The following is a 144,179-nucleotide window of genomic DNA, read 5'->3' on the forward strand; positions in this document are numbered from 1 at the left end:
TGAAGCAGGCGCAGATTCACAGATCCGAAGAAGGGGGTACTGTCAAAACTATCAACCTTTAGCTCACGGCGACATACTTATTGCAGCGCCAAACTCCAGTACTATTCTTCTTACGGCGTTCTAAAAAAAAAAAAAAAATGTGTTTATTTAGATAGACAAAGTATAAATCTGCGTGGGAGCTTCCTCCATGACAGTGGAGTGCATTGCTGGTGATGTAGATTGATGCATTTGGCCACTTGTACATCATTATTAGGGTTTCGGGGGTTCAAGTTAACCTTATATATCTTGCAAGTGTCGCCATTGTTTGGTACAGACGGTTATTTCTACTTAATGGTTTCTTCGAACTACAAGTTCTGCAGTGTATCCGAACGCTCGCGGCGCATAAAATACTGACATGGCCGCGAATGTCGTCACATGCAAGCTATGTATTCTGTTGTTCCTTTCACTTAAAAGAACCTTTGTACACCTTCAACAGATTAGATAAAGACATAGAACAATGATGGTTGAAGCGCGAAGAGGCTGCATGGTACGAGGGGTTTCTGAAACGGGGAGCTAATGACGCAGGGCTTTTGCGACAGGGATTATGCACGGGAGGCAATCGTGCTATACCCAAACTGACATAAACTTGAGAAATACTGACCCTGCCATCTGCATTCGCCGCGAACTGCATCCTCCGCACCTACCACTTTTCGGGGAAAAACTATTTGTTTATGTATCTGTATCTGTATTCTGAACTACTCTTTTGACGGTTTTGCAGAAGTATGTCAGAGATATCCCATTACATAAAAAGCAAACATATCTGAGTATTTGTATCTTCGCTCTAAAATGCTGATTTTTGATCTATATATTGCGCCGTTTATCACAATCTCAGCAAAAAAAAAAAAAAAAAACTTTTTAAAAATATTGTTTGGAAATGAACACGGCCACTTAATCGAATAATTAATGGATTAAAGGACGTCAATTAATTGGGTTAAAATTTTTAATCGACGCCCAGCCTTATATAAGCCCTTTTTATCTCAATTGGCGTTGTTCTCTCTCCTTCCTATGTTATTAGTACCATGAGGTCTTTGTAAATATCCCTTAAAAATAATAAAAAAAAATTCCGTCGTTCACATCTAAGCTTCTCATAATGTTCCACAAATTGCCTTGAATGGCATCGTCATAAGCCCCCTTTATATCTAAGAATGCCAATCAGAGTGGTCTACCTTCCTTTCTGCTACCTCGAAACACTGTGTTAATGAAACTAAATTGTCCTCCAACCTCTTTTTTTTTTTTTGTGAACCCATTTTGTAGCTCTCCTCGCACGTTCTCATTTTCTACCCATGCCTGCAATCTCTTCTTGATAATCTGTATTGCCAATCTGTAGACTACTGATGTTATTGTTATGGGACGATTGTTACTTATGTCAGCTTTGTCCCCCTTTCTATATTAAACTCATTCTGCTGCTTAGCCTCCATTGTTCCGGGGCATTTCCCTTCATGATAATCCTACTTACTGCTTTCCTTAACGCTTCCTTAGATTTGGGTCCTAACTGTTTCGTCAACTTTATTGGTATACCACCTGCACTTGTTGATGTACCCGTTGGAACTCTCCGTTCTGTGCTTTCCCATTCTTTCTGTCCGATAGCCTCAACATCAGTATTTGAACATATCTTCCACTAATGAGTCGCTTCCTATGTATCCTTGCTGCTTGAACCTCTCTGTCATTAGTGTTTCCTTATATTTTATTGCCTCATCCCCTCAAGCTGATTACCCTCAGGCATGAAAATATACTTCTGCTCTGACTTTGTTTTATGACTTAGTGAATTCAAGTGGTCCCAAAACTTTCTGACTGCCCTTCTTTTTTTTTATTTATCTTAGACAGCCATTGCGACCCCTCGCTCAAAACCTTATCATTAATCAAGCAGAATGCCTCCCGCCTACTCTTAATGAATCTCTCCCACGTTTTGTGAACCTCACTTTCTGGTTCACCATTGCACTTGGAATATCTGTGTTCTCTGGAATTGCTTCTCGGTGTTTCTCTATCGCCTTTTTTACGTCATCACCCCATCAGCGCGTTAGGTTTCCATCTTCGTTTCCCCTTTCTTTTATTGCATACTTTAGAAAGCTCTTGTTCGAATAGCTTAGTTAGCCTTGGATAACTCAAATGAGTTTGAGTTTCCCCAGAAATTATCTCCTCTACTTGCTTAACGACAAGTTCCAACTGCTTCTGTGTGTAAAATGTATGGTCTGGTTGTTTATCTTGCTCTTGCCTTAGGCCCCGCACCCTCTGCGGAACAAGAATCCGCAGACATAAATTAAAAAAAAAAAAAAAATATTTCAACTTTGAGTTTGACGAGTTTAGGGCCCCTAGCCTCCTTATCTTTTACACTCTGGAGAGAGCAAACTCGAATCTTCCAGTACGGTGAAGCGTTCCTTCTCGGTCATGTACGCGCCAGTATGATTGAGCATGACACGTCGACAGACAGGCGCCCGCAAATGCGTTTTTTCTCGTCGTCCAGCACCCTGCTGGGATCGCTTTAGTGGTATCTCTGACCGTTGAACATGGATATTTACACAACATTTACTCCTCCAATTCTTTCTAGATGTGTCCCCCAGCGTTCCGAGACAGTAAGTGCTTCGTTAGCGCTGGCGGTCAGTGGTGATACGAGTCGGCCATGGCGCTGAGCCGCTAATCAACCGCTAAACACCGGCTAAACAAGCCCTACCCCACGACTAAAATTTGTAAGTCGACTTCTTAGCTTCTTAGTCGCGCGGGGCGACTAGGCCCTTAACACGACCGGTGAATACCAAGCGCTCACTTAGCGGCGACTATCGTTCGCCACGTGATCATTTTTGTCGATGACGACGCTAGTCAGTGGTTAAACAGGCGCTACTCGCGCCTGGTGAATACGGGTGATTATGTTTAAAGGAGCGGTGCAACGATATTCAGTTGGAATGTTTTTCACTTTACACGAGCTTACTGGCACTAGTGGGACTCAAGGATACTCGCACGCAACGCCACTGCCCAAGAAACGCCTTGGTTGCGGTGTAATTTCAAGGACAAAAGTGACCATTTTCATTCAATCTCTCCTTGGCAAAATTTGATGACGTAACGTGGGGATCGCAGTACACCCATATGACGACATTTGAACGCGGTTCATAGACTGGACCCGAGCATTGCGTGGACACTCGATTTGGGCTCGTGATAATTACTAGCCCGGGAAGCATTCGGATAGTCGCCCCTGTCCAATCGCTGCAACGACGACAATAGCCGAGCCATAACAATGTCTGGAACTCAGCGCGTGTCCTGTGCTTTGCCAACCCCGGCGCGTGGCTATGATCAACATTGGCGGCATATAATCGGCTCCAGATCACGTGGCCGCTTGTTCTGGCTGCGAGTTGAGGGGGTGAACGCTGCTCGTTTTTCTATAATTTTTGCGGGACTTCTATTGCGTGGGGTGAAAAACGAACGCGTGTTTCATAGGTCATTAGCGTCAGGGATCCGTTCTAAGCGGTATTTCCGCAATGTACAAAAATTCTTGCATCGCCCCTTTAACATTTACCTGCTTCAGATATCTTGCCCCGTCGTATTTTGTTTGAGAAAGCTCTCATTCTCAACGCCCTCACCGGGGCTAAAATCGGATCGACCTGTAAACGACGATCGAAACGAAAGTCCCACGAAGAGTATTGCTGGATGTTCCAACGAACTAGTTTTAAATCGTATCCTTTCATTTGTTCACGCATAGTCCCATGCTTAAAAAGGGTCATGCTTCTGCGCGGACAGTATCACCAGTTTTCCCCAGTGTAAACAGTCATCAGAATTGGAAGATCGCAACCAGGTGTTTTGTAGTGAGCTGACTGCGGAAGCTTGCGCCGTCTGTAAATATCTTTACGGCAGCCGAGTTGCCTGAAGTCATCGCAAATATAGAGGGTATTCACTAAACGCCCTATTTGAGGGTGATGTTTAGAGCGCATGCTCAGAACGAGCTCAGGTTAATAGGCTGCTAAAACCGGCAATCTTGATTGTGCGGAATGCACGTTGCAAAATAACTGTGGACGCTTGCTGACAGCGCGCGCTGATCAGTTGCGCACACACAGTGAATAAGCACTATAAACAACAAAATGGTGAGTTGGGCCAGTTGGTTCACAATGGGAAAAGGCAAGCGCCGAAAGACTAGGACAAGGTAAGAAGACGACGACACAAGGCGCACTCGCAACTGAAGATTTATTTATGGAAAAACATAGTCTTATATACACTTTAAAAAAAAAAAAAAAAACACCCACGTCACTTTCCACGTGCTCACTCTTTATCCAAGAATAGACACTCCTTTTCTGACAGAGTCACTGAAGGCTCGCTTATGCACTTATCTGCACCCTTCCTTATTGCATACGCCTCATGAATTTCCCTTGTAATCTTTTTGCTGTATCGCCCCAGGATTGCCACGTCATTGAAAACTGGTGTGCACTCACATCGGTTGCAATGCACAGCCAGGTGCCCCGAAGGTGACTGTTTTAAGGAAGCAGCATGCTCTCTTGCGCGATCATTTACACAACGCCCAGTTTGGCCTACGTAAGACCTACCGCAAGAAAGCGGAATGTCATACACAACACCAGTGTGACATTCTACAAACTTATTCTGGTGTTTTTTCTTACACTCGTCACTCTTCCCTTCGGGATCATTGATTTTCCTGCATAACGCAGAAAGCTTTTTAGGGGCTGAAAAAACGACAGGAACGTCGTGACGTTCCGCCACCTTTTTTAAGTTATGAGACACTGCGTGAATGTAAGGCATTACAGCGGTTCTTATTTTTTGGCGTTCAAGAACGTTTCTTTCCGCACCCCTAAATTTATTTTTGAGGCCCTCTGCAGCTTCAACAATGGATCTCAGCGGAAAACCCGCACTTGCGAGCCGATCTACCTGTAGAAGGAAACTCCTTCCCATTTCCTCAGGACAGGATTTGTTCAGAGCGGCTCCGAGGCACGAAGAAGCAATACCTCTTTTCACTAACTTGGAGTGGTAAGAATTAAAAGGGAGTGCACCTCTCTTGGAGCGTGGCTCGTAAGCCCAGCACACATGGTCATCTAAGAATTTTAGTTTTAAATCCAAAAATTGTAACGAGCCCTCCGTGGTCCTCTCATGAGTGAATTTTAACCCATGAGAGCAGGACGTGAACGTGCCGATTACGTCAGCCACCTTGTTATCAGTGAGTTTGTTCCCTGGGAGGGCGATGACCAGATAATCATCAACATACCTGTATATTTTAAAAAAGCTATCACCTCCGAGCTTCTCAAGAATAGCGCGGTCGCAGTGTGCCAAAAAAAATGTCGCACAGAATAGGCGCAACCCGCGAACCGATGCAGATACCCCGTTTTTGCAAAAACACCTCTCCACCAAAGGAGACATAGGTGTGGTCAAGGTAAAAAGATAAGAGTTCAACGAAACCTTCTACACTTATCCCGCAAGTGCTACGAAAGGCTGTTTCACCACTGCTCTCGATGCAACTTCTAACAGTGTTAAAGAGGACGGCATGCGGAATTGAATAAAAGAGATCCTCAACATCAACTGAAAAAGCGTCGCACTTCCCTCTACACCCTTCTTTCAAAAATTCAATCACTTCTTCTGAATTCCGGACCGAAAATTCATCCTGCAGTTTTAGGCTAGATAGGTGGGTGCGGAGAAACGAAGATACCTGGATCTGCCACGTATCTCTTTCAGTAACGATTGCTCTGAAAGGTACATCTGCCTTGTGGGTTTTTGCCGTAAAAAACAGGTCCATGGCAATGATCCCGAAGGGAAGAGTGACGAGTGTAAGAAAAAACACCAGAATAAGTTTGTAGAATGTCACACTGGTGTTGTGTATGACATTCCGCTTTCTTGCGGTAGGTCTTACGTAGGCCAAACTGGGCGTTGTGTAAATGATCGCGCAGGAGAGCATGCTGCTTCCTTAAAACAGTCACCTTCAGGGCACCTGGCTGTGCATTGCAACCGATGTGAGTGCACACCAGTTTTCAATGACGTGGCAATCCTGGGGCGATACAGCAAAAAGATTACAAGGGAAATTCATGAGGCGTATGCAATAAGGAAGGGTGCAGATAAGTGCATAAGCGAGCCTTCAGTGACTCTGTCAGAAAAGGAGTGTCTATTCTTGGATAAAGAGTGGGCACGTGGAAAGTGACGTGGGTGTTTTTTTTTTTTTTTTTTAAGTGTATATAAGACTATGTTTTTCCATAAATAAAACTACAGTTGCGAGCGCGCCTTGTGTCGTCGTCTTCTTACCTGGTCCTAGTCTTTCGGCGCTTGTCTTTTCCCAAGGCCTATAAACTACACGTTGCAACGACCAACGTTTATAGATAAACGTTGGCAGCGACTACACTCTCGTATTCTCACCCCTCACGTCGAACAGAAAGACACTGGTTTCGGTTGAGGTCGGTACTCTTACAACAGATGGCGACAGCATCAGTCTGCACTCGGTGCATTTGCCAAGTTCGTTCGGGGCAGACTTGTTCGTCGTTCAACTACCCTACTCAGGTTACTGTAGTATAACTACTTTTCTGAGTAGTTTAGTAACTTTCAATTACATTTTTATTGCTGTAATTAGTTTGTTTACTTTAATTACTTTTTTGAGTAAGTTCTACTCAAGTTAAACAAATTACTTTCGAATTTTAGTGGTTGGTTTGCCTATCAACAAACATTCCTGCACAAAGGAGGTAAGATGTTGGAATATAACCTGATATTTGCAAACAGGGCAGCAAGCACGTGGCGCAGGAAGGGGGGGGGGGGGGGGTGGAGAAAATGGTTTGGAGAGTCCGTAACCCCCCTAAACTTTTCACAGGGGGGGACCCTTCCCCCCCCCCCCCCCACACACACACACACACTGCAACAACACGGCTACGAGGCGCGGGGAGCGAACAGACGCGACGCAAGAGGCCGAGTAACTGCGGGATTAGCGCAGAAGACTGGTGTTTCTCTGTGTCCCGAAGCTCAAGGAGGCTTGACCCATTTGAAGCAAGGGCTGGTCCCCACTTCTCTCCAACGTAGAAACTCTCGCCCACTACAGGAGGTGCACACACTGCATCCTCACTAAAGGAGTCAACAAAATGCTCCCGTAGTTTGTGATGTACTAGAAGAATCGTGTGCTAATTGGCAACGCTAAGATTACCTTTTTGCCGTTGACTTTCCTCCCAAAACTCAGAATATGCAGATCTTCAAAGATCGTTCGAAAAACATGTAGTAATTCCCCCAACGTTTTTATATCAAAATAATAAACAAGCAGTGTTGGGAAGTACTCTATGTACATGGTACTTAAAGTTCTACTCTTTAGAAAATTTGTACTTTATTCGAAGTGAATTCTCTGAGCATGTACTTGGGTATTTTCCAAGGAAAGTAAAACTCCCGACTCAAATGTACATTCCCGGAATTTGAAAACAAAAATGGCGGTATCGTTGTGTGAAAACGCGCTCTTTTAAGACGCCATCTAGTCATTTCTCTGAGTGAAGTAATGGCGGCTGTAAGACTGATGAAACAAAGTGCCTTATAAGTTGATTGTGTTAAATACCTCGTCAGCGAGAGTAAAACAATTACTCTGCGGCGACTTGACCTTATACAATAATTGCTGCCATTTCCCTAAAAAAAAAAAAAAAAACTGACGGACTTTTGATTACCCCTAAGACAATGCCATACCAGTAAAAAAAAACAAAAAACAAAAACAAAACATTGTATGGGGAATGAAAAAGCATCATGAAAGATTTTGTTAAAATTGCTTGTACTTTACCTTGAAATATATTGTATTTATATACGTTACTTCAAGTACATTCCACCCGGTGTACTTACTACTTTACTTGAAGTACATAACCTCTCATTTACTTTGTACTTTACTTCAAGTACTTTTCAGATGTGTTTTACGCAACACTGTAAACAAGCAAACACTGTTTAAAAAATTACGCTCAGACAGTTATAAACCTCAAAGTAGAAATGACACATTCCCGGTACATCATTGACCAAACAAACAAGAAAGTAGAAAACAATTAGGCACGCAGTAGGAGAACCAGCCATTAAAGCATTTCTGTAAAAAAACAAAACAAAAAGACAAACAAAAAAAAAAAACCTACCCGATTTATATTTGGCTAGCACAATTTTGCTAACGGATCAAAACCTCTGCACTTTTTTCTTACCATAAAAAAAACATATAAAAGTAACTTCAAAAGTAACTCGATACTTTTTTGCGGTATTTAGTAATTTTCTCAATTACTTTCTATTTGAATAATTTCTACTCTACTCAAATTACTTTTGACGTCAACACTCAGGAACTTAACTTAATTACTTTTTTTTAGTAACTTGTGCATGTCTGGTTCGGGGTCGGTTCTCCGTGCGGCTCTCCGTGCGGCACTCCGCGAGTGGGATGCCTTCTGGGAGAGAACTCGCACGGCGCCAGAGCGTGTGAAACGAACTCCCTATGAAGCAATTTGCTCCCTCTCCGAATATTTCTAACTATTACCAGGTAATCTGAGATATCGCAGGATGATCTTTGGGGGACCGGGCAAAATTTGCGGATCCCGGCGAGGGAGTCGCAAATTTTCCTCTGGTCAAACTTAGTCGGCGTCACCCTAACACCGGGCCCACTGGGAGAGAGGGTTGAGACTTTGTGCCGGAGCCATACGAAAGGGAGTCCCAATTTTCTTCTGTCCCGCCTGTCCCCAGCTGTGCTGGTTATTAGTTTTACTTCATTCAAATATCCCTGGATAATATCCACCAATTTTCCAACTTACTTCTTGTGGCTGTAATACTTTCCTCCTGCATTCTTCCATCTTCGCCACCGAAACCCAGCGCTCCCGCCGAATCCGTTACCCCTTCAGGGAGGGCGGGGCGAAGCCTCGTGCACTTCAAAACCAAATGTTCTAGCGTCGCACCCTCACTATGGCATACGGCACATAATGTGTCTATCTCTTGAAATTTATTTCTATACGGCTTTGTCCTTAAACTCCCGTTCTCGCCTGGAACAGCAAAAAACTCTGGTGAATTATTATACACCTTTTCCTTTCTTATGTCCTGTTTTTCAAATTCTTCCATCCCACATTTTCCTTTCTGCCTCTTTCACTGAACTGGACTGCTCAGACCCCATCACTAGTGTGCAGGTATTTCAGCTTTCGGGTTCGGTTTGTCCATTTTGTGTTTAAATGTTTCATGCATAAATACTTGAATACATTCCGTGCCCACCGGGCGTCATTCATTTCAGTAAAAACTGATTGCCTCTCTGCTCTGAAAGGACGACGAGCCCACGCCCCCCTGCACTCCCTCATTTGATCTGTTCCCATGCGCTCTCAGTGCTAACCTGCACACGCTCCTTAACTTGCAATCTTGATCGGCCCTCTGATCTCATACACAGTACCCATTGAAAAGACAATCCTAGCACCAATACTCCTTTCCATATACCCCTGATCACTCCATATCAGAGCTGGCCAAATTACTCATATTTTGATATTAAAGTACATTACTAATTACTTTGCTGAAAATTGCTGAAATGTAATTAAATTACATTACAAATTACCACAGCCAGAAAGTAATTATTACCATTACAAATTACTTTTAAAAGTAATGACATTACTTTCGCATTACTTTTGTATACTTTTAAATATAAAGGAGCTATTGATAACTTCCTTTTACAGATAACTTTATTTACATTATTTACACAGTTCATGGCACACAGCTAGAACTCTGTTGCATGTTTACCGATGGACAGAGGAACGCACGCGACTGATCCGTTTCCCACCCCAACCCGGACAACTATTTTTGGAGATGACTGAGGACCCTACGCGGATTATATCTGGGAGGGGGGAGAACAATTGTCACTGTTCGCAAAATCGCGTCGAGGGCCGTTCCAGCAGGGGCCTTAGTTCGACCTCCTTCCCCTCCTTCGTTTCCCGAGAATGTCGAGCAGAAAAGCTCGAATGGAAGGCACTTACCAGCCCTGGTAAGTGCCTTCCATCAGAGAGGGTACGCAGTATGCACCAGAAAAAGTGAGCGGAAACTTTCAAGAGGGGCCAGAAAACGTTGAATGCAAAACCGCAAAACATAGGTAGAGAATCGCGCTGAGCGGGTTTTCACAGTTCAAGAGAGTGGCAGAAAATGTCTAGCTGATAGCCGGCGCGAGAGTCGCACCAGCCGCATTAGCATCAGCAACATAGCAGCGGCCAAAGAGCGTTTTTCGGAAACGTGTAGAGGAAAAAGAAAAAGTAAAATAAAGAGGAAAGCGCTCTTGTGTATTGTGGACACAAAAAAATATGCCTGGTGCGAAAAAGTAATTAGGTAATTTAATTACAATTACCGTCGCTGGAGTAATTCATTACATTACTAAATTACCTGCTACAAAAAGTAATGAATTACATTACTAATTACTGGAACAAGTAATTAAATTACTGTAATTTCATTACAGTAATTGCATTACTGCCAGCTCTGCTCCATATCCATCACAATTCCATAATGCCTTGAGTTTCATAATGCCTGCATTTATTTTCCCTTTTCTAATTATACTTTCTGAATGTTCCTTTAGGTTGACATTTTCCCGTCCGTTTCCTTGCCCTCTAACTCCAGTCATTTTTCGTGCTTCTCCATCTCTAGTTCATATTTGGTTCGTTGCCTTTTGTTTTAGATATCGTAGCAAACGTGCTTTCGAATATGCTAGTTTTCACCGTTTTATTTAACAAAATCTGTCTACCAACTTTTTAGGTGTAGGGCAGGCAAAGTGCAGGAGCCAGGACCGGCCAGGAGTGCCTAGGTGTGGGCAGCTGATGCTCCACACATTGATACACACACACACACACAACAATTGCACATAGCTTGTATTAACAATACTTTTTTAATGGCAATGTACATTAAATTATACACACTCAACGGATGTCCCACGATACTCAATAGCGACGGAAGTGATCACGTTATGCAATAATTAATAGTAATAATGGTAATGACAATAGCAAAAATTCTCTTATAAACAGAATGTACACGAGTATACATATAGCTATGCGAACAGAACATATATGACAAACGAAAAAAACATGAGCACGTATATGTAATATACTGAGTTTTGTGTCAGTGGGGACCCTGTCGGTTGTGTCGTAGTGGTTGACACGAACATGTCTTGGTAGGAAAATGGAAAATCAATGAAACCGCATCATGGTTGGCCGCTCGTGATATGTTCCTTCTTTTCCGGGATTAACCGTGAGTGGGCGTTAAATGGCTATTCCCCTGGGTACGCCTGTAAGAAAAGCTTCCCTCGTGCATCTTGCATTTCACTCAGCTTCTAAGAGCAGCAGCAAAGCTTAAAGGGCTGTTCTTTCAGGAAGCTTGAATTCGGCGTGATTTCTAGTAATTTTGATCGCATCCAATAACCCCTGGTTTTTTCCAGTCTATATCGTGTAACTTGTGATTTAGTCTAACTACCGGAGACAACAAAGCAGAGTAATTCGAACTGAGCCCTAAATTAGAAATTATGTAGAAGAGAACGAACATGGGATAGTTTGGACAACGCTACTCCGGAAGTACAGGCCTGGTTCGATGTGGCACGAAGGGACTTCCTTCTGACAACAGTGACCAGTTGAAACATTCGAAGATGAGACGAGGATGTTAAGGTTGGGATGGAGGACAGGCGGATTACGCGTAACACCTAAATAACCAATGTGGCCAAAAACAGCGAGCACACTTAGTTTGTCCCATTGAGCAAGCACATGGTGTTCTCCTACTCGGCTCACTATTGATCCTGCCGTCGCAAAACCTTCGAAAGAGTCTTTTCTATGGTCATTTGTTTTCTTTTGTCTGTACAATCATCAAACCCGAGTGTCCTTGCCCTCTCTGCTCGTCTACACGCGAAGAATTAATCAGGCTGTGAATACCTGTTCAGAAAGAGCAAACAGACAAACATTAAACTAACGTTGAACCTCATGACCAATCAAGCGTTTCAACATCCTTGGCCTTACTTTGCCAGGGAAGGTAAGCACGTTAAGATAAGACCAAAGAAAATAAAGTAAAACTATTAAGATAAAACCAAGTTTAAAAAGAGAAATCATACTCAGACTAAAGTAAATGGTGAATTTCTACGCCAAAGTGCCCAGCTTTGGACTCTTTCTAGCGATCTTATCCGGTGAAACCTGGGAATCCCGCGCCGGAACATGGCCCTGGAGACTCCAGGTTGCATTCAAACTGCTCTTTGTGCAACAAGACACGGGGGTGTGGCGTGCCCCATTTGGCTCATCCTAGACGGACCACAGATCACGTGTTTCGTTAACGAGTCTGGCGCGCGAGGAGAAAATGGGGGAGAAGGGGGGTCGCCAAGCAAGGTACAGCGGCGTTATGTACAGGCAACGGGAAACGCCATTTCGCCGGGACGCAAAGCGACCAGTCGGAACGAGGCGAAATGGATCAGACTGGGCTGAGTCGCGCGCGCTGCATACCAATAGCGGGAGGCGACCTCCTGCTGCGGGCTCACACAAACTTGGGGCTCTTCAGAAAACTACCGCAAGAGCAGGAGGCAAATTCGGCCGTGTTTGTGCCCCCGTTGTTCAGCCGTCGCTCTCGGGCGTCCCTTATTCTCTCCAAAAGGGATAAGACTAGGAGGGGAGCTCCTGAGGCGACATACCGGGAACGGAAAAGAGAAACGCCGACGCCTTGCCTACCACTCGTCCAATTCTCTTGTGGCATGTATCGAATTTCGGGGGTCGTGTGGATCTCGCCTTCGGCCTGACAAGCGTGCTGCGTCTTGGCCTGGCCACGGAGGAAAGCGAGTCGGCCCGTTTACAAACTTGCGTTTGACTACAACTGACTGCATTGTTGCGCAGTCGGTCGTAAGTCGTCGCAAGAGGTTTAAAAACCGGTCTCTTTTCAGTCGGTCCTAGTCAAAGGCAAGTTTGTGAACGGGCCTTCAGATCTTTCAAAAAACGGGAAAACGGGAGAAGTCGGAGATGACAGACACAACAAATGAAATAAAAAAATCCTTTTGAAATTTTAGGCAAGTGAACCAGAATGCGCTGTGAGCGTAGCGCGAGTCACATGAAAATAGTTTGTTGAAACACGGACAGTTGGGAACATCGCAGTCTAGCTTCGTTCGATGGTGTTCAAAAACGATGGTCGTGAGAAACAAACATACAGAGGCGTGCCGTCGTGGCGACGCTTTCCTTCTGAGTTACATTGATTGTGCGGTTTGATTTACGGGCTCGTTGCTTTACTGCACGTGGCACGAAGCAGAATGGCACTGTTACAACACGTATCCGGCGTATATTTGCCTTGCAATGGAGGCATAAACGAGTATGGAGCTCTACAATCCTTCATGAGCCCAATCTCCAGGAATTGATTCTGTCACGAATGATTGGCAAAAATGTTGAGAACAAAAAAATGAATAGAACACGCATTTGTACCGATATGTGCGCCTAGGAGTTCTGGTTTTAGGTGCGTATAAAAAAATATAGACACCTTTTTTATCGATGAAACTGTAGACACCAGTTACGATAAAACTCGGCTACTACTACACTTTCTCCAACTTTCGTGCCCCGCTATTTGCACCTTCGCGTTATTTCCCTGACTTTATCAGGTGGTATCACGCCTCTGAGCAATAGACATCTTTAAACGCCAATTCTATCTTACTAAACGTAACGCCAAATTATTAAATCAAATCATGAAAAAAAAGAAAAAAGACGCACCGAAAACCAGAAATTTTATACACGCCTACACATTGTACGGTATTTGACAAAAACAGACGTTTGGGGGAAAAACACACACAAAAAAACACAAGAACTTCAAGAGGGCTTCTATGAAACTTGATCACTCGACCGCATACTCAGTGGAACGCTGCCGCTGCCCGCGAAGACATGCGCGCACTGACATCACAGCCACTTATCGTAGAGGGAGATTAAGTTCATCGTTCTCTCCAAAACATTCCATGGACGTTTTGACCGAGTTAGATACGAGTGACGTTTCGCTACATACAAATATTTTCTCCCAACACTACGAAAACGTTTCTCGGACATTTACGTTGCCAATCACGTTCTACAGTCTGCACTAATGCCCAATGTGCGCTCTGAGTTGTGCGCTTTCGGCACTTCTGCCTTCCAGTAGCCGTTTCCCGGCAGCTATCAGTTTTCGGAAAGAAAAGGCTAAAGCACTCACTTGCTGGACTTAAACATGAATTATGCCAAAAAGCAAGCAAACGAGATACATGTACAAAGCTCCTGAAGATTGAATTACTCAGCTCTTTCTATTAACATGGCCCTCTTTACTTGACTATGTGGCCGGCGATATCTCCAAACCTTCCGCGTTCAAATGCGGTTCATTTCCTGGCCCTTAGGTGCGCTCCCGTAGGAATCGAGCACACATAAATGATAAGGAGGAGCGAAAGAGGTCTCAGCATGACTCGCTCGCGGCCCACGGCACCTGGCAGTCGGGAACGAAGCGCGGAACTGCTGTAGGACTAGACGGCAGCGAGCGTCAGCAAGCGCCGGCTAGCTGGTTCAGACGTGCGAGAGAGGCAGCTGCTTTCCACCATGGCTGGACAGCTGGCCGATGTGGCTGACGGGGCTCATGGACTGCTTGAATGTCCGCACATGGGGGTCGGGGAAATCACCGACGCCACCACCGGCGACGCTGCGTCCCCTGCGGCGGCGTCCTCCGCAGAGACGGGCGTAGAAGTTCCACCAGGACTCGAGCGTCTTGCCTGACCAGATCCAAAAGCCCGAGGTGATGCCGACGACTAGACACATGAAGTACTTGACCATGAACATGAAGAAATGTGGCCGCGGCGCTTCGTTGTTGCGCGGACACGGGCAGCGTAGGCGGCGCAGCCAGGGCTCGCGATAGTGGTGCTCGTAGAAGTAGCAGGCGATGACCACGGTGGCTGGGACAGTGTAGAGCACGGAGAAGATGCCGATGCGAATCATGAGTTTCTCCAGCTTGTCGGCCTTGGCGCGGGCCTGGGCGCGTATAACAGATCGGATGCGAAAAAGGGACACAAAACCCGCAAGCAAGAATGACGTGCCCAGCAGGAGGTAGAGACAGAGCGGACCCAGGACGAAGCCTCGAAGGTTTGCCAGGTCTTGGTTGCCTACGTAGCAAACGCCCGCTACAGAGTCGCCATCAACAGCACTCAGGAGAACAGCCACAATGGTTTTAATTGTGGGAACAGCCCAGGCGACGATATGAAAATATTGAGAGTAGCCAGCAATAGCCTCGTTGCCCCACTTGAGACCTGCAGCCAGCAGCCAGGTGAGCGTCAGGATGACCCACCACATGGAACTGGCCATGCCGAAGAAGTAGAGCAGGATGAACACGAGTGTGCAAGCGAACGGTCGGCTGTTCACATAATAACGTACGACGTTGCCGTCGCAGGCGATGGGTTCGTGGCCCATAGCGAGCCGGATGAGGTAACCAACAGACACCATGAGGTAGCAGAAGGACAGAAATATAATCGGTCGCTCTGGGTACCGGAAACGCGCGGTGTCCATCAGAAATGTGAGAACCGTCACGCTGGTGGACACGCAGCACAGCACCGCCCAGGTACTGATCCAGTAGGTGGCGAACGTCTGGTCGTAGCCGTTGAAGTACACCATCCGGCAGGGCAGCGCGCACTCAGGTGGACGCGACCACATGCCGCGCGAATAGAAGTGCGGGTCCGACGTGTTAATGAGCGGCGCGTGGCACTGGCATTCGCACTCGGACATGGAACCACGGCCACCGGATCCAGGGAGTCGCTCCCGTCCGTAGGGTCGTGTGCGCGAGGATGAACCTCCTCGGGGACGCTCCTTGGCTGGTGGAGGAAGCACAGGTGGCACGGCTACCAAGTTGCTGTCGGCAGTGTCTGGCCGAGCCCCCTCCTTGGCGTCCATGCAAAGTTGTTCCTGGTCACCATACTGCGGCAGCGCATCACAGTTCATCCGCTCTGGCCATGCGAACCCGTACTGGCGCATGATGGGGGCACAGCCAGCGCGTGCTCGCTCGCACACGGAGCGGCAGGCCGGGACGCTACCCGCGTATTCCTCCATGCAGATGGGCGTATAGAGCGAGCACAGGAAGAACTTGAGGTCGTCCGAGCACTGAATCTCGACGAGCGGCCAGAACTGGTGGACCTCCATGCCGGCCTCATCCTGCGTGTCCTGGTTGAACTGGTTCGGCATGGACGTCTGGTTGTAGCCAATCCCCTTGCACATAGGGATGGTGATGTCTTCGCAACGTTCCCGTGATTGGACGCTGCTGGCCCAAGCCAGCAGCAGCAACAGTCCCGGGAGCAGCATCTCAGGGCATGACCGCTGCACTCACGTGGCCCTGCCTGCGGGCCTCGCTGGACGCGCACGCTGCTGCTTCGGGATCCACTCCCCGGCGCTGGCAGCGACCGGGCCCGTCGCCTCCGCCACACTCGCCACTCCTGGTGGCGCTGCTGGTGACGCTGCCGGGCTCCGCCTGCGAAACAAGAAACGGATCGTTGGAGTCGCACATTCTGACCACAGACGAACAGGTGCAGCGGGACAGAGGGTCATTATCCTGCCATTTGTCTCACCGGCCTCGCGAGGACGGGCGACGATGGAGACGGAAAACGCGCATTTTGGGGGTCGCCGGGGGATTAGCAGTCGGCCCTAGCACCTGGAACGCTTCTCGGGACCCCGACCTAATCCCGGGTAAAGGCGAGGGAACCCCGCGCGCGGTTGAAGGATGTCTTGTTTTCATAGGGAGTTCATCTCGCGGAGAGTAGTTTTCGAAGCGGGACAGAGGCCAAGGAGGAGGGAACCCGGCCCTTTCCCCAGGGGTGCCTCCCCGCCCAAACAAGCCCCTCTCCGCGACGGCTGCGAGCTTCTCGCGCCAAGCCAGGTCGTGAAAAGCCGTCTGGCCAACTCTCGGCCCCACTAATGGACTGTTTGTGGAAGCTTCCTCTGGAGACTGGCTTCGCTGTGCCCGCCGGGTAACCGCAGTTGTGAAGATGCATCGCCTAGCCCGGTCGCCGTTAAATTAGTCGCTCCCATTTTTATTCCTCCAGACGCTTTTAATTCTCAAAGGCCCCCGGATAAAGTATCGGTTTATTTCGAAACCGCTTCCACGCTACCTACTGATAGCACTCGCCGTCCGCAATCACAGACTGGGCCGAGTGCAGGTGTCCCTCTCGGCATGCGGATGGCACGCGGGGGAATTAAGAGGATTCCACGGCTGCGATTGCGCAGAACCCAGTGACGAGGTTTGGTAACCCCGGGAGGAATAAGTCGTTGGATCGTCTACGTTTTCGGGGGCGAAATTCGCGCGTACGTTTACCACAGTTTCGTTCAAAATATATACTCATGCTCATGCCGTCATTAACGAGTTTGGTACTGTCCAGTGAATGACTTGAATACCGTGTAGTCTCGCGTATAGTACGAACGTTCGGTGACTAATAAAAATGCTCGTCTTCTTTCCGGCGAAGCATCCGGAGAGCCAGTTATCCTCATTCGCAGGAGAGTAGAACGTTCGGTCTCAGAAATACTATCTTCACTGGGATTCTGAGCTCGGTCACGTCCTTTTCAGCGTCTGTAAATCGTAGTGACCGACTCTCCACACGCTCTCCTGCTATTTTCCCGGAAACCAAGCTTGTAGTATCGGCAGGGCTTTACGGTAGTTTTCGCGGTGACTTGGTTTCATTAGAATAACCATCCAGACGTTTATAATACTTGCGATACCGGTACGCACTCCCTTATCTGTAGGGCTCGTGCCTCTGAAGTTAAAATAAATTAAGTGAAATGACCATCGAATTACTGGTAATACTAATCACTACTTTTCACGGCATTCAGACGACCCCCTTCGTTTCCTCCCGCGAGGTTTAAGAAATGACAGAAAGGTGCCATTTCAGCCCCGCTTCTCAATATTCGCCAAACAAAGATACAGAAGTATATTTCGAAGCATCACCAAATAAGTGATAGATAGTGCTGACTATTATGACTGCTCCAATAAACGAAAAAAGGAAAAGTGCTGGCAACTAGAGATACACGGCAAATTAATTCGAAAGCGAGGGTTAGGCAGTAGTACTATTCAACTACTCTTCGGACTGTAGTAAGGAATAATTGGATAATTTTCAACGCCCGTAATAAAAACTGTAATACATTTTTGTAACAGTAAGAAAGCACAAAACAAACAGAGGGACAAAAACAGACCCAACACGCTCGTCAAAGTCTTCATTTTTGTTTTCTTCCTATTTTCTCGTTGTTAACGCTGGTGGTGATTTGAACAAACAACGCGGTAACTTGACTCCAGTGCACGATTTAGGAAAGAAAAAGAAAGCTGCATGATGTGCTTCCCCTCGTCCATTTTGCCTGCGGTCAGCCTCCCGTCAGCGCATATTCCGTCGGTTCTCGGCAGCGACGAGTTCGCAGCGTGTCCCAATGAGGGACGCGTTCCTGAAGGCCAAAGCGGGGTCGCTCGTCGGCAGGAAGCGGGGAGCAAGTGGCACTTGACACGTGACGCCTCCGCGCAGACGTGACGCCCCCCAGCGAGAACCGACACCTGAGCCCCACTAAGCCCCCGGCCCCATTAGTTACCCCGATGTCTAATCCTCGCTTATCTAAATCCTCGCTTCCGTGCGATAAGCACCGGTCAGCAAGAACGGAGCAGGAAAAAAGGAGCGGCTTTCCCGGCGAGCTCCATCTGGCCCTGGTTTCCGAGCCCCAACAAGCAGCGAGATTGTGACCCGCAGACGGAGACGCGCGTGGGAAAGCGCGCCGCATTAGCCTCGAGCTGGGTTTGCTCCTCCTCCGAGCTTTCTCGCTCGGTCGCCATTCTCCACGGTGCATTGGCGCACAGACCTCTCCCGCGTACCTCTACGATTGTTTTCACTCTTTTACTATATACAGTGGGCGTCCGGTTCCGACCGCTATTTGTACGACGGATTGAACGAAGGAAACGTAAGGCACGAACCAGTGGCGGAATCTTTTTCAGGAAGTGCTGAGATCTCCATGATATATATATATATATATATGTGTGTGTGTGTGTGTGTGTGTGGGGGGGGGGGGGGGGGGAGGAACCCTGGTTTTCATTTATTTTTCATTTTTAAACTTTTCGTTAGATCGATCCCGGAAATATAGGTGGCGTTCCAATAATACGGAGGACACGTGTACAGCGCAGGTTTCTTCTCTCTAGGAAAACGTCATAAGTGGTTAAGTTGGAAGTGTGAGAACGGCCTCCCGCGATTCTATAAAGGGCCATTTCCCACTACACACGTATTCACCTTACAAGTCAAAACCCAAGATGGTTTTCGGGTATACACTCATTTTTGTCACTTTCCTCGTGCAAGCAAGGGGCGCGCCAAATTGGTGTACTTTTTGCTCGTAGATTCCGACTTCAAGGCCACAGACTAAAGACTCTAGCACAGCAGAGCGTGGCAGTCTAACTTACAAGTTCTAACCAATACGCTGTGCAAGTCACCTGCCACATCGTAGAAGTGTCTATAGAAAAAAAATTCACCAAGCGGGTCAAACTTTATGAGTAAGAAGGTTAGAGAGTAGCGCTTGCGTATACACCTCTCCAAAAACCGCTCCTAAGCCGCCGCCATGTTGCTGATGATGATCCAGCTGGTGCGACTCTCGCGCCCCCTATTACCTAGAAAGTTTCTGCCACTCTCTTGGACTGTGGAAACCTGCTCAGCCCAATTCTCCACCTCCGTTTTGCGGCTTTGCATTCGAAGTTTTCCGGCCTCTCTGGAGGGTATCTACTTACTTTTTCTTGCGCATAGTGCGTACCCTTTTTGTGTTATCTTCCTCTGCGTGAAAAAGGGCTGGTGAGTGCCTGCCATTCAAGCGTTTCTGCTCGACGTTCACGGGAAACGAAGTAGAGGAAGGACGTCGAACGGCTCTCAACCCATTTTGCGAACCGATGACAACTGTTCCTTCCCTCCCACCCAGAGAAAATTCGCGTAGAGTCATTTTCAATCATACCCGAAAATAGTTGTTCGGGTTGGGGTAGGGAACAAGTCAGTCGCATTAGTTTTTTTTTTTTTTTTTTTTTTTTTTTGGGGGGGGGGGGGGGGGGGGGTTTGCCTTGGTGTTGGTGTGAAAAAAGGAAGCTCCCCAAAACGTGTCCCAAAACGAAGTCCTCTTGGATTCCGTCCGATCGTCAAGCTATGACTGTCGTTGACACTGTAGTGCTGTGTTATTTGAGATATTTCTCAAATAAATCCTTGTCAGATGATGCTACACCGTGTGGTACGTATAGTATATCGTTCGAATGCTAACACTTGCTAAATTATACATCCGAGACCTGTCCATCGGTAATCACGTTATCTGTGCGCTTGAAATATGCATGCCTTTAGGCTATCTTAGGTTGTGAATTATTTTCGACTGCTAAGCGCTTGTTGTTAGACACGCGGCTGAGCGGGCGGCGCCGTCAAAACTTATCGTAAAATAAAACAAACATTCCAGTTGCATTCGTTCTGTCGGGCGCGTACCCAACAAAAATAGTTTTTTTTTTTTTTTTTTTCCGTTTCAAATGTGGTACAATGCTTTCTCAATGTCGAAAAAATACATAGAGCGCGACGCGCAGAAATAAAAAATAAATAAATAAACAAACCGCCGGAAAAGACGAAAATTTAGCCGTCAGCAATGTTTGAAATTGTGCCTACGCAGGCTCCACTCCGCCGATCGAAATCAGAGTCCACTCGGTTAGGGTCAGCAGGGACGCCGGCGAAAGACTAGCCTCAAACCCAGTGACTGGGCTCGAAAAAGGTTCTCTTGTCCCTGGGGCCCAGTGTTTCTTGGAAAAGTGTATAGAAGACCAGTTACAAACACAAACAAACTAGGCACACCACTCATCAATACAATTCCCAGACATTCTGATTACTTTAGCGGCCTCAGCGAAATTCACGAGGCTCGTTACAGCGGAAAACGTCGCGTGAATAATGTGACATGCGACGATTCACTCCGCGTGGACGCCGCAGAATGGGCGCTACAGCCTGATTCGCATGATGAGATTCTGCTCGCTAGTTTCAGTCGCAATGTCGCTCGGGCTGCAAAAGCGTGGACCGTTGCTGAGATGGTCGACGTCGATACTACAAATCGCACCCAGAATCGGACCAAGTGAACCAGGCGTAACAAATCGGTGGTGGCCACTCGTCAGAGTAATTAACATCTCCTTGCATCTACTGTTTACATCGAGCCTACTTACCCCAACCTACTTTCAAACTTAAAAGCCTTTTGAGGCTTGCACTTACTTCTTATCGCAATTACCGGGTCAACGTTTGGTCTACGGGTCGCTGTGGTTTGAACGAGCAGACGACAACAAGCAGAAACGTTAGAGCAGACGACAGTTCGAACGATCAGGCAGCCGTTTGACCTTGAAGACGCATTGAACACAGTCCGCAGGGAGTCCGTACAACTTGGCGGTTTTCCCGCGTTTATGTTGGAACAAAACAAATAAATCTGACGACCACAAGTATCCGTGAATTCAACCGAAAGTGCTTCCCGCACAAGCAATCGTGGTCCGACGGCGTCTGGTGTTTATTTTCACGGCACCTATCAATGTTCTCGGACGAGCCGAGCAGGCAGAAAACACATGAAGACTAACCTTCAAACCTCTCCCGACTGTTTTAGTAGAGCCCCAGTCGCGGCATTTTGACGAGAAGGCAAGTTTTGGCCTGGTTTCTTCCAAAACAAAACAGGAATGCACGTCCAGAACGATGACTTCCGCCCACAACCTCAGACCGGAAGTGCGCCGGACGCGCCACCACGGTACCGTGACGTAACAGAGCTGAGTTCATGTATAACAGAAATGTATTGGGATGCTAAGTGATATTTTGAATTGCCTTTACAACTATTTGTATTTGCTGCCGAAAGCTTTGTTAACTCGAGTAATGGTTCCTGTACCCCACACCCGTCCCGACAACATTTCCATTGTGACACCACTAATCACAAAAAAAAAAAAAAAAAAAAAAAAACTCATAAACTTAATTTTTTTTTTTTTTTTTAAATAAGAAAAGTTTATGCAACAACGAGAACCATGTACTCGATAGGATGAGCTTCCGCGCACCTCAAGAAGAGAAAAATGGATTCAAGCGCTGCGACGCCAGAACTTCGACGGGACGCCTTGGCAGCCATCTGCGAACTCGCGTGTTTGCAGCGTTTACTTCATTGGAGGTTAGTTCATTCATATTTGTTTGAACTCAGGGGATACCCGTAATACTTTGTGCAGGCTGGTCATTCATAGCAAGGTTTTGTTCCTGATTTTTACGACGCAGGGGTATCTTCACGAGGCGAGAATCACCCGGACTTCGCTCCCTCCTTACAAGGTGAACGGTGTGGCCGGGATCAAAGTTGTTCACCATGACCTTCTTGACGTAGGCTTCTTTGAAGGCCCATCCTTTCCGGAGTTGTCTGCAGTCCTTCGCCCAGTACTGATCGACGCACGCTGTGTGGACGACCGGTACCGATGCCGCATCGGCACTCCATCCGTCTTGAAAAGCGTACAGACGGATAAAGTCCGAAGTGTCGAAGACGGTTGCTATACTCGATCCTCCGGGGTCGTCATCAGCCATTTGCAGAGAACGACAGCCGGAAAACAGCGAGAAAAGCTTTCCACAACGAACGCACCAAAACGATCGCGTCGAGGAAGCGAACGGGGTGACGGGAGGACGGACTGAGCCCGCAAACGTTTTGAATTATCTCCACGAGGGTGCGCCACGGTCGCTTCAACGAACTCTGAAAAAGGTCAATTAACGCGCCCAATGAAGAGTTTTCTAACCGTTTTCGAACGACCGATCGACTACGACGGGTAAGACGTGTTCTTGCATACGAAATTTCTTTGAACGTGCGCAAAAGGGCGCCTCGCCGACCCTCCTCGTACACCATGCAGTACAGCTCGGCAGACGCTCCCCACCGCAAAACTCTCCGCTGCTCGCAGACGGTCAACACTTGATAGCCATATTGGGAACGCGGGAACTGTCAAAGCCGGCTCCTTATTGAATCTTCGTCAGTCTGCAAGGCGACCAGCACGAGCTCACTGGCATGGACGCTTTGTGAATTCAGAGCCGCTTATCTGAGAGCGTGCCTCGGGCGCACCTGCGCCGAGCAAGCTGGCCGGCAGCCCCCCACGTGCGACCGGGCGTCGTCCGGCCAGAACGGCCGATCAATGAGCGCGCACCACGACAGGGCCACCGACCGACGCGCGGTTGCAATACCCCATCCCCTCCGCCCTTCGCCCTCCTCAACCCCGGTGCCCCGTTATTTCGTGCTGCGTGCCAGAGATGGCGGCCGTAAATCCCAGGCTGCGTGATTTTTACGACCTGTTAACGTCCCGGCCCGTTTTGTCGACCGGAACCGCCATCACAGCGCTGCTACTGGTGTCGCGCCGACCTGTTTTGTTATTGGCGCCGGTCACGCGCGCGTTTCCCCCGTTGCCTTTTGCCGCGTACCAGTGCAGGCCCTAGTTGTAATGGCCATTTATAGGCCGCGAGGCTCAAATAACAAGTGTTTGTTTAAGGGCGCCTGCGTGCCGCATTCGACCCCCGCCAGCAAAGGGTGCAGCTCGGGTGGCGCAAGGTCGAGTTGCTTCGTTCGACGCGGGGAGAATACTCCGGAACCCGAGCTCACATGTTGCAGAGCGAGATAGTGCCAATGTTGGTCGATGCTTGTTGTTGCTGTTATCATTTTTACGGCAGCCCTTTGAGATTATCCGGCTTCTGAACAGGCGTATATGATACGCCAACTTCCCCGATTTCTTCGGATGATATTTGTCACCAGGCGCCACGTTCGCGAAAGCGCAGGCCTCGAATTCGCGCCAACAGCAGGGAATTTTAGCGAGTCGTTTTTGGAATACCCGTTTCTGAAATCATGAACGGTGCAGCTGTTCCGCGCGTTCCGCGAAACTGTATGTAAAATATAACGCGCTTTCGCGAATCGTAAAACTCACTCAACCGTTTATAAACGATTATGATGATTGCGTTTGCCCGCCAGCGCTATCTCGTAGCCAACATTTTAAACGCGTCGTAGCATGCAAATTTGTGGCTTTCGTTTCACGGCGCACACTGTTATAAACAGGACGGCCGAGATAGCATTTACCTGTCGGAATTTCAAGAGCTCTCAAGCTAGAAAGAGTAAAATTGTCCGATTGACCACACAGGTATAAGTGATATGTTTCTACCCTCATGAACTTGAACGATCGTTCCCGTCGTGTGCCCTAGAACCGAATTATTTCGTCTATTCGCGGTCGCCACGGCGGCTCGTTAGCCCGGACCACAAACAAATCACACGCGTGGTTTACAACATTCACGATCGCTTCCCATTGTGAGTATAGTCTTCGAAATGATTTGGTTCGACTTCTCAGACGAAGCCAACAGTAGCAGGATGGAAAATCGAGCGCGCATGCGCAATGGCGTCGGCGATGCGTTTGAGAACGAGAACGAACCGTTCGTGTCGAAACGACTCGCAAAACCTCTCTAGTGTAGCGGCATGACCGTTTCCCAATAGACTACTTCCATAAAGCCCTGCATGCAACACGGCGCGCGTTGCACTCTGGGAACTAGTTGGCCAGGGAGGAGGGTGGCATGGTTTCGGTTTCGATCGACACGTCGACAAGAGATTGTTTTCTGGTCCCGAGAGCGTCGTTTGTGGTCTCTAAACTAACCTAAATGGTCATACCTCGAAGCTTTAGCACAATCCCGAGACGTATAGCTTGTCTTAACACATGCTTGTTGTATTTTTGTACTTGAGCCTTCCTGTTAGCGTTCCAATCGAGGTATGTGGACGAGCCAGTGCTGCGAGTCTCGACGCTGCGAGGCTCGGCTGCTCGGGGATCTTGCTTGTGTACGAATCAACAAGCTGTAGCAACCAATAAGTATGCATATATCGAGCTCGCGCCTTTACATTACTGTTGTTTATCAGGAAGTTTGTTTGCTTCGTGCGTCCATAGACGAAATATTACTTTTTGCCCCCACCCGCTTGCATTCCACTAATATTCAACATCGCGTATGCGCATAAAGTTATCCTGCAATCATATAGGCAAATTCGCGCATACAGACCGTTTTAAGAATGCAAAGTCGAGCACTTGTGTGAAGAATGTCGCACCGTTCGCCGGAAGTGCGTCAGACGGGCATGAACCCCTATGCGCACCGCATTGGGGTTCATGCCCGTCCGGCGCACGGTGCGACATTCTTCACACAAGTGCTCGAACGAAATCAAAGCGCATTTCACGGTTGCTAATGGCCATAATATTTGTTATGTGTTTGCTTTCTTCCTGCCTGAGTATGCCGAGATAATTTCAGACACACCGTTCCCGGCACAGATCTCGGGCGTCAGTAAAAACTCGTCCAAAAAGGCTTAGCGAGGAGTAGGGGACGCTTTTTAGGGCCTCCGTCGTAGCTAGCCGATCTCAGCGTTTGCGAAAAGTTAATCTTCTATCAGCATAAAATTTGAGTAAGAGATATATGATGACACGAGGAAGACATCATAGTAACGTTTGTGCAGTAGTGAGGTCGAATTTATTGTGTTTCCTTAAAAGTTCATGCGTAAACGCTGGCCTCAATTTTGATACCCTGTGAGGATGCGGCTTACTTTTCGCCCAATGAAGTAACAAGAAGCGGACGTTTGGCAAACAAAATGCGTGTAAGGCTCCAGACGAACAAATTTTAGTTGCAGTTCACTGGTACTAGACGGGATTACTGACATTGAGCTCAAAGATACACTTGTGGGGTGAGGTGACTAAGCCACGACTTACTACGTTCGCATACGCACGCACAATATCCGGTGTTTCGGGAACCAAGGAAAGTGCCCCTGTCTTCGTTTTGCGTCGCTCGAGAATGAGTGTAGTGTACATTCGTCAAAAGTCAGATAATCGAAAACGCAAGCAGCGCGTTCGGTCGCGGCGTGATAGCATGAGATGAAGCTGCTCAGTCGAAACCGAAACTGAGTGGCCAACTAGTTCCCAGAGTGCACTGCGTGATATTTCGCCGCGGTGGGGCGCGTCGGTTTTGGAAGAAGTCCATTGCGTGCCCCAAGAGCGACTGGAGAGGACGGGTGCATTTTCCGGTCGACTCGCAGATGGGCTCTGAACATTTTCCAGCGCTGTCTCTCGCGTGGCAATCGACCCCTCTCGTTGATCCTCGTGCACCCTCCTCCTGTCCGACTTCGCTCCCCCGAAAGTTACACGAGCGAGTTTGATCAATTCCGAGGTTGCGGTCAGTCGCAAAATTGGCTCACATATCAAAGACAGACTCAACATCGGCCGTTAGTCGTACCCGATCTTGACAGGATGTGTCACCACCGCTGATGCAGTGACTGACAAATTTTAAACGTGTCACTCATTTCCGCGGGGAACCTCAAAAAAGTTCTAACATAAACCTCACCGTCTTTTTTTTTTGTGTGTGTGTGTGTGTTTTTTTTTTACTTTTTCACTTTTTGATTTATTTATTTATTTATACCAGCTTTCGCTACATTCGCGCAGGTTTTATATTTACAATCCATAGTACGATGGATGCAGGCATGAATCGTCGCGGTTAGCGAAAATATAAAGGCTTGAACATGTTCCTCCCTCTAAAATGGTACCACCGAGACAATGGGCAGGTGAACGCCGAAAGGTTTTCATGTACCACTCAGTCAAGATTAGGTTTTTTTGAACAAACGATCCTATCGAATCTCGTTGTCGGCTTTATTCTATCATCTGTGAGACGAGGCACGTAGCCAGGATCTTGTGCCATGACACAATGTTGTATGAGGGGGAGGGGGGAAAAGAGGTCCCAGCAAAATGGAAGATTTCGGAGGGGGCCCGGGCCCCATGAGCCACACCCCTGGCTACGTGCCTGTGTGAGACCCACATAGTGTAAAGGCCTGTTCACACATGCAGCGGAGCGCTACAAGCATAGCGCTTACCTCGCGCTAAGCGCGTGCTGACGGGAGCGTTCACCAGCTTTGTATCGCACCGTCAAAACTGTTGCTCATGGCAGACAATAAGTAGCTGACGGCACGTGAGAAGCGCTACATCAGCGCTCCGCTGCATGTGAGAACCGGCCTTAAGTTAGCACGTCTTATCGTGGCACGCCGCATTAACGTCAAACGCTCTCTGCCTAGGTGTTCGGCATTTCGTGAAGCCTGGATAAAAACGTGCCCGCGAGGATCGAAACTGATTGGTTGACTGATGAGAGAGAGAGAGAGAAGTGAGGTGCTCGACGCTGATTGGTTAACGACAAGGTCATGCGACCAGAGGGGTAGGCGAGGAGGAGTGATGTAGGCAGCTCGACCACCTGTGCGCACAGGGGGAAAGGAGCTCGCGCGTATGGAAGGCACTGGAAGATCGCGAGGTTTATCAGCCCGATTAGCGGTAGTATCGCTTCATTTTAGGAACAACCAGCAAGTGTACACAGATACGAGTTAAACTATCCGACGAAGAGCGCCGTGAACGTAGGCGTCTGGTGTTTGGAATTTCAGAGTATCGCTGAACGTTTGTGATGCTAACACGCTTCACGTACCCAACACAGTTGACTAGCAATTTGCCATACATTTTTATTTTGGCTCCATTTCACCTTACGATGGACTGCAGCCGACTATCGGAGCCAATCCGAAACCTCGTGAGTTTCACGTGACCTTCGGGAGGGACACAGCAACGCGCAAGGTCTGCAGTCACGTGATACGTTCGCGACGCTGGATTGGCAGGTATGTGCTCGTAGGGTCCGCTACGGTTCAGTGTAAGGTGAAACGGAGTATAGAATCGGTGGCGGCGGTTTTTTTTCCCTCTGTAATGCGGCAAAGAGAGGAACTTCATTACGTTTCACTTGAGCCTGGAGATCATCGAGGGTTACAGACGCCAAGTTAGATCATTTTATGGCGCGGACCGTGCCTAACCAACTCATGCTAAGAAAGCAGTTTCGAAAGCTCAGTGTAGAGGCTGCTCACGCTCCCAGACCTTCGTTTCGAGTGCTTCGTGTGGCTCTGCCCTATCCTCACCTCGTGTGTGAGATCGGGAGGATCGCCGAATATGCACAGGGAACAGTGGATACAAAAGTACCCAGTTCACTCACTGGCAGATGTTTCTCGTGCTCTGCGGGCCAGTGTGCACGCAAGAAGAGCTTCATTTTAAAGCGCCACAACGTGTTAACACTTAAAACAATTGAAAAGAAAGGGGGTCCACCATATACCCGTCACCCTGAGTTCTTGCATTTCTGATTTACGTGTTTTTCAGCTACAGTGCATTTATACAAGTATACAGACAAAAACATTTTTTTTACAGATATCTGTTTGGTTAGGAAAATAATCGACTGACTGAAAATCAAAACTCTAACCAAAAATTAAAAAAAAAAGTCGCCTATGACCAAGTGACCGAGCTGGTCCCGAAACGTCGGGGAATTTCCTTTTCTTTTCTTTTTTTTTAGTAAACTTCGGTTAGAGTTTCGAATTTCAGTGAGTCTAGTATACAGCCAGCACGAAATTCCAGACAAGTCACGCTGTTTGTCATCACAGGCCTGCAGCGTGGTTCAGTCGCGCGTGCGCTCCTATTTCACCGAGGAGGGAACTACACACTAAAAATTTCAACACCCATGTTCGTGTTAAAAGGGTGTTTTTCCGAGCTCACACCCTTCCTACACCATTTTTACATGATTTTTGAGTATTCAAGGGTGTACGGAAAGGCCTACACCCTTCGTACATCCTTTTTACACCCTACGGCTACCGAAATCGTGTTAAGAGGGTGTTGCGGCGGTACACCCATGATTTCCGAATCGTCGAACTCGGAAACCGCCGAATTGCAGACATACGCGCCGACAGCAGAAGTCAAGAAGCAGCCTGCTCAATTTAGAGGATTTCGTGAAGTTCAAGTAAGCACAATGGGCAGCTGACATCCAAGCCAAGCCAACGCTCAAGTTGTTTTCAAGCCAGATGAATGCCGGCGTTGTGTACAAGCTCCTTGGTTGTTTACGTGCAAGCGACCACGAAAATAGCATCGGTTACTCACGCACTTCTGCTCAGAATGGTGAGACCACATCGGTTCTATTATGATACATTCCGTCTTATCCTGAGATGTACTAAAGCGAAGGCTAGACGTGCGAGACGGTTCGGGCTCACAGCTTTACTGTGAGCCTGTACCGTAAAGGTCGGTTCCGACACTTGCGTTTGAGTGTGTTTGTCTGCGTTGCGTTTAGAACCGAAAACGAGTCACCGGCACATCTGTGCTTCGTATGAAGCGTGGATTCAATTCAAAGAATCATCTTGGCACGCGATATAAGCAGCAGGGATGTCCTGGTTTCTCGCAGCCGCAACGCGGTCAAACGCAACTGTTGGAACCAGGCTTTACGTGGTTGTCCTGTGCTTGTCCCTCGCGCTTTATTCTTTCGATTTTAAGTATTCATTTTCAACTCGCTCGCTTTTAACAGTACTAGTAGATACTCAGGCTGCACGAGGGTTCGTGCAGTGCGACCATCTAGCGATGCTATGAGCTTGTGCTCGAACCTTGGCTTTAATGGGCAATCATCGGGGATATATGACACACGATGATGCCAAGTCTGTTCACGGCGGACTCTCGTGCTGTTCTGATTGGAGGAGAAGGGGCGTGTAAAAAATTGGCAAATGGAACATGGTTAGCGACAGCGCAAATATATGTTGGAAAAAGTTCAGAACATTGAAGTGCAGCAGCCTGAAACTTTGGAGTTAAGCAATTAGAGAATCATTTGAAGACATCTTTAGAGGTTCAGCCTTCTCTCCCCCCACACCAATATCGAAGGCTGCTAGGATATTGGTTCAGGCTAAGCCCTCTGTCTTTCAGTCAGCGAACTCGAGCCGTTCCACCTGACCTTGTTGTTTCATAACAGATATGTTAGAAAATGGAATGCAGATTTTCTTTACACGGCCAAAACATAAAGTGTTATCAAATAATACCTGCCATATTCATATTCTACATTTACAGACCGGGGCTGCCCCGTCTGTGGAGGGTGAAGATGCGAGCAGCCTCGAAGCCCACCAACAGTGGCTGTGTGCTGAGAGCGAAAGCTGGTGCCTGACGAAGGCCAGATTGATCTTCAAAAGGATGCGACTGCCTGCAAATCGCTACATGTGTTGACATTGATGGGCATATAGACTGCACAGAATGCTTATCCCTACCTGATGGATGCTAGGAGGGTATGCGTTCCACATTTTTTTACTGATCTCTACGACAATTGCTAAATTGCGCTTCCCCGTTCCCTGATTGCGGCTGCCGGACGACCATCTTGGGACACGGAAAATTACCCTTTTGGAGCGTTGCAGAGGCTGGCCGGCAGCGTGCTGAAGACATGTTTTTTGCTCGTTTGTCGTCATTGGGAGCGTTAAAGTGGCCCTGCAATAACTTTTTGACTGGTTTTTAATTTGGACTGAACCTGAGCGCATTGAACGTAGTAATTTAAAGAAACTTTTCTTTTCTCAAATTTCGCTTTATTTTAAAAGTTATAGGCAAATTAGACTTACAGAAACAAGCAAAAAATAACATCCTTCATGACGTCGTAGGTCCTGGTTTGAGTGGCCGTGAAGTAGTGAGCTCATCGAGCGCTCACGGCTGCCGCACTCAGTGTCAACGGCTCGAGAGGGTGCCACTAAAGCACGTGTTGACTAGGCTGTATGAAGCGGGCGGCCAGGGCAGCTCGCATTGCATTTGCCGCGCGATTAAAGACTAATTCGGCATAACACTTCATTGGCCACAAACAACGGCAAACACGGGGTAAAGATCAGTTCAGAACGGGAGCCACTTCGCGCTGCCATACCGCCAAAGGGTCAAATCGCCAGCCAAGCCCGCGCCGAAAGCCTTGGGAACGCTCGGAACCGGTCGGATCCTCGAGCCGGTATACGACCGCAGCGCCACCGCGTACATCCGGGACCTTTCTAAGCCCATTGTTCGTCGGAGCCTCATCCCACTACGCCTTTCTAGTACGCGCCGTTTTTTTCACCGCTTGGTGGTGGGTTTGTCGACGGGTCTTTTCTTGTTTCCGTACTTTATAAACTGCATTTGTTTCTTTTCTGATCTAAAATACTGAACAAAAACTACTTTCATACATAATTGAAACGGTTCGCGACACTTATATTTTGTATCGACTAAAAAAAATGCTTTTAGCGGCTCTGACCAGTAGTAAGCCCAGGACCAAAGACGTCACATATTCCGCGCTTTCGGCAACGCGGGTCGCCCTCGTAGGTGGAGCAGGTTTCCGCGTCGTCCGGTTAAAATATGACTCACTGATATTTAGTTATTCTCTCCGTGCCCGCTGGCTTACCCGAACCCAAAGAGACGTGGAAACCGCAAAAGAGGTAGACGCTTAAGTATGATTGCAGCTCCCCTTTAAGTCCACACTCCTTTACTCCTACTCTGACGCTCCGAGTTTCATACTCCAGGCACAGCAACTAAACGGCGCATGGCGTACACACCAAATCTATTGACGAGCCGCACAAGCTCCTTCCCACCGCACGGTTATGACGAACCTGGCATCCCGTGGATACGGGTGGGAGAAGCCAAAATTATTTCGGTGGTAAATTAATTAAAGCCAGTGTAGAGCGGCAGGGTACAAAGTAAAAGAGACGGCGACGTTATGAAGTTTCTACGAACGTTTAAGTATTTCTGAGAGGTTTGGAGACTCGCTTCGAGCACATGCGGGGAAAGGCACCTTGGCTGATCTATTTATTGACCGTGCAAGCTGTTTTCAGGCGAGATGCACGAACAAACCTTTCCCGCAATGCTAACTGATGCTTCGGCTTTCCAATCTAAGTATCTTTATTCGCTGCAGCTGGACTAAGTAGTTTAAAAAGGGCAGCCGTCCCACTGTCTTCTCGGCAACTTTTCTGTCGCCGAGCTATCAGCACGCTCATTCGATAGATCACTTTGTTCCCAGGCAAGGCACATGAACAAACCTTTTCCGGAATGCTAATTGCTGTCGTGGCTTTCAAATCAAATTGTTTTTACCTGCTGGATTAACCACTAATGGACTGAAAAGGAGCAGCTGTCCGGCTACGCCTTTTGTTTCAACAATCTCAACAATGGCACAGCCATCTTGTTTGTGGACGTGACATCACGGAGCGCAAAGAAGTCACTTGTGCTCCAAGAAATGCTCGGAGCACGAAGAGCACGCTCGAGTGTCAGTCTCCGGCGGCGCTCCCCTCTGTTTAGTGAAAGGAGCACCAAACGCTCGCAATGTGTAAACAATAAGAATTTCCTTTGAAAACGCATAAAATATTTTGCAACAGCGCGGCACCGCAGGAAAAAGGCACAACTTGTCGAACGTCGAGTCTCGCCGGTCTTGCGGCGTGATCAAAGCTTCCTTGGCCTGCCAAACTGCTGCGTCTCTGTGCCTTTTCACGCTTGGATACTTATCAAGAATCAATGCCATGGCAGAGCTTTGAAGGTATGTTGCACATAGGCGTCTTCTCTATCACCCAGCTGTTCCAGCGAGTTGCTATCAATAGGAAACGAAATTGGTGGTTGCTATTATGGATTAACCATGGCTATGTTCCAAATCTACTCAAATGGATCACATGACAGCACAAATAGAGCAATGCTGTGGAAGAAGGTAGGTTTTCGAAGGCAAAAGTATGAAGCCCGTCCATATAGTTGTGTGCAATCTGTCGCCGTCGCCATAGCCTCCTACCCCTCCTTTTTCGCCACTGGATCATGCCCGCTTCTGGACTGCAAGTGCCGCAAGTTACAAATACAGTCGTAAGAGTAAAGTAAAATGCTGCTCCAGAGGCACATGCATCTTCATGCTCTTTGCACTCACGAAACAAATCCACACGGCGTTAATTCTTGATCGGTATTCAAGCGTGCGAAGACAAAGATGCAGCACTTTGGCATGCCAAGGAAGCTTTGATCATGCCGCCAGAACGGTAAGATTTGCGTTAGACGAGTTGCCCCTTTTTCTTGTGGTGCTGAGCTTTCGTAAAAATTTCCACGTGTTCTCAAACACAATTCTCACCGTTCGGGGTTTTAACAAACTTCTTCGGTAAATGACAACGAACGAGCAGAAAACATGTCTTCAGCTTACTGCCGCCCAGCCTCCACGACGCTCCAAAAGGTTGACTGATAATCTTTGTCCCAAGGTGGCCATCCGGTGGCCGCACCTGAGCTGCAACGACCAAGCGGAGACACGCGATCCAGCAAATTGTCGTGGAGATCAATGGTATTGATTGCACGGCGTACTATTAGTCTTCAGAGCAAACACAAGTGTCGCTGCGGTCGCCACGTCTTGATTGGGTGAGGTGTACCGTGACGTCTGGTGACGGACTCCGCTTCGCGTTCTGGCATCTAGCTGGCATCTAGCTGGCTTCCCTGCGCCCGTTTCCTCACGATCGGAAGTTTGTGATCATGCTGACCTACTGTTCAGCGCTGCAATGCAATTTCCAAAAAGAAGCTGGTATCATATTCTACCACCCGAAAACTTCGAGATTAAAAAGAGCATGGACAGTCAGACTAAGGATGGGAAAGGCACCGTCAACATCGGCCGTTGTGAGCTGTAGGCACGTTGAGAAGCGGGGCTTCGTTTACCCGGTGTACAAGGCGCTGGGTGAGACTTATGCCGACAGAATTTTCATAGCTTTTCCAACCGTGTTTGTCACGTTTACCCTTATAATTGGGTTATAAGTATGGAAAGCTATCGGTGGAGGCAACTCCGTCGATGAACCCCCCCGCCCCCTCCACACGATATAAGGCGGTTGTGCAAGGGGTTGTGGAAGCGGCGGTGTAAGTGTTTCAGACACTGAAATTCTGTTCTTTGCAGATTCATGAGTTAAGCACGAGACACATGCGCGAAAAATCCATCCGATCCGACGTCCGATCCGACAGTACGACTGCCTGATCCGAAAAATTTGGTCGCTTCAGGCGTCAGATCGGCGATCCGACATGCGTCAAACGCGCCAGATAGTTTCGCACGGCGGACGGATTGTCGGATGCGTCCAGCCAATGACAGCACAGCTAGCGCGAACGTCATGATGACATACTTGGTCTGTCGGGACGAATAAGAAAACGGGACGGGCGACGAGAAGCCGGACGCGTAGATCCCGCTGATTCATTCGAGAAAGATGGCCCCGGCAAAGAATGCACGCGCTAACAAGAACGAGCTCCTAGCTTCGCTCGTGCGAGCTAGACCATCAATCTGGGACCAGAGATCTATGAACGCGGACCTCCGCTGGAGTGCTTGGAAGTTGGATCTCCTGGGCGGAGCCGAACGGATTGTTGTGTCGCTTGCAAGGTCGGAAGCGTGTGCGTGTGTCTCAATTCGGAGCGGCATTCGGACTGTCGGATCGGACGATTCTGCCGTCCATTTGTCTCGCGCTTTAGAAAAACATCAGACCCCGCTTTGCGGGCATACAAATGGCATCTAAGTCAAAGGCCTTTGGGCGGTCTCACTTGTAATTTTCTCCCCATGGCCCAGAATATATTTAACATGTTGCTCGAGCAGAGTGCAGCTTTTTCGCTGAGACGTTTTTGTTTAGAAACAAAGTTGAAAAAAACCTCTTAATTTATTCAAATCATCAGCAGCGTTGATTGTGCGAGATGTAAATATACTGCAATGCTCCTGCAAGTGTGGTGGCATTTCTTCCTTTTCATATACCATCTGTGATTCATGCACTGTCTGCCCTGGAAACCATGCTCGGAATGTTGGTTGAAGTTTCGCCTGCAGCTACAGACCATACCTCAATAAGGCCGCATATAATAATTCGCATTTCCTACGTAAAATGCGCACAAAAAAACCAAAAAAAAAAACGAAAGTAATATGCCGACAGCCAACGCCGTCTCGGCCTTTGTAGGGCGAGTGAGGGGGTAAATTTTGTCCTCAGCAGGACGTCACCCCGGCTCGCTGTAAAAGGTCGCCTCCCAAACTTCTCGGTGCTAATACTCTCACCATACAATGCACCTGTTATTTGTTTGGCCCCTGGTCATGAAATCATTCTCAGTTTGCCATTCCATCTCACCGAGAGCCCGATTTTGGTCATTGAGGTCTCAACCGGCTTACACTGAAGAAGTATTAGCAAGTTCGTTTCACGGCACCCGTAGCGTGGAGCGGGTTAGTTTCAGCCGGCACTCCACAAGTGGTTGCACTCTCCGAGTTCGTTTCATTGCTGACACCCCACGCGTGCATGCACTCGCTGCACCGAGAAAATTGAGATTGCGCCAAAATGCAATCCCGTCGTGCCTCGCTCCGGCTAGGCCGGCAAGGTGCTGGAGCAGATGACGAAAGTTTGTCTGCTACGATGTGTCGCAGAACTGAAAGGAAAAAAAGTAGATTTCCTGATAGAAATTGCGTCCCGCGGGCAACGGAATCAAACGCGAGCTTGAACTGTGAGCGTCTCCTATTTCATGAAGGAAGCAGTTGACAAACCGTGCTTTATTTGGAGGTTTTAAGTCACTCTGTTGCCGTAAAAACGCTGAAATATACCAGTGTGTAAAGAAATGCTCAGAACAAATGCATCAGCGGCCCCCCCGAGATATTTATCACCAACTTGTGCGGGTGAAAAATTGAACATTTGTCGACAAAACTGCCCCAGCAGAAACTTTGACTGCCCAATAAGCATCAGAGAAAGCTAAATTTAGTGATCTTACCCGAGGCTTGAGCAACATCATCATGTTTAACATTTACCTACTTCAGCTAACTTGCCCCGTCATATTTTGTTCGAGAAAGCTCTCGTTCTCGACGCCCTCACCAAAGCTAATATCTGATCCACCTGTAATGACGATCGAAATCGAAAAGTTTTGCTGGGTATTCCAGCAGACTAGTTTTAAGGCGTACCCTTTCAGTGGTCCACGCATAATGCCATGCTGAAATGGATCAAGCTTCTGCTCGGACAGCATCATCCATTTTCTTCAGTGTAAACGGTTATGAGAATTGAAAGATCGCAACCAGCTGCTTTGTAGACAGCTGGTTGCGGAAATTTACGCCGTCTGTAACTATCCCTATGACAGCCGAGTTGCTTGAAGTCATCGCAACTATAAACTACAGGCTGCAGCGACCAACGTTTGTAAATAAACGTTGGTAGCGACTGTACTCTCGCATTCCCACCCATCACTCCGAACAGCAAGGCGCCAGTTTCGGTTTGAGGTCGGTATTCTTTCTACAACATAGATGGCGGCAGCATCAGTCTTCCGCACTTGGTGCATTTGGCGAATTCGTCCAGTTCTCAGTGCAACACTCTGCGAGTGCGATGCATTCTGGGAGAGAACTCGAACGGTGCCAGTGCGTGTGAAGCGAACTCGCTATAAAATACCGCTACCAGACGCATCGTCTGCTAACATGAGGGAATAATAATGAGTTTGTTTGCTACTAGGTAGGTATCATTCTCTGACAGAAACAAAACAACGAACAGACTGGCAAGTCTGTTCGTCGTTTGACGAACAGACTTGTTCGTCGATTGTCCCTTTTTGGCTCTGCGAACAGAGCCAAAAAGGGACAATCGTCTGCTATGAATTGTGTGCTGCGCAGAGTGAGATCAAAAACTAATTGAAATATGGAACATCGGCTATTTTACGGATGCAATTGTCCTGTGCTTCGTTTGGCTATGCTGATTTGTTTTCTGGCTGTGTGTAACTTGACACCCACTGGTGCTAAAACAAGAGCTTGGGACAAGCACCCACCTTACCACGATATCAATCTCACTATCCGAAAGAGTATTGGATTTAATTACTGAGTGCCTTTTCCATTGACAAGAAGGCCCCAACATTTTCTAAGAACTCCAGTAGGGTTTTGTTGTTGCATCTTTATACTCGCAACTCATTCACTTTGCCAATTTCGTTTTTCTAGCCTGGCTCAGCTGGCAAGCTGAGTGGCGAGTCTGAAACTGTACCAATATAGTTTCCGGTCAGACTGTCCATTATTATTTATTGTTCTTCCCTGCTATTGTGATATGTCTGCACTGTAGTCATGACAGGGGCTTGAATGGTGGCTCCTACTTTCTACACATGGGTCCTAGGAAACATTTTGTAAGTGATGAGGTGCCCACAATCATGGGCGTCAGCAAAGTGGCGGAAAAGGGGGGGGGGGGGGGGGGGGATTATTCTGAAGGGGTGTAGCTTTCAAACCTATAACTTTGAAAGAAAACAAGGTTTGCCCCCCTCCCCCTCCTTTTCCTGCAAAACGTACTGCAGATGCCCATGCCCGCAATCTAGGCCAACGGTTCTGGAAAGAGGGTTTATGGAACCTCTCCGTAAAGGCATTTTAGGAGTCCGCAAAACTCTGCCGGCAATAATTTTTTTTTTTAAATATGATTTGGGGCATTGAGTTGAGCCCAGTCCGGCCATGGCACATTCACAGCTCCGGGAGAAAGAGGAATCTACAGAAGAATACCTCCTTTCACTCTTCCCCCTTTTTATTACTGGTAAACACGTTTGCAGTCCACCCCCTTCCCCTTTTTTTACACTGCCTGGCGTCTCCCATCACTTCTGCCAGTCCAAAAAGGGTTTGCTTGCCACGATTGGCGGTTTCCTTCTTTTCTCTATAGCATCCTTTATGCTAAAGTGGAAAGAGTGTAGACGGAGCTTCTTCCCCTCATCGTACCGTCTTAACCTGCAACATACTATACTCTCGGGAACAAGATAATAGCCTTGTATCTTTTCTGCCGCCACAAATGCTGTGCTTAGCATGTTTTTGGCAGAGCCTTTTGCTGCCACCACATGCCACGCTATGAAGTGGAGTGCCACGGTGTGTGCGTGCCACCTGTCGCATAAAGCAGTGCACTTTCAAGTTGCGTGGATGCAATGACGGCAGAAAAAACACCAGCAGAGCGGACAATACAGAGCATGTTATTAGCAGCACTGGTTAATTCCCAATAAATCACAATCTGGATCATTACTGTAAAACCATTTATTTTTGCAAATCGGTCACAGAGGACATAATCGCGGCCACTAAATTTTGCGAATTCCAGACGCCTGCATTCAAACTCTTAAAGAGATTATAAAAGCAATTTCGAAATTTTATTTGATGTCTGAAATGAGCGTCGGGCTCATCTCAGACACTGTTGATTAAGTTCCAGCCCGAACAGAAGTTTGTGTGCCGCACCAATCAATTAAACAGTTGTGGTAATATTTGCGCGGGGACAATGCCTGAGACCCCCCCCCAAGACGGCGGCAGAAAGGTGAACTAAAGTGCGCCGTCAAAGCGTGACGACAACGGGCTCCTCGTCAGGCGATTGCTTCAAACGGTTTAAACGAATGATGCGCTCTTGGTTTAGAATTCGGTAGTGAGATGTCATACAAAAAAGTAATTTGAATGTTGGATAATTTTTTTAAAGCTGTAGTTCGGAATTAATAGGTTTCATAGTGTGTATAGGAATAGGTTCCATAGCATGTGTAGCGTGTGGGATGACAAGGAAGATGACTAGTGGAAATAAATGACAGCTGTATGCTGTGCTGGTTTTGAGACGGTGGTGTGTATGTTCCTTTTTGTTTTCCTTGTCTCAAGGAAACAAAATTTTGACAGCAAATTTTGAACCCTGCTAGTGTACACGTTTCTGATCCAAAACTGACTTAGAGACCCAGTAGGTTTCAAAGAAAAAAACCAACGCAAAAGTCAACTTCGAAACCTGGGATGTTTTGAAGTGATTTTTGGCATTAGTTCCCGAAAAGATATGTCATCAGTTTGGTGGCCGGGAGCTAAAAGCATTTCATGCTTAAAATCATACTCATCAGTGCGGCCTTTATTATTGTCTGACTGAATCAATTCTGCTTTAATATGCAGGAGGGAACCATTTGGCTTTTCGAAGGCTTTACTGTGGTCATGGTGGCCTACTGGCTTTTCGGCTTCGCCCATGGCCAGAAGACGTACAATACGAGCTGCCTTCTTGAGAGGCTTTGTCTTATTCTAATCTACTCACAGCTACGGCCAGTTGCAATCAAGGTGATTAATACAATCAAGAAAACACCTGTAGCCTGATTGCTGATCACATAGTGCAATCGCCAAAGTCTGTGAAACTCCTGCCAGGATTGTTCCGATTTTCGAAATCATTAAAGGCTTTGTTTGTTTTTCTTGAGATGGCAGCTGCAAGTTGTGTGGCTCACATACCTAAGTATGCTTCAATTCATGACCAGCTTTATTCATTTATATTCATCACATTTCTCTAGTCCTCCGTGTTGTTTCCTAGTCATCAAACTATTAGGCACCTGTATGGAGTAGTTACATTTTGTTTTTACGTTTTTATCAAAACGGTTTGTGTCACCCTGTCTGGAATTCATCACCCTTGCTACGAAATGTCAAATTAATCTCACGTTGAGATACTTTTTAAAAGTGGAGATGACCGGCATTAAATGTTGTGTTTCTTTATCACTCCTGTTCATACTTTGTATATTACTTCAGTCAAAAGACACCTCCAGTGTTCAATACGCCCCGTCCGAGCACAAGCTTTTCAGCCTGGATAAGGTGAGCGTGAGTGAGCACGTACTAAGCAGTACCGAAGGCAATGAGCGTGCACTGCTGCATTTTCAAAGTTTCATAAATGCTCTTTTTTAGAAAAAAATAAAAGCCAGGCATTGTTGTGGTATATTCATAACATTGTGGCTTTCTTGAAGAATGCGGGCATTCTGAAGGTGTAGCCGAAGGCTTGCCAGGGTGACAGCGCGGTCGAAGGCGACAAATGCGAGCTAGTACACGCTCTATCGCAAGCTCTTGTTCTGCGAAAGCGCTTCTCAAAGTCGCTCTTGCATGCCTGTAGCCTTTGCTGCCCTACAGTGGTAATGGTAGGCAACTCCGGCTGACACAAGAAATCATCCCATCGCTGCCTTACTCCGTTTCCCTTTAAAGGGCTGGTGAACCGAAATTTGGATTTCAGAAAACGATGCAGAAGCCGTAGGCGGGACGCAACAATCCCTAAAACACTACTCGTAGTCACAAGGCGATATCTCGAATGGACGGCCGTATTTTTGGAGAAGGAGGTTGAGATTGAACGAGGCCGATGAGGCGCGTGACGTCAAGATATCTCGTTTTCTCCTCTCTGCTTCGCCCCCTCAAGGCGGCGAGGCGGAGAAGACGCGAGGTCGTTCCCTTTCCTTCTCGGAGAAACAAGACAAACAAATCTGTCAAATGTGCCTCCTATTTTTAAAAGTAAGGTCATCCATTCGAAATATCGCTGTATGAGTGATGTTTTGGTGTTTGTAGCATCTTGTTACACGCTTTTGCCGCCGTGTTTTATGGAATCCAGATTTCGGTTCAACATCCCTTTAAGTGCAAGTGAAACTGAAATGCCAAGAATGAGCACGTTGTCCTGAACGACAGTTGCACTGCACAAGCGCATATGCTTAGCAACATTCAAAGCATGGAGCTTGCTCTTAAAGCCTCTGCATCAGGCTTCCTGTTGCAGCTCGTGGTACCGAAGCAAGCTTTTGGGCAGACACTTTTTTATAAGCAGATACTTCACCTGGCACCGCAGAGCTCCGACCGGTACTCGGAGTACTTAGTTGCGGTATTTTAGATAAAACAGAAGGGCATTGAGCAGTGCAAACTACGATTATTGTCAGGTAAGAAGTATTCAGTTGCAGTAATTGTTTTGCTTTACATACAAAAAGGCTGGAGTATGCTTAAATGCTGGGCTAGCAACCGATTGCTACCAGGGGCCCTATGCTACACGACGGGACCAAGCGGAATCAAGGGACCGGGAGCCATCCAGCGACCTGGATGCAAAGATGGGTTCAGCTTTCACAGGATTGGTGCCACCTGGATCTTGTCCCAAAGGGCCAGCAGCAGCTGGATAGCCTCGCATTGCGATGCGGGGATGGGGATGCCGAGCGAGCTCGGGGCATGCCGCCCACTCAGTGTGAGGGCCAGGTGCTCCCACTGACTGGCTAGGTGCATGTTGATGAGTTCCTGGAAGGTGTTGTTTACACTTAGCCGCCGGAGCTTGGCGTTCGACGCGTACGGCGGCACCCCCATTGCCAGCTAGTACCCCTTGCGAATAATCACGTCCATCTTGCCCTTACCTCTCGACAGCAGGTCAGGTTGAGATACGGATTTGCACAGGCGATGTGGCTCACGACGAGTGGTTGGGTCAGCCGGATCAGGTCCGACTCCTAGAGCCCGTGTCTGTGACTCGTTATCCTTCTCACCATGCGCATGACTTGCGTGGTTGTCTTGACGAGTCGGTCGACCGTGTACTTGGCTTCGCCGTCCCGCTGGAGGTGAAGGCCCCAGTATCCGAACCCGCTTCACCACCGGCACGGGGGTACCATCCTTTAACGTGAGGCGGATGTCCGCCTTCTTCTTCTTCGGGAATTGGCTTGCCCGCACGGAGGAGCAACAGCTGAGACTTATCGGGGGCGCGCTGGAGGTTGCCGGCCTCGAGGTAGTTCTGCACCGTCTCAATGACTTCTTCGAGGAAGTCTTGCCTCCCGCTGTCCGATCCCGACGTAGCCCAAATCGTCAGGTCGTCCACATAGAGTGGCATAGAGTGTATGCTTCATCCGGGGAATCCGTTCCAGTAGAGGAGGCGGCTTGCACATCGCCAGGTAACAAGGTGGGTGACAGGACCGAGCCTTGCCGGTTGCCCTTGCTCGGTATCGGGATGGTGCTTGTGCGGATGGACTCGATTCCGATGGTGGCCATCCAGTTGCTCAGGAAGTCCCGCACATAATCATACATCCGGGGCCCGCGCCCAGTTGAGGCCAAGTTCTCGAACACCAGCGTGTGACTGACGTTGTCAAAGGCGCCCTTTATATCCAGGGCCAGGACCGCCTGCGTTGTCGTACAGGAGATTCTGTCAAGGATATCCTCCTTGATCTGAAGCAGGACATCCTGCGTGGAGGTGTGACCAGAACCCGAAAATGGTGTTCATGGTGGCATTGAGTTCAATACAGGATGGTCCCCTCAAATATCGCTGTAAACAGCTCATCAGGGCATGGACATTTAAAAAACTGAAATGGAGTGTCCAGGTCTGTGACGCTCGGCGGTATACCTGATAACCTCGATTTCTTTTGGATCCTTTTCAAGGGAGTATATTTTCCACTTCGGGGCACTTTTCTTGTTTCTGGCACTTACTACTGCAGGAACTGTTTCACCCTCACTTTCTTCTTTGCTTTCACAGCACTCATTTGATGTTAATGTGGAAGGGAATTGGCCGGATTCCACTCTTCGTTCCTACGTAAAATGTGCTGGCGTCCAATACCTGCCACAAAAAGGGTACTTAAGATTCCAAAAATGACTAAGAGTGTGTAAATATATGATGCCAGCATTTCTTTTTTTATTTCCAATGAGCAACATTATATTATGCCAAAACTCTCCCTAAATGCACACTGCATTTCACAGCGCGCTAAACTCTGCCGGAAAAATCGGCGCCTGCACGCAAAGGGGCGTCGTTTCCTCAGCAGTGTATTTTACCTTGTGTAATTTTAAGGCGCTCCTTTCTTTTGCAGCTAGAACATCCTTAAAAATACTAAAAATGCGTTCGCCACGGACGACCGAGTCTTCCGCTGGCAAACGCTGTCGTTTGCGTACGATACGCCTTGAAATTTTCACCCCATGGTCGATCAGGCGCCGATTTTTCCGGTTGCTTTCCCATACCTTGAGCCGCCCAGAAACACCGCGCGCCCCCGTAAAAAAAAAAAAAAAAAAAAAAAAAATGGAACGGCATTGAGTGTTTTGTTTACTTACCGACTTTGTGCGTGGACCGCGCCACGTTGCGCTGCCTGATGCACCCGCGTTTTGCTTCCCTCCGAAGATGAAGCCACTGAAGCCACGGCGGTAATCGTACTGGTAGGCTGTTCCCTTTCGAACGGGCGGAAGAAGACTACGAAGAATTCGGTAGCGAACGGGCGGAAACTCGATTACGTACAGCTTCAGTAGTCGACGCTTTGTTTTCTCGATTGCGTTCGCGGCGTTCACCGTGGACTCGCGCACTCGGCCGTAGCCGAACCAGCCGAACGGCCGAACCAGCTGGACGGCTGCCGGCGCGCGTACCGACAGCGTCGCCATAGCAACCACGCCGCGAGTGTGGTTGCCAGACAGAATTCACGCGATTTTTTTTTTCTCGTCACTCACGTTGAGTTACTAGAAGTTAGGCGCGTATCATTATAATACATTATGCTGTAAGAAGTTATTAAGGGATATGTGTACCTACCTAAGACAAATGCAGAAAAAATATTATTGAAAAATAAAATTGGCCTAATCTTTTCATATCTTGATTAAGACTAGCGTGGTCACTGGGCTAACCGATGCGCGAAATAGGAGGGCATATATACCGCTCGGGGCAGTTGTCGGTTTGTATTAGTAGGCTGTATGTACTATTTGTTGTGTGTTGTGCAGTTGTTCAGTGCTTGTATGCGCGTGTGTATGTACTGTACAGTGTTGTGTGTATGTCGAAGTCGTGAGTGAATGTAACCGCGCGGTGGGCAGCGAAAAAACTGCTGTTTTCTTTTTTCAAATGTTTATCACTTTTTGTTTTCGTCGCTAGATGGGGGTTGTCGCCGCCCAATTTGAAAAGTGTGGCGGTTGGTGATCTATAACTATTAGAGGGCTGGATGCCATTAGTCCATCCGTCGTGTTGATCGCTCCGAGTTGTTCGGTTCCGCTGGCAGCTGTGTCGCCGTGTTGGCCGTGTTATGCTGCCTGATTGCAACAAAAGGAGGTCAGGCGGCTTCCCCAGCGCGTGTTCTAGGTGCTGAATGCCGCTGTTCACGCACAAACGTTCATGAGTGGATAACGCACGTAACAGAGGTGAGCACAGGCAATAGTTAATCGAGAGCCACACGGAGCGCGAGTGCGATACCTCCTAGCCGCTGTCGACAGAGGGTGTCTGAGCGATTCGTTGTCAACTTGTCCACGGCAAGTGGGCGTTTTGTTCAATAAAGCCAGCCTGTCAGTGTTTTGTAAAGCTATCCCTTCTTTACAAGCGCTTCTGATGCGATGATAATGCGACCGGCATTGAGCAGGCCGAGCGAGACTTCGGCGACAGTCTCGGCTGTTCAGTCTCCAGCGGTTTCGGCCTTACTCGTATTATTTGCGGTGTTGGCGCTTGGACATAGAGATGTTTGGAAAGTTTTTTGCGCCTACAGATGACACCAAACGAGCGTGCGAGCCGTATGCTCTTGCTCCGGCGAGAAGCCGCGTACGGCTCGCCAGGCTCGTATCGCCCTGTCGCATACTGGCCGCCATATTGTTTTTAGGGTGTTAGCAGTTAACACGATTTTCACCACCTCCGGCGGCTAACACCCTTACACGAATAAAGGCGTTAGCCAGAGGACGAGCCATTTACACGAATAAGGGTGTAAAAATTTTAAGTGTGTATTCTGGGCTATCCCTGTCGGTTTTCATTTGGCTGATTGGATCTTTAAGCTCACCAGCATAAAGATGACACGCACGAACCTGATCAATTTGCGAACTGGAGAGATTCGCCGGCGGAGAATTGCGTGTAAAATAAACGTGTCGAATTCCGAGGGCTCGCTCACTGATGATTCCGAGGCAAACGCCGCGGCAGTCAATCGTCGCTCTGGCTCTTCCTTTTTGTCACTCCTGCACTTCATCTTGTAAACTGTATCGGACGTGCGGCGATAGTTTTCCTCGCTTCAAATTTGCTTCGATAGGCCTCTTGAAAAGAAATGAGCTAAAAGTATTTCAAAATGACGTATTAAACTGAAAGGCTCTACTATAAAAGTGGCAACCACTGCAAAATTGACAATAAAGGAATGAAACAAGGCCGAGTTAAACGGCAGTGCGCATTCGACAGCTATCCTAACCTCCAGTATTTGCCCAGGTGAGAATCGTCTACTCACTTTGTAAATCCTGAAACTTGTCTGCGAACTTCTTTTCTTTTTTTTAAGCGTCTTTGTTCACTGAGTTCCAGAGTGTTGTTTCCTTCTTTCGGCCTAATCGACATGACTAAGGAAATCAAGGACGTCGTGAAAGCACTTGAAGATCTAAAACGCGAGCTTCGGGCTGAACATAGGACTGTGAAAGACAGTGTCAAATACTGTAATGATACTTGAGACGGCGTAAACGAAATAAAAGATTAACTAACAGTACTGCGAACAGAGGTTTCAGCAATTGTCGGAAAAAAAAAAAAACAGAATTAACTGCCGAAAACTGCCGGCTAAGTGAAAAAGTCGACAAACTTGAGCCATATCAGAGGTCAAATAATCTAGAGGTTAAGGGCGTGCCCGACGCGGGTGACGTGTATAATGTTGTAAAAAGAATCGGGAATCTTTCAATGAGCCGATCTCAGGCTCAGACATTGACGTATGCCATCGTGTCCCAACGTTCAGATCAGCAGAAAAGAACACAATCATCCGCTTCACACAACGCTCGAAACGTGATAAAATCTTGCAAAAGTGCAAGGAGCAAAGGATGACAACGAAGGACCTTGATTATGGCGGGCGCAGCAGCCCCGTGCATGTAAATGAACATTTAACCAGTTTCAACAAAAGGCTTCTGGGTGCTCCAATCGCAAAAAGAAACGGGCTGTAGTTGAGCTTGTTGGTGCATAATACTATAATAGGGCAGCTGAACTAAGGAAAATAGAATATATAGAGAAAAATATATTTTATCTTCCGCAGTTCAGCTGGCCCCATTATAGCAAAAAGAAAACCGAAGAGTGGAAGTTTGTTTGGTCTGCAGGTGGGAAAATGTTTGCGCGCAAAGACGAAGAGGCAAACGTTATCAGAATTGCCAGTATGTCCGACGTTGAAAAACTTAACTAAATATTGTAGTGCGCACAAGACATTCATCAATCATGGAAAAGACACCATACTTACTACCTACAGAACTCGAATCTTTCCTAAGGCATCAACCTAAGAATTCTTTGAAGTGTTTCCACTTGACTTGTCAGTCAGCAAAAAATAAATTTGATGACCTAGAGGCTTTTTTCAACCTGCTTAATTGTCATTTCGATGTGATAATGTTCTCAGAAACTTGGTACAATGATGACACAGACGCTTTTAGGCTACACGCTTACAATAAGCATTGCTTAAATCGCAGCGCGCGCAAAGGGGGTGGTCTGTCTATGCTTATAAAATATAACAAAGCTTGTGAAATAGTAACAACCTTTACATGCGAAACTCTAGATTATGAGGCTTTAACTGTACGTTCGAAAAAAATTTTGTTTTTCTGTTTTCTACAGGCCTCCCAGCGGAAAATATAAGGTGTTCTTAGATTTCCTCGAAACGTTCTTAGCCTATGTGAATGATAACAAATGCGACGTGATATGTGGAGGAGACTTTAATATCAACGTGTTAAGCGATACCGATATGAAACGAGAAATGGATGTTGTTGTAAAAACTAACGGATGCCTAAATGTAATACATGAACCTACACGAATAACCTTATCGACTCCGACGCTAATAGACTTCTTTTTTTACCAACTTCGACTCGGAAAAAATTAAATCGGGAATTATAACTTCGAAAATAAGTGATCACCTTCCAGTATTCCTATGTGTTGCAAAAAAAAAAAACAACAACAACAACAACAACAACAACAACAACAACAACAACAAATATACGCTTGGAAAAATACTGGCTCCCATTCCAAGATATCTCAACAAAACGTTTAAATGCGTTCCGACAGCAACTGGCTAGTCTAAACTGGGACTTCTTATTTCAAAGCAACGATGCCAATGTTCAAAGATATGATACTTTTTTGGAGGTATTTAAACGTCTGTATGCGGGCCACTTTCCATGTAGGACTTTAAAGCTCTAAAAAAAATTAATTAGCAAACCATGGATTACTCCCGACCTTCTGGAGGAAATTCGTATCAAAAACATGTTGTATGGAAATTTATAAAGTCCCGTAACTTAAACGACCTCAAGGAATAAATAAAAAAAAAAAAAAAAAAAAAAAATAACAGAATACTTCGATCATTTCTTTTTTTTTTTCTACTTCTGATAATAGTGGAATTACATGGAAGGAAGTAAACTCCACACTGAATCGAAACTTATTACCAAAAGGAATCGGGAGTATTCTAAAAGGTAATCAGCTAGAGCGTTCAATTATTTTTCTTTTGTAAATGTTCAGGATAAAATTACTTCTAGCACAGGCCGTATGCAGCCTCTTTATCTTCCAATCTTATAAACAGCCACTCAGTTTTTCTCAACCCCACAAATGACACCGAAGTGATTTCCAAATACATGCAACTTAAGAATAGTGGTAACAGAGACTGTGATAATATTCAACGTCGCCCTGTGAAGTTTCCTTGTTTATCAGATATATTTAACATCTGTGCAGAAACGGGAGTGTTTCCAAAGCTTATGCAAACGCAAAACTATAGGTGTTATATAAAAAAAGGAAGTAAAAAATATATTAATAACTATACACCAATTTCTATCCTACCCACTTTTTCAAAGGGGTTCGAAAAGTTATTGCATAGTCGTCTATCGGCTTTTCTTGATAAACATAACACGTTTACCTCAAGCCAATTTGGTTTCCGCAAAAATAATTCAACTGAAACTGCGTTACTAGCCCAGAAGGAATTTATTTGACAAAATTTTGAGGACCGAAATATTGTCCTCTGAGTATTCATTGATTTCACAAAAGCATTTGATCTTAGACCAAGAAACTCTGCTTAAAAAAAAAACTCGAGCACTATGGTATGCGGGGACATGCACACTTATACAGTATCAAAAACAATACGCGCACCTAAATGGACACTCGTCTGAAATGAAATCGATTTTGCGGGCGTTCCCAAGGAAGCATACTTGGACCCCCTCTCTTTAAGATATACATTAATGATATTACTAGCATTGACCTCAAAGCAAAATTCATTATTTATGCTGACGATACTGGTATACTCTTCTCAGGAAAAAAAAGCTGACGATATTATAGATATGGCAAATAATACTTCATATAAATTATATAAATGGGCGTCCAGCCACCTCTTAAAAATTAATTCTGTAAAAACTAAGGCCGTTCTTTTTAGTCCTAGACATAAAGTAGTACAGATTTTAGAACCGCCTCTGTACAATTCATGTGCCATTAGAATTACCAACTCTTTCAGAATTCCCGGGGTAATATTTTCGGAACATATGACCTGGAATCAGCATATAGGTTTTCTGGCATCTAAGTTAGCCCAAACTGTTGGACTGTATTTGCAATGCTCCTTATGACTGCCACTCTTCGCCTTTATTTCAGAAAATTTCTATTATCAAAAATTGTGGCTTTTTAGCCGAATCAAGTCGAAATATACAAAATTTAGTAAAACTGGCTTTATTACTTTTAGTGATACGGCTTACGTTACCCGTCATACCGAATACTGGAGGGCGAATATATGCAGAAGCAATTATGGATCCCAAATGCTAAAGAACCAGTTGTTAAAGATTTTAAATAACCACATAGAAAACAGCATAGATATAATCTATGTTACTTTTCGAAACTTGAGGTCTATTTACTTGTGATCCCATGTATTCGTAAATTTTGTTCATGGCTGTACGTCATTCACATGTATACAGTAGAACCTCGTTGATACGTTTTTCAGGGGACCGCGGAAAAAAAGCGTATCAACCGGGAAAGCGCAGCAACCGATAACGCACTTAAAGGCACTCTATATAAGATAGAAAGCAGCTCTTATGCAATGGTTTATTTTATGCACTTACCGACTTCTTTTGGACTCAGACACGTTCACAAAAACGCGTAATATCCACCTGCCGCTTCGAATTAATGGTATGCAGTAAAAGTCGTTTCTCCAGAAGCCGCAGTCCCCTCTCACTCTCCGCGCAGTCATGAACGTTTACGTAGCGGCGCAAGGTGTCCAACGCAGCGATCGCGTCCGCAAACGTGGGTGCAGCGTAATCGTTGGTTTTTTGTTCGTCTTCTTCATTACTTTCTTCGTTGTCGGCAGTAGTGAGGTCGGCCACAATGTCCGCTATGCTCGATATCCGAACGATCAGCAATCTCTTGCGCCTTCTCTCGCAAAATCCCTCCGTCGATGTTGACACAAGATGCCCGGGCTTGTTTGAACCATACCAACAGGGCCTCCTCTAACTTTGCGTGTTTTGCCCCCCGAGCCTGTTTAAAGCCTGGTTGGCCTGGTTGGTAGAAAGGAGCCTTCGCCTCGATCTCCTTTCGTCTCGCGACGATACTGTTTAAAGTTGACGGCGCGAGTCCAAGCTCTCTTGCGACCTCAGACCTCTTCCGGCTGGGATTTCGATCCACCGTGCGAAGTATGTCAAACTTCTCTTTAAAAGAGAGTGCTTTTCTTTTCGGGATGTCATGGCCGTCGTCAACGCGCACGCACTCAAAACGGCACTGTTCACGCAGTCGAGCTGTCGAGCGGAACAGAAACTGGAAGTGCAGCCGTCGCGGCGTGCGTGCGGCGCGTAAACAACTCGCGCCGGAGAGAGAGGACAGATGAAAAGAAAGAGCAAGAGAGAACGAGCGTTTTCGCAGAGCTCAGCGGCTCAGCAAAGCCCAGTCGGCCCAGTGAGGAGACCGGGAAAGAGGGGGAAAGGAGTAAAGGGAAGGGGGGCGCCCGCGTGCCGCGCGGCCGCGCGATCCGCGCTGCGTGGTTCGGCTGTTCGGCTCTGCTTCGCTTCGCTTCAAGCCGGCGTGGCACCTTGGCGCACGGCGCGCCGAGGCGCCGAGGCGCCGCGATTCCGGCACTTTTGGACGCAACAACCGGGAAAGCAGACGTAACAGGCAGGAAACTAATACATGTATCTCTATGGAAGTAAAACGGGACCGGCGTTTTTGAACGCAACGGACAGGAAAACGTATCAACCAAGAACGTATCAACGAGGTTCTACTGTACATGTACGATTTGATAATTGTCGCCATTGCATTACATTATCTTTGAGAAATTGTACCCTCCTGTTAAGTGCCATTCATTTGTATTTTCGGAGCTGTTTCTTTTTTCTTTTTATTTCTTTTTTTCACTGAATTGCGTGTTTAGGAGGAAAGTATTAGCCCCGAGAGCGAACACAAGCGTCGCTGCGGTCGCCGCGCCCTGATTGGGTGAGGTGTACCGTGACGTCAGGCCGAGTACCCCGCTCCGCGATCTCGCATCGGGTCGCTTCCCAGCACCGGTTTCCTGGTTTGGCGTTGTGTGCCGCAAGCTCTTCGAGGAGCCGGACTTTGTTTACCCCGTGTACAAGACGTTGAGTTAGGCCGATATTAACGTGCTTCTGTACATTTTATAAGCCTGCTTGTCCCTTTTACCTTTAAAATTGGGTTACAAATCCCGAAAACTATTGGCGGAGGCAATTACGCCGATGAACCTCCCCGTCCGTCCACACGACGCAAGGCAATCTTGAGAGGGGTCGGTGAAGCGGTGACGCAGGTGTTTCAGACGCTGGAATTCTGTTCCTTGCATGTTCATGATTTAGGACGATATTACATCCCGCTTTCAAGGCATCTGAAGCGGCCTTTATATCATGGGCCTTTCGGTGGTCGGCAAATTAGCTCGCGACCCCGACTCTGCGCTGCCACTCTGCATGCGCTGGTTTGCAGATGTTTTAAAGGCCCTGCGTCTGATGATCTTTGAAGTGCTCATGAAACAGGGTTGTTTTACATAAATGTAGCTTCTTCCTGAATTAATTATATAGTTTATACGCGTATGCAGGCATATTTCTTAGAGGATTCACAATTACTGGAAATTAGTTTGTATGGTAGCAGCAAAAACGGCCGAATTTCCCCAGTTGCCTCTATGATATGCAGTAAACTGACCAAAATATGCACAGCAATAGTGCCGTAATTTGGAATGTTTATACTTTTTTCTGACATTCTTTATTCCAGCCTTTGGTATTCGGAAAATACACCGTTAAGTCTGAATTGTCATTTCCATTTAAGAGTCACTGCCGCAGGTCCCCAAAAGCTTCCTCAGCCTCCAAACTCCCTGCAACTGGACTCTCTGACAACAGAGGAAAACAGGAGTAAAAGCAAGCATTCGAACGTCTGTCCAGTGGTAGATGCAGCACTGGTAGCAGAAAATTTGGAACCTGTGAAGGGCGACAGTCTGCGTGAGAAAAGCTTCTGGTACTTTAGCTTCAGGACAATTCGATTTAAGTAAAATCTCAATTTTAGGGCTTAACGGACTAATAACGAGCTAGATACCTTAACTTACGTTTGTTATATATTACTTGAGGATTGATATAAACAAGTCCACAGATACCACCCGTGTAGTCCATTGAAATACTATCCGAATCCAGCAAAGGTCAAGTGCGAGCAATGTATATAATACATGTTCCTTGTTTTTTTTTTTTTTTTTTGCTTTGCCCCTGCACTTGGGCTGTCTTACTTGTGATTCTCTCCCCATGGCCGAGACTGTATTTAGCACGTTGCTCGAGCAGCATGCAGCTTTTCTGCTGCGGCGATCTTGTTTAAAGACAGAGATACAAAAAAATAGTATACATAACCTGCCAATTCATTCGGACCATCAGCAGCGTTTATTGTGCGAGATGTAAATCTGTAGTGATGCCCCTGCAATTGTGGCCATATTTCTTTATTTTCACATACCAGCTGCGGTTCATGCGTTGCCTGGCCTGTCAGCCATGCTTAAAATGTTCGTTGAAGTTTCGCCTGTAGCTACAGGCCATACCTCAATAAAGGCGTATATAAAAATTTACACTTCCTACGAAAAGCACGCCAAAAAAAATTAAATAGAAACGAGCGCGCCGACAGCTAGCGTCGTCACAGCGTCCACAGGGCGAGCGGGGCGAGTCGGGGAAAAATTCTCTCCTCGCCGTGACGTCACCCCGGTTCGCCGTAAGGGGGCGCCAGGCGAACTTCTCGGGGCTAATACCTTCCTCTGAGTTCCTGTTGAGTGCCGTGCTTTTGTATTCTCGGAGCTTTTTTTTTTTTTTTTTTGCCTACAGTTGAATGCCGTGTTTTTAAAATTTTGTTTTTGTATTTTCAGAAAAGTGGTTTTTGACGTGTCCGATTTTCTTTTCTGTTTCTATTATTGTAAGCACACTTCCCGCCACCGTAATGGCGCGTTCACACTGAAAGCGGATTCGCAAACGCGAAGCGGATCCGCGCGTTCTCAACCGCAAAGCAGCTAGGATCGAGCGGTTGGAGCGCGTTTTTGCCAACCGCTTCGGGACCAGGTGGGGAAACGGCCCATAGAAGCCTACCGCAGCGCCGTGTCGGGATTGTGTACTCGTCTGCTTGCGGGTACCCCCCAATTGCGACAGATGGCGCTGCGGCGAGAGGAAAAAAAATCGGAATCGGATTTGCGTGGAACTTTATAGGAGAGTGCGCAAAATAAACCGAGAGCACGACAGTCCTCCATTGAAAATCCACGAGAAACCGTCTCCGTCAGTTCAGCCGGTCGCCATCGGTCGCCCACCCGGAGTGAGAGTTCGCGGATCTCCACATAGATGGCGCCACAGAAAAAGAGAAAAACGTTTGTCTAACCCTGTTCGGAACCGATTTCTCCCAAACGCTTTCACGAACAGCAAAGCGGCAGCCTATCACAACGCGACGCTGACGTGACGTCAGTGACTTTCGAAACAAGATGGCACCTGTCGCTGGCGAGGCGTCGAAGGCGCTGTAGTCCTAGCGTTACAGCAGACAAATCAACGGAGAAACGAGATGTTCACATCCGTCACTTGAATCCGCCGCGAAAAAAATTTACTCGTAATTTTAACGGGTTGCGTGAACTATTGAAAGCTTTCGACACCGTGCATGACCACCACGAAGGCCGATAGAGACTTCGTGAGCTTGATTGCGTAGCCAACGCACTGCCGCGGAGCGGGCAGGGTAGCTGCGCTAGCTCGATCTGTAAACCTTACTACTAACAAAACAATTAAAGGGAACCTACTCAGGGAATAAAGTGTACGCACCAGACGTTGCAGAGGTAATCCATACGGTGTTTATTTGAGCTTAATGTCAAACAAACAGTAGACTCGATCGACGTGCGAGTGACGAGAGGAGAGTCCGCCATCAACGAAGCCACGACCGGCTAGCACCGAACGCATTCCACCGCACCACGGTCCACCCCATCGCTCACAACTTTGAAAATGATAAGAGCGAACGAAGGAGGAAAAGTGGCCCTCTATCCCGAAAACAAGGTCAGCTTTCATGCGGGAAGGGTCCACTTCGAAGAAAATGTCGGGGGCATCCTGTTCTGAGTGAGCGAGGCGCGCCTAGCTGGGTTTTGCTTGTGGGCGAAGTCGAGGGAATCACAGGCGAGTTTGGCGGGTCCATGCTTCTTTTTTCGCTACCTGAACTCGTGATACGTGCGAACACCCCGGAGAAAAATTTCCAGAGTGCCAAAACGGCAAAATTTTGTCTTTGGATTGTAGATTAAAGTGGATTTTGAATTGTAAAACAGGGTTGCCAAACGCAAGTCTCAAAAGATCACGCGTGATCGCCGAGAAACCGCCAATTGCCTCTCGGTGTGTCTGAACGGGGTCGCTGGCGAACCGCATCCGCAATCGCTTCGCGAACGCGGATCCGCTTCCAGTGTGAATGCGCCATAAAGGGGGCCGAGGGCTCGTCAAGATGCCTGAAGGCAGCTTTTTCTCCTCGGCCTCCACCATCAGGTGATGGAAATAAACTGATTACTACTAAAAGCAAGGTTCCAACAGGTACAGCGACTCTCTCGGCGGGGTCGAAGAGTGTTTTTTTTTTTTTTCTTCCTCCGATCCCCCAAAGGTCATCCTACGATATCCTATACTGCCTGGTGATAGTTAGAAAATGCAGAGGTGGAAAAAATTGGCTGAGAAGGCCGAGGGGAGGAATCTTACTTTTGGTTTCTAGGCTAGGTGGCGCACGCTACCGCCCGTTATAAAGGGTACAGCTATAGCATCTACCCATCCATCCCTCCACTATTGTAATGTGGGCAGTATAATTTGTTCACGAAACCTGACGGCTTATACGTAGTTTAATGGTGCAAAATGAATGCTGCAAGCTCACTACGGCAGAACCCCACAACCCCCAACCCAATCCCCCCCCCCCCCCCCCCAAAAAAAAAAAAAAAAAAATGCTCGTAATATTTTGTTTTTTAGACCGCCTTCTCGACCTGTTTTCAACGCGACATCACACCGCTGAAATGCGCCAAAAAGTCTAAATGCTTCTTCTTTGGCATTGCCTTTAATTATGAGATGATAGAGAGCAGGCCCGGTGCAGAGTCAACAAAGAGGCAACGGAACGCAGGGAAAAAAAAAAAAAAAAAAATAGATTGAAATTTGAATAATTATTTTAATTTGCGTTTATGATAGATTGAAATCGTGTCAGTTAGAATCTGGCTGGGTATAATTAGTAACCACTAAATAAGTAACTTTTAGAAATATTTAATACACGCGCAGAATTTTACCGCGTGAAAAAAGAAAACAGACAATTTAAGTTGATAATGTAAATCATGCAAAAGTGCAAGCGAGCTGGACAAGAATCACAATAATAATCATCCCCGGAGAAGGGGAACGAGGGTGACAAAGGACAAACACAAATCTCCAAACACAGCTATAGTTGCGACCGAAAAAATCCGCCTGGTCCACGTATCGACTGGAATCGAGAAGTCCCTGGTTCGACACCAGGATCAGGCGATTTTTTCCGGTCGCGCACCAGTCACCTATACTTCGTTTGGAGATGTGTGTTTGTCCTTTGTCACCCTCGTTCCCCTTCTCCGGGGATTATTATCATCAGACAATTTGAACGCGCAGACGACGTTTCGATTTCATTGGCTGCTTGTTCGCATCAACAGCCACTATGAAGCCGAAACAATGAGACACATCCACTTTATCTGACTGCCAACGGCCAATAGGAGACCGTAACAACGGTGAAATTATTCTTAAACTCTTTATTGAACTGACGTCAGCACGTAAAGACAGGCCATGGCCACGCCATACAAGGTAAAGCGACTCTACTGTCCATGAAGTGCACTGCACTCACTAACCTTTCCTCCAATGATGTCACGGAGTGGGGGAAAATTAATAGAATTATAACACTATTCCGTATGAAAAGCGATAAATGACTTAAATAGAAAAGCTAAGTTCGGACCGGTCACAAGCGAAAAGGTCCACGCCCGGTGTGGAGTCATCAAGGAGGCGACGGAATGCAAAGGTTCAGATGAAGCACAAATTTCATGATGCGATAAAAAGCCGCGCACGGCAACAACACGAAAAACAACAAAACGCTAACAAGCGTTCAGCACAAAATACAAGGACGAATCTTCGGGTATAGCATGGCCACGAAGAAATAAAACAACACCGCAAAACAACGCCGCGCTCTCGTCACAAATGTAGCCGGGAACAAGCCTCGCAGGCGCAAAGAAAACAAAAGTTCTCGTTAAAAAAAAAAAAAAAATCTCAATTGGTGGATTTAAAGTTGAGGGGAACGTTCAAAGGCTCACCGATGCTTGGCTGATGACTCGTCCAGAGGATCGTCGTTGTTTCGTTGCTCGGCGCACCGACGCAACTCCGCACTCCCGAAACGGAAAACGACACCGCCCGTAGGTCACAGCACGCCACCGAAGGCAAAAGCACGACCGAAGCCAGAAACACACCCGAAGGTAAACAAACGCCCGCAGGCAAGACACGCCGAAGCGGAGCTCTAGGGATTCGGCCCTCAAAATGAAAAAGAAGCAATCCTCAGGACAGAAGCAGCTGGGGGCGAGCCGAGTGACAAGGTGGGTTTTGGCAAAAAGGACCAGAACTATTTCTATTTGTAAACCCAACCTTAACCTTGAGGTCAGGCCAAGGCTGGAAAACGACGTCCCACGATTACCTTTCAAGGCATCACAAAAAGCCATGCACCCCCCCCCCCCCCTCCCCCCACGAACTAAAAATAAAGCCAACGAGAAGGTCACTTGAAATCGAGTGAAACGGACGACCACGAACAGGATTAAAATAATCCTTAAATGACGTAAACACGTCTACGAAGACTAACCGGAAAACCGCAAATCAGAGACGCGCTTAGGTGGCCCTGAGTGAAACGCTAGTCCACCAGATAGGTCACCGAATGGCGAATACCCAAAAACAGACATTGTAGTACCGTAGAGCAGTGGTTCTCAACCATTGATGTTTCGCGGACCCCTTGTGGATCGGCCGAGATGATGGAGGACCCCGCTCGAGGTGAGGAAAGATATAGGTTAAATATAATAATGATCTAATAAATGGATATAACCAAGGGATAGTGTGAAGTAGACCTCTCTTATTGACATATACACGAGAAAACGCACCCGAAAATTGGAACGTTTGTTCTGAATCTGAGAAAAGACAACTTTTATTGCCGGGCTCGACTGATGAGGCTGGGCTTCGCGGACCCCTAGAATGCCTTCGGGGACCCCAAAGGGTCCACGGACCCCATTTGAGAACCACTTCCGTAGAGGACACGAGGGATATAAATTCGCCGCTTAAAACGAGTTTGGTTTATCCCGCCTCATGTCATGAAACGAGGCTCAAGATGCAGGTGTGCGTCTTAAAACACATAAACAAAAAAGAACTGAAATGTGTGACAACTGCCCAGAAGGACAGGTCAAGCAGCTTTTGCGACAGAAAGGTCCAGTGCCCTTTGTGACAAAATCTCAGAATGGCACGATGGTGGTATGTGCAGAACGCTCATAGAAGCTCATCACCAGCTAAGATGATACCTACAACGCTCCGTGCTCAATGTAAGGAAATTGATGAGATCTTCCTTTTTAGGGTGACCGAGGTGCGCCTTCCTGGGGCAAAATAAAGACCGACCAAGGATGATACGCCGCGTTACAGAGCAGAAGTTCCAAAAACAGTCCCGATTCAATCACACACACGCACACACTACAAGAGGGTGGAATGGAGAGTCGCGTAATAGCCCGGAGGAATGTGCTTCTTTTGTTTAGACCGCCGCTTGGCATCCCTACTTCCAAACTCTCTGCTGTTTGTTCGACGAATGCGGAGCGAGGGGATGAACAGTACTGGGTCGGTAAGGACCCTCTCGTTCAATCAATCAATCCGCCCAGCCGAGCGCGATAGAGGGCGATGACGGCGCATGCTCCTGCCTGGCCGCGATAGAGGAGCAGCGAGCGCTTCCCGCGACATTTATCAAGTGGGAGCTGTCATCGCGCGATCACCTGCAGAATCCCAAATGGGGCCGGCACACCTCGGCCACTCTTTCGCGCCTGCGACCGGCAGACCCGTCAGGCCCCTCCGGCTCGCCGCGATAAGATCAACCCCGGCCGGCCTACCCGACGGCGGCCGACCTACCCGACGGCGGCAGAGCCCCCGGGGGCACCTGCGCCCGCCCCGGCCGCAATCTACCGAGCCGCTCTTCGGCACCTGGAGGCTACTCGCGGAGTTTATAGCGCAGATTCGCGGTGGAGATGGCCCGGAGGTGCAGCGCTTAAGTGATATTTGAGGAAAGATTGTAATCGAGTGGGACTCGAGTGAACTGAGGGGCCTGTGGCACGGCCTGTTTGTTCGATTAATACTGATCTCCTTTTAATTGGTTTAATTGCGGTTTGTTAGTACCGGCAGGGAGCGAGCAAATGCTCGGGAGAATGTAAAGACATCACGGGGCATAAGAATTTCGGAGAAGGGATAACTTTATTCTGTAAATCTTGATATGTATACTAGACATCAGGCACGTAGCCAGGATTTTGATTCGGGGGGGGGGGGGGGGGGGGGGGCAGCCCATGACAAAATTATGTATGAGGGGGGGGGGGGGGAGAGGAGGCCCCAGCAAAATGGAAGATTTCGGGCCGGGGAGGGGGGGGGGGGGGAATCCAAATACTCCAGGCTTTGAAACGGAGGCACCTCTTTGAGTTTGCGCTCTGCGAATTCTGTCTAGTTCCAGTTTTATTTCGCGCCTACCAGCAATAAAAAGAAATACTGCATCGCCACGAAACCCGGTGAATAAGCGCAGCCGAGTTATCGTTAGACTCAAAGAATTGGAAAAACGGGATTGAGCCTCGTATGCTTGCATTTCTGGAGTGTGGTACCTCTGTTTGCAACGTCCCCGCTTCGTCAACAGCTAAAATCCAAGCCATCATTTCGGTCCGAGGTAATCCCACCTGCCACGAAGCTGCATGAGGGCGGCGGAATTATAGATCTGTTTCCGCGATAGCACTTTGGCGCCACATCCATTAGGGGACAGGCGACGGTACTTATCGCAACCCCACGTGTTGGCAACCGCAGTCGGCGAACGAAGGCTCCCGACACCACGCGCTCTTGGGCCCGCGCGAGCGAGCATCGCGCATCACGACGGTCGCTGCCGGTTTCGGTGCCGGGCAAAAACGGCCATCGAAGAAGCGTGTCACATCTCGGGACTCCCTTCATAAGCATCAGTAGCCACCTCGTAAAGATAGGAAGCTGCGACGCGCTTCCGCGGGGCCCCTAAGTGGTTTCTCGTGTTTGCCCGCTGTGGCGTCTCGGGCTGGCACTCGGTGGCTCCGCCGCCACCCCGACGTCCTCGCAGCGCCTTCGGCCAGGGGGAGGCGACAGCCGACGGGACCGGTGAAAGGCACGTCGGACCGTCGCGCCGGCACTACCTTCGCGGGCCGGCTTTATGAAGGGGCGCCCCGGCTCCCAAGTCTCGGAGTTGCCTTCCGGTTTTATGTGATTGCGACGACTGTGCCAACGAAAACCGGAAAAACACCAAAAAAAAAAAAAAAAAAACCACACATACACACACACACACACATACGCACAAAAAAAAAAAAAAAGAAAAAAAGTAAACGTAAAAAAAGACGGGCGTTCGAATCGAATGAGCTTCGCGGGAGTCTCAATTTGCGGATTGGGCTTCAAGAGATGGCTTTCTTCCGATCGTATCTTTGGCAGCGGGAAATCGCGACTGGGTTGAGAAGGCTTTTAGTTTAAGGTTTCTGGAGTTATTTTTCTTGCCTGGTTCATGTCATCTGTCGCTGGAGACGGTTCGGAGTTCTGCATAATATTCTTGTCGTCGGGTTTTGTGGTCACTAACTATGGGAAAAACGTCGCATGTAACGCCCTGAGTTTTGCTTTTTTTTTCTGGTTAATTTATTGGTGACATTACGGAATATTCCAATTTCTTCGGGGATTCAAGAACAATACATACGCGTATTTTATCGCACAAGATTTCTGACTATAAATATCGAACATAAATACTTCCTCGCTCGTTCACAAATGGCCGTAAAATGAAAGCCTCAATGAACGAGAGAAAGGAGGCAGGGGAAATCTTCAAATACGAGCTGCTACCCAAAGTTTCCGAGAATTTTCTTGTAAAAACATGAACACCTATATTTTAAATCCTAATTTCCAATGTCAGCCTCAAAGTTGTCCCCTTGGGTGTGTATACAACAATTTCAGTGATTTGATCCAGTTTTCTTAACTCATTAAAGTCTGCCTGTTCAGCACCTGCTGCGGTTCCGCATGGGCCTCTTTAGTGAAGTCAAAACACCGCCCTTTCAATCAGAGTTTCATTTTAGGGAAGAACCAGAAATCGCAGAGAGTCAGATCAAGTGAGTACTGAGTGGGCAAGGGGGATTCGAAAAAAAAAAAAAGGGGGGGGGGGGTAGTGGTAATCTATTTTTGTTCTTTATTTTCAGGTAGTCAGTCACAACGAGCAAGGTGTCTTGAGATGCATTCTCATGGTGCAGCAACCAGACCCCATTCCTTCGCATCTCAGGCCGTTGTCACCTCACATTGTCCCTCAGTCGTCTCAATACGGCGCAGTAAAACTCCCCGTTAATAGTATAGTCAAACTAGGTGGAAGCTCGAGCTCCTTACGCACAATTCATCAAATGTAAAAAACACACACACACACGCACACACACAAAAAAAGCTTTATTGTGGTGTGGTCTGGCACCCTTTCAAACGCTTAAACCTCTCAAATTTTCTTGCTCGGCTTAAATCTTGCTCACCAAAACCCTCCTTTATAATTCGGTGAGTTTCGGCCTTAGTTTGTAAAGTTTCAACTTTCAAGCATAATTTAATGCAAAGTTTCGCTCCTTAAAAGGCCACTGAGAACTTCATATATCGATTTTGTTTATCGCTTCAAGTGCTTCAAAGTCGCGTGATCATAAGAAAAAACTTTTTTTTTCGTTGCGAAAAAACGATTTCCACACCTCGTTTTTAAGTCCAGACGCAGCCGACGCTATACGAACTGGTGGGACCAACCAGACAGCGTCAAAAGCACACCGTCATGTTTCTCTACGTGCTCTATCATTGCTGAACCAATCACGTACTAAAAAGACCTAATGACTTGCGATTTTGACGCTGCTTTATTGGGCCCACTAGCTCGTAGCTTCGGTGCGCCTGGATACTTATGCTGAAACCAAGTAGTGTGCGAAAGGTTCTGTCAAAAATCTGCCTCCTTCTCCCCCAAGCAGGGTTCATCTTCGCTTATTTATTGGGATAACGAGGCGAAGACATTTTTCGCACATTTAGAGGTGTCGCAAGTTCCATGATGGCGGCGCCCGGACGCTGTGCTGAAAGCGTTGAGAGGAATAGAGACCCCTCCCCTAGTTCAAGGCCACTCAAGCGACCAAGGACGTCATGAAGGAGGTAATTTTTTGCTTGTTTCTGTCATTTCAATTTGCCTATAAGTTTTAAAATAACGCGAATTTCGAGAAAAGAAAAGTTTAAGTTACTACGTTCAGTCCGCTCAGGTTCGGTGCGAATTAAAAACCGGTAAAAAAAGTCCTTGCAGGGCCCCCTTCAATAAAGAGAAACGCGCCAAATATGCGGACAGTTTACCATGAAGGATTTTCTTGAAGCCTTTAGAAAAATGGGATACTATTTATATTGGCCTATAGTTTCCTAACAAGTTAATATCGCCACCCTCAAATACCAAAACAACCTTAGCAGTTTGCATAAGCTTTGGAAATACACACAAAGACATCGAACGGTTGAATATGAACGTTAGTGGGTGCAGCCAACAAGTCAATAACAAATTTGATTGGTTCTATATTCAGGTAAGTTACATCTCTCCTTTGTTATTATTTATGCTTCAAAACGCTGATATTACTCCATTTTCATCAGTTTAGGAAAAAAGATTGCATACGTCCATGAACATAGCCATATGGGTCTTTGTCACACTCGAAGTGTTGTTGGCTAGGTTGACTAAGTAGTCAATGAAAATATTTGCAAGCGACGTACCATGACAACTTTTCTCCCGTGCTCAATTTCAGTTAACATGGCTTTCTGATCGTAGGGCTTCAAGATACGATTAATATTTTCCCATAATGTCTCTAGCTTATTTTTCTGGATATAGTATTAAAAATATTTAGATTGGACAAATTTATGGTACGAAGTATTTTTATGTTATTTTTTTTTTCAACAGATCACGGGAAACCCAAGGTTCGTTTGACCTCCTGCCAGGTTTGATAAAATAGTACGGAAAGCTCTCACTATAAATTTCGTGGAATGTCTCCAGATATGTATCGTATGCTGTATCAGCTGAATCATTAGCGTATACTATGCTCCAGACTCCAGTTAGTGGTTTCGATGGAGTTCCCGAATGACTGCAGTGCGTACGCAAACGCTTTCACGTTTTTTTTGTTTTTTTTTCGAGGTTGAGTCGGAGGAGTGTTTGTTAGTATAGGAGGAAGATGGGTAAATGGTCACTAATATCACAGCTATAATTACACCTAAAGCAGAAATATCTTCCTGGGCACAATTTGAGACAAAGTAATCTGATAATGCGGAGCCCTGGTCTGTTATCCTCGTAGCTCCCGTAGTATAACACGTTCAAATCCATTTGATTCGACGACAGAAAATAGAGCGTCGCGTATAGTTGATGCTTTTAATAAGTCGATATTAAATCCCCCCCCCCCCCTCCCAAGCAAAAATAGTATAGTTGTTCTTTCTAACAAACTAAGCAACCTATCAAGTACAAAAAGCAAGTCGCTGACATTTCCAGACGAAAATCGGTATAATACAAAAAAAAAAAGACAAACGCAGTTACCGCAGAGTATTAACAATAATTCAAAAGACTCATTCACTTCCGTAAAATCAGGAATAACACAGCAATCGAGACTGATTAACATGCATTGAAATGCCTACCCCCTCCTGATATTTCTTCGTAAAGTAAAATGCTTGTAATTAGGCAAAACAAAGTCATTTGAGTCAGAAGTGTACCATGTTTCAGAAAACATGAGAATACTAAAAGAAAAACGCAAGGTACAGTATCAAGAAGAATTTCCACATCATCAACTTATGATAGTATAGAGCGGATATTCATGTGAGGAAAATACAATGCAGATCGTCCTTGATTTCTTGTGGCTTTTATGAATTCTTCAGGCTTGAGACATAAATTAGTCAACAACTTACTTTCCATTAAAAAGAAAGAGATGCTGTTCTTTTCTTTCCTATTCGAGTTATCAACCTGTGCATGGGCGTACCAACCGGGGTGGCAAGGGGGGCACTTGCCCCCCCCAGTTCTCAGAGTGGGGGGGCAAGGCATGCGTTTTGCCCCCCCTGAAACGGCCGCCACTGGGCAGAGCAGACACAGGCCGGCGGCGCCCAAGGAATACCAAGGGCACTGCCCCCCGACCCGCGCGGGCATATTTTTAACGCGCAGGCGATACAAACCCTAGCAACGGTGCTCACGCACGCCGGATTGGCTGGTTTGTGGAGCCTTGCCCCACGAACAAGGCTACACGGTAACCTAACGGAATCCATCCGCGAGGCATGGGCCGGACGGGCCGTCCAGACCAGGACGTAGGCCCTTACTCAAAATAAAGTTTTGCTTGGAGATAGGCGCTGCCGCCGTCAACATAGGCAGCGGATACAATGCGAGTTTCCGAAGAGGTAGCGTAACTTAGTGGTGAGATGTCTGCCTCATACGTGTCAGACCCGGGTTCTATTTATGGTGTGGGCCGGCTTACTTCTTTTTATTTTTTTTCTCGAACATTTTGTTTTGTCGAGGCATTTGGCGATATTTACATTTCTTTTTTACCATTAACACTAAAAAAACGAATGTTGTTGACGAAACATCGCTAAACTAAATCGTATCGACTCTATTTACGGAAGTGCATGGGGGACAGCGGGGCTTGGGTTGCCGACCGGACGCCGCAAAGCGGCGTGTACGGGGGGTGGGGGGGCTAGGTGGGTTAATAGATTTGTAATTAGCAGCCGCACGCCGTCACCGCGAAGCGGCGTGAACGCAGGCGCGGGGGTGGGTTAACGCGCTTCGAGTGATACACGAGCAGCCCATCCGGCGTGAGCGTCGTTGTTAGGGGTTCTATCGCCTGCACCGTAAAAGGAGCAGTGTGTGCACCTCCTGTAGTGGGCAAGAATTCCTACATTGGAGAGAAGCGGGGACAAGCCCTTTCTTCAAATGCGTCAAGTCTCCTTGAGCTTCGGAATACAAAGAAACGCCACTATTCGGAGCTAATCCCACAGTTACTCGACCTCTCTTGCGTCGTGTCTGTTCGCTCCCCGCGCCTCGTAGCAGTGTTGTTGCAGTGGGGGGGCTCGTTAAAATTTTGGGGTTTTTTGGACTATCTAAATCACTTTCTTCCTTCCCATCCCCCCCCTTTTCTACTCCGCATGCTTCCCCCTCTGCAAATATCAGCTGACCTTCCGACATCTTTTCTATGTTGATAGGCAAAACAACCACTAAAATTAGAAAGTAATTTGTAATTTGAGTGGAAGTCACTCGGAAAAGTAGTTAAAGTAAACTACGAATTACTAGAATATAAATGTAATTAAAAGTTACTAAACTACCCAGAAAAGTAGTTAAACTACAGTAACTTGAGTAAAGTAGTTGAACTACGTACAAGTCTGGCCCGGCAGGCGCTCTGCGTAAGGGTTTTCACCTATCTGCCTAGCCCCGCACACCATCACATGGGCCAAGAAAGGTGTAGTTTTACTGCAGAGGAGAAATCAGCAGGGTCCAAGATGGTGACAATGGAGGATGGGGGACTGTTCCAGTGGCTGATGGCTTGAGAAAGGAACGACCAATTGAAAGCCTTAGTAGAGTCAGAAATGTGCTTGATGGTGCAGACGTTGTTGAGGCGAGAAGATGTTCGGTCGGGGGGTAATAACAAAGTGGTTTTGAGGTCGGGAATGTGGTAGTAGATTTTGTGAATAAAGCACAGCTGAGAGACTTTTCTGCGAAGCTGCAAAGAGGACATGGTTAGTTCAGTTTTTAGCGCTGAGACACTGAAAAAAAAAGTCATAAGTGGATGAAATGAAGCGAGCAGCTCTGTTCTGAAGTGCCTCTATAGGGTATTGATGAGGTACAGTCGATGGGTATTCCAGATGGTTGAAGCATATTCTATTTTTGGTCTGACGTACGTGTCAAAGGTTAGCTTACGGACAAAGGTTGGAGCGTTTTTTAAGTTACGTCTGCTTAGTCCAAGAGTTCCAGATGAATCGGTAGTAATGACTTCAATGTGGTTATTCCAGGGAAGGTCAGATGTTAGTCTTACACCAAGGTATTTATACACAGTAGCGGTCTCAATCAGATCGGAGTCCAAGAAGTAATTAAATGACAGAGTGTTTTTTTTCTTGGTGAAGTGGATTAGTTTGCCTTTAGACTTGTTTAATGACATAATCCACTCTTTGCACCAATTGTTAATTTTATCTAGATCTTCCTGAAGCTGGTTATTATTTTGCACACAAGTTACTTTGTTAGGGATGACGCAGTCGTCGGCGAAAAAGCGTATTTTGGAAGAAAGCCCAATAGGAATGTCATTAATAAATATTAAAAAGAGTAAGGGCCCAAGTACGAACCCCTGGGGAACACCAGAAGATACATTTATTAAGGAAAATTCATGATCATTATGGACGTGACCTGTACACGGGAAAAAAAGAAAGTCACGAATCCATGCAAACGGTTATTGGTCGAGACAAACAGATGATAGCTTAGAAAGAAGGCGTTGATGAAGGACACGGCCGAACGCTTTGGAAGAAAAAAAAATCTTTGTCAGTCTGGGTGTGCAAGTCATGGATGAAGTGTTAGTGTGCAAGTCATGGATGAAGTCGCAGAGCTGTGTTCTGCAGGAAAGTACCTTTTGAAAACCGTGCTGCTGTTTAAAGAAATGAAATGGGATGATAGGTGCCTCATGATATTGGAGTAGAGGATATGCTCAAGTAGTTTGCAAGAAATTGAAGTCAAAGAAATAGGGCGATAATTAGATGCGGAAGAGCGGCTGCCCTGTTTAAAGACTAGGAATTACCCTCCCCACCTTTTGGTCAGATGGAAGGCAGCTTTGAGATAAGGACTGAATAAAGATGAGTTTCAAATACTCACTAGAAATAACAGTGGCGTTCCAGCGGACGAAGTAAGTTTTAGTTTATCAATCAATGTTTTAATACCGGCGGAGTTAACGTTAATAAGATGCATGCGGTCGTAAAGCTCTCCAGGGGAGTGGGGACGGAGTCCAAGCACTCGTTAGTAAACACTGATGAAAAGTATTCGTTAAACACAGAACTATAATGCTCGAATTTGCACACCCGACATTCCTAACTCTCCCCACCTTCCTAAACGTCCGTGTGTGTCCTAACACCAGAAACCGGAATTTTAAAGGTTAAAAACGGCACGTTGCGAATATGGAACGCGCACTTTCATGCAAAGCTGACGTCAAGTGACTCAAATCGAAGAACATGCATATCTACAATATTGTTATCTCTTCTGGTTAACGCTCAACAACCGTTGCATCCGTTTTCGCGCACGAAACGGTGACTCCCAGAGAAAGTAAGAACGCCAGTGATTGCCTTTATTTTAACAATATAAACACACTTGCAGGCGTGCGCTGATGAAGCCTCAAAATCAAAGCTCTCGTAGAGTGATTCGTGACTGTGCCGGCTACTACCCAACCTCGTTGTCACGCCACTTTCTGCAAGCAAGCACTAAAATTGCCAGTAAACACACAAAAGCGACATCGATACAATTATCTTCTAGAATATCACCTTATTTAGTCATAACTGTTTCAATAGGCACTACAAGTTGTATTTATTTTAAGAAGAAGCAAAATTTTTTTTGTGAGAGAAAACAAAATATCAATGTTAAGTCTGGTAACGTTGTAATTTTGCCGAATCATTGCCAAATCTTTAGAAAAGTTCGACAAAAGTTGCGCCGAATTTTCGATTGCGGGGGGGGGGGGGGGGGGAGGGTCTGGTTTGCCCCCCCACTCAAAAACAAGTTGGTACGCCACTGAACCTGTGCTTTTCGTAGGAACATCTTGCCCTCTCTGTGCCATAACTAATCGGTACCCCTTTTCCGCAGCTTTTGTTTTCATCTGCCAAAACAGTTTTTTTTTATTATTTTTTTTTTTTATGCCGCTAAGTTTTCATAGATTCGTAAGGTTGCCCTCTCTTCTTTTAGTTGAGCATTCTTTTGCAGTCGTCATATGTTCCTTATAACACGAAAAGCAAATCGCACCAAGATAACCGGCGCTTCCTCCGGTTTGGATGGAAGTTTGTGCATTGAGTCGATATCCTGCTCAGTCAAATTTGGCAGTCCTAGATGTTATGATAGCGCCTTTAACCGATTTAACGGGTTTTCGTTTTCGGCTATCGCTAATCCGTGCACCTCGATGTTTTGAATGCTTTGACGCCTGGTGTATTGCTCCAGATTGATAATTTGATGTTTGAGTTGTTTTATTTCAGTGTTTTTGCTCGACTCCAGTTATGTGACACGTTTCTTCAAATCTGTTCTTTCTTTTCCTTGCTGTTGAATTTGGGAGAGCAGCTTATCGTAGTTATCCGACATTAGCTGAACTGAACGCTCGATGGCATGCATCGACCTGGATGGGCCAGTTTGAGGTTGCATTAATAAGTTTTCACAAATCGCTTTCGAACACCCGCTTGGAACGCGCGCTTCAAAGCACGCCCCGAAGTGACGGCGGTAGCTCCCGATACCAATAGCGTTCTACGAAAATCCGATCTGCTCGAACTCTCCAATGCACAAGCCTCAACGCTACCGCCTGTTGACGGTGCGGCGGGAGCGACGCGCTCGCCGGACCACCTGACCCCACTCTTGGCTCAACCGACAATGGGCGGGAGCGTGATCACGTGGCGCAAGATAGACGTCTGACTGGTTCAACGAGCACGTAGCTTCCACCGCACCGTCATTTTTTCTTTTTTTATAGCTGTTGGGCTTCGCCTGCATTCTTGGTACTCTAACCAGCCTGTGTGCACTGTGCACCGACAGGCCACCCCCGCCTCAGCGTGATCGAGGGACAAAACACGGTGCATCCCGGCACCACTTAGTGAGCTTCACGTGCTAATCTCGGGATCTCTGTGCGAGCCTCCCCTACTTTGCCAGCCCCCCACCCCCGCATTCCCCCTCTTGGTCCTCTGTGCACCTGTCTATTTGGAAGTGCAAGCTCTTTTGGCGTCCGTTGAGCTTGTTTGTGCTGCTGGGCGTGTGGACTGCAGCAGGAAGACCCACACGCTGTGCGACGACACGACAGGCGGTGGTCCCCAAAGAAATACCACGCTGTAACGTATTGGCGACGCCTGCGGAATAAATGACGCCTACATAAAGTGGTCCCCTCTATTAAAAACAAACGTGTTAAAGAAGGTGCCCAAACGCTCAAGCGCGTGCTTAAAAGCCTCTCATACAGCTCTTGAAAATGCAGCTGATGCAAGTCCCAGAAACGCGGACTATTCTGACAACGAGGTTTCTTTTCCGTGTTCTTTCCATCAGCTTCGTCCGCCTTCCTGTTTTCTTTAAACAGCCCTTATCGAACAACTAGAGAACGCCAGTGCCTTCCGTTCAGGCAGAGAGATTGTGTTTTAAGATCTACAATTTGCGCAACAGCATTTGTCGTGCGGGACTTGAGCAATTAAAGGCCTTTTGCCTGTGATCCGTACTAAAGTTCGTTCACCCCAAAGCTTACAGTGTGGTAGAAGTGCTCGTTGTAATCACTCAAACGGCTTCACCACATGATCGGGCTCCCTGCCCAGCAGCTACGTCTCGGGACTGCGTGACGTGAGCAAAGCCCCCTACATCCGCATGTGCATTTAGGCGACGCGTGTCTTTTCGTCACTCACCCGTGAACAAGGGAGTGAACTGGTCCCGAAACGTCGCGTAAATGTTTATGAAATTTTTGGTTAGAGTCCCTATTTTTCGCTTCATGTCTATTCCTAACCAGGCAAAGGGCTGCCGAACGTTTACCTTCAAGCCCATACCCACGAGCAGAGGGCGGGATCACGTAAAAGGGAGGCGGTTGATTGGTCCAGCGAGCGCGTAGCTCCCAATGTACTATCAGCTTGAGTGGTGTCGAAAGCGTGTTCCCTCATAGCAAATCAGGTGTTTTCTAAATTCACGGCATGTGCATAGCTGCCAAGTTTTTTAGAAACCAAATCCGGAAGAATTTTTAAGTCGGGGGGGGGGGGGGGGGGGGGGGAGGGGAGGGGCGTAGAAATTCTCCCCGTTTAAAAAAAAAAAGAAGAAATATGGATAAGAAATTTACATGAAGACAACTTCATTATGTTTATATTGCATTGCTCATGGGAGTTGTCCATAATAGCGAGACAAAAATGCATGTAAAGGCTGTCTGAAATGTCGAGGCTCGATCTAAAGTGAGCCGTAAAAATCGGCGCCTCCACGTAGCAACCTAAATCTTTCGTCCAAGGTGTATTTCACAGGTGGGTTTTACCTTTTAAAATCACAAGGTATAGCTTTCTTTCTGTAAAAAAATAGGACCAAAATACTTGCCAGGGTCAACGGCGAAAGCGACGCAGCCGAGTGGCGGGGCGCGTTTGGCGCACGTATATGTTGGGAGCATTGTTGGAAGGTAGGGAGCCTGGATTGTAGAGCGGGTCCATCTCAAACCAAGGGGAGCGTCTGCAATTTAATGGCGGACACCTCCCGCGCCGATTGGTCGCAAGTGCGCATGCGCTGCGTTGTCGCCTGTTGGGGAGGAAAGCAGGCGGAAAGGCAGAGACTTTCGCAGACGCAATCCGTCGGCAGCAAGAGCGCCGACGGCAGCAGAGCGTACATTACAAAATGACTATGTGTATTTTAATAGATCACGGTCGTCGAGGCCTGTCTCGATATTTTTTTAAAAGCAAGCCGGAACAAGCAGGTAGCGCCATCCATCAATACGGGCGCCAAACGCGTCCCGCCGCTCGACTTGTTTCTATGTGTCGCCGTCCGCCGTTGACGCCGGCAAGTTTTTTTGCCCCATTTTTTACAGAAAGGGATCTACGCCTCGAAATTTTACAAGGTAAAATACACCTTCGACGAAAAGTTTAGATTGCTACGTGCAGGCGCCGATTTTTACGGCCCATTTTAGATCGAGCCACGGGATTTCAGCCGCCCTATATTTACCCAGGTACTCTTTCTCGCGTTAGCTGAAACGTGGTGGCGCCAGTGTACCAATAGCCCCCAACCACTTCCGGTTCTGAATTAAACGGCGGGTTAAGCAGTATTTGCGAAATCAAATATACAAAATATCTTCTAGAAATGGCCACTTATAGCACTCGCCGACTAAATTCATATGAAAAAAGAATGATGAGTAAAAAATTAGGAAATATTTGTGAACCGGAAGTGTGCCGGGGCTACCCAATAGATGGCGCAACTGAGTTTGTTGCCAAACAAAAAAGGGCCAATAAGATGAACATTGTGTACACACACCTACTTCGGCTTGGTGTTTGAATTAGGACGCAAAAAAACCTCGCTACATGCCGGGTGGCGTCACAGCTAGGACAATTCATTGCCGCTCCAAACGGTGCTTGTTCGTCTTTGGACGTTCGCTTATACAGTACATACGAACGAGAACACTCAGCCGCGCCGCCCGCCGCACTGGCAAAATTAGACAGAAAAGAACAGCGACGACCTCTCGCGCGTGCTCGCACATCGTATACATGTAAATTCGCGCGTATGTAAATGCAGACACCTCTTTCGTTTATAAACAGGGGCGGCCAGCGCTGCCTGAATGAGCTCTCGCGCCGAGGAGCGCGATGCCGGAGAGGCCCGGCGGGGAGAGGCGCCCGTGTCTGTGCGTTGGCATTCTTGCAGGCAGCCTCGAGCGCAACACGATCTCGGGATGAAACCCGCAGTGTTCAGCTGGCGTTCACGCGCAGCCAGTAAAGCCGAGGGGAACAGCCGCGACGCTTAGTAGAGATTCTCCAGTTACCGTCATGCGCGGATAACGGGAGGCCTTTAATATCGATCGACAACGAGTCGTCGACCTCACGCTACATCAAATGTTGTTGTTCCGAATATCGTGCACCATAGAACGCGTGCCTTGAGACGCATGGAGTCCCATGATGGTGTTACGGTCTTCCTGCCCAACTTCTTCGGTTAACATTGCCCGCCATTCACCAGGTCGCCTGTTCTTCGGCCACTAGCCTCCAGCGTGTTTCCCCTGACTACCGTTGTTCTTTGTTCTTTTCGTGCATTAATCGTAAATACACAGTTGTTGTTGCGCCTCTATACTTTGCGCCCAACTAACGGCCGAGGTCGGTTTCTCGCCTGTCCGTTACACCATCGTAGCAAAACAAGTTTTTCGCCATCCATCTGTGACCGACGTTATAGTTCTCTATTTTCCGTCACTAAAGGAGGAGTGTTTCTAATAAAGGAGCGCCCCCTCCACGGGAGTGTGCCCCGCCAAGACAGCGCGGGGCGAAGCAGCTCCAAAAAGGGCAACGGCGCGCACCACTTGACGCCGTTGTTTACGTTTCAGTCGCGAGGCCCTCGGAAGGCGTAAATCACGAGCTCCAACCGCGAGCCCCGCAATTAACCCCTCATTTGTGCCTGTGTAAACAGCGCAGATCGCCTGCATCACCCGCAAATCTCACCACCAGGGCTCGTCTACATAAATTGGCTAAATTCGACCTGTTTTTTTTTTTTTTTTTTTTTTTTTTGTATTCTTTGCTTTTTACTCAGCCAATAGACTTCTTCCAAAATCGAAGCGCCCCATCGCGGCGAAGTAGCACGCAGTGCATTCTAGGAATTAGTTGGCCACTCAGTTTCGGTTTCGTTTGAGCAGCTTCATTTCATGCCTTCACGCTGTGACCGAATGCTCTGCTTGCGTTTTCGATTATCTGACTTTTCACGAATGCACAATACACTCATTCTGGAGCGACACAAAACGAAGGCCGGCGCACTTTTCTTGGTCCCCGAAACACCGGATATTGTGTGTGCGTATGCAAACGTAGTAAGACTAACTTAGTCACCTCAACCCACGAGTGCATCTTTGAGCTCAATTTCAATAATCCCGTCAGATATCGGTGAACTACAACTGAAATTTAGTCGCCTTGAGCCTTAAAAGTATTTTGTTTGCCAAATGTCTACTTCTTGTTACTTCATTGGGCTAAAAGCAAGCCGCATCCTCACAGGAGTATCAAAGTTGAGCCCAGCGTTACTACGATGTCTTCCTCGTGTCATCACATATCTCACACTCAAATTTTATGCTGATAGGAGATTAAGTTTTCGCAAACGCTGAGATCGGCTAGTTATGACGGAGGCCCTAACAAGCGTCCCCTACTCCTCGCTAAGCCTTTTTGGACGAGCTTTTATTGACGCCCAAGATCTGTGACTGAACGGTGTGTCTGAAATTATTTCGGCATACTCAGTCAGGAAGATAACAAACACATAACAATTAAATATTATGGCCATTGGCAACCGTCAAATGCGCTTTGAATAATTTCGTTCGTTTGGCGCACCGCATAGGTGTTCACGCCGGCTCTGGTTCACGCCCGTCCTCTGCACTTCCGGCGAACGTTGCGACATTCTTCACACAAGTGCTCGACTTTAAACGGTTTGTGTGTGTGAATGTGCCTATATGATTGTGCAGGATAACTTTATGCGCATATACGATGTTGAATATTTGTGAAATGCAAGCGGGTGGGGACTTCGCTTCGTGCAGTGCGTGCCGGTCAGTACAAATAAGAAATAAGAAGTGTGTTCGATTTGAGCTTTTCAATAGCGCCTCCGGGTTTTACCTTGCATACTCAGGCGTATTAAGAAAAAAATGTAATTCCAAAAAGTTATATTTCGTCTATGGACGCACGAAACAAACTTCCTGACCAGCAACACTAATGTAAAGGTGCGAGCTCGATGTATGCATACTTATTGGTTGTTACAGCGTGTTGACTCGTACACAAGCAAGATCCCCGAGCTTCGCAGCGTCGAGATTCCCAGCACTGGCTCGTTCACATACCTTGAAACGCCAACAGAAAGGCTAGAGTACAAGAATATACAACAAGCACGTGTTAAGGCAAGCTATACGTCTCGGGCTTGTGCTAAAGCTTCGAGGTCTGGCCATTTAGGTCAGTTTAGAGACCACAAATGACGCCCTCAGGACCAGAAAACATGAGATACGCTCTGTGTATAATCTCTTGTCGACGTGTCGATCGAAACAAACCATGCCACTCTCCTCCCTGGCTAACTAGTTCCCAGAGTGCAACGCGCGCAGTGTTGCATGCAGGGGTTTATGGAAGTAGTCTATTGCTGCTTTGAAGATGTTTTTTTTTTTGTTTTCTTTTCCTTGAAATCTGTATTATTTCATGTCGAACTTATCCGGTTCATTCAACAGGTCAGGGAAATACGGGACACCAGCAGGGTGAATTCTTTTTTCTCCTTGCCCACTCCTGTCCTCCTAAGGGAGTATTCACTGGCGGCCATAGCTGTGTACGCGACTGCTGAGCATGTGCTGACGGCGAGCTTTCTCAGTTCTTTTGCCACGTGCATTCCGCATCATCAAGATTACCGGGCTTCGCAGCCTAGTAATGTGAGCTCGTTCTGAGCAAGTGCTCTAAACATCGCCCTCAGATACGGCGTCCACTGAATGCCCCTAATAGACGCTGTGCAGCAGCTGTGCACGGGCGCCGCCATAACCAACCTTTATTTTTTGTTTCCTCTTATTTTATTACGTTTCATTCACTTCATCATGACCACAGCAGGGCAGGTTATTGCCATTTTCGATTCTACTTGTGTCCTTCTCCCAAGCGTTGGCCTTTGTGGAAGCTCGTCAACGGCCGCTTCACTGACTCAGCATCTGGGTGTACAGGAGAAGGTCGGCAATGGCGGCTGTAATCTGGCGCGTTTGCAAAGCGTTTATAGCCTCACGGACAGGGTTATTTTAATAGAACCGTAAAGCCGGGGTCACAATGCTCATACATCATTCAAGATACAGTCCACAAACATAAGTCCCCGCAATTTCCGTGGTTCGAATGCCGTGCCACGTGCCAAGTTTTCTCCTTGAACTCATAGCCACGCGGCATTGGAAGCACGGATCTCACGGTGACTCGCGTTCGAATATGTATGCAGACTGTCGTTCGTATGATGTTTGCCTCTCCCGATCCCCAAGTAGTGGATTCAAACTCTGGTTGAGGTGCATGCAATCTGGCGGATGCTTCTTGCTTGCAATATGAGGGAGCAGTGTAACTTAAGAGGTTGACCCCCTGGCCAAACGATGCCCATGGGGCTAAATTATTCCTCAGTCCTGCGCTGGTTGCGCTGGGGCGAGTCAGATGCCATTCTTCGGTTTGGCGCGTAAGCCATCAATATATGCATTTGATTTCCCAGGAATAAAGAAGAAAAAAAAAAAACTTTCCTGGCTATACACCTTTTCTACGTGGGCGCCGCCGTCTTCAATTTTGGAACTTCCGGTATGCATGAAAGCATCACTTTCTTTTCGCCTCGACAGTAGAACGTGTTAATATTTCAATTGCAACCGCCAGTCCTTCTGGTTATGACCCTTCTATACTTTTTTACTTGTTCGAGATTGTAATATCCTGCTTTTTTTTTTTTTTTTTTTTTTTGCTTTTTTTTTTGGAACGCATAGCGGACAGGGGGTCAACGTGGCTGGATGCGAGGCGTAACGAAAAAGGTGTATAAGGCACACAGGTAGAAATGCAAATTTCCGAGGTCGGAAGGGTATAAACAGACTTGTACACGTTACTGAAAAATAGTAACGAATTACATTTACAATTACTCAAGGCTAAATTGTAATTTATTACAATTACAATTACCCTCCCATAAAAGTAACTGACCGTTACCCCAAAAAGTAATCCGTTACTTTCGTGGCGTTACTTTTAACATTTATGTCCTCAAGTAAGAAACAAAGGGAAGAGGGTTATTCAAGTTCTTATTGTTGTAACGTGTTCCATTTAATGACCTTGAGTATTTTGAGCAACAGCTGGCCCTTAAAAGTCTCGTCAAACATTTTACGTTATTTCTTACTCAATATGTCGACTGCTACGCTGAACACCACTTGAGATGAGGCACTGGATGGGAGTGCCATATTGTTCCTCACGAATGCTTCAAGCTCTGCTTTGAGATTTTTTAGCGAAGCAAGGGAAGTACTATTTACCTCGAATGTAGAGCAAAGCTTCGTCGTTGCAGCCGTCGCCTGCTATTCGAGAGATTTAGTATATCCTTCCGATACCTCCGATACCCGCGATAACGATATGATGCATACGCAAAGACGGCGGCGAAGTATCGGATATTGTGATCGGAGTCATCGGACCGACCTACTAAAATTCTCCATTGCCTAAATCGCGAAGCTGTGGAAGTCATCAATAGCAAAACATAGTTGTAACAGTAAGGTGATAATTAAATAATAAATAATGTATGGCTCGATATTCTTCTGTCTTTGGTTCTGAAGAGTTCGAGCCTCACTTGAGACGTTGGTGAATGAAAGAAAGTTTCCAGTATATACATAAAAGTAATAAAAAAAAGAATGACACTCATAACAACAATTAATTAGAACGTCGCTTAAAACAAGGAAATGTAAACGCACGTTTGCCGTGTGTACCTTTCTGGGTGCCGTTCAAAAACGCACGGAGCACGAACCGACTGCAGTTTACTCCGGTGTTCTCCAGATAAACGTCCGCTGATGCCACGGGCAGCAAAGGGTAGAAGTAAGCCGCGCTATGGCCCCACTCACGAATTTCACTCTTTCCTCAAGCCCAGTATATTAAGTCTACGTCAGCCATCATTATGTTTTATTTGTAAAAATATCTGCTTGAGATAAGATGGGCCCTGCTGGGGCAAAACAGGAAGCAGAAGAAGGGAAGACTATTAGCATTTTCTAAGTGCTCGCAAAAAGCTGACTCACAAAAAGGGTAGGGTAGACGGAGCGTTGTCTCGTGTTGTGAGATTATGAAAATGGTCGTAGAAGGACAATGTTCATTCTTTTCAGTGCATTTACCGCCTCGCGCTTCTCGAAGAGGCGCACAATCACTTGGTGTCCTCCTCTCCCCGTCTTCGATCGCAAAGAAAAAACAGAGGGACTAAAAAAAAGCGGAAATACCTTGCCCCCTCCGCCCTCCCCCCCCCTTTTTTTTTTTGTAGAAATGTTTATTTGGATTTTTGTGACATGGTTGTTAGCGTCTAAACAAATTAATTCAGGAACTTGGTGTTGCAAAAAAAAAGGCTTTGCGGAATTGAAGTGCCAAGCCTCCCTTTGCTCTCACTGGGCTCAACTATACAAAAATAAAAAAAAAAAAATCTTTATTTAGAAGGGGATGGGGGGGGGGGGGGGGGTTTCTGACAAAAAAATGTAACGGATTACAATGAATCCGTTACGTCAAAAATGTAAGGGAATTACTTTAAAATTACTTTAGAAAAGATGTAATTATTCCGTTACTAAATTACCGATAATTGTAAGGGATTACAAGTAATTTCGTTACTTGTAACGGATTACGTACAAGTCTGGGTATAAACATGTTTTCATATAATCAAATTTGCCCGGTACCCGAAGGTTTGTGGCCATGGCTGGAATGTAGCGAAGGAAACGGCATCACGTGAGTAGCGCAGGCTTATCAGTGAAAACATTATAAACGGCCTTTGCCACGAGTGATGTTCTCCCGGCCATTGTGAAATCCCGACTTAAACGCAATTAATAACAAACAGGGTAAACTAGCTAAGGTGAACACTACAGCTCTAACGTGCAATATTGAATTCGATTCTATTATCAAATGAACGGCAGATATACAGCGGTGAAAGTGGTGAGCCCTAAGTTAGCGCGTTAAGGCCGGCATTGACACCGAGAAAGTGAATAGAATTTCCCGCGTTTCGGGAAGCCTTAAGAGCCACTTGGGTCTTAAACTGACAACGCCTAATTAGAGACGATGCCCGGTGTCCGACGACAAGCTGAGCAATCCAACGTTTCAGAGCCATCGTTCCAAGTGCTCCTCCTCATCATTGCGCGTGGCTCATCTCAAATAGCAAAGAAAAAATAAAGAGAAAACATTTCCTTTGTTTTTCCGTCGCTCGTTGTCTCCGTCCCTGGGTCCCGCTTTATCCCCAAGATTAGAGAAAATGACGGCACGTATTCCTGCCGTCTGCCATTCGCTTTCTTTTCATTTTTCTTCTACTTCCCGAGAGAATTAAAACCGGGCTCATCGCCAGTCTCCGCGAGGAGTTCCCCGGTGGAACTTAAGCAGGCGCTCAAAGTCGGCACAATGCCGGAGGAGCGGGGTCCGCTCGCAGGCAGGCTCCCGTGATAAGGGGAGCCCGAAGGGAGCTCTCCTCGGGCGCTGAGTGGGCCGTTCCATTAGGAACATCCCCGCAGCGTTGGCCGTCTCGGCTCATCATAGTTAACCCGGTGGGGCGGCAGCCAAGGAACCGAGCCCGTCTTGAATATGGAATTAACCTCCGGTTAGATGGCTCCCGTGCCCAGCCGCGCTGAGAGATCTGGTTGGCGGGACGCCGACGGGACGCGTTGTTTTGGCCTTAAATGATGATTGTGTTGCCTCGCGCTGGGGGCCCTACCGTCGTTCCGCAAATGCCCCCGGCCCTGCCCCCACCCACTCGCCCAAATGGGCGTAGAATAACAATAAAGTGGATGGACGCGCCCTTTCTCTCGCGGCTTCTGTCTTAATATGCATCCGTGCTGCCTGCCCGTTTGCTTCGCTCGCGCGCTTTTTCTTGCTGCTGAGAGGGCGCCCCGAGTGGCCGGGCAGGCGCTCCCTGATCGCTTTAGAAAAAACTTGGTGCAGTCGTGGGCTGGGCTCCGGGACTCGGGTGGACACTCCGCGTTCTGACGGTTGCCCCATCGCCGTTCTTTATCCAGTGCGCCTCGGATTGAAACGATCGCGTTCACGCGACATTCCTTATTTTTTGATGTAGAGAACGGGCGTAGCTTTTATTCTGCAATCGGCAATTCTCTCCAACATAATACAGCCTGATAATATTTACACCATCTCCGCGACAACCTACGTTTCTGGAATGAGTTTTTCTCTCTATTAGGACGGAGAAAAACAAAGGCGAACAAAAACACGCACCAGGCGTACAGACGCATTAATCAGTTTGGTTCCCTCAGTGACAGCGAACAAACACCAATCCAAGTGGCGCGAGTTTCGGAACCAAGCCGACTCCTGCGCTGGCAGCGACCCCGCGAGCGCCGAGTGTCATACAGCTGGCCGAGCAGTGGTGCACAGCTGTTTGAAGAGCCGCCCACCCCATCTATCCGAAAGAGGCCGGAGTGGCAGCTTCGGCGCAGCGCTCTTTCCACTTCTTTTTGGAAGAAACGCGGCGCGCTCGCAACACCAACCCGAGGCGCGAACTGGGCGCACCGAGCCATGGCTCAGCGAGCCGACAAATGTGGTTGTCGCGCCGCATTACCTAGAGGCGGCAGCGGAGCGCGGAGGTCCCCAGTAGCGCGCGGGGGCTCATCAGGACCCCGTCTCAAAGTCCCTTCGGTGATCGATCGTGCCGCGGCGTTCGATTGCGTTCGGTCGAGGAAGCGATTTGCCAGCCCTCGCGCGTCGGGCGTTTGCTTATACGGTGCACGCGCGCGCCCAAACCGCACAGACGCCACCGGCGTTGAGAGCGTCTTACCCGAGAAGCTCGGGGGGTGTCCCTGTGAGACAGGTGGGAGCCGGTCCACAATTGAAAATGACACATTCAACAACAGAATGTACCCTAATTACTACCTATGGGAGATATCATATACAGAAGCAGCATGTTCGAAAAGTATGTGCTGACGTAATACCGAGACATAGTGTGACAGGACGCCGCAAAGCACATTGTGCAGCTTATCTCAGCCGATTGTTGCGTGGGGTCGCTCGATTACTATTGCGGCGGATATTGAACCTTGCCAATAATCGGCAGAGCGCTTTTTTAATGCATTAGCATTAAACGCTCGTTTTGACGAAAACCCGACGGTGTCTTTCGTTTGTCAGCGCCTGGGAGAGAGGGAGAAGGAGGGGGAAAGGGTGATGCGTGGGACGCTCCCATTGGTACGAAGCGCTGACGTCAGCTCGCGTCAACCTCTCCCTCTCTCTCTGACGCTGACAAACTGGCAAACACCGCCGGATTTTCGTCAAAACGAGCCCTTTCGTTTTCGACAAAGTCACGCGCACAGCTGGCGCGGTGCCAGGGAGGAGGAGGCGCCGCGCAACACCTCCGAGATAACAAAGCCGAATGAGAAGGCCAACGCTGGACACAGATTGGAAGGAAACGAGTGCTGCGTACGCGCTCGGCTTCGAGTCTAGGTTGAGTCGAACGTTGACGCAGTTGTAGTGTCCAATCTGTGCCCAGCATTGGCCTTCCCTGATGATGCCATCTCATTCAGCATTACGGCTTTGGTATCTAGGAGGTGTTGCGCCGCGGTGCGGTGGAATGCGTGCGTGCTCAGTTGCCGCTCTGCCGTCGCCGGTTGTTCTTCGCTCTGGGTTTCCGTAGTAGCGGTGCGTGGGCTGTGAAATGTGTGTGTCTAGTTAAAACGATGGATGCGGTTCCCTCTGCGAGTGGTATGGATGCGGGTCTTTTAACGAGTGGTACATGTGTGGTTCGTTCCACGAGAGGTATGGATAACCATATCCAAAGACATCGACGTACTCTGCTAGGCAGAGTACAGAAAAGGGGTGAAAAAATTACAGGAAGATTCATTGGTGGATTCTTAGCGAATTCGTTAGCATGACCCTCGAAATTGCCAGACACGTCCCCCTTTTGGGAAACGCTAACACTGACCCCGTAACGAGGCCAAAAAGAGGCAGCGAAAAACAGACGAAGCAAATGAGAAAACCAAAAAAGAAAGCCAAAAGGCTTTCTTTTATTTTTCTTCTGAAAAAATTATTTTTCAGTTTTTGTAAAAATACTAAACTGTTCAACAAAAAGTGGGCACGCTCCTAAATACATAATATTGTGTTTTAAAATCAGCTTAATTACTTTTCGAACAGACCTGGTGGCGCATTTCAAGAAGCTTTTGCAAAAGAAGCAAGAATATTTTCCAGTCTAGACACAAAATTTTAGTCTATACGTAATAGGTATGTTATTGCAAATATTAATATTGCAAAATAAAAAATAAATAAAACATTTCGATAAGCACAAAAAATAAAGCTATAAAATAGATGTTGCTCATTTTATCTTGAGTACGTTCTACAATATTTGTTGTTAACGATATAAATAAACATCTGGAAGCATGGCTGTTTTCTATGAAAATAACAAATTAATTACCTATTGATCAACATAAGATAGTAAACTAAAGTCAATGTCGCCAAATTACCTCTTTAAGAACTTAAATGTTTATTCTTCGGGAGAATGACCTACTTGATAGTCGTTCCTAGATTGAAGCGATACTACCGCTAATCGGGCTGATAAAATTGATCTTCCAGAGCCTTCCATACTCTGGAGCTCCTCTCCCTCAGTGCGCAAAGGTGGTCTATCTCCTCCTCGCTTACCCCTCTGGCCACGTGGCCTCCCGTTAACCAATCAGCGTAGACAACCTCACTCCTCCTCTCGCACCCATCAGCCAATCAGCGTCGAGCCTCGCGGCCACGCTTTTATCTGGGCTTCACGAAATGCTGAACACCTAGCCAAAGAACGCTTCCTGTTAAAATACCAGCGCATGAAAATACACCAATCCTTTGAAAGGATGGAGAAATTTGGTTAGTCACCGATTCCCCCCGAAGTTCGTTCTACACTTTAATACACACATCTGAACTTGTAACCCAAATTACAAGTCCCAATAATAATTGTTCCCAAAGCTACTGAATTTTCAAATTTGGTCTGGGAGGGTGAGAAAAGACAAGTACACGTTACTGAAATAAAGTAACTAAGTGCGTTAACGCTGAAAATAACGCATTATTTTCTCGTTTTTCAGAATGTATCGTTTTTATGAAGCAGTAGCCGTTTCTAATATTTTTCGTCGTTAACAATTCCTTGCTCTTAAACGCGCTCATTCGGAGATAACCGCGGCTGTACCACATGCCTTGTGCGAGCTGGGGTGCGATCAAGGTTGGGTACTTACGTTGCACACGTTCCCCTCCACAAGTAACTGAATATCGTTATTGAATTCTTCATCATAAAGTAACACGCTACTCATTCCTTCTCTTAAAAAAAAATGAAAGACGTTTACAAATCTCTGTAATGCGAAATTAGAGCGCAGCTCTTGAGGAGGAGGAAGGGAGGGTACGGAAATGAGGGTGTGCCCCTCCTCTTCCTCCTTACCCTCTCGTCCTCCCCTCCTCCTCCAATGACGCCACATGACTTGGTGTCACGTCACCTATGAACAAATTCAGTTTTACCGGGCAACTGAATTGGTGTTGAGGTCACGTGACGTCAATTTTCCCGCTAAATTTAGCGCGGTTACGCTGAAGCTGATGGCGACGCCGCTCAACCCGGAAACGGGCGCCTAAGAGCTGAGCTCTAAAAGTAACTAGGTTGTTCTTTTGTTACAGAAAACAGTAACTATATTACCCTAAGAAGTGCCTGCGCGTCTACTTACCCGGAAAACACTCAAAGAGCCAATTTCTGCGATTTACGAGATCAACTCAGTGAATGTTGAGGGGGAACCTCCGTTTAGACTTAAAAATGAAGTCTGCGCCGTGACATTACGCAATGCAAAGCGTCATGCTTGCATTGCGTAATGCCACAGCGCAGACTTAATTTTGAGGTCCAAACAGGTGTTCCGCCTCATCATTCGCTGAGCGGATTTTGTAGATCGCAGAAATTGGCTCTTCGAGTGTTTTGCGGGTAAGTAGACGCGCAGCCATTTCTTAAGAGTTTAGGTTCAAGTAACGCGCTACGGTACGTAGCGCGTTACTTGAACCTACCCTCTTAAGAAATGCCTGCGTAATGTGCCTGAAATGCTTGTCTAAAAACAACTCACATCAGCAAAATTTAAAAAAAAGGCGCACAAAATCTTGTGTTTTTAGACTGCCTGCTCGATTTGCAAGTTGAGCAAGCGCAGGAAACTTTGAATGCTGGCTTTAGCATAACCTTCATTCGCCGTTTTCTCGACAGCCATATTGAATTTAGAAATCATGCCGGGAAGAGTAAATTGCGAAAATGTGAGTTTGGGTAGCTCAAGAAACCATCGAAGCCTGCCCTTCAAGACGATCAAATACACCGAAGAGATGATATACTTGAGATCGGTGACCACGGCTATTTTGTAGAATCTGGTAGAACATGCTCTATCCTCAATATAAGCTCGTGTAGATTTCTGGATTCTTCCTGGGAACGGGAGACTCGAGGCCTAGAGTAATTACTGAGGCCCGAGGATCAACTCGATGCCTTATTAATTCGCGCTTTGTGCGAATGCTCATGGACAGCCAAGATTTCAACAACCAAATCAGACACTGTGGTATGCTGGGGCCGCCATGCCGAGATGCACCCTGCTTGTTAATGAAGTTTGATCAATGAGTGCTCCGTATTTTTCCAGAGGTCACGACCACCGACATTACGAAACACTGAAAATACGATATGCTAAAACTGTAACTCCGCATGCAGCTGGCGTTGGTTTCCTCGCGTTGGGATAAAAGGGGAAAATGGGGAACACGACAAACTCTAGCTCCCCAAAAAAAAGCTCCTGGTGCTCATAAAACATAATCGATGCTCAGCGAGTCCAAAGGCACTCGTGCCCGGAATCCCGAAGATGGGAACCGCGATTTGTCGTCAAGAACGCGGCCACCCACAGCCATGGTCGCCGAGCTCTCTAGAAGTTGTAACAGCGAAAACAGCGCGCCCGCTCGGACACGAGTCTATACTTCGCGTCGGGCACTCGAGCTGCCCGCGGGACGAGAGGCCGCCGCTAACAACGCCATTCCTCTCAACCGCGTCGTCCCATAAAAACAGACGGGCCGATTCGCTTCCATTTGGTTCCCATCGTTGGCGAGTGTGGAGGCGCGTAGTTCATGACGCGCTGCGGCCGCAACAAAACAGGGCGGCGGCGAATCCACCACTGAGATGAAGCCCAGCAAATCGGCCGCTCCCTTTCCGGCGCGATAAATAAATGGGGTCTTTTGTGCCGGGCCTAACGGACTCTTTCGCGTTTTCGGGGCCGTGTTCGCGTCTTCCGCCGCGCAACCGAGATGGAAGCAGTCGAGAGAAACAGGAGACTTTTAAGGGGTACGGAAACGAAATTTTGGTTCTATATTACTTTGTTTAGCCAGAAGCTAGGTTGTGTCCGCATCTTCGAAACACCAAACTTCCCGTAGTAAATGCACGAAAACGAATTTTAAAGCGAATAAAACGATTTATCAATACCACCATGCTAGTTTGGAGGCCGATCTAGTTATGACGTTGGATGTCTCCCGCCTCAGAGCCACTCACGGAAGTAATCGCGAAGCTTGGTGAAGAAATCCACATTGTTTCCGCAACGTGCCTTTCACACCATCAAGGTCGCCGTTCTTTGCAGACGCTATAGTAGGAGCTTGATCTGAGGATGATCATGAGGGGACCTCTGCCACGTCAACCATATTACCACTCTCCCCTGCATGCGCTGTCAATAACGCGCTCAAATATGGCACCTCCCTCATATACATAGCTTGCAGGTATCGCCATTGCTGGGCACTGACGGTTATTTATAGGAGGTATTCACTGGACGCCATATTTGAGGGCGATGTTTAGAGCGCATGCTCAGAACGATCTCACATGAATAGCCTGCTAAGACCGGCAACCTTGACTTGATGGTGCTAAATGCACGCTCCAAAAGGACTGCGGAAGCTCGCCGTCAGCACGCGCTCAGCAGCAGCGCACACGGATATGGCCGCCAGTGAATACTCCCTATATTTACTGGTTCCCTCGAGCTCCTACCTTCTGCGGTGTGAAACGAAGACGGTGAACCGAACGCTCGCAGCACATAAAATACCACCTGGTCGCGAGTGACGCTACGGGCAACTTATGATATTATAGCCCGTAGGGTACTTCGTTTCCGGGTAAAACCCGATATTTTCCGATATTCAGACCCCGGAAATGTTTCTTGAAAATCGGGTAAAACCCAAGTTTTCTCCGAATCCTGAAATTGAATTCCAGCATTTTCCGAATTGCTCTTCTCCAAAAATGTTTTCTAGCAAACCAAGGGTTGGTAGTGGCACGTGCGTTGGCTCCAGACCTTGGAAAGAATCTTAGATTCTTTCCGGATGAGTGAACTGCAATGAAATAGATCGAGCCCTCGAATGTTGCCTTTATGTTTATTGTGAGGTATGCTTTGCCCTTCTCCTTTTTCCCTTTCAACCAGCGCAAAAAAAAAAAAGAAGTGAAAAATTACGTTTTTTAAATGTACGTAAGCTCTAATGCCGAGAGAAGATTCTCTCAATTCAGATACTATGTGCGAAAAGGGGTCAGGTCTAGGATGGAGAAAGATGCTGCGCATGGAGTCTATTATGTAAGCAACACGGATTCATGAAAAATTGAATAGCCCAGGCCAGCTCTTACAATGTCTCAAAGCTATGTTGTGTACAGTACTTAATTATTACTATCTCTATATTCAAACCGATCAATTGTTAATTATACTTGCACATTTCTATACCTAACCTGAAAACCCCGAATTTAATAATTTTTTAATTAAAATAAAAACGATTTCGTCCCGATAATTATTTTGGCTCAAAGCGGCCGAGTTTAGCCCCCGATTTTTTGAAAAATACAAAACCGGAAAACGAAGGACCCGACGTATAAGCCATAGGACGCAGTCCTCGGATATTACTATTAAGCGAGATTGTCACGCGTTGACGCCACAAAGCGGTCATGCTCGCCACTACAGTACCCTTGGCCGTGCAGAGGCCCTTGACGTCACGAGCGCGATACGCATTGCGGTTCTTGCTGGCCGGTTTTGAAGGGGGAGTTAGGTCGCCGGCCACGTCATTTCGTTTCCGTACCCCTTTAGAACCGGTCTCTTAATTTTTTTTTTTTTTATCGGCCCTATTGCTTTTTCTTCGTTCCCCTTTTTCTTTCTTGCTTGTTTCTCTCTTCTTTTTTTTTTTTCGCTCTTTTTCGGTGCCAGTTGTCACGTGGAGTGGCAGCGACGAACGTGTTAAAGGCTTGGCTCCGATTTGCGCAGAAGGACCCTTCATGTGCCGTCGCGCCCCTCTGCCACGGGGAGAACGCGTCGGACGGGAAGCTGCACAATTCCCCGCAGCCACCGATACGCCGATGGCCGTCTTGAGTGACAGCGACCATTGTCACGCTGACGGCCCGGGGCAATTCACGATGACCGGCCGCTATTCGAGGTGGCGACGCTTTGTGCACATCACGACGGGGGTTTAGGAGAGGGGGGGGGGGGGGGGGGGGGGGGCGTTTAACGCAAATTTAAGCAAACATGCGAGCGCAAAAGTAACGGACAGAAAAGCGTACACCCCTCGCTAGACGGCTGCGCAAACTCATAGGAATGTTTGTGTAATTTTTTAACCCACGCCCTTAGTGATTTCGAGTGCGTAAAAACGCGACAGGTTAAAGGAACATATGGACTGAATATTCTACTCGTATTTGACGATCAATATTTAAAGATGCTATATTTGCAGAGCTGCGGATGGCATGCAGCTGTGTGAGAAAAATCGGTGGAAAAGGTTCAACAGATATGCCATCGGTGGCCACGCGCCCTAAAAATGACATCGGAATGGAAACTGCCTTGGAGGCAGTCCAATTACGAAGACTAAGACACCCTATGGCAATTATCATCACGTGTTCTTGAACCTATCTTTCATGGCCTCGTTTTTTAACCGCCAGACGCAGTGAATATCTGATAGGCTCTAGTAGGCTGGACAACGAACGTGCCGCCATAGTTTCTGTTCTGGCGCTCTGTGCCGTCGATTTCACCAAAGGCTTGTTGGCCCGTTCATTACGAGAAAGGTAGAAATCATATTCAGCGTTCCTTTAATGTTTATGCGGGTATTTTATGCCGCTCAAAAAAGGGCGTAAAATGTCTTATTTGGTTTAAGAGTACAAACCACACCATATCATGCATGATAATAAATAAAATAAAAACTTCATTTTGCAAAACTTCGGTATAATACTTATGCCACACGGCCAGCCTAAAGGTAACTTTGCAGTAGCCGAATAAGCTCACTGATAGCACGGGCTGGTGCACCGACTGCAAAAAGAATATATACTGACACGCGGCGCGGTTTGATTTACCAACACTAACGGAAGGCCGCGCACGCGCAGAAGCTATGTGGGCAGAAGCGGCCAGGCTCTCCGTGTTTTCGTCATTGCGTTGTGTGGCGTGCGCTCGCTGTTGACGTTGTAGAGACGCTTCTAGCTTTATTTGTGCGTCGTATTTCCTGACAACGTATGTCGTATGTTATGCCCGACTATTTGAGCTCGCTACCCGAGCCTGAACGGCAGCGGTATCGAGACAAACTGTGCGTGGATGGCGTTGCCTCAGACGATCCGTACGCCGTAAACAAGGCCTGCTGGACTTCTGACGTGAAGCTGCTGCCACTGACGTCGATGGCTCACGTCGTCGTTTATTTGGCTTTTTTATGCCAAGCCAGTTCGCGGCCGACAAGGCGCAGGCGTACAAGTCTCGAGGTCTACGATTACTTCGAACCGGTTTCCGCGCTGCCGGCGGGATCAGCAGACTGTGGGTCTGCGGAAGTGTATTTATTAATTGATTAAATACACACAGCGTCTTCAAGTCAAGGAATGATTTTTTTTTTTTTTTACCCTCGTGATTACAAGGCACGACAAGAGGTAACGCCTTGTCCTTTCTGCCACCGATCTCCTTCCACTTGGTATAGCAAGGGCGTGGCGAGCCACCGACGAGCGCTTGGCCGGTGCTTTGTACTCGAACACCGTGGGAACAAAATCTGGTTGGTCTCGATGAGACGACAGTTTCCCTGTACATAAGCAAGCCTCGGGACCGAGATTGAAATGGAAGCCACACTTGCCTTCAAGAAAGTACTTGCCGCACAAACGGTCGTCCGCGGGAGGCGACCATTATTTACGATCCACGGATATTATATCCACCTTCTGAACCTTTCAGAGTCCACCGGAACTTGTGGAAACTCACTCGGCTACTTTTGCTGTATCTTTCGGTACAATTAACGGCTATACAGCTTCGCGGCATGCTGAAATGCTATCACGCCCACGCAAAACGTGCGCCCAATTCTGCCCACACCCCCCGGCTCCCGCGCGATCGCAGCGCCGCCGCAGCTCCGTGACGTCAAGCCCGCGTGTCGGTCGTAGTAAAAATTACCTTATCTTTTTTTATTGCTTAGATTTTGAAGGTATGTGCGACACGTGGAAAAATGAACTTATCTGAGTTAGTTGGAGCCTAGAAACAAACAAACAAAAAAAAAGCTGAAGTGTAGTTTTCTTTTATTTTTTTATCTAGAGAAGATGTAACGACTAACGTAACTACGTTACCTATTTCTCGAATAAAGTAACATAAGTACTTTACCCGTTATTGTTTTGAAATGTAACGAGTACGTTAATACCTTATCGAAAAACGAAGATACCTAATAAAGACTGCCTACGCGTAGGAATGCGAAAGCACTCCTATACGCAGCGCATTGGTACAAGTGCGCGCCATGTCTTCTTTTTTCACACGGTGAGACGATAATGACATCACGCTGCCCCACTGCGCAGGCGCGGCGGCCCCGCCGACTCCATCGCTTAGTGACGATGCATCTGCGTTAGTGTGATTTTCTTTTATTTCTGAGGGGCGTTCGTTCAACATTAAGCGCCCCGCCAGCTTTGGTGACGAAGCATTTAGGTGCCGTTTCACTCAGCCAATAAGAATTCAGGTGCCGTTATTCGCTGCTACAGACAACGGCTACAGACAACGCCGGCTTCACTCTATGGGACCAGTTGATGCTTTCGCATTGAAAAAGTCGGGCTCCTCGAGGAGCATTAATAATTTCCCGCTTTAATTTGATAATTAAGATATATGTGGGTGAATTTTAGATTAGACATATGTTATCTTATCAAGGCGTACACGTCCCAAACGCCAAAAGCATCGCATTTTCTTCCGACAACGAAATCTCGTAAAAACTACAAAATGTCACAAAATATATATATATATATATATATAATTTTTTTACCGTATAAATAAAGTAGGCATCGGCGAACGCTCATTCTTCGCCCAGAGGTCACAACCAGATGCCAAAGTTTCAGCGCGGTCCGATACCTTATTCAAAAGTTATAAGTGATTTTCTGAAAAATTCAAAGAGAAAATGGAGCCCATTTTTGCCCGTTTTCTGTTTCTGGTGCCCATAGAACCCCATGTATTCGAAAACTCCGTCGGCCGCCATTTTCCCATTGAAATTTTCAGGAAATCACTTATAACTTTTGAATAAGGCATCGGATCGGGGCTGAAAGTTTGGTATCTGGTTGTGACCTCTGGCGCTACCTTTGGGCGGAGAATGATCGTTCGGCGATGCCTAGTTCATTTTTGCAGTAAAAAAAACAACAACAACAAAACATGTAGTTTTTTTGTTTTGTTTTTTGTGACACTCTGCACTTTGGTTCGCGTATGAACAATGTGCAAAACTTGTTTTTTCTTGAGGTGAAAACGCAGGCATGCGGCCTTTCAGTCGGAAGTATTAGAGGTGTTCCCAATTTGAAGTGAGGCGGGTTTCGTAAAGTTACTTAATGCTAGAGTTAATGATCGTAGAAGAACGTAGGCGCTTTTTCCCTCGTGACCGTCACCCGTATCGAGCTGCCGTGGCGGTACTACTGTCCTCATTTGTAATCCTAATCAAAAGTGGACCTTGGGATATCGGGAACTAATGCCCCTGTTTTACGGGCACTAAAACGGCCTTCGCACTGAAGGTCAAATCTGCGAATTAACTGGCGGCACAGAGAGAGTCGGGATCGTTCGTACTAAACACCTTTTAAGTGCTCGTGAATACGAGTACGGACAGTCCTCCCACGGCAGGCATGTAGCCAGGGGGGAGGGGGGTCCGTGGGGCCTGCCCCCCCCCCCCCCCGAAATCTTCTATTTTCCTGGGACCTCCTCTCTTTCCTCCCCCTCATAGAGCATTTTGTCATGGGCGCCGCCCCCCCCCCCCCCCCCCCCCCCCGAAACAAAATCCTCCATGGCTACGTGCCAGTCCCACGGTATATGTTTTATAAATCTTAGCGAGGCTACGTGAAGAGCGAGCTCTTCCAGCTGCCCCTGTCTTATCCTTTGGACAGAGCCCAGCACAAAACCACTACGAGTGCCCGGAGACTCGGCCGAAATGCCCCACTAGCTTGCAGGCTCAGTTCACGGAGAGGATCGCCCACGCACGGGCCAGAAATGTCGACCAAGAGCGCGGAGAAAACAAGGCTCGCGGAGGTCCTCATCGTAATGATCATCTGAGCAACGAGCGCCCGGGGCGCCATAAGGCGGCGTCGGAGGAGTCGCGGGCCCGGGTCGGATGCTGCGGGAATGCTCGCGGGCAGGCGGACCGTCCGCGTTCCCTCCTTGGCGTCGCCGAGAAGGTCGGGGCAGGCCGCGCTCAGCGGCGGCGACTTGGCCCACCGGCGAAGCCGCCGAGCCCGCGTGAAATAAGACGGAGGCATCCAGCCACAAGCAGCCTAGTGTTCCCGCGAGGGCCGTAAAGCGCGCGTTCGGTTGCGCGAGGAGACTGCCCACTTGGCATTTCGCGGAGGGAGTCGGCGTCTGGGCCAACGCCCCGTGTGCCGCGGGTGTCCCACGTCCCTGCGCTCGGTGCGCCGCTGAGTTACGGCCAGCGTCGCTCCAGCGTCCGCCGCATCCAATTGCCGCCGCCTGCGTCTACTACATACATCAGGAGACAGTGTGTTCCCCGTCCCGGTCATAAACTTGTCCGCGGTTTCGCCCCCTCCTGGCGCGACGACGGTGCGCGAGGGGAACCCGTCCAGCGCGCCGGGGAAGGAGCTTCCTTCCGCTCGCCTTATGGAGGCCGCGCTGGTGCGGCCAGATGCATATCCATAAGTCTCGATTTTTCGTGGCAGGAGGAAGGGGAAATAGGGCGCAAATCGGAGAGCACTCGACTTCCCAGATGGGCGCGGACGCGCTCCTGACGGTCCCTGTGCACGTCGATGGCCGCCATTCGAGTGGGACGCCCGAAAGGCGCGCGACGAGCCGCACCAAATGAGGCGCACTCGCGCAGATGGCTCGGATCTCCGAACTCGCTTCCCCCGCCAAGCGGCCAAAGGACGCTTTTTCCGTGGCTGCGGTTGGACGCGGCGATTGTCTGCCTTCCGCTCGGAGTTTGATTGGCCTATCCCAGAATCTGCGGCGCCCAGAGAGAGCAGAGTGCAGCGAAAACGAAACGTATATCAACAGGGCCATTCGACGCGTCGTCCTTATCGGACTCACTCCCATGATTAGGATCCGAGGCTTCGGTTGCTCTATCATTCGTCTCTCATGTCCCAACTATCACGTTGAGTAAAATATTGGTTTTATGGGAGCCTTTCTTACGAAAATGCCGCGCTTCGTATGCTGTCGCAAATCGAGGACGGCGAGCGCGGCGGGCTGCACCACAAAACGCCTCACTACTCGGGGGTGAAAAACGTGAATCGCTCGCGGTCGAGAATTCTGTCATTTAATTTGGGACACTACATAGGCCACAACCTATGCACAAAAACCAAGGGTGAAACCAGAGCGTTATTTATCTTACGAAATGTGCGTACCTATGTATGTACATTTGGTAACATAAACAATGGTTGACGACCCTTGAATAAAAGAAGAAAAAAAAAGAAAGAAAAAAACATTCAAATTGGAAAATGTTTCCGCATTGAATTCGCACTTCACCTCTAAATTACGTTCTTAATTAAAAATTATATAAAAAGGTGTAATTCCATATTAAAAGAAAAAAAAACAAAAAAAAATGAAACGAAGACATTTAACACTGCTTACGTGTAGGAATGCGAAAGCATTCCTACAAGCAGCGCGTCACGTCTTCCTTTTCCACACGGCGCTGCGGCGGTGACATCAGGCTCCCCCACTGCGCAGGCGCGGCGAACCCCGCCGGCTCCACGGCTTCCGTAACGATGCATCTGCGTTGCTGTGCTTTTCTTTGTATTTTATTTCTCAGGCGCGTCCGGACCTTGAGCGCCCCGCCGGCTTCCGTGACGAAGCATTTGCGTTGCGGTGCTTTTGGCCAATGGGACTGTAGGTGCCGTTTTGCTCAGCCAATGGGAATTGAGGTCCCGTTTTTCCTGCTACACACGGAATTTAGGTGCCGTTTTTCGCTGCTACAGACAACGCTGGCTTCGCTCCATAGGACAGTTAATGCTTACGCATTATTAACATCCCTCGTCACACCTAACATTACACAACCCAGTACAGAACACGCGCTCGCTCCAATGGGGAGCCCATGCGCCGACACTTTGCCGGCTGTTGGGCGCGGCGGAAGTTCCCCGTAAGCCCCCCGCGTCTCGACCCCGACCACATTCCGGGGACCGAGGGGCGCAACGGCTCCCGCTAACCTCGGCCGTCAATCGCCGCCAAACGAGTGGGCGGGGCGCCGGGAATTACGGGACTACGCGGTCGATGGCCACCGCAGCGCGTCTCGGGGCCCGAAACGTGGCACCTCGGAGCGGGGCACGACGCGGACACCACGGTTCCGTGTCGCGCCGATGACCGGGCCCGATAAATCGGCCCCCCAACTCGCGGTCGCCACTCGCAGCGCGCGCGGAGGCATCTAACGGCGCTTGTCCCGCGCCACACGTTGCTTTAATTAGCGACGCCTTGTCAGGGTTGTTCTCCGTATAAATCAGCCCGGGCAGCTCGCCGCTTTCACCGGAAGCCACTTTAGTCTCGTTTAGGAGCCGGGAAGTTTGACCCTTCATTCGGGCTCTACACATCGGAATCGGGGCGTGAACAGCGATGCCTATAATCATTGTCACCATGTGTGAGGGGCTTATTATGTGCCCGACCTAGCGGCTGCGTAAGCTGAATTTTATTTTTTTTTATTTTTTTTTTTTATTTTGCGTTTGAGTATTGCGAGCGCGACATTCCCCGAAAAAGGGCGCTCCGTTAGACGGTTGTGCTAGAGATAATTGTGTAATCTGACGTCACAGACATTGGCAGTTAAGGTCTGCCCATTATACAGCACATTCTAGACGGTATGGTCTCGTTATGAACAAACCTGCAGCGTCTACTTTACCGTGAAACATCTAAAGGGAAGTGAAAAATAAAAGAAAAAGTTCGAAGAGAGCTCATATATATAGGTTAGCTAATTTTCCCGGTTAACTATGCGGAGAGCCAATCTACACCGTTTACGGGTGGAAGTTGGGGTATGACGAGTCACCCGTTATGCCTGTATTAAGAAGGGAAAAAAAAACAAGCTTGTGCTTGGACACTACGCGTAACGTTTACCGTGCTCAGAATCCTATTCACCTCGATATTCGACCGCACTTTTCGTGTGGTGGAAAGCAGAAATACGCTATGCTTTACACTTACTTGGAGCAAATCGAATGATACCGACGCGAGGCCGAAGCCATGGAATCAACTTCTAAGAGTTCGTGCTCCCCTATAAAAATTATTTGTGACTTTTTATTGAAAATGTGTTGACTTCTTGTTGACTCTGATTACTTTCTTTTGACTTTGACTTCCCGTTGACGTGGTCAACAAAACGTTTGTTGACCATGTATTGAAAATCTTTCTGATAATTTTCGTCAGCCTGATTAAAAAGAAAATCTGATGACTTTCTATGGACTTTACGTTGATTGTTTTCTGCTGACTTCCTGTTCAAAGTGTCATCAGAATGACTCCAGACGTTCTGTTCACTTCGTGTTGAAAATGTTCAGTTGACTTTCAGTTGAACATTGTACACCTCGACTAGATGTCAAAAGTCATTAAGTTTCTCAATAGTCTCTGACAAGTTGAGAACGGTAGAGAGCAGGTTCAGTTGTCCCGCCTCCAGCGCAAGCCTACAACTTTTGCCAACGATTCGGCGTTCGTGTACCTCGAGCACACGTGTTCAGTCAAAGCACGACGGAAGGCATGGGGCGAGTGCTGGAGGCCAGGCGTTCGGAAGACACGCCCTGTCGATTTGCGCTTGCCTTTTCTGTTCAATGTGGACTTCTTCGGACCCCTGAACACCTTCGTAGCGGCGTTCAGGTGTCCGTATATGTTCTGCGGTATGGTTTCTTCAGGACTGACACGACGTGCGCCTCCAGTTGTCTCAGCGGAGTTGGACACATTGCGTTTAAATTTTCTAATGAATGCTTATACAGTCTACATAATTATTCATTAGAACTATTTCGATATTCTTTTTTTTTTTTTTTATTATTTCAGCTTGATCGGGTAGAAATGAAAAGCAAACACGGCGTTATACTTTGTCTCATTTTACGATGGACTTTGGGCCAAAGAAAGCCATGGGCCGCCAGGTCCAATCACGTTCCACGGTAAACTCTGACATGCTTAACATTGATTAGGGATGGACGAATAATGCTCCGAATCAAAGAGCGCTGCATCATTCCCATATCTTCGACACTGCAGAAAGCCTGCATTTCATGGTTTTCTTTGCCATGTAAAATTGACGAGTCACTCAGTGCTATTCAAATCGAACCACTGTCCACCCATACCCACAAGTGATACGAGACGCGGGCACCGATACGTGCGTCGAAGCGATATACTATGGAAATTGTAAGTGGCTCGCGATTGGATCTGGCGATCTGAGTCCATCGTAGGATGAGACGAAGTATAGTGTTCTGAACATGCCTTTTGCGGTAATGTTTTCTTTTACATTATTACTTTAATAGTAATATAATGGTAGCACGAGAACTTATGCGCCGGTTTTATTTGTTTTATTTTGAATCTGAATATTTTATTTTACGTTTAGGGCATAAATATTGCGTTTTAAAGCGAAGTACTGCCAGTCGCTCTACGTTCGGTGCTACACTCTAAGAAAAAAGGGAGGAGAAAGGTAGCAAAAGCGACAGTTCCTCCTTGTTGCGGACAAGTTGCCCAGAGAAGGGAGGAACGGCAGTTGAGATGAAAGGAGGAGGACGAGTTCCTCCCTGTTCAGTTGGCGCAGGGGTAGCACATCGCGCTCCTGACCAAGTGGTCAACGGTTCGATCCCCAGAGAAGTGTTTTTTTTTTTTTTGGAAAGGTTTTTATTTTATTTTTGTTTACCAAAACACACATAAACAAACCCAGACCGATGAAAGGAAAATTAAAGTCCTTATTATTCTCCGAGACGTTTTCCTCCTCCAGGCAGACCGGAGAAAGCTTTCGCCCTCCCGACCCATCTTCTTTCGGTTTCGTTTTTCGAGCACATCGCGCACGTTGTTTAATAAATTAATGTTGAGTTGATTGAGCTTCAGCGGCAGCGAAGGCCGCCTGTAATTCCGTCTTCTAGTCCAAACGTGCAGAACATTTCGGTTGCATTGACGTTTTTACCACTAATTTTATCAAACGAGCTAACGAAGCCGCTAGAAACAGCGAAGTTCCGGAGCAGTGCCAGCAGCGCTACATACACTGGGTAGGACGGCCGTCTCCAATTTGCGGGACACACGCGGAACTACAGCAGCGAAACCACGAGGAACTGTGTCGACGTTTTCGACGTTATGGAAATCGCGGGAACTGCGTCCAAGGAAGGCAGGTTTTCCTGCCGGCTGCCTGGGTGCCTTCTATGCTGAGTTCGGTTCCGTTGTCCCGTGCCGAGTGCCAATCGGCGTTCAACGTGATTCTTCTGCGTGTCAGCAACATCGTCAACGTGGTTCTGTATTTCTTCGTGTCAGCGACATCGTGATGGCAGTGTTGTGGGTTGTGAACAGAAGACTGGAATTATCGCCGATGTGACCGTCTGTTCGCGTATCAGTGGTGTAACAACAAGATGAGATGACGTAAACTGTCGGGCATTGATGCCGCTGGTCGGGCCGTTATCGGAGGGGCCGGGGTGTCGCAGGATGACGTTCCGCTTTACATTAAAGAGTTTAAAACCACTTGAGGGATTAGGTGCAGTCGATCGACGTGTGGATAGTCATGTTGGAACGCTGGTCTGAACGGTAAGCTCCTATCGTACAGTGGCCAATGTGACTGCCGGTCCCCGAGAGCGATTGCGCTCTGGGGAAAAGAGAACACTACGAAAGTATGACGGAAAGTACGTATATTTATAATGGAAGTTTAGCATTAAAAAAAAGACAGGCAAAATCGAAAAAAAAAAACAAAAAAAAACGCTATCCTTTATTTTACTGTTTAAATATATTACGGTTCCTGTAGAAACTGCCCTCTAAGTGGCGCGCTGGGATGAGCGCTAGAAGTTTTCGAGCTCGCAACGGCGCAGCTCCGTACACTTAACAGTTGTCGCAAGTCGCGGCTTTGACTGCATTCAAGTTGATCGAAAAGCGATTTCTGTGCCCGTGAAGCATCACTTCCAGCTGAGTGGATATCCGCTCTACAGAGATTAATTCAAGACGGCAATTGCAGCTTTGCGCGAACAGCACAAATAGAAACACGAACACTACAATATAAATACTGGCTACGAAGGGCCATGCGGGAAAACAAACTCATGGCTTGGAACCACATTGGAGCGGCTCGATTTATTGGCTTTCAAATAATTATGGCATGATCGAGCGTCTTCTTTTTAGTAAGAGATTCATCCCCTGAGCCATTAAAAATAGCCTCAGATGTATGACATTGCTGGAAAAAAATGAACATGTTCGGAATATTGTTTTTTGCTTAGGGAGTCACCGAAAAATTCCGTACGTTCAAAACGACCACTATAAAAGACGGAAACGCAAGGCTCGGTAGTAGTGATCGGGGTAGTGTGCTGTTGTAGTGATGTTTGTATGTGCGATGCCTCTGTATGCGTTCAATATATGTTGACCTGATGTTTGTAGTGTGCGCAACGTGTCTACATGTGTTAGAGATTCCGAAGAAAAGGAAACGCAATTGTGGCGTAAGGAAATAAAAATATTTTTTGTAAAACATGAATTGGGCGGTACCTAGCGCCACCTAGCCTAGCTACGTGCGATTACTCTGCTTGACCCTGCCATCTGGTGGCAAGCGATTTAACATCCTTTTACGCTACCCGGCTACGCCATAATTTCGTGTTACCGTGCTGAGATAAGCCAAGAGGTTGCTTCGGATTTGCTTTTTTTTCGAGAGCGGCTTTTGGTTTTGCGGGCGAATGATTTTCACTCCTCCGTGATGTGCGGTTGACGCAACGGTTGACGAAGGAATTGTGGCTCGAGGAATAGCAAAGGTAGGACATAAAGTGCGCGAACTGAGTGCCGGTTGTCTCCGTTGAACATCGCAGTGCTGACGATGAGAAGACTGAGTGACTGCATGCTTTCGAAACGTAAGTTTCTTTACCTGCAGGGGTAAAGAAACTTCGGAAATAAATAGAGTTCGCGGAAAGCTCGTGTTACGTTTTTATTTCCTGCTCCTCTCGCTTCGTGCAATGGACTTAGTGTTCTCGTTAAGCCTTACCGAGCTCGATTTGCTCGATTCGTGGCCGCCATAATGAGATGCAGTCGACGGAGGAACTTTTCCTCCCCTGCGTAAGGACGAAAGTTTCTCCCTTTCTGAAGGAACATATGTGTCAAGAGCGTTCCTCCCTTTAGGGAGGACTATACTGACCCTTTTTTCTAAGAGTGTATAATGGTGGCCCAGCAACTACGTGTGTCACGCGACGTGCTCTTGAGTGCATGAGTTTTGGATACACATATATCGCCGCGTATCCCCAGGTGGTGCGTCATGCGGAGCGCCGCGCGGCGCCCAGTTTCACCGCTTATGTGTCCCCTGCTTTATGGCGCGTTCACACTGGAAGCGGATCCCCGCAACCGCAAAGCGGATCCGCACGTTCTCAACCGCAAAGCGGCTGGAATCGAGCGGTTGGGACGCGTTTTCGCCAACCGCTTCAGGACCAATTTCTCCCAACCGTTTTCGCAAACCGCGAAGCGGCAACCAACCGCAACGCGACGCTGACGTGACGTCGGTGGCTTTCGAAATAAGATGGCACCTGTCGCTGGTGAGGCGTCCAAGGCGCTGTAGCCCTAGCGTTGAAGCAGAGAAATCAACGGAGAAACGTTATGTTCACGGCTGTCACTTGAATCCGCCGCGAAAAGGATCGACCCGTAATCTTAACGGGCTTCGCTCCGGTGATTTGGTTCGGGTAAGAGATTTTCTTTTTCTTTTTTTTTTTATATTCAGGGTGCCAAAGACCGTCGCTGTCTGCCATGTTATCCTTTACCCGAAGAAGATCGAAACCCGTCCCCGATCGACTGAAATGGTAGCTTTTGTAACCATTAAGGCAGTCGCGTGAACTACTGCAAGCTTTCGACACCGTGCATGACCACCACGAAGGCCGATAGAAACGTTGTGAGCCCAATTACGTAACCTACCCAACACACTACCGCGGAGCTGGCAGGGTATACCTGCGCTTGCTCGACCTGTAACGTTTACTACTACCAAAAGGAATGAAGGGAACCTACTCAAGAAATAAATGGTACGTACCAGACGATGCAGAAGTAATCCATACGGCGTTTATTTGAGCTTAAAGTCAAACAAACAGTAGAATCGATCGACGTGCGAGTGACGGGAGGAGAGTCTGCCACCAACGAAGCCACTAGCACAGAACACATTCTCCCGCACCATGGTCCACCAGTGCCGCTCACAACTCCGAAAATGATAAGAGTGATCGATGCGGGGGAAAGACTGTCCCTCTATCCCAAAAGCAAGGTCCGCTATTCATGCGGGTCCACTGTGAAGAAAGTGTCGGGGGAATCCTCTTCTGAGTCAGCAAGGCGCGCCTACGCCTGCCCGGGCTTTGCTTGTGTACGAAGTCGAGGGAATCGCAGGCGGATTTCGTGGGTCCATGTCTCTTTTTTCGCTGCCTGGAATTCATAATGCGTGCGAACAGCCTGAAGTACAATCTGCAGAGTTCCGAAACAGCTCAATTTTGGCTTGGGATCGTGGATTAAACTGGATGTTGGATTGTAAAGCAGGGTTGCCGAACGCAAGTCTCAAGAGATCACGCGTGATCGCCGAGAAAGCGCCAGCCACGTCTCGGTGTGTCTGAACGGGGTCGCTCGATCGTGAACCGCATTCGCAAGCGCACCTGAACCGCCAGTGTGGATGCGCCGTTAGTGTGGATGCTTTGTCTCCACTCGCATTGTGGACAGATGGAATCACCACGTGCCTCATAGAGAACCATGGATAAACAAGGGCACGCTTCCCCATAATTCATTCGGGGTCTTGAGGCGAATAGTGCGCATCGTATTTTCGAGACCGAACGGTCAGTCCTTCGTTATAAGTTGCTAATTAAAGATAGTCATAATTAATCCAAGAGATACCTGAAAACTAAGAACCAATTATTAACTCCCTCTTACAAAAAAAAAAAAAAAAAAAGAACAGCGCGAGCTAAATAAAGCTTGACATACCCCAGGGATCATCGTTCGATCCCCGCTCCGGCCGGTTTGGATGAGCATCGCACCGGTGTGCGGTCGTGCAACCACTAGGAGGTCAGCAGTCAAACTGCACTGGCTAACCGGCCCTTATACAGCGGCGTTTGATGCCATTTCAAGGCAGACTAACTTTTTGCTCACCAAAGTTCCCTTAACACATCAAAGTGTAACTTCTTTTTAATGTTTCTAATAAAAAATAACAAAAAAACAGACAATGTGTGGGAAAACATTTAGCAATGTGCCTTAGGAAAGCGTTATGGCAACCTCACCACGAAAGACGGCGTCCGCATCATCCCCTCTTGGTTCCTTCAATAACATCTTTTGAAGCGCCATTTAGATCAATCAAAAACGCTGTTACGTCACCAAGGGTGCAGCTTCAAGTTCGTGTATCGAAACAAGTAGGACCACCGAAAAGTGAATTGCGCTAGAACATATACGACAAGCATTTATAAGTGAGGGTATTTATTGCTAGCACATGGAACAAGTAAATTGCTGGCCTGCTTCAGAAACTTGGCAATTTACATGTCACGCATGCAATTTGTAATGCGTCGGCCATGACCTATAACTTACAGTGCACCGGTCCTTTCACATCCTAAATACCTGAAAAAGTGGCGTACGTAGACTGTAGGGAGATACGACTCCAAAGTCCATTGAATGGCTGAGTCTACATATCTACGGCTCCTCGAATTTCACGACGAAGCTAACGAATTCAGAAAACGGTTCGTATACGATAGAGTCAGATGTGTCAAACGCGGGGGCCAAAAACACCCAAAATCGAGGCACAAAATAGAGCTGCCGTAAGGGAGTGAACCAACCAAATATTTGCTTTGAGTTTTCCCGCAACGTACATAACGAAAAAAAAAAAAAGACAGAAATGTTGGAACCGGTGCGGCGGCTACGGAATTTCACTTTCTCCCATTTTTGCTTTGTGAGTTCAGCTCGGCCGAAATGGCATTAAAAGCCAATAAGAGCCGAGTCCCGAGCGCTGTGCAGATTTCTCAGCGAAGCCCAATCTGCGCCGTATCTGCTTCCTCTAAACTTTCCGAAAAGAAAGCCCGCTCCCCATTCGCGATTGCACTCTCCGCCGGCGTATTCCTCCCGCTTCTATTTTTCCACCCGTCCGGTCGGTCTCTTTTATCTGTCGTTTAGTTCTGTTTCTGTATAATTACGCGCGATACGAAAACGAGCCGAAAACAGGACGTCCAAAAGCAATCTCGCACCCGAAGAAAGTAGAGCCGCACATAAAAGGGAAAGAAGCGCCCGGTGGCGCAACCGAGCCCGAGATAGATACTATGCTGTGTGCGGCGAGCATTGGCGGCATTACAGAGAATTAAAACCAAGCGGTGCCCTCCGCTTCTCCGGCGGCCTCCTTCCCCGGTGTACCCGCGCTTGCTTTCCTCGGCCGATCGATGGCTTGACGCGCGCGCTCCCGGACAATCGCGCCGAGAGGAATGCCCGCCGATTTATCATGTCTGGCTCGCCGACACCGACGTCCTGGGGACCGACGCACGGGGGCCGGACCATGCCGTTCGCCTCGGACTTGTGCCGCGAGGGCATCTGGACCACGCTGCGGACCCGCCCCGAGACGTGCGAGTGGTTGCGATCGACAGGTTGCAGCCTCGGCTCGATGCGAACTTGATCGTGTCTACTGGGAAACTGAGCGTCACGTGGAACGTTGGTGTGGCTGCCCGTACGCCACGTTTCGAGAAAAGCTAGTGTTCTACGCGCGCGGCAGAATGAGAAGACTGATGACGGCGATTCAAGACGGAGGCTTGGGAGAGTTGGCGATTCATCAGGGAAAGCAACACAGCAAACGGACAACAAAGCAAACACACAGAATGCTTCTTTCAGGAGAAGCGGTGCCACGAAACTAAACAACACCAGTCAAATTCGCACACGTCACATTGACCCTCTCGCCAAATGCAGAGTGGTCGTAAGTGAGCGCCCTTGTTTGTCTTTCTGTATGTCTTCTCTGCTGTCCCTTTGGGCTCTTGCTTCCTATAATGATAAACTCGAATCTAGACGACTTCTCTACAGCGGAGACTGAGGCGAAGCAGCACTATTTGCTTTCTTGGTCAGATGAGCCGAGCGAAACCGTAAGAAAACCATCTGTGAAAGAAACAAAACAAAAACGACCTTCGATTATTTCATTTACAATTCACACGCGCGCGCGCGCACGCACGCACGCACGCACGCACGCACGCACGCACGCACGCACGCACGCACGAAGAAATATATATATATATATATAAATTAGTGCGTGCAGTTTTGTCTCGGCACGGCGACCAGTCGAAGTGTACGGTTTCCCCTTTCTGAACCTTTCAGGTCAGACGCTGTTCAGAAGAGGGAATACCGCAGCTTCAAAAGCCCGCGGTTCAGTACTGGTCACGTTGTAATGTATATCCCCAAAAGGTCTGCGAGTACGACGTTCCCGTTTAAACGTAATCATTAAGTACTAATGAGCGTCTTTCCCAAGTGGATCGTATACATACTATGATATAGCGGACAGTTTCATAATCCCGGTTCTTCCTTGGCTAGATGACACAATGACGAGGTCGGTCCGCGGTGTCCAAACACGTGAAGCACGCTCATCACAGGCACATTTGACCTAATTTCAATGAAGACAGGCGCTTCGTTGCGGCGCGAAGAAATAAAACTGCTCATGCGTTAGTCGTGCTGCCTATGGCGACGCCCTTCGCACCCGGGTAATGAATGGAACGGTAGCGTGACGCAACTCTCGTCTGGGGATTTGGTGCCAGCGTTTCGAGTCTTCTTTTACACACTGCTCTGCGTCAGTGGTACGGCGCTCGGTTTTGAGAACAAAAACCCTCCTGAGAACGCAGATGGGTGTACTGTGTAGAATGTGTTACGCACGGTGTGAAAGGCGCCGAGGAGTGTAATCTTCGTCGGTTCATAACAACGTAATTCATGTACCCTGTGAAAACAACGATGGCCCTCTATTAGGGAGCCCACCACGGCTGACCATACAACAGTCAAACGCCAAGTAAAAAAAAAAAAAAAAAAAAAAAAAAAAAACAACTTCATTTTGACGTTGCGGCATTGTTTCCAACGAATGTTCTTTGTATGAGGAAGCTGATAGGCTGTTATCAGGCGATGCTGACCAGATTCAACAGTAGAAAGGACTGCAAATTGCGATAATGGTGTTTGTCTCGTTTCGAAGTTGCCCTTAATTAAGTAAAAAGTAAAGTTAAAAAGTTAAAAAAGAGTACGGTATTCCCGAATCCAATCTGAAATCTCCATGTAGAGCCGCACCAGTTTGTGTATCCGCTTTAATGAGCGTCCACTGAGAGACACGGAGGACTTTTACGCCGCTGTGGTGTTGTTTTAAGCCGGCGTCACACTGCTTCTACATCATACAAAAGACAGTCTGCATATACAGATTCGAACGTGAGTCACCGCAAGATCCATGCTTCGAATGCCGCGTGGCAAGGTGTTCAAGTCTCAAGGAGGAAACTTGGCAGGCGGTATTCGAACCGCGGATATTGCGGTGACCCGTGTTTGCAGACTGTCTTTTGTATGGTGTATGAGCAGTGAGACCCCGGCTTTACGGTTGGAAACTCAGTGAGTAAATCTCACTGAATATATTCTTACGTGGCTAAGACTAACCGACCATTTTGGACGGCAATCCGATGTACGATGCGTGATGGAGTCGCCGTGAATAGAAGAAGCGATTCGTTTCTGTTTAGAATTGTGCGATTTCAAAACGCAAAAAAAGCAGGGTGATAACAGAAGAGGATAGGTATCGGCTGCGCTCAGTTTTCTTTGTGTTGTTAATTCGCATTGATTGGAGAGCTCATATCTAGCTCTATCGCTAGCCACTACACGCGGCATACAAACCGGCCCGAGCGTACATCGAAACGGCCCCATAATTCCCCGCGCCGCACGGTGCAATTGGGGTCGACGAGAGGCCTGGTGGAATTATCCAGAAAGCTCTAACACTGCCTACGCTCATAACGTTTTCTTTTTTCTTTTTTAGGTTTAAAAGAGCCCGGGTCTGTCACGGCAAACACGCTAGTTTCGTGTCAGAGTAAGCACCTTTAGAGGAATGCATCGTTAACCCCCTCAGTCAAGAGTCGTCGCGACTATTTCGAGAGACTAAAATTATGTTCTTTTTGCAAACAGCCCTGTTTTTTCTCTGGCTCGGCGCACCGTGTCGCCTCTGCCCCGCGATTCGTCTCGCCTCGGTGAAGAGCGGAGAGATACGCGGCTTCGGAGACGGGTTGGCCTAGCGTGCGACGGGGCCACAGTTCATTTTTCCGGCCTCCATGCATTGCGGAGCGCGGATAGTGCGAGCACCCAAGTCCGGACAAAGGGCTCCCGCGGAGCGCTCCATCAACGTCGAGCCAGACAGCTGGCTGCGCGCGTTCCGGCCAACGTTTCCCCACACGCAGGTTTGCGCCCGGGCTCACAGCCGCGTCGCACACTGCGCCTCCTGGCACACCGCTCCCGCTATATGCGGCAAAAAAAAAAAAGAAAAATAATAATAATAAATAAATCAAAAACAGTCAATATTTGCTTGTCTGGCAGCCCAACTATTCGGCGTTAATAAAAACTTGCGAAACGAATTTCTTCCGATATTTTTGTCTCCTGGGAATCAAAACGTGCTATGTGAAACCTGCTACGTAAAACGTGCGTCTAAAGAAAAAAAAAAAAAAAGTCTAGCGGGACAACACGAGACAGGCTGAATTGCTCGTGTTTCGTGTCTCTACTAACCCGTAAGAAACATGTAACAAAATAAATCTTAGTTTAGCCATGCAAACATCCCCTTGTGTGTACACATACAAGCAAAGCTTTCGTCCGTAGCTTTCTACGCTTTACTCCTCCCGTTATGTATAAACAAAAATTACTGACTTCCCTCAAAAAGAAGAAGCAAGAACTAGCAACGATAAAATACAAACATAAATCGCGACATTTGCGTAATCGCAGTATCTTCGAAGCGGTATTCGATTACTCAACCGGCAATAAAGAGGACAAGCTTCGAAACAACAGCAAAAATGAGGCCGCCCGGAAGCAGGAGGCAGGGGTGGATCTGATTGATGTTTCGCGCTGAAAACGGCACAAGAGAGCAATTTCCGGAAGATGACAACTCGAATTCAACGAAAACACGCATGGTTGGTGCGCGTAAGTAACTTGATGGATCGGTCGCTCTTCGACGGATTGCGAAGCGGTTCGGCGAAACCGCACAGCCGACAAAAGGCTGGCAGCAAGCGAGGGCACCGGAGGTCCTTGACACTTCGCTCAAACCTTTACGCAGGGGGATAGGGACCTGTCCCCAGCGACACTGTTTCAAAGACAACTCGAGTCGTTTAAGTACCAGTGACGGCGTCATTTAAGAAACGCGTTCACACTGACAAAAATCGCTGCTTCAAGTTCTCTATGTTAGAACGAAGATATGCGTTGTAAGTTGTCTCTAATGGCAGTATACCCCAGCCTGCGCAGATTACGCTGAGAAAGCTGTTAAGAACTGTGCACAGGAACTGGGCATGCGCTCGTCAATAGCTGACATGTGGGAACTGAGCTTCAAAAGGGAAAGGGCGAATTCTTACAGTCATGGGACTCCTTGCGTTACTCAGATAAGACCTGCAGCTTTCAAAACAACAGTCCGAGCCCTCTCCGCGACAATATTCCGTCTATGAGTTATTGTCCTCCTACGATGAGTCGATCTTGCACTTGACCTTTAGCTCCCCAGGTCCTCCACAATTCCCCAATGGGCGATCCGATACCACGAACTCTGCGCCCGTCTTTTGTCTCCCGAGGTGGAAGCACGCCCGTTTGTTTTTTCTGCTTCCCGTGCGCCCGTACACTCTTTATAAGGAGTATTCACTGGGCGCCATATTTGTGTGTGCTGTCTAGAGCGCATGCTCAGAACGAGCCCGCATTAATAGGCTGCTGAGACCGGTAATCTTGAGGGTGCGAAATGCACGTTACAAAAGAACTGTGGAAGCTCGCCATCAGCACGCGCTCAGCAGTCGTGCACACAGCTATGGCCGCCAGTGAATACTCCCTATGCTCTGTTCACTGCAGCAAAGCTAGAAGCGCGAGCTAGCACACGCTCCTGCAGCTTTGAGACGTGCGTTTCTAGCGCGAGTGCTCGTTCTGCGGAAGAACGCTTCAAAGCAGCGACCTCGAGCTCTCGTGCTTGTGGCATTGGCTCGAATCTCAGCTTAAGGGTGAACGGGGTATAGTACTGTCCCAGGCATAAAATAGCAGTTCGAACCGCTCAGCAGGTTTGTCCTCGTGCGGCATCGCTGAAAGTGATATTACAGAAAGAGCCCCATGAATATGCAAGGTCCCCCTTTCGAATTCTTTGCGAGATGCGAACCGTGCTCGAGAGAAAGCGCCAACCAACATCTGGGCAAGGATCGTTAGGAAATTCAGGTTAAAACATTACAAGCATAGTGGCGCCATTCCGTTCGAACAAACCGCGCCCATAATTTATTACGGGCGTGCTCGGAAGCCCCATCTATCATTTCCTCGTTAGTGTATCACCCTTTCGCATAGCTAATATTTCGAGGGTGCCAAACTACGACGGATGTGATGGACTCCACCCTCCTCGACCCAGCGGAAGTCGAGCACGCCCAGAGAAGGAAAACGAAACCACACAAAGCGAAGCCCGCAACGTCCGCACAACTGCGAAGGGGCCACAACTCGAAACAAGTGTCGTGTGGCACGAACGCGAGGCTAGAGAAACTCGTAGCGGAGACCGAGAGTGTGCGGGATCGGGTGAAAGGAGAGGTAGCAAGTATCGACATTGCGAAGAATAAGAAGGATGTATTTCGACACGGGCCGGGACTATCGATTTATCGATATCCCCGGCGTCTTTCCTTTCCTAGGTTGGCGAGCGCTTCGGCTCTTTGTTGGGCCGTGCAACGTCGTGCCAACGACCGCGGCGCAGGCTCCGTGTGGGCGGACATCCCTCTTCTCGTCGTCTCCGCAGCGGAGGCTCTCGGAGGCCTCGCTCTCCCCGCGGAAGCGCGCCGTCTCCGCTGTTCGCGACCGGGCTCCGCTGCTTTGCATGCGCCCCTTCCTGCCTCTGCCGGGGACCCCGACACCACGTTCGGATCACTCTTAACGCGCCTGGAGAAACGCTGATTCCACGGGTCTGCTTGGGCGTAGGCGCTTCACTCCGTCCTGGTCGATGAAATTCCACACTACTCCCAAGGCCGACACAGGTCACCCCCCCACTATTTTCTTTTTTTGTTTTGTTTCCACCGTAAATACCCGGTGTTCGCAACGTGAAACGAGGCGGCGCTATTCTGCGGCAAAGGCGTGAGGTGGAAACACGGGGAACTCGTGTCTATTGGATTGTGCTACGGAAGCTGGCGCGCAGCCTGGTGGCTGAAGCGTGAAATAGAGCCACGGGCATCAGAAAGCAAGCGGGCCGGCCGATGAAATGCCCGAACCACATACTTCCCCGTTGAGCTTTCGCGAGATCAGTGATTGCTTGCAACGGATGCGTTAAGTGATATCGTCCTGACGGCCTCTTCAAAAAGCGGACCTGCGCCGCGTCTTGGTCAGTTTCACTGAGCCTTGGCGTTTCTCTTAAAAGTTAACGTTTTTCGTGGTGTACATTTGCGGGCGATATGAAAAATCCCAGGCGAGCGCGTGGCTCCGAAGAGTTCCTGTGCTAACGGCAGAAAACTTGAGCTATAATAATAATAATAATAATAATATTAATAATAATAATAATAATAATAATTATTATTATTATTATTATTATTATTATTATTATTATTATTATTATTATTATTATTATTATTATTATTATTATTATTATTCCGGCTCAGGTCAGTCGCGACGCCGCAGAAAGGCCGATGGCCCATACCGTAGAGGTCTGCGACGCCGCACAATACAAGGTTGAACAGTCATGAATGTGCACGAGCGACATTTTAGTGGCTCTTCGATTTCCGTCATTACTCCTCACATGGTCGGCAAACGACTGCTGAGTCAACACCGCTTTCAGCGCTGTTTTTGGACCAGCTTGCGGCTTTCCACTACAAAACGCGAGAGCCGGGATCGTAGAGTTAAGCACAATGTTTGTGCGTTGCGTGATAAAGTCTTGAAATAAAAGACGTTGCAAGTTTTTAGTCTATTTCAGAGAGCACTATACTGATCGTCTTGTATCCCGCGATTTAATAAACGCCCGATAACGAATTGCTTAACCTGCCGATTATGTAATTTCAGCCGCGCTTGATTTCGCCTTTTGTCGCGGGACGCCTCTAAAGTCGGCGCTGATATCAGCATTAAATAAGCGAAAGCTAGTCAAGCTGAATGTGACGACAGAAATGAAACAGCCGCGGAAGCCTCGATAATTGTCGAGCTTTCTTCGGATAATACCGCTGCAAATCTTCTAAGCCACGCGCTCGCCTGGGCTTTTTCATATCGTCCGCGACTGTTATACGTAAAGCCAGTCATGACTACACTCGAAGAAAAAGAAAAAAAAGAAAAGGGAAAAGGTAGCAACGGCGTGTCTTCCTCCCTTCTACTCACGCGCCTCCAAGCTGACACGAGAAAAAGGATGGCCACCAAGACGGTTTCTCTCCTTCTCCAGGCAGACGGGAGAAAAGTTCCGCGCTCCTGCCTCGTTTTTCGGTTTCGTTTTTCGAGCACGTCGCGCGCGTTGTTTAATAAATGTTGTTGAGTTGATTGGGCCTCAGCGCCAGCGAAGGCCGCCTGTAATCCCGCCTCCCGGTCCACACAGGCAGAAAATGTCAGTTGCAGTGACGTTTTAACCACTAATTTTATCAAACGAGCAAACGAAGCCGTTAGAAAGAGGGAAGTTCCGGAGCTGCGCCAGCAGTGCTACATACACTGGGCTAAGATGGCCGCCTCCGAATTGCGGAACAACGTTCGACGTTGACGACGTTATGGAAACCGCGGAAACTGCGTCCAGGGCAGGCAGGTTTCGCGGCCGGGTGCCTGGGTGCCTTCTGTGCTGAGTTCGGTTCTGTTTTACCGGCAATCAACGTGGTTCTGTATTTCCGAGTGTCAGCAACATAGCAGCAACATCGCGATGGCAGTGTTGTGCGTAGTGAACAGAAGACTGAAATTATCGCCAATGTGACCGTGTGTTCGCGTATCAGTGGTGTAACAACAAGATGAGATGACGTAAACTGTCGGGCATTGATGCCGCTGGTCGGTTCCGCTTTACATTAAAGAGTTCAAGACCGCTTGAGGGATTACGGTGCAATCGTTCGACCTGCGGACAGTCATGTTGGAACACTGGTCTGAAGTCTGAACCGTAGTTTCCATTGTACAATGGCCAATGTGACTGTGCTCTGCGATGTCCTGTTCTCTCCACCGCGGCATCGAATGCGCCCTGGGGAAAGGACTGAACAGTATGGAAATATGGCGGAAAGTACGCTATTTGCAGTTTGGAATTTTAGCATTAAGGGAAGAGGGTAGGTAAAATCGACAAAAAAAAGTTATCCATTATTTTGCTGTTTAAATATACTACGGTTTCTGGATAACTGCCCTCCAGGTGGCGCGCTGCAGGATGAGCGTTAGAAGTTTTCGGGCTCACCACGGCGTAACTCCGTACACTTAACACCTGCCTCAAGTCGCGGCTTTAACTGCATTCAAGTTGATCGAAAAGCGATTTCTCTGTCCCTGAAGCAGCGCTTCCACCTTCCACAGAGATTAATTCAAGACGACAATTGCAGCCGCACGCGAACAGCACAAATAGGAAAACAAATACTACAATAGAAAAACTGGCTACGACGTGTTGTGCGGCGAAGCAAACACATGGCTTGGAACCGGAGTGGAGCGGCTTCATTTATTGGCTTTCAAATATTTACGGTATTAGCGTTTACTTTTTTACTAAGAGATTCATCTCCTGGGCCGTGCAACATACTCTAAACAATATGACATTACTAAAAGAAAAAAAAAAATCAGCGTGCTCGGAATATTAACTATAGCTTAGGTGGTCACCGAAAAAATTCGTGCCTCAAGGCGACCAGTATAAAAGGCGGAAACGGAGAGCTCAAAAGTAGTGATCGGGTTAGTGTGCTATTGTAGCGAACTTTGTACGTGCCATGCATGTGTATGCGCACAATGTATATGTTCAGTTGATGCTAGTGGTATGCGTGATGTATCCACACGCGAGTATATAATAAATGTGCCGGAAGCGCTATGGTGGCGCCAGCAAATAAAAATATTTTTATAGCACATGAATTGGACGGTACCTAGCTCTATCTAGCCTAGCTACTTGCAATTACTCTGCTTGACCCTGCCATCTAGTGGCAAGCGATTTAAGGTTCTTTCACGCTTCGCCATAATTGCTCGTTACCGTGCAACAATGAGCCAAGTAGGCTGCTTCGAATTAGCTCTTTTTAAGAGCGGCTTTTGGTTTCGCGTATGGTTTACCACTCCTCCGTGATGTGCGGTTGACCAAGGAATTGTGGCTCGAGGAATAGCAAAGGGATGTCATTAAGTGCGCGAAGTAACTGGGTACCGGTTCTCTCCGTTTAACATCGCAGTGCTGACGATGAGAGGACTGAGTGACTGCTTTCGAAACGCAAGTTTCTTTACCTGCGGGGGGAAGCCGGCTTCGGGAATAAATACAGTTCGCGGAAAGCTCGTGCGACGCTTTTATTTCCTGCTCCTTTCGCCCCGTACAATACACGTAGCGTCCTCGTTAAGCTTTATTGAGCTCGATTTACTTGATTCGGGGCCGCCATATTGAGATGAAGGCGACGGAGGAACTTTGCTCCCCTGCTTTCAGGACGAAAGTTCCTCCGATTATAAAGGAACACAGGTTACAAGAGTGTTCCTCCTTTTAGGGAATACTATAGTGACCCTTTTTTTTTTTTTAAGAGTGTACACCTCAGTGTTTTGAAGACAAAATAAAAAATGTTACATTGCGCCACAAAGTGAGCGCGAACAGAATATCGGCACTGTTTCGCATATGGTCAGAGTATCAGCAGGCACAAACTTTTATCGGCTGAGTTGGTTCCCAGCCGAATTCCTTGACACCTCTAGTTTTCATTACAAATTTCCGGTTGTGGGAGAAAAACAGGAAGAACCGACAGCAGCCTCCCCGTGCACTGTTCTGCTTCGTCTCACCTTCCAATCGACTATAGTCTATTGGCGACGTGAGCGATCGAAAGCGTCGCAGTGGTTGGTCTGCCACGAGTTGCCGAATGTTGACTATGACGTCAGCAAAGGATATCTCATCGACGAGTAGGTAAGAATTTCACTTTTGACGGTGCTGGCAGTGTTGCTTTCAGAGCGCAATGATTTCAAGCTTCCACCATGCTAGTTACAAACACCATCGAGCTTGTTGTTCGTGAGGTAATGACGTCAGGAGAGAACAACATACACGAGGGTGCCACCAAAACATCTCGCCGTTCATTCGCGGCAAGAAGTTCGGGTACCGCCGCCTGGGGGAATTTTTGTTTCACAACCCAGAGTGAGGATACTTGCTCAGCAGGTGCAACGTGCAATACCAAGCTTCTATGCAATTTAAAAATTAAAACATAACCGCGTGGGTAGCACGTGCAGGACCCATAGGAGGTATTCACTGGACGCCATATTTGAGGGCGATATTTAGAGCGCATGCTCAGAGCGAGCTCACATTAATAGCCTGCTAAGACCGGCAACCTTGATGGTGCTAAATGCACGCTCCAAAAGGACTGCGGAAGCTCGCCGTCAGCACGCGCTCAGCAGCAGCGCACACGGATATGGCCGCCAGTGAATACTCCCTATAGCGAGGAAAACAAAAGCGCCCCTAACGCGCTTCTCACCACGAATCGTGTATGACTATTGCGTGGTGCACATAAAAGACCCCAGGCTGGCGGTTGTGCCGCACTGGCTAAATTGCTCATCTACAGCTGGGAGACTCGTCGCCCGTTGAGGCAGACCAAGTTCTAGGCTCTATAAACACACACACAACCCAATTTTTAGGGAGCCAAAGCCGCAGGCCACCAGGCACGTTCGGACGTTATACTCAGTCTCTTCGTCTGCTGCACTGATACGCATAATTTAGAAACCCAATAAGCGCACTGAGTCGTCAAGTGGTTCCCGAACTCCCCCGAACTGCAACTGGTTTCTAAGCGCTGCTGTATAACGTTTTATTTTAATAGTTTTCATGACGCCCTATTTTATTTTCTCAAACAAACTCCTGTTTCGCAAATAGTACCGGAACATCTGTTTTCCTTTTTGCTCCACTATCTCTCTTTCTTTCTTTGTGTGGGCACTGGAAGGTTTATAGGTTGCATGCGTAGTAGTAAAGGAGCTCATGGCTGGGCTTGCCCAAGCTATTTATGTCTTAACTGCAAACATTTGTAAAAAAAAAAAAAAAAAAATGGCTAGTGACTTTTTTAAGGGGCGAAGCTTCAAATATGTTTAAAACCGTATTGTTTTACCTTAGCTATTCCCAGTAAGTACAAGGAGGGAAGTGGGTGCTTTGCGGAATAAACTAGTCTTAAATATTGCGACACGCAGCAACACAAGACAGGCGAAACAAGGGACGCATAAGGAAGTGTGTGCATCCACAGGATTTTGATTAGATTACTAAAGTCTTACAGAAATACGCTTATAGCGTGATAGCGTTCTATCTGGTCATAACAGTCCGGGTACAATGGCGAAAATAGCGCAGTCAAATGACATTATCGCCAACCGACTTCGTCATTGTCGGCGCTCTAGTACAACGGCTACAACACTCTCAGTTTATACCGTTGCCGTTTCTTATTAACGTTCTCACACAGCACGCGAAGAGAGGCCGCTTCCACTGGATGGCGTAATAAGGACGGGGGAGAGGGCAGAATTCGGGAAACCCACTCGCGCTGCGGTTTTCCGGAGCCCGGGCTGGCATGTTTAGAAAATACGCCCTAATGAGTAATGAAGCGAGCGTTGTACGCGTATTAATGGGCCGCCACGGAAGCAAGATTAATGCGCACCGAGAGCCTGCACTTCCGGCGTCCATTTCCAAATTTAGGGAACACGCCCGCACTGCAGCACCGACTCTCTGGAGCACCGAGGGGAGGCGGCACACGCCACGATTCTGTTCGAAATTCCGGAGCATGAAGTAGCTGAAGATATTTTCCTGTCTTTGTTTCGTTGGTCACTCTTTCCTGCACAAGCGCGGCTTGCAAACAAACTTTATTTTACTTTCGCGACGTATCGTACTCGAACCACTCAAGTTTTTACGTGCTCCACTCGGTAATGTACAGACCATTGCACTTGAGTAGGTAGTCTGTAAATTACCAAGTGGTGGTGCCCGCGCGTTTGGCAACTTCTGCAATCTATATATCTTCCCACCTACCACCATTGCGACATTTACACCGTTTCCATTGCGACACGGAGCGTGCAAATGTGTCTGTGGCGGCAAGCCGGGTGTGCATCAGTTGATTCCGCGCTAGTCGTCGCACTCACATAAAAAGAAACAAAGAACGACTAGGTGATGTGAGCCGTTCTTTTAAGGTGGAGGTATATGCATGGATGCCAATTTCTCCAAATACAAGGCCTATTTTATTCTTCTTTATATATATATATATATATATATATATATATATATATATATACGAATGAAAGAGCTTTATTCAAGGGGAACCGCATTTGTTTCGATAGACTGCTCAGGTTCTGCAGTATTCGTAAGCTCGGATTCGTTATTTTCTTCAAACAGTGGCGAAGTGCTCACGATTTGACGATTGCTTATCGCTGAGTAGGTTTCCGTAAGCGAGTTTCGTTTGCGCGTTAAAGATCCACAAGTGGTTTAAATAGATCTCTAGTTCTCCGCTAGGGCGCGTCAAATGTCCTACGTCGGTCGTATACTGGTCCTCGCGCAGTGTGCGCGGTCAAAATTTTGTTTTGTTCATCCGAGGACCGTTCAATTCTTACAGTGTCAAATGCTGATTGGGTGGAAAAAAGATGCTTAACAAATCGGACGCAATTTAAGAGACTGAGGCGGGACACGGATATGGCCGATAGATGGCAAAACGCGCTTCTCTAGAAAAAATAAATAAATAAGTTCTCAGAAAAAGGGGCGAACTAATCTTTTGCGCTTCGTTGATCTTCAAATTACTTGGACGAACCATGGGAACTGTTACGATTGTAGGACTTGCGGACTCGGCCACTCCGCGCTCTCCTTACGAATTGATTATTAAGGATGTCGTCCAGCTGCGCGCCATAACTGCGAGTAGCACCGTGAGACGAGCACCGTTTCTCGTCCTCTGAGGCCTCCCTGCCGAGAAGGCCGGTCATCTGCCTCCCAGCGAGCGGCACGACAGCCCCAGATCCTCGTGCGGGAGCGGGCGTCCCGTCTCGGGAAGAAGCGGCGCATGTGTGCTGCAGGCGACGGCATGGAAATTGGGCGCCCGAGAATCGCGGCCTGTCGTCCGAGATATGGATGGCCGTCTTAGCCAGGACGGGTTCCTCGGCGTTGGGAGCGCTCCCCACGATCGATGGTCGTTAGCGGCCCGCTCGCAATCCCCGTCTCGAGCCCCGGGCACGAACCACGGTCCTGATCCCGCTGTCTCTCCACGAGGCTGTTTGCTTGCCGCGTCCGGCAGCTCCCCGTCTGTTGACCGTGTGCTTGTGGCCTGGCTCCGCGTCCACCACTGCCGGCCGGCCAGCCACACGCGCCGCCGCTCGAGAACCCGACGGGTCGGACGGACCAGCGACAGTACAGTCAGTCGAACAAGGAGCGCACAGATGGGACGCGTGAGATCCAATTTGGTCGAAACGTCATTAACGGACATCCGTAACCAGAAAGAGCCAAAACGACGTATTCGCAGTAACTATCAATGAGGTAGGTCAATTCCAAGTTCATAACGGCAGCAATTGAATTTCGCGTAGTTTTTGGTGGACTTTTCCTATGCCCTCCGAATCGGCTCCGTGCTCCAAAATGGTGTCTTCGCCCGACTGACTTGTAATTACTTACTCCAGTACTACTACTAGAGTCACTGTACGAGAAGGGCAGGGAGGAGTTTAAGTTGTCCTGCACTTCGAGAACGCTTCGACGTCTTGTGAGACCCGAGCGTGCACGCGCAGCCAAAGCACAGCGGAAGGAAACGAGCACATGCTGGATGCCGGGCACCGGAAGAAGACGCCCTGCCGTCCTCTGAGTGACTAGAGTTGGCACAGCGTCTACACACTTTTGCCCATCAGAAGCTAGAAATTCTAAGGCGCACCCATCGAGCGTCTCACTCCCAAGGCGGCTTGAAACTGGCGCCATGCGAACTCCCCGGTTACAAGAGAAGTTTACTTTATGAATACCCCTCTCACGAACACAACTACCAGCGTGGGCAGCTTATGGTAACAGCTATGAAGTTTTGATTTACATAGGACAAGGTTTCCACAAAAAACACACACGGCTGTGGACCATTCGAAGAAAAAAAAAAATGAAGCCCATATAACCCGCATAACAGGCTGGCATTGAGGGGTTAGCATATTTTATGGATTCTCCTTTGCTACAATTTATCAGAACCACGAGCTTGCGTCCGTAGCTCTCTGTCTACAAAACAGCAGAAACTTAATACGTGTTCCTTGTTGTATAGATAGCAATACACTTGCCAATGTTCCTTGAAACAACGTCCTTACGTCGTGAATCATGCAGAACGTGTTTAGTAATCCTGTCAGTTCACGCGCGTAGCAACAACAGTTCCAAGTTTCGTAGATGATCAGATGAAACGCTGCTGAGCCGCACGCTTCCCTCCAGCCCGATTGGCCTGTTTCCCCCGAGTTGCTCAAGCCCGATGCGGATGCGTGTTCCGAGAAGTCAGTGAGCAGAGCCGTAGTTTCAGTCAGCGCCGCGGAAGCTCACGATGGAAAGGAGGGTGCGAAACTCCCGACTTCCTCGGGTTCTTTGATGCGAAAGTTTTCTCGCTAAAAGCGGTTTGTTGATCTTCGGCAGCTGCGGTCGTCTTGCTCCGGAGAGTCTTTCCGCTCGAACGAAAGCGGCCGTGGTCCGTCACCGAGGAAAAGCGTGTTTCTGAAAGCAAGGTGTCCCACCTTGACACTAGGTGACGCGCGCCGCATCTGCTACGAAAAATAAACACCACAGCGCCTTGTACAATAATAATAATATTGAAACGACGGGAAATAAAAAGAAAAGAGCCCGAACGACTACATATCCGCGATACACGTGGAATTCTAGACAAACCTCAGAACATTATGGCATCTCGACTAGCTGCGAACAACTTTCCTCAGTGCGGCAGAGGGAATTAGCTAGCCTATCTGTGCATCACGCACGATGCTTTTGATTGATAATAGTAACCTCACGATATTCACCACCATCTAGTTACTACTGCGTTATATCCCGATCACCGCCCAGCCCCGTAGAGGGTAAAAGCCTCCCATGAACAAAGCGCGCGAGTCTTTTTGGAGCTCGAGGAACCAAACTTCTCATGAGGAGAGCTGCCAATGAAGATGCAACGTTCGGTTTCGAAAATGCGGTTGGTGCTAAGTTTCTGAGCACGTGAGCGTGAAAGATTATGGGACCCTGAAGTGAGGAAGCAGCAGTCTTGACGTAAACTCGTATGCAAATGTACCCGCCGATAATGATTATTGCCTATGTATCCCATATGTCATAACTCTCATCGCTCTGTAAAAGAGAGCTCTATAAAAAGATTATTGTACAAACCCAAAAAAAGAAAAAGAAACGTAAAAAAAATAACGTATTGTGCACTTTCAGAGAAGGCCAACTCAGCGACCAAAAAGATGGAGCGATGAATAATTTTCTGTACTCTCGGTTGAGTGACAGGACCCAGCAGAAGCTCCACCTCCGGCACGCGCCCGTTGCCTTCTGCCGAGCTTGGGCTGCGCGTGCGACCAAGTGTTACTAAAAGGCAGATAGCTCCAGGCGTACTGGGTTCATAGCCTGTCACTGACTACAGTTCGGTTTCACGCTCCGACTACACGCTGCTGTTTCGAAGAGATGGCTTTCGGCTCGCTCTTTTCGCACTCGCGTGAATCTCACGTCAACTCGTTGCGCCATATGCAGCGCGATGCACGCGCGCGCGCTTTTCCAACGGGTCTGTGGCGGTCCACGCGTCGTGCGCACCTTTCCTAGCACAACACGTGCCCCGCGGTGCGTTCTCCCCGGGGCACTTGGCGCGTCGCGGTCAGGCACCCCGAGGATCCGCGGCCCAGCTCTGGGCGCGCTTCCGCATAGCGGGTCGCGCACCCAGGCGAGCCAGCCGGCGCGAACCTCGGGTCAGGAAGGAGGCCAACGGGCGGCATTGTGCACTCACCAGCATGCCACACCTTCCCGCGCTGCCGGCTCGGTCGCCGGCCGGCAGAGATCGATCTCGGTGTCTGCTGCCTGGCCTGCAGCGTCGGGATGGCCGAGAAGTTGCCGCTGGAGATGCTGCTTCGCGAGGCCCCCAGGGGCTCCGTGGGTTTCACGCGGCGCGTGGGATGTCCAGCGGTGTGGTGGCCGACGGGGGAACCGGGCTCGCCGCGGTGCAGCCACTCCCAGAGTCAGCGACCACTCTGGCTGTTCAATAGAGGCGGCTTCTCTGCCTGACACGGACGTCGCATCGCCCTCTCCCGCGGCGACGGTGTCGCCTCTAGCGCCGGGAGCTCGAGGCTCCGTTGATCGCCATGGCAACGGAGCGGCGGCTCTGCGTTGTCGAGGCAACAGCACGCTGAGAAAATCTGCGTCTCGGACGTCTCCGGCCGCGGAGACGCGACCTGCAGCGGAGGATGGGAGAAACCCGCGCGGAGCGCGCGAGGTCCCCTGGCGTCTGTCATCCGACGGCAGAGGTTCTTTACCGCAGCATTACCATACGTGTACACGCGCTACTCGACCGGCTGTAGGGATGACCAAGTGTCGCCTAAGAGAACAATTTTCAAGGTAGTTCGAGGAGTCTACTTGCTAGTCGCGCGGGCCCCTCCCTTTGACACGTGTCACTCGTTGAATATATAACTAATGTACGCAAAAAAAAAAAAAATATATATATATATATTTAGAGAGAGAGGGAGGAACGCCGCGACCCCCGAAAGCCCTTAAAAATAGTACTTATGCATCCAGGGGTACTCCTACACTTATTTCGAGACGACTGACCTAATAATGCTGCATAAATATCGCGGCGACCGACTAGTTTTCTTTTGTGAAGAAAGATCCATCAAGTCAATGTTAATAAGCAGGCGAGCCAGTAAGGTTATACACAATTTAAGCCCGAAACGAACGGACTACAAGAAGGCGACAAACACACACGTCTCAAATGCAGTTGATTAAAGTTTATTTACATATCATGTTTATTCGTTTGAGACTTGTCTGTTTCTCATTTTCTTCACATCCGTTCGTCTCCGGTTTAAACTACGTGTAATCTATCAAGTAAATCTCAAAATCAAACTAAAAAAAAAAAAGAAAAAAAAAGAGCTTGGTGACAGTTTTTACTGTACTCTTTTCTAATTACCATCTGAACGTATTTCGGGAATTATATAATGTTTAGAGAACCCGATTTATATGCTCATCTATGCATGATAAAACGATAAATAAAATTTAATTACCACACGTCATGGGCTACTTCGATATAATCAATCGTCGCGAAAGATCTATGGAGCCGATCGTGTTGGATCCCTTTGACTCGGGACGTTTTCTTCCGAAAGAAGCGCACATTTAAGCCCTCAGATTTATGAATGTACACATAAATAACACACAATCAGAAATGTACACTGCACAATAAAATTGCCAGAAATATTGTTCGCTTGAATATTTAAAGGGAAGCTACGGAGCTTCTTGGAAAAAATGAGTTAGAAGTGAATTCTAGTGTATTTTTACCCCGTGAACCCGAATACCCAAACCATTTGCTGCGTAAGTATTGTTAAACGCGAGAAAAACGCGAAAGACAGTCGCTGTCCGTGACGTCATCGACGGCTCTTTTGGCTGCCCAAGGCTACGGAGGCGGGGCTTCAGTCCTATTTTGAAATTGCTCGTATGGCTCTTCGACGCGTCGCATTGAAGTAAAATTTTGATATCTGTTAATCTAAAGGCCAAATGAACGCAATTTAAGCATTTTTTCTCAAATGTAGAAGTGCCCCATCTTCCCTTTAATCACTTAACCAGGAAATAACATTGCAATGAAATAAAACTAAAAGTAAAAGAGACCTTCACATTTCAGGAGTTTGCATTTTTGTCAAAAGTACTGGATAACAGAAACTTCAACTTTCAAAGTTTCCAGCTTGGGAGGAGGGCCACGGAAAATATATTGCATTCAAAAATCGCGGCCGTGAAGAGGTGGAAACGATTTTCTTAATTGCGAGTTGAAGCAACTTTGGGGGTCACAGGAGCTTGCCACACCGTAAATACTTTTATTGAAAGCCTATGCAAACTCTTCTACTACAATTAGTTATTAAAAAAAAAAAAGTTTCAAACTTGGCATCTTGAGTAACTCTTTCATGCATGTTCGGCTAATTGTTCACACATTTTTGGATCAATTATTTGAGCTGAAACATTTTTACGGAGTATTTCATGCATTGTGCACTTCTAACAGCAATAAAAAAATAGTGTTCTAATAGAGTAAGTTTACTTTATTTATTTATTTTTGCAAATGTTTGCCTGACAATTAAAACAAAAACATATCATCTTTGATTTTCTCCGAAATTCACTTGATTAACACCTGAAAACCTGTAATTCGTAATCTGCAAAAACTAACCGCATTATTTTGCAAAAAAAAAAAAAAAAATTTTGTTGTTGTTGCAGTCAATTACCGTTAGGGTTAAAACCACCGCATTTCAAAGTGACCGTACTTGGTCGCGTTATTGTGCCGACACCCAGGTGATGGATGGATGGATGGATGTTAATGGTTATACCCTTTGTACCTGGCGGAAGCTCGCGCCACCTAGCCTGAGTCTCCCAGCGGTTATCCAGTTTTGCCAACCCGTGCATAAAAACGGTTTGTCTTGGTCCTCACACAAGTCACGCACAGTGCCAATGGCCGCGTTGTCACTGTAGAAATGCTGTCCTTTCAGATGTCGTTTGGGTGCAGGTGTAGAAATTTGATGTCGGTTCTACAAATATTGAAATTATTAAGCTGATTCATTCTATCGCCAATTTAGATGCCAACGGATTGCGCGTCCGCTCAGGCCGCTGGTCCCAAGCCGCCTCATCGCCATGCTCCTACACGAATCGCTTGCGTGAGGCTTTCCAGCGACTGCAACCAACATCTTCTAAAAATCCGGCTCCCTGCAAAGTTCTCATGTCCCAGGACGACGTGCACCCATGCTTTTGTCCGCCACGATCTTGTCAAGAAGACCCCTACGCCGGAGCGGGAGGGACCGTCCTGGAACGCACATTTAAAACAATGAACTTGAAAGTCAACGGAAAATACCAGGTCATTACAATCGATCGCATCAAACCTCTATAGAGGGAACAGATGAATGACTGGCGGTACCAGATGAGAGAATAAAAATAAAAAGTATTAATTGATTTAAATGTGACTTAAATCTTACCGGTTTTACTATGATGATTTAAATCAAACCTTTCGTGTAAAAATAATCTCGAAATACTTCTAATTTTCTGTTTGCCTAACATTTGGTGCTTTCTGTGTGCACTTGTTTTGTATTTAAATTAAAATTTTAAGCAAAAAGATTTAAGTCAGGTTGAACACAGACCGCTCTTCTAAGCAAATCAGAGCGTTGACCTTTTTCTCTGCGTTGAACTTCATTTGTCGGTTATATAATGTGCTACTGGGTGATTTCAGATAAGATCGACCAAAAGGTGGCTGGTCGACATTTTTAAATCAACTGATATTTTTTTTTTTATTTTATTGTCAATTGTGTGATATAAACAAACCCGCGCTTAGTTTTGACCAGAAAAAAAAAAATGGCGACAGGCAAAGTTGTAAGGCATGAAAGGTGGACAGTTGCATCAAATACCTTGTAAGCCAATACTGGCAACTCCCGCGGAGCGCGGGCGAAAAGTGATCGCAGCGCCCCTGGCGAGCTTGGTGTCTCCGCTAGCAGACGAATTCTCTACAACGCATTGGTTTTGCCTATCTCCATGCGAGGTGAGTAATGAAAAACATTGTCGCGGGTATTCGCTGCTTTGAATGTTAAATAATAGGTGCCACCTCATGAGTCAAGGACATTTTCTTCGCGTGGGAAAGATGTTACAGCTTTCGAGCTGCAATTTTCGGGCTCTCCTGAAGAAAACACTCTGTCAGAACTTACTAAGCCAGGCAAAGCACGAATGTACCTTCGCCCTGTTTTTTGAAAAAGGGAAATGTACACAACTTTCAGAACATAGCTACGTTTTAACTTTACTGTTCTTTTCGATCAATTTGTTTTCTTGTTGCTATTCCTATTTCTCAGGAATGTATTGCTTAAAATCGTTTTGTCGAACATGCGAGCTGGCTAATCTCGTTAAGATCATCTCGGAATGAAGAAACAAAAGGCAATTTCGAAGAGGTACGTTACTGCGATGTCAGTATACTCTGGAACAAGTGAATTGTGCACATGCACATCTGACGCTATTACTGAAACTAATAAAAGCGGAAACTACAAAAAAAAAAAAAAAAAAAAAAAAGCTGATTTCTCGTTTTGAAATGAGTGATAGGCGCGGGCGAGCTGGTTTACGTTCATGATTTAAGACAACCCTGAGACTGGGGAAAACAAGACGGACAAACACGACGAAATCTCAAAATCTCAATTTGAGATTTCGTCGTGCTTGTGTTTCTTGTTTTCCCCAGTCTCAGGGCTGTCTTAAATCATAAGACTTCTCGCACGTGCAAAATGAAAAAAAAAAAAAAAAAAGTGGGGAGCGTTGTTTTGCAAATAAAGGTGATTTCGGACGCGTTATATACGGTCCACAAATTGCGATTGTTAGTGGCAGGACGACTAACGTCTTCTGCGCCTTCTTCGATCATAGGCAACCACCCGTTGGACGGGTGCAACTACTAACATTTTTCAAATTCTACTTTCTTTTTGTTTGAGGCGACGCTACGCCGCCGCGTTCTTCCTCTTGCTTTTATGTGTTTTTTGTACTTATTTTTTTTTCTTTTGTTTACTTGGTGTTCAAACGGTCACGTATTTTGCCTTGCCTTGTTTGGCTTAGCTTTTACTTTCTTTCGTTTCGGCGTTTCGTGCCGCCGGTTCGTCTGCTACTGTATGTCCGGACATCTTGAGGGCCGTCTGCAACCTTTGTTGTTACTGTTTTAGGAGCGAAGCTCCTTAGGGTTTAGCCTTGTCCGTCCGGCGTCCGTGCTCACATCGATTGTCATCCCATCTGTCTTCTTAAAAAAATAAAAAAATAAATGTTTCCGCAGTCGACAGGATTTGAACCTGTGCGGGGAGACCCCAATGGATTTCTAGACTATCGCCTTAACCACTCGGCCACGACTGCGGGACGAGTAGGGGGCTCTAAGATGTGGTAGTAACTCAAGAGCTGGGGATGTCATGGATGAAACGTTGTATGTAGCCGCTCAACGTCTATACAGGAGAGGGCGCTGCGGTGAAATGCGTATATAATGGCGTTAAACTTTGCCTGCATTGGCTCAACGTTTATAGACGAGAGGGCGCTGCGGTCAAATGCTCAAATGCGTATATAACCGCGTTCAATACCACACATTCTCTTTCTGACATGGACCGTTGACTTAAAGGGATGGTGAACCTAAATTTGGATTTCAGAAAAAATAATGCAGGAGATGTAGGCGGGACGCGACAATCCCTACAACACCAATAGTAAGGCGATATCTCGAATGGACGGCCGTATTTTTGGAAAAAGAGGTCGAGATTGAACCAGGCCGACGGGGCGCGTGACGTGAAGATATCTAGTTTCCTCCTCTCTTCGCTTCGCTCCCTCAAGGCCGCGAGGCGGAGAAGACACGAGGCCGTTCCCTCTCCTTCTCGGAGAAATATGACGTGAACATTTCTGTCAAATGCGCCCTCTTTTCTTGAAAAATACAGTCATCATTAGATATATCTCTGTATGAGTGATGTTTTGATGTTTGTAGCATCCCGCTGCACGCTTTTGCCGCGTGTTTTGTGGAATCCAGATTTCGGTTCAGCATCCCTTTAAGCGGTGGAGATCCTTTCCCACGGCTTCTAGTGGATCCAAGCTGATCCGCTAGAAGAACCACTGGCTCTGCATTTCACCGACCATAAAGCAGTAATAATGAAGTCGAAACGGCAACCCGGAACTCAGCACTACCTATGAGCAATAAAAAAAAGATTAGCACCATCAGCACTACCTATGAACAATAAAATCAGCATCATCAGCACCACCAGAGCTTCGCCCCAATCAACATCATTCACCACGTGGAGATGCGGTCATTTTTTTTTTTTTCTTTCCACTGTCGTCTGCGATAACCTCCTGTTTTCGCCTTCGATCGGGTTGCTAATTGTAAATTTTCATATGTGTTTTGTGACACTTAATAAATATATTAAAACGTGTAAGCTTGTTTTACATTTCTATTCGGATTTTACTTGAGTACGCCGGCACGTCTGCTATAGATCATCGTGTGTTGATCAACCGGTCGCCTTCGGGGATACACCAGCGCATACTTGGAGATGGCAGGCATGCTATGTGCCGCCTACCACTACAAAAACAAGTTTTTGGGATGTGGTAGAAAATCCTTCTTCCCTTTCCCGAAGACTGAACAAACGTGAGTAATTGAGTTACTTCAAATTAAACTGAAAGAGCTATTCAAGCCTGGCTTGAAAATCGCCACAGACGCCTGAACAGACGATTATGACAACTCGACGGAGATCGCGGAGAACTCCACGAAGGACATACAAGATGCACACTGAACACCCAGCGGAGTCATGCGGTTTAGAGAAGCTCGTTTTAGCGAACGCGATATTGCAGACCCCAGTTTATCCGAATTCCTTTATAGAGAAACCCAGTTTAGAGAAAATGGCGATGAGCCTCCTTTTAGCGAATTCGGCCTCCGCGAAGCGGCGTGTGCGGATAAGTCAGGTGAGTTAACATCTTTGTAATGAGCCGTCGCAGACTGCCGCCGCGATGCGGCGGGAGCGCAGCGGGGAGCGCGGGTTAGCACGCGCACCAGTGATACACACGCGAAGTAGAAAACCCTTTTTTTAAATAGCGTTAAATAGCCGAGAAAAAAAAAAGAAAAAAAAAATGTAACAAGCAGCTAAAAAAAAGTGTTTTTTTTTTTTTGTGTGTGTGTTGCTTTCGCTTTGTTTGTTTTGGACTCAAAACCGACGGCGAGCACCACTTGCTCCTTTGCAATGCTCCTACCGACGCCCCGCGCGATCGTCGTCGTTGGAGGAGGTCTTTGCTGGGTGATTTGTATCTTTGTATCGTCTGCTAACTTCTTCGTTTCATTCGGCGTTGTTTGCGTCTATTCCTCATTTATATTATTTTCGTTCTGGGATGGGGACCCGATCTTTCCTGCAAAGTTCGGAAAGTGTTTGCACGGTCATTTTTACCGTTACTTTTTGTTTTCTTTTTATGCTGCAGTGGCTGGTGCGCTTGCTCTGGTAATATTAACATGTTGTTTGCTCACGTTTTAATAATCACCTATTCAGGTAAGAACTTGTGACAATGCAGTTGGTAACGGATCAACAATAACCTCTTACGACGTAATTCGAGTAGCTAAACGCATTTTTTCCGCTTCCCAGACGCGCTTCAAACGCGTGTGATCCCCTGAGTGGCGTTTGAGACCTCTAAATATACTACTCACTTTACTTCTGCGCGCGTTGTTATTTGATTGCCGTTGAAGTTGTGATCGGTGGATTCCGCTTTGCAAGCGGACTGACCGCAATGAATTGTTTCAGCTGTTGGTGTGACGAAACGGGGCCCATACTTTTCCACTGCGCCGTAAAAATAGAGGGGAGGCAAAACGAGAATGCGTGACGGTTACGTGCCTTCTATTGGTGTGGCGACGGCAAAACAATGTTTTCGCCCATACTGGAAGTGACGACAATCCAAGATGGCGGCGCCCTTGCGAAAAAGAGAAAGGTAGCGCAAATCCTCCTCTCCCCTTGTTTTCCTCCTTTCCATCGACGACAATCCTCCTCGCCCTTCGTCCGCGCCACGCCCCCCGCCGCCATGTCTGAGCGGGGCCCACAAGGCGCGCGACGGCGCACACCTGTGTGCCGGGCACAACCGGGTGCCGGGCCGTACATGTTATTGCATACGGCGGACAGGAGATTTCTTCTTTTTTTTTTTTTCTTCGGATATGAACGCAGTGTTGTTTTTTAACGTGAAGAAACTCGCGTTTGTGCACCTTTATTGGAGTTAGAACGCACGGGAAGGCGTCTCTATCGACAAATATAATAGCGCGAGCAGACTTGGAATCGCTCGGGGGTGAAGACAAGCTTTCTCCAATGTAGTTAAGTATTTTGGAACATCGGCATGGCACTGCGAAAATATATTTCGTTTACCCGTTCATTGCAGCAAAAGCTGAGGGCAGGAACACGATAGAATGCACCTCTCCCTGCGTGTAAATAGAGTTTCGTGGGCAAGGACTAGTTGGTGCCGTCGCTTTGAGCATGAATTGGTCACGCGTCCGCAAGGCTAGCAATCCTTAGCGTATGCTCTACTAAAACTTCTTAGTATCTTGAACGAAGTGCATTTGGAGAATCGGCATCGCTCGAGTTAGGCTAATAAAAGACACCACTACGCGTGTAAAACAGGACTTTTCGGTACATTTTAGCATCTCCGATCGTTTTGTCAATCCAGCGACTAGATTTACTTCATACAAACTTTATAAGCGTCAAATACTACCTAAAACTGTGCGCATGCGCGCGGAGGAATATGCGACATCTGCTATTTACGCGCCTCGTGCATAAAACTACCCGTCAAATAATCAAATACACTAACTTGTATCCCCTCTGTTAAAATGAAAAATAGCGCGTGCTCGATTGCCTTGCCAGCACGTTTCTTATTTCTCACATATATTAGTGTTTCGACGTTCTCACGCGCAAGGTACACCCTTGAGTTCACTCTCAAAGTGTGTAAGCCTTGGCGCACACCCGCAGGCGTACCTTACTGCGTGAGTTACAAAACGAGGACAGAGAGATGCTTCAGCAAAGCCTTCTAAATACAAGAGCAATTTTATATTCAATAATTGATGTTTTATTAATCACAAAAGACAAATCACATACTAATATGAAGACAAGAAAATATTAATTGCTACAAGGCAAAATATCGCACATTCGGAAGAGGTCGGTGTGAAAAAGTGGAAGGATCTGCATATGACTTGAGTTTCTTGAGGCCAGTCTTTGCCAAGATCACTGGCACAAACTGATCGTTCGTGAAGTGATGCTGATAAATAAATGCAGCATCGCATATTTTAGTTGCCATTTGTGAAGCACGGATCGCGGAAACATTGCACAAACAAAATCACGAGGTGCTCGATCGTTAGTGACTCTCCTTTCACTGACGCAAGATGCACGTGGTAACATTACAACCCTCTTTATTTAGTGGCGCCCTAGTCTCTCACGCATCGTTCTCAACTCGGCCGGCTCAATGCAAGCGAGCTAAAAGTGAGCGAGTCAGTTTCTGTGATCAAATACGCGCTAAAAGACGTGTCTAAATTCTTCGTGCCGGCAGTTTAGTTCCGTGTTTGTCTCGCCGATTGCGGAAATATGTTGCACAACAAAAGTGCGAGTTGCTCGATCGTTGGTGACTCTCCTTTCACTGACACAATATGCTCATGGTAACACCACAACACTCTTTATTTTAGTGGCACCCCAGTCTCTCACGAATCGCTCTCAACTCGGCCGACTCAATGCAAGCGAGCTAAGAGCGAACGAGTCGGTTTTCATTATCAAATACGCAGGAAAAGACGTCTCAAAGTCCTTCGTGCCGGTAATATAGTTCCGTGTTTGTCTTGTCTCATGATCGTACTAGGCGATCTTCATCGGCGAGAGCGAAAGAGACCTGTAATACGATTCAGAGTTTGATAGTTACTTACCTCGCTAAGTCTCCCTCGGAGGCACTGGAAACTTTTCCGAACGATCCGGTGGAGCCATTGTCTTTGCCGTTGAATATTTTTCTTTCCCGTCAGGACGGCAAAAAGCTTCTTTCCTTTCGCAATGCTGTTTGTGCAATCTACAGCGCAGCATGCTGGCATCGCTTTGCCGGCCACGAACAACGGAGCCACCGCTTCGCCTCGCCCAGTGATGGCGTTGGTTTCGAGCAGACGATCGAATCGCGCGGGATTATGGGAAGAAAACGGTCACGTGTCGCGCCAGATCCAATTAAAGCGAGGGGAACGAGAACTTTCGAGAGGGAAAGGGCGTCGGCGTGGAGAAATTTCTCTTTCCCATTTCAGACAATGGCTTGCGCTACCTTTCAGTATACAGGGGCCTTAGTTCGCCGCCGCGCTCCCATGTGTTTTCGGAGGAGTTTCCAGCATTGGCGAAGTTATAATATCGTATTTGGTAAAACCATAAAATTAGGATAATTCTTATATTTTAGAAACAAACTACAGGTACAGCGTGGTTGTAATATGCAGTAACAATATTTATTTAAATTATATATATTTTTCTAAAAATTGCCAAACATGCCTGTTCGAACGACAAATGGCAAAATTTGGAGGCCTGTCTCTCGGGAAATAATTTAATCACCATCACATACTTTTCAGACGGTATTCTACTTATAAATGGCTATTATTTAATATACGTATTAGATATTTTAGTGATACGGTAGTCGTGATATATTTAGGCACACATTGGGAGAAAAATCAAACAATGAAAAATTCCGATGCCAATTAAAAAATAAAAAAAAAACTCAGTTTTTTTGTTGGTGTAAATTTGGGTATCTTGTTGTACTCTATTTCGGCATTCCTTTCTATGTAAAACATGTTGCATTATACGATTGAGAAAGAATACACAACTCTCCAAAGTAGGGTCCTTTTTCAATATCTACACTTAGCAGTGTCCTGTACAGGAAGTGACTCCGAGTTCTAGTTTCATGAAACTAACCCACATCTTTCATACGTTTTTATTCAGATGAGGTCATTGATAACTATAGCAATCGTTCACGCAGTAAACGTGAAGGGAAACTACTGCGTACAAAGATGCATCACATTACGGAGTACTGATTCAAGAAAAGATCACGCAGGCATCGGCCACTGGGAACTCTGTTTACTTTATTGTCCTGCGACACTATACGCTCCTCCCTCTTCCCTTCTATCTCTGTCTCTCTCATATATATCCCCGACTTATATCTAGAATAAAAACATTCAAGCATTCCTTCTCTGGGTGATAGTGCTCTGTGGCTAGCAACAATAATTTCCTCCCTAAGATTACGATTATGGCGTTGCTGTTTTGGCCGGACGTTGCCGGAAGTAGCAGACAACACTCCTCACTAGTTCTGGCAAAACGGCCGTTACAATCTGTTTTCGCATTTCCCCGCTGGCTGTCAAGGATAAGGGGGTTCGCTTCAACCAGCCCAATATGGCCGACGACGCCTGTTTACTGAGCAGTCATGCCTGCCGCCCTGGCGACGCGGCGGTAATATCAGGCACAAAGGGGCACACCGACAGACAGCAGAACCCCCAAATACTTGAGCCCCGCGTAAATACAATAGAGCATAAACACTGTCGCCATGTTAACCTAATAAATGCCCCCGCCCCCCCCCCCCCCCCCCCCGAAAAAAAAGAAAAAAAGAAAAGTAAACGGGGGATTTCAGTACGCGACGGCGTACTAACAGAACGGCGACGATATCGACATTTGCCTTGCGTATTCGCACCGGGGTCAAGGGTTGTCACGTGTTTGAAGGCGGCCAATTGCGGGCTCCGAATTTTCCCATGGTTCTACTTCACGGGCATTTCTCCTTACACTTCCCGGTGTTGTGTGCGCCCGTCTGGAAGGATTTCAGGCGCGTAGTCAAGAAGCTTAAAGGCGGCAGCGACGCGCGTGCGGTGAACGCTTGTAGTTTCGGGGTTGGCAGAGTGCAGAGTGTGTGTGTTTTCGTTGTTGACACCAGCCGGCAATAAGGTACTATAGGTGTTAGCTCAGGAGAGCAAAAGCTAATCCGAGGGGCCATCGACATAACCCCACCGCCAACCCCCCGCGAACCAGGCGACGGCATGGCTCAGGATGTGGCCTGAACCACGCGGTAGAAGCTAGGGTGCCTTCATATGAGCGCGTCGATAGGTTCCAAAGGCCGCTGACATTTTCTGTCTGAAAACATTATCTCTTTCTTCCTTTGGCGTGGATCAAGTTTTGCTGACTGCTGTAAAAACGTTTTCCAGTAGCCTCTGAGGCTCTGATATTACAAGCGATTTAATATGAACAACTCGTCATAGTGGTTGCGCGATCAGTCTAGAGAAAAAAAAAATTGTGCTGCGTGCCCGGGCCTTGGATGGCACGAGATTTTCCTTTTCCTTGTTGGTCTTCTCTTCCTGTCGCGAGATGCTGTTATGTTTAACAGGCTCCCACCGCGGACTTGTTGCAGACCTCCAGTGGGTAAAGAAGTTGGACTGGTCTCCTAAAACTTTGTCCGTCCGCCAGTCGCACTTCACACGAGCGAATAATATTGTATCGTCCAGGGTGCACTTCTGTTATTCGTCCCACCTTCCACGTTGCTCTGGGTCGTCTCGCATCGTGAATGATCACCACGTCCCCGACTGCAAAAGGCGTTGTGTTCTTGGGAGGAGTGCAGCGGTCAGAGCGAAGTTGCAAGAGATACTCCTTCATCCACCTCTTCCAGAACTGCCGTGAAATTAGTTCTCGGTAGGTCCATCGCCGTCTTAGTTCCCGCGATGTCTGCGAGGTGGAGCTCATTTGCTTCATTGTCGGTAACGACAGAAGGCGTTTTCCTGCCAGAAAATGTGTAGGTGTTAGATTTGTTTGTCCCCGTTGATCTGAGTAAAGAAATCTTAAAGGACGCAACTTTACGGAGGCTTCTACTTCCTGTAATACCGTCGACAACCCTTCAAAATTAAGATAGCTTCGTCCTAGAACCTTTTAGTTTCGATGACTTTTTCAGCGGCCTTCCATTTCGTATGCTTTGAAGTTCTTCCAAGAATTCATTTTTTTTTTCTGTGACCTTTATCTAGTATTGTTCCGCCCTTTTGAGTTCTGCGGTTGAAAGGTAGTTAGACGATTCCTTCTGTGCGCCAGTGTTTTCTTTGAAAAGGTAAATCCTAGCAGTGACGCGTAGGACCATTGAGAGGTCGCTGTAGCGTTGCAAGTCAAGTGCAGGATCGTCTACGGTAGTTGTTACTTGTAGTATATTGGTTTTGAGGTCATTGTCTTCCCTTTCGTCTAGGTCGTCTCGTTCGGGATGCGCCTGTGGCCATTCGGGTGACGGTTTTTTGAGCCGAGAAGGACCAGTCCACCACAGGTTGTTTGACTCTAGGTTTGACGCGGAGAGTCCTCTTGTTAGGCGGTCTGCCGGGTTTCCTTTACCCGGGCAGAAGCTCCAGCGAGCTGTAGGCGTGTTGCTTCGGATCTCCCTCACTCTATTGGCAAACATATTTCTCCCACCGTTGACTTTGACCTTGTATACACTTCCACGTTATGGTAGAGTCTGTCTACAAGTTTACTTCGTAAACGCCACAGGCTCAACATTAAAAACTGGTGAAATGAACTCAGCATTTCCGTGCGACCCCCTAACAGGTCTGCGCCTTCGAGGAGACTGTGATCACTGCCCAAAAGGCACTCGAGGAACTTCATATCTTAGAGGATGAAGAGATTGTGCTTACAACATGTAAATCCAGCGACCTTGTGAAAAAAAAACAAAAAAAAAACATTGGATCTTGAGACTTTCCTAAAAGTCGTTCAAGTGACGGTTGAAAGTTGGATATTTAACAACCATATCCGACAAAGGCAAGGTAAAGCGATCTACGATGAAAAGCAGTGCATGCAACGCGGGAGCATGTCTTTCATTTTGACTTTGCTGAAAACTGCGCCATCGTGCTTCCTGACGAAGTTTAAGCGTACCACTGGAAAAAAAAAAGGAAACAACAACAAGTTTCGATATCTACATATGTAGTGACGACAAGAAAATCTACGAACAGCTTTGGCATCATCAGTGAGGACCTGTGTCTCGACGCCGCTCACGCTTGCTTGGCTCTAGAAAAATTGGATTGAAGGCAACCGTTGCGGTATACTCGCACGTGACGTACGTAAGTGATAGGGCCGCCAGTCATTTCAAGAATCGCTACCAGCTTCACCAGTTTGCACAGAACGATTGCCCACAAGCCCAGCGGTTATTTTTTGCATATGGACATGGGAAAATGCATGTGACGGAGTTGGCGGACTCGTGAAGCACCAGACCACGCTGAACCACCTCAGAGAACGTTCACTAAACGCAATTCAGACGGCCAGGACAATGGAGATTCTATCCGAGAAACTAAAAGACGTGTATCTTGTGTATCTGGACAAAATGAGGTTGCTCGGTATCGTAAAAAAAAAAAAAAGAGTGGTTGACGGTGCGCGCCTTCTCTGGCATTGTCTTGGCACGCATTGCGGCTGTGCAAGTCATCAACAGAAGGAACCTGTGACGTATATGTAGTACGGACAATCGGCCCTGTTGAAGATACTTTATTAAATGGGTACAGCGAGGAAAGCCTTAGCGTGAAGTGCCGAAATTTATTCCCCAATGACCGCTCATTTTGAATTCAGGGACATTTTTTTATCACACTTTTCTTCGCGGGGTATTTAACCTACTGTTTTAGTTAGTGACTACTGATAATTTTTACCTGATCACAGTACGAGAACCACGAAGCATTATCCTTGCGCAGGATAAAATATCTCGGCTTGCCACGATTCATTCGTACACCGAGAGCATCGAAGCAGCTCCAGATAAAGTCACTGGATCTGAGAAAGTAGCGTCATTGCCTTCCCACCTGCTAGCTGGACACAAACAAATACCAACATACAGACGACAAAACCTCTCAAGGTGATTCGCCCATCGCTGTCGATTGCCATGGTGATCGCCATTTTGGGCCCTTTCAAAACTCTGTAGCTTCGAAAGGGTCATTAAAACCAGTCGCACGAGGTATGCCTCTCTGCCTTTTCTTGGGGAGTTTAGTCGGGAATAAGGAAACCAGGAGGGGATATCGCCACCCGTTTGTTAGGAAAGTACACATTTGGGAAAGCTCGCGCCATCCCTTTCCTCAACGGGCGATGTTTCCGCCCAGCAAACATTCAGCCCCCTTGACAAGGTGTAAGAATTGGGGTTCTCCCAGTGCCTTGGAACAATACTCCTCGAAAGGACGCGCGTGTATGCGTCCACTAGTGCTCTTGGGAGAAAAGGATGAGACTGCGTCCAAGTCGGAAGGGAAGCGTTTCACATGACGACGTCTCGTAAGAACAAGTTCCCATGGCCCCACTGGAGTTCTGATACCGACTATAACTTGTTCAAAATCAGAAAGACGAAATCTTATCACCCTCTAACGAAGGACCTTCGCCGTTGAATTGAGAGCGAAACAGGTGAGTCGGATACCTTTGAGTGACATCTAAAGAAGAAGGTGATCATCGTGTTTAACACTTCCGTCAGGTACGTAGCCAGGGGGGGGGGGGGGGGCATGGGCCCCCCCCTCCCCCCCCAAACAAAATCATGCCTACGTGCCTGACTTCCGTCGACTGTTTAGTCTGGTCCATTCTGAGGCACTTGAAGCTGTTATGGTGTAAACAGAAAGATCAGAGTGTAGTACATACACTGTAAATAAAATAGACATTAATTAATGCCTCAGGGTATTGAAAAGGAATGTAAAAGTAATTTCATCACTTATGAAAAGTAATTGTAATGTAATGTTATTACTCTTATTCTGTCGCAATTTGTAATGTAATTTAATTACATTTTCGCAGTTTTCAAAAAGTAATTAGAAATGTAATTTTAATTACTTTATGAAATTAAGTTTGCCATCTCTAGACCTTTTAAAATGTCAAGGTCAAGTTCTCTACTTTGTCTGAATTTGTTTCGTATTATAAAAATATGTGCTGGTGTGGTGCGAAAATTAGTCCGCTTACTTTGTTGTCTATGTGCTTGAACAGGTTCAGAAGAACGGACGCACAAGGCAAAAGCGAATGACCTGTCGGTGTTTAGAAAACGTAAGACCAGACTGCCTTTGAGGTATGGCGATACTGGTTTACACTGTAGATGAGAAATGTAGTTAGTACAGTATGTCTTATAGCCTGCGGTATTTCAGATGCATCATGCAGGAGTGATACATGAAGTCACGCCGGTACGACGCTCATCCAAATCGTAACTGTCAGTGGTGGGGATCGAACCCAGGATCAGTGGGTTCTGCCTTCTGCTAGTCTTGTACACATTTCACAAAAATTTCAATTACAATTACTCTTGGTTAAAAAGTATTTGATTAGATTACTTTATTATTTACTTATTTATTTACTTATTTATTCATTTGTTTATTTATTTACTCATATATTTGCTAATTTATTTACCCGAAACCCTTTCGGGTATTAAATACGGGAAAATGAAAGTACAACGTGTAAAAAAACATTATGGTCAAGTGAAGAAAAAAAGTAACATAATGATATTGTTGCCATAAACCAATTTGAACAAACTATAAGCAAACAAACAAAATAAAAAGCAAAAAACACTTAGAGGGACGCACAATGCAAAATAGCACTTCATTTGCCGTTATATATGTATTAATTAGAACACTAATGAACATCTCGGGTGATGTGATCAATGCGATTTCTCTGGACAGGCGGTTCTATTCGGAAATGGCAAGAAGAGGACAGTTTTTAAACAATACGTGCAAAGGTGGGCGACCTTTTAAAGTGAGTATCAACTCGAGACGAGGAGCCGGCTGTATAAATGAGGTCCTAAAGAGAGATGATCCACGATAGAGCTTGTGAAAAATGTCATCCGAACTTTATGCCTTCTTCACTGCAGTGGGCTTAGGTTGAACCAATGTTGTTGTTGTTGTTGTTTTTGTTTGTAGACACTTGAGATGAAAAGTAAGGGTTCCTTAATTTCCTGATTAGTCTAAAAATGCCAGATTTTTCTGCCGGTTTGAAAACAATGTCTTTGTACTGTTTTTACTATTATATTAGAAACACCGGATTGCAAACTATCCATATTTAAGGAGTGCGGGCACATGAGGCATGCGGTGGGACAGTGATAGTCATGTGCGAATAGTGGATTTCGAGTTCGAATCGAATAGACCATACGCGAAATCGTTCGAACGTCTGGCAACACTCTGTGCACTGCCATCTTTGTTGCGTCGATATTCCTCTGCTGTTTGCCAAATTTTTGTAGGTTGTTGCTAACAATCGAGGCCTACTGCTCACCACCATCGATCCTCACCCACACCTGCATGCAAAGGGTTAGTATTGTTTTACGCTCTTCTTGCGCATGTACGAGCTCGTCGCTCCGCCGGTCGCTAGTTTGTCGCCGCAATCAGCATGGCGGGCCTACACTTCAGCTCGAAATTTGGCTTTGAGTGCCGGAATTTCGAAAGCGCTTTCTCTGCGCGAATGCTTGTGCGAGCGAAGGATTCTTCGAACTACGTTTTCGCGCCCTGGCCTTTGCCAGTGCAAAATCAAACTGGTGAGACGTAGCATGTTCTTCGGAGTCCCACTTGATGGCGCTGTGCATTTCGCATATCTAAAGTCCCTAGTTAAGAGCTTCCTACAAGTAGCGACATTCTTTGAAGCGCCGACTGCGTGACGGTGCAGGTTTTAGGAAGCGAATGGCGGCGCACTGCAGAGGTTTGAACTGAATGCCGCCATTTTGTTCCAGCGGAATGTGCTCTGTCATTTGTATTGGTTGTCGTTACTCATAAAAATAAATATTAAGGGACTTTACGCATATCGTCTATTCGAAGCGAATAGTGGTTTTGGCCGAATATTTTCGAATCGAATATCAAATTGTTTCTCAAAGTCTTTTACTACCGTGCACCATGCATGAATAAAAATTCAGCTAAACTTGTGAAGATGGTTCCCAACCTCCCACGTGTCCACTTCTAAGCTCACTTAACTTTAATACTGCAGCGTGCATTACCAAGAAGGAACGCTTCTCCGTTCTTCTGGAAGATTCGTGTTTACTCTTACCCCGAGCGTAAAAGATAAGGAGGTCCACATGACTTTGCCTAGTCACTCTCGCCCTAGCTCACTACCGAACATTCTAGGTCAAATCGTTGAGATACCGAGTGTAGTAGGTGAGGAGCCGAGTGGGGCCTTGCCGAGCCTCTCAGCCTCTCCCGACGACGAGGCGAATTCTCTCTCTCGCAGTCTCGCTCTAACCAGCTGCCACACCGACACCGTGACGTTCGCTGCAGCTGCTGCTTCGACGCTCATTCTTTCTTTTGTTTCTGGCACAAGTTCGCCGATTAAACCTTTATTTTTCTTTTAGGCTAGTCAAGCCTTTTCCATCCGCAATAACATGAACTGGCATGTAAACGACAAATTTGTCTCAGCTATCCTAATCGAGGGGATTTATAAATATGACTGCTACATGGAAATATTTTGACTTCTGTTTCAAATTAAAAAAAAAAAAAAGATGAAAGCGGGTCGTCAAGAGATCGCCACCTAACATCTACTCTTGCCATGGTGCGCTCATCAGGCCGTTGCATTCGTCGGTAGAGACTGTTAATTAGTGTGGGACGCTTCTTAGCGGCGCTGGCAACGAAACCAAACAATACAGAGAAATAGCCGCGAGTTGTCATAATCACCATTATCATCAACCCACAGAACTTAGGAACAGCGCTAGTCGTGTTTAATTCTTCTACCTATCTTTCGCTGTCCTTCGTAATTTTTCGCGTTGTTTTTCGTGCCTACTCGCCCAAGTTACCATTCTTATAGAGGAACTTAGGACTAGCGCGAAATATGTTCCTCGCGTCTCGCTGTAACACACAAACTTTTGGAAAGGACGGAGTTTATAGAAATTTGAAGCTTCATCTTCACAAAGCGCGAAAGGTGTAGAACAAAACATCCGTGCCCGTAAGTGAAGTTCAGAAAGCTGTCCTCATGCATGACGACAAAAATATTTCTATGCCTGTCCCGCCAGCACCGACAGTATCTACGGAAGGCAAACATACATTCGTACAAACTCTTGCATTCTGTGGTATCATCCGACGAAGCAACGCAAAGACCGGAGTAGCGAATAAAAATTACGAATCAACAAAGATCGACTTACCTGTCTCTATTCTGATGATGAGAACAATAGAATTGCAAGCTTCATGCCGCGGGCTCCCACCTGATAGCGTGCTTTGAGGCGATTCTCCTTCCGTTTCTGCTTTGGTTATAAGCGCCGCATGCGAAGATCTAGAGAGCCGGCTCGGCTGGCCTTTTCTCCTGGGCAGCCGAGCGTTTGGACAGACCCGGAGCAGAGCGCGCGAAAAATCTCGAGGCCATGCTCTTGCATAATCGCGGCGGGTTCGCCCCGTTGAGTTCGCTTCTCACCGAGCTCTTGTGCACTGCAGAAAAGCAATACAAACGAAGCCCTCAGGGTTCGCAGGTATTGCTTTCCTGCTATGCACAGATGCTCGGTGAGAAACGCACTCAACGGGGCGAACCCGCCGCGGTCAACACATCGATACGAATATGGCAGTTCATATCGAAGCGAATATCGAATAACGTAATATTCAAAACTACTATTCGAAAATTCGAATCTTCGCACAACACTACGAACTAGTCGTCTTATCAATACTCCAATTTCTGTATACAATCCTCCTGCCCGAGACTTTTGTACGAAGATTTCTTCGCAGGAACTTGTGGAAACAAAGGGTGCCAGTAGGAAGCAGAGGAGAAAAGCTTCTTTGAACAAATTTGGGGCCCAAGATAAGCCATAATGAAAAAAAAAACTATATTTCGGAAGCTCAACCTAAGTCACATAAGCTAAATAGAGGGTGATTCAAGGAGACGCCAGGCTCTTTAAATCGACCGCAATATTCGCTTTCTTAACCTATCGCGCTACGACTTTGTGCAGCGTTGCCCACAGATGGTGCTTTTTTTTTTTTTTTTTGTAAAATTTGCAAAGAGCGAACTTACCCGAGGAAAAAGTAAAGAAAGAAAAAGGCTTAGCTCCTATGGAAACGCAGCGACGCCACCGGTATTCAAACAACACGGCAGCGTTTCGCACGGGAGACAAGAGATGGCGCAAGCGGTCGCGACACCAACTGCCCCCAACGAACGAGCATACGAAGGCGAGAGCCGGCGTATTTAGCAGACAAGAAACTGCAGTTCCTTGTTGTTACCGCGCCTGTTTTCGTTTCTGCGACTGCCGCCGCCTGCGGAACGCGCGCCGCTTTTGAGTCGAAAAGATTGTCTGCTAAAGACGCTGGCTCTCGGCGCCGTATGCTCGTTCGTTGGCGGCGTTCGTTGCGCCATCTCTTGTCTACCGTGCCAAACGGCGCCGTGTTGTTTGAAGACCGGTGGCGTCACTGCGTTCCCATAGAGCTAAGCATTTTTCTTTCTTTACTTTTTCCTCAGGTAAGTTCGCGCTCTGCAGATTCTACAAAACAAAAAATGCACCATCTGTGGGCAACGCTGCACAAAGTCGTAGCGCGATAGGTTAAGAAACCGAATTTTGCGGTCGATTTAAAGAGCCTGGTGTCTCCTTGAATCACCCTGTAGAACAAATAGATTCAGGCGGTTCTAGCTTTGTTGCTCAAAGGAACGTTCACACTTTCCTGTGCCAAGCCCAAGCAACTTCACGCAAAATAGCACTCGAATTTTGAATTAAGAAAATGGTGCATTCTTGTGAATGCCGACCGCTTATCTTACATGCAACAACGAGATCACGTTTTTTTTGTTTTTTTTTTTTCAATTTAGCTTTGACATAGTATAGTATTTTAAAATGTTGGGGGCACCAAAGTTAAGAGGGGCTTTGAAATGGCCATTGACTTTTTTTTTTTTTTTGGAGGGGAGGAGTATTTTGAGTGGTTAATAAAGACGCAGGGGCTCAATTAGCCACAAACGTGTGTATTGAAAGGCTTTTGTAAAGAACTCAGGCTTCACACTCCCAGCTTGAAACCCAACAAACCACTATGAACTGAACAAAGAGCCCGATCTCTTTCCAGACAGCTCAATAACAGTCGTTTTTTGTATTTTTACTTTGTTTGCAAGTTTTAGAAACTGATAAAGTGGACATTACGCAGCATTTTTAGCTCGAACTGTGTGACTAAGTAGTCTAAACTTGGAAACCGAGGAGGGGACTGAAAACACAAAATGGCAACGGTGGCGAGTAATTTTGTTACTTCCAAAATTAATCAAATTGCTATCGTAATTGGTACCTAACGAAAGTAAACAAATGATTAGAAAATTACCCTCAAAAGTAGTCTATTACAAGTAATTTAATTACTTGTCATATGATATACGTTCAAGTCTGGGTTCTGCAAAGCGAGCTTTCGCTCCGCGTGCTCCGGGCATTTTTAGCCTACGTTCACTAAACGACTTGATTACGCACCGAAATACAGCGCATTTCTTGTGTATGTTGTGATGTTTGTCTTTCTCAATATCCGGCTAGAAAACGCCGTATATTTTATTTTTATTTTATTTCCGTGTCAGACCACGTGTCGCGCACGTTCGTAAAACACATCCTCTTCCACAATCTGGACATTTAAGATAAACCACCCTTTTCATTCTTTAATGGGTCTTCCTGTTTTGTCCACCGTGTGCTTCCTTTGCTCCAAGGTCTACAAAACAAGGTCGTCTGTTCTGCGTAGTTAAAAAAAAAAAAAAATGCGCACTTAACCTCGAGAGAAGGCGAAACCTTGAAGTAGTGGTGGAACATTTTTCTTACTTTGCTTTATGTACCGTTCAGAGTGACCATACTTGCCGTTCATAAGTTACAGAGTATTGATTGCTTCATACGGATTAGCAGTCGCAGAAAACAAATATATATATATATATATATATATATATATATATATATATATATAAAGAACTAGAAGCGCCCACCTTCATTATTGCTCAGCAAGAACAAGAAAGCGATATGTTCTGATGTTGATCACGTTCCGCCAATGTTCGTCATAGCCATGCACTCATGTTGGCAATAGACGGGGCTTGTGCGGCGCTGCGAACATGGTTAAAGTTTGGTTATTCCCTCCCCTTAGGGCAGAGGTTGGATACAAGCCTCAACTCGAAGGTCCGCCAAGGCATCGGTTGTTACCACAAAGCCAAGTCGAGTGCTCACGCATTCCTGTCGTTAATTAAGGACTGCTATCGAATATCAACACCCTGGGGTGATACACGCGAGTATGTCGACATCGTGGTTGTAATGACTAAATTATCATGTATTGTGACAAAAGAGACTCAGTGAAATAATCCACTTTTATTTCCGAAATTACACCGCTACAACATAAAGTTTGCGCAACAGTTTGCACAAAAGGAACATTGTTCCTAAAAGGTCATTCTCCATTGCCCGTGGAGGCGTGTCCTCTGGTGGTACTATAGGTAGTAGGAACGCTGTCCACCCGTACCTGCTCGCGTGCAGGCAACAGAGAAGAAATGCGAAGAAGATTCTGGTTTAGTGACGTATTGCGTGTGACTACACTTGCGTGACACTTGTGTCAGATTATGCTTGCGTAAAATAACTAAAGTTGTAATGTCCAAGCGGAACGCGGGCTGTATATTCTCCCAGGATTTGTATCTTAACTATAGAAACTACTTCCGTATTCCCAACTCCTCTTTAAGGACTAATAGTTAGTGAATTAAAGCTTCACCAAATTCTCTTCGCGAGTCAATGACAATAGATGAAATTGTAGAGACAGCGTCAGGATTTCGAGGTAGGTTCACAGTTCAATACATACGAATAGCGGCGAAACTACCTGCCGTAGCACTACACAAGTTGTGACGAACAAAAGTTAGGGCGCAAACAAGCTGGTCAAAGTTTAGCATTTTAGACCAAACCCCGAGACTGGGGGACAAAAAGGACAGCACAACACAAAGACTTTGTGTTTTGTTGTCTTTTTTTTCCCCCAGTCTCGGGGCTTTGTCTAAAACGTTACAGAAGTTGTGTTGCTTTAAGAAAAGAGCAAAGGCAGTTGGTTTGTGCTCGGAACCAGTTCAGATAAACGTTTTTGTTCATCTAAATTCTCCTTTATGAAAATAACGTCCTAATTTCAAATGTTTGGGAAGGATCAGGATGCATCGATCGATGGGTATACCAGCAGCTCAGGGAAGAGAATAGAAATCAAGATGATTTAAATTGTGATTTAAATGAGACCGGTTTGACTGTGATGATATAGATCGGAACTTTTCCGAACAAATAATCCTCAAATATTTTTGTTCATTTAGTCCGTGTCCATCATTTGATGCTTAAAGATGTACATATGTTTCGTATTTAAATCGAGGAATGTATCTATATATATATATATATATATATCCGGCTGAGCACGAGCGCAAGGCAGTGGACTCCTCAGCCGATCGAAACGTTGAGCTTTCTTTCCATCATCCCCTTCGTTTGTCACTTACGTAACGTCCTATGCGAGTAGAAACTGGGGGAGAGGAGGAGATGAGAGAGCGCCGAGCTCTGACTGGAATGATTGGTGGGTAGACGTAAAGCTAGCTGTTTTTGCCTCTACTCACTCTTTAAACGCCTTGGAACGCCAAACACCGGCGTCCAGCACTCGGCGTTCGCGTCCGAACGCGTTCGAGCAGCGAGTAGAGACAAAGGCTAGCTTTACGTCTACCCACCAATCGGCTGAGCTCGGTGCTCTAGCGTCCCCAGCGTTCTTCCACATCTCCCGCCCTCCCGCAGTTTCTACACGTATTTCAAGTAAATAAGAATGCGAGAAGAAAAGAACACTGGAAAAACAGTCCTACACTGCACGGATCTCGTTTTTTTTTTTTGTTTTTGTTTTTTATTTTATCCTTTATAGCGCTCTGTTTGTCTCGGTACGTGAATGTATTGAAAGAAATGGCGAGATTGGCTTCCAGAACGCTAACGGTCTGTGTACTGATGGGTTTTTAGAGCTTCTCAAGTTTTACCTGGAGTCAACTTTTATCCTATTCAACGGTAAGCTCGGTAGGTTCAGAAAAAAGGAATTTGTATCGGTTCGTCCGTGGCGCCTGTGCTTTGTGATATTTTTTTTAGCCAAGTGCAATAGGGCCATTTCTGAAAAAATGGATGACGAGCGCGTTTGTAAAGTGTTTCGTTACGTGGATGACTTTTTGCTTTTGTTTATTAGGTTGGAGGGCATATGTGAGGGAGGCGTCGTGAGATCTGTTTTAGAAGTTTTCACACATCATTCGGAGGGACTCACTTTCACTCACGAACTTCAGGATGGGGCTTACCTACAATTTTTGAATTTGAGATTAGAATTCATTGCTAAACACGTTTGCTGGTCTTATCACCCACGCTCAAAGAAGGGTCTTCTTTCATATCATTCAACGCACTCTAACCTGGTCAAGACAAGCAAAGAAACTCAAGGGGGAACCCCGTCCCCGGAGGGAAAGTCCAAATAAGAGACCGCTCGTAATACCGTATCTCCATATAATTTCACACAACTTGAAAAAAGTTGCCTTGAGGTACGATGTGCCATTTATTTATTTATTTATTTGGTGATACTGCCAGCATTCTGCAGAATGCACAGGCAGGAGGTGTACAAAAACAATATTCAAAAACAAGCGGAAGCAGTAAAAACAAACAAACAAAGCCACTACTCAACAAAGTCCAAGAGTAGGGCTTCACTAAAAGTATCTAATGATCTCAAATTTACAACCATTTTCAGGAAGCTTGTTCCACTCACACTTGGTTCTAGGAAAAAAGGATGCTTTAAACAAAGTGGTTCGACACAATGGTTCGATAAGTGTTAATTGGTGTTTGCCTCTCGTGGGCCTTGTTTCGTTAAATGAAGTGTAATCACAGAGACGCAGTCGCAAATTGCCTTGTATCATATTGTAAAGAAACTTCGGCCGTTCTGTTTTCCTCCGGGTTGCTAAATCACTCAATCCTGATTTTGGGCACAAATCTGAAACGGATGACATAAAACCATAACGGTTGTACGCAAACCGCAATGCTTTTTTTTTTTTTTTGCACAGTCTCTAACATATCAATTGACAGCCTTGTATGAGGGTCCCATAGAATACATGCATATTCTAGCATTGGTCTTATGATGGTTTTATAACCAGTCAGTTTAGTTTCAGGTGAACAGAGGTTAATATTTCGTTTCAAAAACTAGAGCTTCCGCATTGCTTTACGAGCTATAAACTCAATATGTGCACTCCATGACAAATCAGAGGTAATTAAAACTCCGAGGTATCGATATTATCTAACAGTCTCGAGCGGTACTCCAGTGATAGAATATGTAAAAACCATTGGTGTTTTCCGCTCCGTGTAAGCTGGCGCAACTATGCGCGAGAGTTGGCGATAAGGAGGACGAAGGCCCCGCTTGCACGGTGAAGCATGAGAATCAATATGTTCTTTGCAAGGTGGGAGTTGTGTACACGATTCCACTGACGTGTGGGAAAGCCTACGTCGGTCAGACGGGCAGATGTGTTATACCCCTATTACACGGGCACACTTAACCGCGGTTAACTCAGCTTAACCGCTGTTACGCGGCACCACTGATACCGCACTATACTCTCGGACAGCTATTCCATAAGAAGTGAAGAGCGCGTGTGCACGGCTTCGATGGATGATCAAAATGCTCGAGCGCACGTTCGCCCATAGCTTTGACTGCATAGCCGCAGAATGTTGTCGGCAAATATTGTGCGCTAACTGTGGCTTAGCGTAACTGCAGCTAAGTGTGCCCGTGTAACAAGGGTATTAATGTATTAATCACAGACTCCGGGAGCATGACTTGTCGTTGCGATCAGTGGTGGGAGCTGTAGGGGGGCATCTGGCATCTGCCATTGCATTGTCATGGATGTGGGTGCAAACCTATCTTCAGTGAGACTAGTATCATTGGCAATGGAAGGGACAGAGTGAGTAGAGACATTTTAGAGGCGCATGCACTTATCAAAGCAGGCGCGAACTGCGTAAGCCAAACGTCACTGGGCTTGAGTAGTAAAGAGATGTTTTTTTTGACACGTGGTGAATGTATCATGTGACGTGGGCGGGGTTGCTGTTTTCTTTGTTTTGTTTTCATGTGAATAAACTTCAGTCGAGAGTCAGCGCTTGTCCTGTTTGCACTTCCTTTAGCCCCCGTTTACTGTGCGCTGTTTGCCTTTTCGTCTCCTATCCCGCAATAAATCCTATGCTACGCAAGCGATAAACGTGTTTCGGAACATAAATGATCGATCTACAAAGTCAATCAGCATTCACAGCATTTTATTCTTCAACACACTAAAACTTTATCCCAGTTAGCATTTGCCTGTTTAATTTATAAGTGACTTCAATCAAAAGAAAGATCCTTTCCAAAACGCAAGATAAATAATCCTCTGATAAATCGAAATAGGAAAAGAAATCTAAGCACATTATTCATTTTACCGAAATAAAATGTATATTCCACGTTACACTACTACTTTTGATTGCGAAAAATGACCGCACGATTTTGCCTTGCGGTATTTACGCTCATTGTATTGCACGTATGACATATTACGTATATCGAGTTCCTGCATTGAAATGTAAGAACGAGTATATCTGCATTTTGCAGTCAAAGAGGCCGTAAAACGTCGTCGAATTTTAGTCCTTTTACATGTGGCAAGAACGAAGACAGTAATTACAAGAAATAGCATGTAAACACGTTCAGTTCAATGAGTTCTCGACCATTGTTAACTGTTACATAAAACTGTCAAGCAAGAGCCGTATAAACAAACGCTAAAAATAATTCATAGAAAAAAAATAGACAGCTTCTGCAGTAAGTATTTGCGCGAGCAGTTTGGCGCGATTGGTTCCTTCGGAGTTAGTCGAGTCCGCCGACTCGGCACGGACCTCACCGGACCAGGAAAAAGCGACAATATATAGAACGGGTTTAAAATCTCGATAACTGTGTTATACGACAGGTCCGCGGACCCATTTCATGACGTTTGCCCCAGGTGATATACAGCACTCCACAGGTTCGCGAACTTGTCCCCGGACACGTTCCCGTAATCCGCGGACCAGGGGATCTATGTTGGACAAATGTTTCGTTTCTCCTAAAAGAAACGGAAGTGACGACATCGCGTCTGATTGGTTGAGGCTCGAATGACGAAAGTTCCCTACGAAAATGTGGGCGGAGACGGCGAATTGCCCCCACCGGAAGTGACATCACTTTGACGTATCGTTTCCTCGGTGTTTCGTCTGAAAAGGGAACGAGTCTGTCGATGGTCTCTTCGCGGTAGCGAAATTGGAAACACGGCGTCTCGGAGGCAGAGCGACAGTCTTTCTATTGTTCAACCTTTTTTTTTTCCGTCCGGAAAGGCTCCACCGGCTGCACCGCGACACCGCGATGCCTTTGAACTACCGGAGGAAGCTTTTCGGAGGTAGTACCGTCTCACCAAGAATGTGGTCCGTTGATTGTGCGACGAACTGCGCGAGGAGCCAGAGTTGAGGCTGCGAGGTTCGTGGACGGTGATGTCTGTGGAACAGCAAGTGTTGTGCGCACTTCGCTTTTACGCCACGGTGAGCAAACTGTGCGGGGAGCTTTCAGGGCATGGTGGCGAGCGAAGAGCACATAGCGAGGAATCAGGCTAGTGTCGGCATCGTTGTGCGGGCTGTGTCCCTCGCTATTGTGCAGCGTCTGGGGATCCGGCGCGGCTAGATCGACTTTCCCCAGACAACCGGCAAGAGGGACGACGTCGAGAGGGGCTTCCAACGGCTCGGCAGGATACCCGGCGTCATCGGTTGCGTCGACGGGACGATGATCGCCATCGTCGGCCCGTCAGAGAACGACCCCACCGTCACGAAGGCGGCGTATTGGTGCCGCAAACAATTCTACGCTCTGAACGTGATAGGGGTATGTACGATCACATATATACTACGTCTCACCTTAGCATGAGTGCAAGCGCGAACGGCTTGACTGGCGCACTCGCTGCACGAGCGCTCGTGCAGCCGTCGGGGCTTTATCCAAAGCAGCTAGCTCGCGCTTTTAGCTATAGATCAATGACCGTTCTGAATGGGTTTGAAAAAGAGCGTAACGCTAATACGGTGTGGATATGCCATTTTATAAATGAGAGTTGTGAATTGTTAGTACTCGTTCATCCTCCGCACAAGCGTTTGTTTGACGAAGGAAGGGAGGGTTTGTTAGCTGAAGAGCTTTCGATCTCTGTTTGTTTTCATGTCGTGTTAAGCTTTTAAGCATTAGCCCCTATCCTGCATGATAAAGTGTAAACTCTCCTTTGAAGAAAATAAAATATGCCTAAACTATTACGTGGATCAAAGGTAGTGGCTATTTATCATATAATTTTAATCTTTGTAACGGACAGCGCTCTGACTGTGTCCTCCTTCATTCTCTTCGTCGTTTTTTTTTTTTTTTTTTTTTTTTTTTTTGCTGTTTTAATACTTTAAATTTGTAAATTACATAATTTATGGTGTTGTGTTGGTCAGCATGTAAATAGTGTTTGACAGGGCCCCATGACAATGAGTGCAATCAATTGTTTGTGGATTCAGTTGAATTAATGTCGACATATGTCTCACTATTGCAGGTGTGACACCGACTGCCGGGTGATGAGCATCGATCGACCCACGGTATCCTGGGTTGTTGCACGACTCCTTTGCGTGGCGCTACTCGTGGCTCCGGAGCAACTTCGAGCAAGGCCGGCTGATAGACGATGGCAGGCTCCTGCTCGGTAAGCATACTTTATTTGTTGGTTCTGTACATGATGGCTCTGCACCACTTATAAGCTACAATATCACATATACTGTTCCAAACATGAATAACTGGCATGCGCTCTGGCCATACCTGTGACACGTCTCCTTGGAAACATTCTGACGCAGCTGTCAACTACGGGGGGGGGGGGAGAAGGTTAGGTTGCAAACAGCAGTTTTACCTGCTTAGTTGTCAACAATTTTAAAGGAATAGTACAACGAAATTTCGGTGCTTATTTTTTGGTCTATACGTGTTCAAAAGAGCAGTATCACATCGGACACATCCATATCTTGTTAAAAAAGGCACAAAAAGGCATTTAAAAAAAATTAGGCGATTAGCAAAGAGCAATTTCTAGATGTCGCTAAAGCCGTTTGTAATGCCCGTCTAGGAACCTTGACAGGTGGTGATGATAACTGTCTTACCTGGAACTATACATGCTTTGAACCTGACGTCATACGGACAGCTGTACGGCGAGCACAAAAGTGGAGGGAGGAACTCCACACTCAACGGGACTCTCTTTTGTGTGTCCCAAGATGATAGAAGATTAACCCGTCGCTAAAAATTCACACAAAGCCGCTTTGGGGTTAGTTGCGGTGGCCCGATCGCTGGCGTGCTTCGACCGCTTTGGTTGCTGGAACAGCTAGGGCATCCTGACGCCGTCTGCCTCACCGCAGCTTTGCTCATCCCGAGATAAACTACATCACAATTGCACCGGATGTGACGTGCTCTCAGCTGGCTGCTCTCCGAGCGCTTGCCAGTGTGGGCTGTTTATAAAGAAAAATACAGCCATCAGGCTCAAAATATAAATGTGCAATTGTCATTTACGGGTATTGTGGATCATATTCAGCCTATTTCTGAACACGACGGGTATATTTCAACTGTCGTTGAAGTATTCTTTTAAAGAGAACAGCGTTAATATCTTACATTTCCTTCTCTGACTCTGCAGGTGACAGCGGCTATGCCTTGGAGCCTTGGCTCATCACCCCTGCCCCTGGATTCCACGCGACCTCCACCGCTTGCGGCCAGTTTAATAAGGCACATTCTTTGATAAGGTCCGTTGTGGGGCGCTGCATTGGGCTGTTGAAAAGCAGATTCCAGTGTCTGCAAAGGCATCGGACTCTGTATTATCATCCAACAACAGCCACCGTCATTATATCGGCGTGTGCAGTGCTCCACAATATCTGCCTTTCATCGAGGGAGCCAGAATCGGAGCCAGACTGTGACCCTGACAAGCCAAGGTTGGAGTCTGGGCCAAGCTCGGAGGGGTCAGTCGCGGATGACGAGAGGCTGGCTCCTGCCCACCCTCGGGTCAGCCTCTCGGACAGGGGCAGGGCTCTGAGGCAGCGCCTTGTTGCCCAGTTCGGAACCCGCCACGGCCGTGCCTCCCTGGAGCCCCACGGAAGCCATGATGGCAGTTGCGCCCACCAGGGACACCACCAGCGTTAAGGAGTCCGTCGCCACAACGGAGGTCCCGCCCATCAGGGACGCCCCGACGACAGC

At 47.2% G+C, this 144,179-nt stretch overlaps 1 protein-coding gene across 1 annotated transcript; it reads right to left on the minus strand.

Moving 5' to 3' along the window:
* Positions 1-10,811: 10,811 nt before the first annotated feature.
* On the minus strand, positions 10,812-114,661 carry LOC8027009 (frizzled-5). Its single transcript, XM_029968494.4, has 2 exons — positions 114,354-114,661; positions 10,812-16,413 (listed from the first exon to the last, which is right to left on the minus strand). Exon 2 carries the CDS (start codon positions 16,245-16,247, stop codon positions 14,472-14,474), a length of 1,776 nt encoding a protein of 591 aa, XP_029824354.3. The 5' UTR covers positions 16,248-16,413; positions 114,354-114,661; the 3' UTR covers positions 10,812-14,471.
* Positions 114,662-144,179: the final 29,518 nt, after the last annotated feature.

The sequence above is a fragment of the Ixodes scapularis genome, unplaced genomic scaffold (assembly GCF_016920785.2).
Source record: "Ixodes scapularis isolate PalLabHiFi unplaced genomic scaffold, ASM1692078v2 PGA_scaffold9__187_contigs__length_104089568, whole genome shotgun sequence".
NCBI classification, from domain to species: domain Eukaryota; kingdom Metazoa; phylum Arthropoda; class Arachnida; order Ixodida; family Ixodidae; genus Ixodes; species Ixodes scapularis.

Coding starts and splice junctions, on each gene's coding strand:
- LOC8027009 (XM_029968494.4), bottom strand. CDS start 16,247: ATGCTGCTCCCGGGACTGTTGCTGCTGCTGGCTTGGGCCAGCAGCGTC.